Below are 144,179 nucleotides of genomic sequence, written 5' to 3' on the forward strand. Positions count from 1 at the left end.
ATTAAATAGAAGAATAAACGAGCCTGTAATGAATATTGTTTTTATTATTCATTCGGTTTCAGTTGAAACATTAGTCGAAAATTGGTTCAAATTATATTGGCATGATTTGACAACCCATTCAAAAACACATTATGCGGTGTACATTTTATAACTGAAATATTATTTTATTTTTCATGTTTAAACTTTACAATATTCTCAACCAATAGTACCGATTGAATGAATTATAACCTAACTTAATTTATATGCGATAACAATAGTTTTATTCAACAGGCCTATATATGCAAATATTTCATCTAATATAATTGTCGCATAATAATTGTTTAATTATAAATATCAAGAGTGCGTCTACGAATCTCGGTATTGAACAATACTCCGTGTAGCCCTTGTAGCGTACCGTAGCTACTAGTCAGTTCCGACGTAGTAACGTAGCGGGTCGGTCGCGTGACTTCGCTCTACAAGACTACGTGTGTAGTACACGTTCGCGTATTTATTACACTTTGAATAATTATATTCACGTGGGAATTTAAATTTTTAGTGTCGTGAATAAATGATAGTGAATCTTTAGTTTTCATAAATTCCAGGTAAAAAATATGTGATCGCTATTGTGCTTCTATTATGTTGAGGAAACTGTACTTAAATGTTTATTTCGCTTAGAAGAGCAGTAAAACGTTTCAGGCTAATGGTCTGTTAAGATAAAACTTCGCTGATTTTATTTTTAGATTGCTCCAAAAATGTTCTGTTACGTATACCTGTTACGTATATTATTTCAGAAGTAGTTGATTGAAGGAACATGAAATACAATTAAATCTTATATTATTAATAAAAACTTACACATAATCCAAAATTACTGGCGTGTTATTCACAGAGGTCGTAATTCAGAAGGGATTTGGGTCACAAATTGGATCGACCCTTTGGGAACTGCTTTTTCTTTTATGATTACATTTCTTTTATATTTTTTCAATACAATCTTGTTTATCTAAAAATCTAACACCGACGTTTTAGGCTAGGTTTGAACAAAATTTATTATTGATACGGTAATTCAATCAAAAAAAGGATATTCTTATATAAAAATAAGGATACAAAGTAACCAAAAAATATAAAAGCTTAGTGGTCGACGTAAGTCTCAGGACTGCTTTCATTATCAAAAGTGTACATTATGTAAATTAATTTTTGTAAGCATATTTTGAGGATATTATTCTTACTCGCCCTACATGGCTTTTATTATTAAATGTGAATGTTATGTAAAGTAATTTCTGTTAATAATATTTTGAGGATACAGTTTTTGATTTGCCAATGTAAAAATAAGTTTCGATTTCATATAAATTTACAAAATGTAAGCCTAAAAGTAATACAATTAATTTAAACTTTCATCGTTTTATTACGTTTGTGTAAGAATCATCTTTTATAACCGATGGATAAAATAAATTAAATTCAACACCATAATTATATTATTAGTGTCTTTCTTCTAGTAATTTAACTACAGGCAAAAGAAGTAAAATAAAAATTCGGTCATTATGTTTTATATATTGAAGAAGTTCCTGCCTTTATCCTATTGCATAAACGATTATAATAAATTATATTGTACCAGTGAAGTAACTAGCGCGTAGCGCTTATTAAATATAATTTAGTTTCATCATGGCTAATTAATAATTAATTTTCGAATATTCTTCCTAATGTAAGCGCACGGATATTACCAGCAAACAAATTTCATCTCCACATATCACTTTTAAATTCAAAATTTCACTCGTCCTTCATTTATGTGTTGATTTCTTCAATCGCGGGTTACGCAAGAACCTTTTGACCTTACATGGCCACTTTGTGGAATCATGTAACGGCTGTAGCATTCCTGTGACTATATCATTAATTCAAAACCTTAATTCAGCATCTGGATGCACATATCTTCAATTTCAAATAAATAAAAAATAATTAATAAATTTAAAATTACTGAATCTACCGTATTTTTGGAAAAAGTAGAGCTCATGAGAAGAATATACCAGAAACTCAACGGCCACTCTTTTGAACTCAAATAAAAAAAAATACTCTAATTCTACAATGGCGGTCATATACAAAACAAAAAGATTAGTTTATAAATTGCTGCATCCAATATAATGAATTGTAAAAAGGTAATTTGATTTTAATCTTGACTTCTTACATTCCTGAAATGGATTGGCGTTGCAGGAAGAGTATTAATCACTATAAATCATGCGTCTCTTATAAAATTTATTTTAACTTTGATCACAGACGAGATCTATAAATTTTAAGGAGATACATACTACATAGCATCTTCCTTTCTTTTATAGTTATGATTAGCCTCTTGGTTAAAAATTTATTAGTAAGAAAAACCTACTACGAGTGATCAAGTTGCATCGCGGATAGAGACGTGAAGATAATATTTTGATAATGTAACCCCTGCAGTAATCAAACCCAATGTCCAGTACTCGTCAGCATATTAAAGTCTATCAATTGGCGTGTATACCTTTTTTAATCAAATCAGCCAGATATTATATTGACTGATTTTTTTATGACAATAAGGGACGAGACGAGCAGGACGTTCAGGTGATGGTAATTCATTCGCCTTGCCCATTACAATTACAAAATTCTGAGCAGCACTACAACTGCGCTCGTCACCTTGAGACTCATTTGCCCAGTAATTTCACTAGCTACGGTGCCCTTCAGACCGAATAACATAACTGCTTCACGGCAGAAATAGGCACCGTTGTGGTACCCTTAATCTAGCCGGCATCCTGTGCATAGGAGACTCAAACTGGTAAATTGGCTCTGCATTATGTTATTAAACTATTTATATACTAGCTATTACCCGCGGTATCGATTTAATAATATAAATTTGAACTGAAAATAAAATATTTTAATATTTTTTTTTTAATTTTGATCTTATTAGCATTTCAAAATTATTTCAAATCATTCAGGCTTATAAGTTGTAACAACACTTTTAGTTAATATCTAATATATAAAATTCTCGTGTCCGGGACACAAACTCCTCCGTTACTTACCAAACTCCTCCGAAGCCGCTTAACCGATTTGTATGAAATGTTGTGTGCATATCGAGTAGGTCTGAGAATCAGCTCACCTTTTTCATACCCTTAAATGATAAGGGTGACCCCTAAAAATTATTTTTATTTTTTTATTTTATTTTATTATGATTCAGCATTAAAAAATACATTCAAGTTAAAACTTAATCTTATCTACGATCAACAACTATTTTTGTATCATAATTTTTATATTATTTTGTTCCATCCACAGATCCGCAATAGGGGTGCAAGGTCGACTGCAATAAATGTAGTACGATAAATTTTAAGTACGATATATTTGGCAGATCTGAGAAGCGGTCGTCATCTTATAGGTACCCCAAAAATTTTATTTTTAAATTTTTTTTTACTTTATATCATGGAAATATAATTAAAAAAATAACGATTAAACAATAAACTTAATGAACTCTGTTTTGTTATCTTTTTAAATAAAACAGCTGATACTCAATCGAATAGTGAAAACAAACAGAATTTTTTTCTTATTAATGTATTTATTGGTATGAATTACATATTAAATAACTAACCGAAATATAATGAATAATCATAAGAAAAAAAATTGTTGATTAAATTTAAATTGATTTATTAAGTATTATTTAAAAATGTGCAATGATAATAGCTTATTATATATACAATAAAAAAGCAAATATATACAGTAAAATATTTAACTTACACAAGTAAGTTAAATACTACAAATAATGTACTTGGAATGTTAGAAAGCGTCAAATTCGTAATTGAGAAATGTTTATTTAAATTGCAGAACCTATTATTATATCAGGCGTTTGCGAAAAGGTTTCACATGATCATATAGAACAATATTAATTTTGCTTCTTAGATTTTTTCTTAATGAAATACGTCCTTTTGTGGACCCCTGACAACATATCTACAAAATTCCAAGATTATCGGGTTTCTAGTTTAGACGTGAAAACATAAAAAACAAACTCATATTCGCACTTATATTTTTATTTTCATTGAGTTCAGGATTTATTTTATTTTCAGGTTATTTCTTTTTATTTAAGCAGCTCATATTATCAAATTCTGTATACATTTTTAAAACAGTGATAGGAACAGTGAGACCGCTAAGTACTTAGAAATTTATTTAAAATATTAAACTGGTGTTTAATTGCTAGGTTTAAATCAGGATGCCCATTTAAAGGAGACAGAAAATTGAGCCTATCGGCTGAGTTTAGAGGATCTCAACCACGTAATTAAAGCCTTAAAATGATAGTAACTAACTTATTATTTTATTAACGATTCAGCCCATAATTACATTAAATATTCCTTTTACAATACAAACAAAACAAGGAACCATTGTTGATCCAAATTTAACATATTCTATTCAAAGCGGCAACCCATAAAAACCTTTACAGATTAGCGGAACGGAAAACCTATACCCGAGGGCCATAAAACCTGCAGGCGACTTACTAGTGGGTTTTGCATGCAACGTATAATGTAATTAGGGCACTCAGTAAAGCAGAGACTTGCAACCTTTTCACTTCGACCGCCTCAATTCAGAAATTTTGCGAGGATACTAAAATAATTTTAAGCTTGTAAATTATTCTGCGGTTAATATTTTATATCATACAAACACAAATTTTAGGAGGAATAATATTGAAGCTTAGCTTTTTGCTCAAAATTGTATAAAAGTAAATTACATTTTTCTTTTAAATACGTAAACTGAATAGAAAATAAAGGAATGAATATGTCCTTACAAACAGTCAAATATGTTTAACCCCTACACAATAGTTAAAAGAGACTTATCATAACAAGTTCTTTCATTAATTATTCAAGAACAATTGAAACAATAACGTGACTTATAACTATCGTATAATTTACAACTATTAAACAAAATTGAAAACATCAGTAGCTTGTATTAGAAATTTTTTTAAAAATATGTACACAATAATACTAATTGATACTGTGTAGGATTTATGTTAATAGCTTTATACATATTATTACTAAAAAAATACTCAAAGACAAGGGGGTTTTGTATTGTTTTCAACACAAAATGCATATTCGAGTATGGAATCATTTTAAAAGGCTTAAAATATCAATTAAGTTCTCTCCAATCTCTTTCACAAAAAATAGTAAAATGATTAAAATATATGCCAGTTGTTGCTGTTGTATGTTTATTAATTAAAATGAACTATTTACAATTCCACATTCCAAGCACTTAATTAAAAGTCAGCATGTCACGAACGAAAGGTTGAGGACCCATGGTATTTAAAGAATGCGTAAACGTTGCGTAGGAGTCCTGGTCACGCCACTGTGAATACCTGAGTATATTTTATTTATAGTGCCACTTACCAGGTATTTAAATGTTTTGTTATTAGCTTCTTAATTAAGCATATTTTTATTATGTTAGTGGTAGTAAATTGAGGTGCTAGTATTGGCATAGTAGTAGCTTTTTGTGGATTCAAAACCAATTATACTAAATCAACAAAAAAATACTGTTGTATAAGATAATGTCGTGAAGCCTCGTGATAGTCAGAAGAGCAAAACACTGTAGTCGTTGTTCTTTCGTGTATTACATGTCGCCAAAAAAAATATTCTTCTGAATTAATAATTATATTTTAATCATCGTAGAACAGCATTATAGTTTCATGTTTATTGATTTCAGTATCTAGTTAATTAACAAATGCATTATGACAATGACTAAGTCACGTGAAGTATTGAAATCAATCAATATTAATTCATTTAAGAGAATACTTCTGTTTCTTTAAACGTCTGTTTATTTTAGCTAAAACGCTCCGAAAGGAATAATGGTTTTTTATTTCTTTTTTTATGAAAGAACAGTGAGGAACAAGAAGTTCGCCTGATAGTAAGTGATGCCAATTACAAAGCAGTGTCGCTCAGGATTCTTGTCAACCCAAAAACTTTGAGTGGCATCACCATTTTGTTGGTTGTTTTGGGACATTAGATCTTAGGTCCCAGTAGCCAAGCATATTCTGTAGCTACGGTGTTTTTCAAACCGATACACAGTAATGTTTTTTTTTTATCGAATAGGAGGACAAACGAGCGTACGGGTCACCTGTTGTTAAGTGATCACCGCCGCCCACACTCTCTTGCAACACCAGAGGAATAACAGGAGCGTTGCCGGCCTTTAAGGAAGGTGTACGCGCTTTTTTTGAAGGTACCCATGTCGTATCGTCCCGGAAACACCGCATAAGGAAGTTCATTCCACAGCTTTGTAGTACGTGGAAGAAAGCTCCTTGTAAACCGCACTGTGGAGTACCGCCACACATCCAGATGGTGAGGATGATATCCTAACTTGTGGCGTGTCGTGCGAAGGTGGAATTCGGCGGCAGGAATTAGGTAAAACAGCTCTTCGGAACACTCCCCGTGATAAATGCGGTAGAAGACACACAATGAAGCGACGTCTCTACCCAACGCCAAGTGATCCAGCCGTTCACAGAGTACTGGGTCCCCGACAATTCGAGCTGCTCTGCGTTGCACGCGGTCAAATAGAACATTTCTAATTGACAGCAAGCAGTAACAGTCGCCGAAGTGAAACCCACCTATCCAGCCAAAGAAGTTACCAGTTCATAGTAATAAATATTTATTCTAATGTATATAATAGCCAACTTTCAATTTTCAATTTTTTTTTAATTATAATAATACTACTTACAAACTACAGCCCTCACATTATTATCAATATAGCCTTTCGTTTTTGTTTGCTGGATTTTAGTTTGGACCATAAAACACAATTTTTTTCCTTATATTTTCCAAATTTTACCTAAGTTAGATAATAAATCTATTTGAACTTCAATTCCATAATCTTATTTATCTTTATAAAATTAGCGTGAACAATTGAATAAAGTGGCTAAATTAATTAGTTATAAGCTATGTTATGTGAGATACAATAGTAGTAGGTCCTCTGATTAGAAAAATGGACAACAAATGTAATTCTTATAGAATCTAGAATTTTAACATTTAAAAATGACATTATTGCAATTCCATTGATGTATTCCTTGATGTTCGTGCAATAGTCGATATCCAAAATTTATAATTTTATACAATCCTTTTGTATTGTGGGTTTAATGAGCTGGAAAATTAGAAAATCAATTGGCCATATCATATTAAAGATTGTATTTATAAAGCGTGTAATTTTTTCGCCGAAAAAAGTGTCTCTATTCATTATTCAATTTCCGAGAAATGAATAAAACATACATTTAGTATTGATACTTGCAAAATAAACTTTAGCTGACTGATATAGAACTCATTTTGAATTCGGAGTAATTTTACTTAAGGCTTATTCAATTAGGGTCGGCGTTATTATGAGGATTTCGAATAAGGTCAATTTGATTTCTTTCTCCCGAAATCTTGAACAATCTTCTTTAATCTTGGTTGAGATCTTTCGGATTTCTTATTACTGTGATGGTTTTGGTATTGTATAAGTTTTGCAGTAAGCAAGCATTTTCTTAGCAAACTTCTAAGCCCATGATAATAACTTGAGTGTCTTACGTTTAGTGGGGTAGCAAATAAGTGATCATTTTTTAAAGTAAGAAAAGGATTAAGAGGCGTTTACATATGATATTTATTATTTCATAAAAGTAATAAACAATAAAATGTCTATAACTATATCATAATTGGAATTGGAATTATTATTGTGAAAAACTAAATACGTGGCGGGCGAGGATCGAACCGAGGGCTCCGTGGCGGGAGTCCAAAGTTCAATTCTATTATAGTCTATGGCGACTTTTTATTTTAGTGTTATTTTTTTGTCATTACGTTAATATTCTAATCATTTAATATTATGAATTGAAGCACCTGGTAGTATCGTTTTCAACTTCACAAAGTGGTGTGACCACCACTATGCAGAAAAAGTAATGATGATGAGACGAGAAAGACATTCACCTGATGGCCTGCCTATTACATACAATGCAATGCTGCTAACTTTCTCTTGTGAAACCAAAACCGGCAGAAAAAGTACCCATATAGACAGCATTAAGGATCTTTGCAAAAAAACCTAACACTATTGAATTTTTTTTGATTTTTAATGTAACTATTGTTCTTCATTTATATGACTTCAGCCAGGGTTAATAAGACTATTTATTACCCCTGTATATATATAAAAAAAATATATCAAATAAACTGTATAATTTGTCGTATCACCTCGCCTCGTAATGCCTCACCTAGTATCGGAATATTGGGCTTCGAAATCTCGAGCTATTGCCAATTCCGCGGTCATCTGGTAGACAAAGAATAATTGGCTTCGAAAAAGCTGGCCGTCATAAATAGAGTTCAGCAATACTTTAAGCCGTTCCACGTTCTAACGCTTAATAAAGCGCAGGTCCAGCCACTTGTGGAATATTGTTGTAATGTCTGGTCTGGCGCACCCCAGTATCAGTTCGAAAAATTTGACCTTGTACAACGCAGAGCTACTCAAATTGTCGAGGATCTAGAGCTCTGTGAACGGCTGGATCACTTGGCGTTGCGTAGAGACGTCGCTTTATGTGTCTTCTACGACATTTATCACGGGAAGTGTTCCGAAGAGCTGTTTGCCTTGATTCCTGCATCTAAAATCCATCCTCACAGGACAAGCTCCAAAATTAGGATATCATCCCCAGCAGGTGCTGGGGATGATATGTGTGGCGTTTTCACAGAGCGGTTTTCAAGGGATTTTCTGCTATGTACAATGCAACTGTAGAATGAGCTTCTAGTACGATACGAAATCAACCTTCAAAACGGCAACGCTCCTGTGACTCTTCTACAAGAGAATGTGGTGGCGGTGGCGGTGAGCTCTATGGCTTACTTACATTATTGTGCCGCTATCTATTTTGTTAACGTTTATATGTTTTAATAAATATCCGATAAAATTTCTTTGTGATAATGAACGGAACGGAACAATACACATTTTAAATTTAAATCCAGTTTTCTTAATAAGATTGCCCGAGATTTCATTCGTATAAGATTTTATTTTTCTATAAAAACTTTTATCCGCTTTAAGGTGTATATTTAAAATACTTTTCCTCTTCGCAAACTGCTCTATGAATTGTTATGCCTATACCTGCTATTTAATATTATTAGTATTTTTTCACGATGCCCAAAGAGCAAATGCAACTATAATATCGTAAAATATTTTAATGTATATTTGAATATTTAAGTGTTTCAAATAATTTACCAGTGGGAGGCTCCTTTGCACAGGAAGCCGGCTACATTATAGCTGTAATGTGTAAGCACCACTGCGTTTAGGTCTGAAGGGCGCCGTAGCTAGCGAAATTACTGGGCAAATGAGACTTAATATCTTATGTATCAAGGTGACGAGCACAACTATAGTGCCGCTCAGAGTTTTTCAAGAATTCTGAGAGGCACTGCATTATAATGGGTAGGGCATATCAATTATCATCAGCTGAACGTCCTGCTCGTCTCATCCCCTATTTTCATAAAAAAAAGATATGTATAATTTACGTTATATTATATTGTGTTAGGTATACGAAAAAAATTTATATACTTTTAACATGTGTGAGTATAATTATAACAATGATAATATAAATAATATATTTTAGGACGTCATGCAACTCTGAATACGTATTTTTTGAATAAGCTCGGAACAAATATTTCTATCTAACGTCTAACAAAACCGTAAAACAGAACGGTTACAAAGCGAGGTTGTTTCCGTTTGTCAATAGGCTACTTTACCAGGTATTATCTCCTTATGTTCACTATATTTCTATCGGCTTGAACAGAATACCCGTTGCTTGTGAACTTATAAGCTAGTAAACGGTACAAGTCACATAACGCGGGAAACTAACCAACCTTATCTGAAAATAAACATGGCGGGTTTGCGATGTGGAATGCAAATGTTTAAACGGCTTATGATTTAAAGTATTGCTTTTTAAAGCGGTAAAAGCTTATGAGATTATAATTGTTTCATAAAAACCAAATAGTAAGTCATGAATATTTTTATATTATGTAAGGCTTATAGAACATTGTGTTTGGCGGCAGGTTTCAAAAACATACTCAAAGTTTTTAATAGTTATACTCTCACTTATAAATTTCTAATTACTATGCTCTTGTTTGTCTTATTAAAGATATAATATAAACATTTCAGCTAATCTTACACCAATTAAACTTTGTTTAGTTTCAATTAGTAAAGGGGCGTTAAATAATTTAACCTTTCTGACCACGGTTATTTTTTTAATGAATGGGGTGACATCAAATCGAGATCGTTATTTACTTCTGCTTAAGCACAAACCTTCCTGGGAGTACTGACGAGATCTTGAATTCCAACCAATTTCTAACTTAAATATTCCCGAGCACTAGCTATATTAGAGTATTTTGAAGATATCTTGTAGTTGTGGTGTGGTAAAGTAAGGCATACTTGATAAAGAAAATAAACAATTTGTATTTGTATACTTGAAGAGGTAGCGATCTTACAAACGTGTACTCTGTCTTTTTGGACTTCAACACTGCCTCTAAATATTCACCCATCTCGCTTCACATCCAAATTGTGTTGATATCAAGGGGGCAATTCCCACATAATTTCCTGTATAATCGACTACCGTCAAGGATAGCAACCAAGCATCTGTGGCAGTGTTGAGTTCACGAATGTTTGGTGGAAAAAAAAATTACCTAGCGACAAAAAACAAGTTAATGACTTCTAGCGTCTTTTTAACTATGTACAAGTGCTGCCATGGACAAACTGTGTCCCATATATATGTCATAATAATCTGTCCGATTTTCACTCGCTCACTCTGGCAAAACTAATCTCGGGAGTCGTGACATTCTGATATTATGACCTAAACTCACTCACTTTATTAAACAATAATGCTCACTAGACTCACTTCATCATTAATATCATCTCTATTAATACTAAAAATACTTGAAGAACCACCAAAAATGTGTAATGTAATTATAAATTTAAGTACGATAATTTCGTTGCTTTGCCTTTGGTGTTTATAGAGTCTTGAACACTTTATTCAGAACAACTAACAAAAACGTCAATACTCTATTAGTTTTTATATGATTTCAACAATGCCTCTACATTATTTACTAGTCACATAAAGTTAAAACATTATCTAAAAGTTAAGCTGTACTTTAAAGTTTTATTCCCCGGATTATTTTTAGTTAATATTGTATGCTAGTTTTAATTATGTAACTTTCAACAAAGTCTTTTTCAAATGGTTTACCGTGTATATAATTATAATAATTATGATGTACCTATTCCCATCAAATCTCTCTTTATTTTATAGGTATGGATAAAAAATTAGTTGTTATACTGTTTATATGTATTATTAATTCTTAAATAATGTACTACAAACATTTCCACAACGTTCTAAATACGGCCCGTCACACAGTCATGGTCACGGTTCACTTAGCACGCACGGAAACCTTAAAATATAAAATCACACATTATAGCTTTACTAAAGCCCTATATAGTTATATAATTATAATTAAATAATATCGGAAAATTGAAACGACGAAATGCGTTTGTGAATTTATTTAACACGTTTTTATTACGTTGTTATGTTTGTATTTAATAGAATCTTTAAAAGTGATATTCATCAACTTAAAAAAGTGTAACTTTTCACACTTTATAAGTACTAAGCACAGATTAAAATGCAATAATGTAAATACACAAATAAAATTTGAAAAAATTTTTTTATGAACGGTGCGGGACTCGAAACCACGACCTCTCAAGTTCCGTGCGAGTGCTCTGCAAACTGAGCTCCCAGGTTGTGGCTTCATAAAATTTTGTTTTCAAATTTTATTTGTTTATTAATCCTAGAAGTGAGGGTTATCACTTTTAAAACATAACATATTGTTTATAATTTAAATAGTTTATCCTTTTTGTTAGCTCGTATTTACTCGTATGTATGTTTGCACGTAACGAATTTGAGATCTTGAATGTGATAGTCAACACCTTCAAACAATCAGATTAATTGGAAACTTTGCAGACTTATCGAGAAGCGATGACACTACAATAATTAAAGATATAGTCTGTCCCATTGTTTCTTACCAAGAACTTTAGTATTAGATGTATTTATGTCTGTTGTGTCTTTGTGCCAAAGACCAAGTGCTACCAAAAAGTCCAAAATTATTGTTAATTAATAATCGTATTAATACTAATATTAGGTATAGCAAAAATAAACAAAAGCTAAAAATAGAAATCTAAACTTAAAAGCAGAAAATGGCTCTTAATAAGTTTAAATTACGAATGTATTTTATGTCAAAAAACGTAAGTTTCATTTAAAGTTATAAAATGAATATTTTCAACATTAATTAATTAATAACAATTGATATCAAGTTACCATTGCTTTTTTAACAAAAAAATATTTTTTTTTGTTATACACACTTTCCTAATTTTAAATTATTTACTAATTTTTAGTTTGATATTCTATTAAAACGTTTTTTTAGTATTTTTTAAACTATTGTTCGTTATATAAATCTGACCCACACCAAATTTCTCGTTAGCATATTTTAAAAGGAATTCCATCAAATTATTTATGAGAGTATAAAATATAAAACGTTTTTGTGCAAACAAGTTATTTGAAAGTATAATATAATAAATTCTATACAATGTTTTTGAACTCTCTAAAAGCTATTTCTATTCACTATGTTATCTATGAAACCAAGAACGATATTTGATTTGTTATTGGTTAATATTCGAAATTGGTTATCTGATTTCAAATCTAGCCAAGTTTTTTATGGTTAGGAGAAAAATTCACCAGTTCACATATTCGAATGACGATAAGAATGTGGTTCATTTACCCCTCCCAACCCCTTATCTCGAATTTCTCAAGAGAGGTTACGTGAGAGTCCACACTCTACTCGGCATCTACAGTAGTGTATTTGGCAGTTGGAAGCATCCATGCTTCTGCAAAATAAAATAGTGCGAAAATTTTTCAGGGGTAAGAGTTTGAGGAACAACCGTTGATAATGACCTATATGGTTCGCCCAGTAACAAAACTGGGGATATCTTGTAAAAATACTTCAAAAGCACACATGATCAATATATTTTCATGACAAGCACCTTGTGCCATACATGGTTAAAGGTCTTTGCTATATCCAAATTGGTCTTCTTCCTTAGTTTCGATGGATGCTTATTTTCTTTTTTCATCACACTTCAGGGTGCCTTAGTCATGTCAGATATAATCGCATCGCGCTGTACTGGTAATTTAGCATTTTGCCGTAATGTCAGTTGGTGAAACTCAGACGCTTAACACGAACAATTCCTTCGAACATTGTCCGTGATATAAAATGTAAATTTAACGTCACTTTTGTTTTAGTTAGTTCTTTTGCAGTTAGTTGTTTCTCTGCTCTTTTTACCGGCAGTGCCTTTTAGCAATAATTATCCAATGGTCAAATATTTTGATTTTAGGGTTCTTATAACTGGTTATGAAAACCTTTTGAAATCATTTGTAAGTGGTTATTTTATATTGAATAATTGGAAAATATTTTGTAATTTTTGAAAGTATTTTTTAGTCAAATATTTGAATCTGGATGTTACGTATGTTTATGCCGTGGAAATTAAATGTATTCTGAAGGATCATGCAAAGATATCAGAATATTGTTGTAGTGTTTTAGTATTGAAGAGGAAGATAAGCGAGAGTTTGGGTCAATGATGATAGGTAATCACCACCTTCTAAAACTGGAGTTCACAGGCCCGTCGCCTTAATGAAGATTTAAAGACCGATAATTTAAAGTTATCGTTTGACACCAACAGGGTAATGAACGACTGCTCACTATAGGCTGAAGTACAAGTTGCTTAAGGCCGTTCCAGCCATAGTTTATAATTTACGCAGCTTATTTACAAAAAATTTACTATAAAAGAGCCCCCTTTTAATACGCAGTTAGAATAAGAATGTTATTAAGATACGGTTTTCGTGCGACGTTAGAAATAACATTCTATAAATTATCTTTCCTCGATATTTGATATAAAAAAGACGAAAGACGAAGTGTCAACTCTCATCGTATAAAACCCAGTGTAAGAGATAGGCGTCATATCTATAAAAATACGCCAATTTTGTCATTACGCCTTACAAATAGATAGTACGATAAAATAAATAGGCTTGTTCGACATTATTAGACCCCATCTACAGAAACGGGTAACTGATGGGCTCGCTCGATAAAAGTAAAATATTACACCGATTTTGAGTGACCCATCGTTTTCGTATGTTGAAAAAAGTTCTTTGAAAAAGTTTGTGGAAAATTATTATGTAAGTCCCGGTTATATTATATCATATACCTGACGTCGATAACGTCACATTGTCGCTTTGTTACGCTTATCAAATGAAGCATCACTAAATAAAATCCTAATATTATTATTATTAATAAATAAACAACTTTTAATTCTTTGTGTATTATTGATTGATGTAAAGATGTTGTGTTATGATGCTGATTATTAATATTATAACGATGGAAAACCAATGAAAGCATAGGTTAAGTACAAAGACTATATATTTTTCTGACAGTACTATTACAGCGACACAGAAGAACAAAAACTACAGCACTATTAACAACAAAAGTTAAAACGTAATAATGAAAACTTCACAAACAAAGCAGTGATAGCATGCAAATATCATGACATGTACCCAACGGTAATGAAACTGCACTGACACAACAGAACGATGTTAGGGACGGTGTGAGTGAAAGTGAAAGGGGGGGGGGGGGGGTATATTTTTCATTCAGGTCTAGAGATAATGTGGCCGTGTAGTATCTCCGAATATTCTCAACATCTTTTTAGCCTTGGAAGTAGAATTTTCTTTAGTTAGATTTCGTTGATCTGAAATGATGAATGAAAATCACTTTATGTACGTACTGATTCAAAAAAATTTTTTTCTTATTGATTCAACCACTACTTGGTAAAAGGTTGAGCTAATGAGAATAAGTAGCAAGAAACTCATTTACACTCATTTAAATCAAGATTCAAAAATTTCACTCCATTATACAAGCTTAAATCACAACGAGTAAATAAATTATATATCTAATTTTCACACTGCATGTGTGTAACACTCGCGTTAAGTTTGCGTTAATTTTAATTTAAAGTATATATAAGAATCTGTCAAAGACCGGAAATAAATTTTCTGTCTAGGAACGTGTAAGTACACGTGTGTAATATTTACTTTTCATCCTACAGTAGAAACGGACAAGAGCTTAGACAATGCAGCCAGATATTACAATGGTTTATTTTATTTTTATAAGTGTTTCAACCTATCACTTATTTCTTATAACAAAACTACAAATCAGAAATATCCCTCTTCCCTGAGTTTAGGTTATTTAATTGAGATTTTACGAGGGTTGTACAATTAAATTTAATTTTATTAAAATTTAATATTAAAATTTTAGATTAAAGGTCTCCAAAGACGATGTTAGTAAAGTAATTAAGAAATTACACTCAAATAAGGCACCTGGACTAGATGGTATTAAAGTAAGTGAACTTAAACTAGCTAACTAATATCTGGCCTTACCAATTGCAAATTAAATAAACTGTAGCGTCGATACAGGTGATTTTCCTAATGACCTCAAAATAGGTTGTGTAAGACCAGTGTACAAAAAGGGTCATCACGAAAGTTATACGAACTACAGTCCAATTACTTTACTTTCTGCAATTGACAAAACCATAGAAAGAATCGTATGTGATCAGGTTCATCAATTCTATCAAAAGAAAGAGGTAATTAGTAGCAATCAATTTGGGTTTCAAGCGGGTAAAAGTGCAACAGACCTCCTGTGTTCATTCACTGACGAGGTAAATGCTAACTTAAACAACAAAAAAATTGTACTGCCATATTTATTGACTTTTCGCGGGCATTTTAAGCATTGCAGCATGAACAACTAATCCAAAATCTAGATGACTGTGGAATCAGGGGTCCGTGACTAAAGTGATGCAAAAAATATCTCACAAATCGTACATTTACAGTTAAAGTACAAAACACATACAGTGACCCCAAAATGATGACTAAAGGAACGGCTCAAGGATAAATCCTGGGTCCCTTACATTTTATCTTATGTGAACGATTTGGGAAACTGCCTAAAATACAGCACGTGTTACCAATTTGCAGATGACACTTGCCTTATTGTGTCAAGTAAAGATATCAATAGAGCACATGAAGATCTTCAGTCTGACTTGGACACGCTAACTAAATGGTGTCATGATGCTGGTTTAGTACTAAACATTAGTAAAACTAAGATAATGATTATCAAATCGCCCTACATCAAGCACTCTACACCAAAATCTATAATTTCCCACGACCATAATTGTCTGCATGGGCTAGGAAACTGTAGGTGTCCTGCGATTGATATAGTGGATACACATAAATACCTTGGCCTAATAATTGATCCAAAATTCAACTGGAGCTACCACATCGAACACATTAGCAATAAGTTACGCCAGAAAATGAAATATTTAAACATTGCAATATCTTGCCCATTTATGATAAAATTAAGCAAATGCTATTGAGTCAATACTTTTTTAATGATAAAAATAAGATTGCAAAAGATAGAACATCCTGTACAAACAAGAGCCATAACTCAGAGCCGGTTGCTGATTCTCCGGGCCTGCAACGTGTACGGCGAACGAACTGCCGATTACCTAAATGAGCTGCCCTTCATTGAGCGGCAAAATTTAAATACTAAAAACATTAATTACAGACTACATGATTATCTATTAAAAAAACCATAGCAGACAAGAGCATTTGAACCTGCTAAGATATATTTATAAGTAATATTTATTCGTTTTTATGTCTTTAAATATATTTTCACTGTTGTTCATTTAATTTATAGCTAGCAAGTTGTGACGTATTATTTAAGTGTTATTAGTATTAGTTGTTAACCTGTGTGGTTTTTTTAGATGCTAACTTGACCTACTTTTTATATCAGCATATGTAATATGATAAATAAAAAAAATTAATATAAATAATAAATACTATCATAACTACTTAATTCATTGAGAAGGCATACGAGTTTGATACGCCAGTGCTAATGTGCTTCGTCGACTACAGTAAGGCTTTCGACTGTGTTAATTGGAGTTGCTTATGGAGGGTTCTGCAAGAGCTTGGTGTACCAAATCATATCATCGCTTTGCTTCACACCCTGTATTGCTCAAGCCAGGGAGTTGTAAGAGTTGATAAAACAACCTCGAAACCCTTTAAGTTTCATCAAGGAATGTGCCAGGGATGCATTTTGTCGCCCATTCTCTTCAACGCCTATGGAGAGCACATTATGAGACGTACCTGCGAGAACTGGGAGGGAGGCATCACAATTGAAAATCACCAACTTGCGCTACGCTGATGACACTACTCTTCTTGCATCAAATGAGTCAGAAATGGCTGCACTTCTTGAACGTATGGAGCGGATTAGTGGAGAGATGGGACTTCCCATAAACAGGTCCAAGACCAAAGTCATGGTGGTGGATAGATCTGGGAAGTTGGAACTAACTGGTGCGCTGGGCCTTTGAAATGGTGGACAACTTTATCTACCTGGGTTCCAACATAAGTAACGATGGTTCGTGCGAGAGGGAAGTACGCAGGAGAATTGGCATGGCTAAGAGCGCTATGTCTCAGCTTGGAAGAATCTGGAGAGATCGTAACATTTCCGTAAAAACTAAGACCAAACTGGTACGGACCCTAGTCTTCTCAATATTTTCGTACGGCGCTGAGACTTGGACACTGAAAGCTGCAGACCGCAAACGCATTGACGCCTTTGAGATGTGGTGCTGGAGAAAGATGCTCCGTATCCCCTGGACAGCATTTCGATCTAATCTCTCCATACTGCGTGAACTCAGGATCTCCTCGCGATTGTCTTCCGAATGTCTGCGCAGAGTTTTAGAATACTTCGGTCACATCGCAAGGAAGGACGATGGAAACCTTGAGAGGCTCATTGTGGTCGGCAAAATAGATGGGAAGAGGCCTCGTGGACGCAGTCCAACACGATGGTCCGATCAGATCCGCTCCGCCCTCGACTCTACGGTTCACAATGCCTTTCACACCGCCAAAGACAGGAATAGATGGAGAGCGATCATACGTGAACACTACAGAGGGTTGGTCACGACCCTCAGTACTGAGGATTACGACGCAGGGAGGAACTACTTAATACAAAAAATATTTTATTATTAATGTAAAATACGTTACATTTTAAATATGTCATGTTTTCGTGCAGCTGATTCTGCAGGAAATCTGCCTTCCAAATGGAAGGCAGATTTCCTAAAAGAAGGATGAGCAAGACTCTAAGGTTGCCCTTTTCAAAACAGATTGGTATTACAAGTTTTTATTTTCAATTTAATTTGAAATCATTTCAATATAATTATCAAATTGATGCAAGAAAAATACTCAAATTTCAAATATTATTTGCCTTACACGAGTAAGTAAAAACATGTAAATTTATAAGTAAAAACACAAGATTTTATTTATTATTAAAATAAAATAAATAATAATAAGATACGGGCCTAATAATGCCACATAATTGCAGCATTTTATTAACAGCCTACTTTAGACGAAAGTGCTTTCTCAAAGCAAACAGTTTACTAACAATAGCAATAGCGTATTTTTACACCATCGGATGAGTGTAAAGGTGGTTTCTCATTATTCTTGAGAATATAGAGTTATAAGACATATTAGGTAGAAGTAAAGTTAAGTATTATTTACTACCTTCGGTTACATAAATAAAAAATATAAAATACTTCACAAAGAATTTTATTTTTTAATATAAATGAACCCTGAATTTAGTTTATTGCTTCTCATTAACAAATTTCACAAATCATAAATTGGGGAAACCCATCTAAAACTACTAAATTGAATGCTCTTTTGACATTATACTTTCATTGAATAATATACAAATAAAAAATACTTCAACAAACCATAATAAATACATTCGAAGTAACGAGATAATAAGTAACTATTTAAGTGTAATATTAGAATATATCTAATATTACGGGTATAATTTCCCATCAATTTCGTTTGAAAAAGTGCAATGCATTAATTATTTATTGAAGAAATGAAATTAAAACCTGATAAATATAATATAGTGTAACAACGCCTTTATGTAATGCGGAAGGCGCTCTTTGAATTACGTGGGGCGTTCTGTCGTCTAAACGATACAAAGAACCTGCAAAAGCGCTTATACCCTCGATGTTTATATAATACAATACCGCTCTTGAATCTCTTATGAAAAAGGCATTTAAGACAAATTTATAATATTATTATTACACACCATTTACTTTTTTTGACATTAAGGGACGTGACGAGCAGGACGTGCAGCTGATGGTAATTGGTACCTGTTAGTGCCCTGCCCATCACAATGCAGTGACTCTCAGAAATTCTTGAAATTCTGATCGGCACTACACTTGCGCTCGTCACCTTGAGTAATCAAATATACAACTTGTATTCAAAGTTTAATAAAAACATTCTGATTTAAAATCATAGTTAATCATAAAGGTTATAAAAGTCATTCCTTTCTCAAAATTAATAACGTTAAAATTCATCTTGATCTCAATTTCATTAGATTAGATTATTATTAAAACGGCGCTCTAAGTAAGAATAACGGCTCTAGAAACTCTAACATTATACTTTTTTCGCTATTTTAAGAATAACACCATTAATATACTATTCGCTCTGCCCATTACAATGCAGTGTCGCTCAGGATTCTTGAAAGACCCAAAAATCCTGAGCGGCATAACTACGCTCGTCACATTGAGACATAAGATGTTATCTCTCATTTGGCCAGTAATTTCACTAGCTACGGCGCCCTTCCAACCGGAATACAGTAATGCTAACTCATTACTGCTTGACGGCAGAAATAGGCACTGTTATCGTACCAATAATTTAGCCGGCATCCTGTACGAAGGAGCCTCTTACTGGTAAAAGTACCGAGGTTCCAGCCTTAATCTATAAGGTTACATAATAATATTTAACAGGTTTGTACCTCTCATAGAAAAAGAAACACCTGTCGCTTTGTTGATAATCTTTTATTTTTTATACAAGGCGGGGTAAACAGGCAAGAAGCTCACGTGATAGAAATTGGAAAAACCGATTGCCTCATCTGAAGAAGCGGCGCAAGAAACTCTCCCAGTAAATTCATTAAATACAAACACGGTCATTAAAGATAAATATTTTAACATTTTGGTAAATCGAAACATTATGTGAGACCATTACCACTTTGCAAACTTCATGACAGTACAATATATGTAATAAACATTTTTAAGTATAATATAATGTTTTAGTTACATTCCAAGAACATAATAACACGTGCAAACGACTGAAGCGCCCCCATTGAAACTCAATAAAATTAACTTATCCTTTATAGCAAACATTGCTACAACATAATTCAAAGTTAATTGCATTAGTTTCTGTATGATTAAGAAATAATCAAACATTTTCTTTGTCGTAGAAAACGCTTTGCAATATTTTAAATGCATGTCATAAGTGCTATTTAAGTGTTAGGACATGGTTACCACACACAAACACTTAATATAGAAAGGTTTAACACGAGGAACAAACATCAACTTGTTATGCCTACTACTCGGTCAAGTCGAGTTAGTATGTCTTTTATTGGGCGATGTATATGTTTCTACAATATGATCCCAGAAAATGTACAAACCAAATGTGTTACGAAATTTAAAAGAAATTGCTTAACAATTCTTTTGTAACGTTTGTGTGGGAAAGGTTACTATAGCATAAACCCTTTTCTTATTGATACCACAGACTGGGAATTAAGCAAACACCCTCAGACTCATTAATTATAAATGATTATTGTCCGATATTACATTGTAATCCATATTTTTATATAAAAAAAAGCTCGTTGAGTTTCTTGCGCCCGTTATTCTCAGGTCTGAGGCAGTCTGGCTTGAATGGGTGGTAGTTTTGACGTTCAAAAAGTGACTTTGAATAAAAATATTTAAATTTGAATTTACGGAAGAGAGTGTATATATGGGTCACTTTATGTTAAGTGATCAGCGTCGCCCACATTCTCCTAAATCACCAGAGGTATTGATGTACTAGCGATTATTGTAGGTTCTATTGAAACAGAGTTTTTATAGTCATCCATACCAAAATTGATTGGATAGCTAATGAAACATTGAGATAAACCAATATAATACCACTTTTTTTAGGAAGAGAAGAACAAACATAAGGGTCATGTATTAGTAAGTGATCACCGACACCTTATACATCGAATAAACGTAAATGTTTAATTCGAAAACGAGGATCGAACCGGGGGTACTGTGGTTTGAGTCAACCGTTCTACCTATCAATCTCAATCGATGATATATGGAACTATTTTGAAAATTAAGTTGTAAATACACGTACTCATAATGTACCTTTTTATATTAATTGAGTTTTGCGTTTTTTAATTATGCTCTTTTAAACGATTAGCCCCTAGTTCTTAATGTACTACATAGCTATTTAGTTTTATCATACCATATAGATGTAGCTACTACTAACCGTCACTCTCATCAACGTATGATGATAATCACTGATAATCACTGCATCAGCATGCAATATCCACCTTAGGTTCAATACGAAAGCGTTTTTAGCAAAAACCTAAGGCAAAGAATGTTTAAAAGTACAATCAACGCTTATGTCCAGCAGTTAATATTGAACTCAGCTGTATAATAACTGGTGCGTTTTAAAAGCACTGTAATAAGCACTCTAACGTCAATTTACCTCATTTCAAGGCTTTTTATGGAATTTTGGTATAATTTTCATGAATATTATTCACGAAAATATTTCGCTATAATTCACGAAAACTAATCATTTTTCTCTCACTTTACCCTAGGCCTAGATTGCCTTTTCATAAGTAATTCACAAATAAATCAAATCAAAATCAGTTTATTCAAGTAGGTCACGAAAATGACACTTATGATGGTCAAAAAAAAATAAAATATTTTTCTTATTGAATCTACCGCTACTTCGTAAAGGGTTGAGCTAATGAGAAGAAGTAGCAAGAAACTCATTGCCACTCTTTTATATCAAGATTTACAGATCATTTCAATTACAATATAATATGTAAAATGTAAAATGGTGCAACAAACACACTCAAACGTCAAATAGTCAATGTCTTACACGAGTAAGTCAAAGAAATAAATGTAAATTAATACAAAAGTTATTGAGTACAGTAGCTGCATCATCCACATACACCATAAATCAATAAAGGTATTCTGTGAGCATTTTATAAGCGATTATAAATAAATAAACATGTATATATATATATATTTATATATTTTTTATATATTTTTATATTATATATATATATTTATATTTATATATATATATATATATATATATATATATATATATATATATATATATATATATATATATAAATATATATGGATATGGAATCTGAAACCGAGTCCCCGGCAACAGGATCATCCCTCCACCACAAGCAGCGCCCATTCACGAGCATGACGCATGAGCCAGCCATCGCCTCCCTCAACCATATTTTAGGGAAGGGGACGACCCGTCCCATGTCCCGCCACAAGCAGTGACAATTAAGCGAGAATAATGAAACCTGTTACGAGAACTCAGCAAATAACAATAAAATTATCCTTATACATCCATATAATCCTACATATCATGCAATACTCACCAAATACAGAGGTATTACCAAATAAGTAGAGTACTTACAATTTGACAATTCTGCTTAAACTTGTAATTAATATTATATTTTTACTAACAGTTATCAAAAGCTCAATCCTTTAGGGTAATCTAATCAAAATCACCTTATTCAGGCAGGTCAAGGAAATGATTTTTCTTTTTATATCCACTTTAGTTATACTACTTAAGTATATATTTTCGGCTAAACATTTGATTGAATTGGTTTTTATATGTAAAATTAAAGTCAATGGATTATATAGACAATAAAAATACTGGTTCAATTTTGCATTAAAAGTAAATAGATGTATTTAATGGGGCTCGCGCATTTGTATTTTCAGCAAAACATGTTAAAGAAAATTGGAGTCATGATTGGCTGTGGGGCGGTAGAGTAATTAGTGCTCAAGAGGCGAAGCAAACGGCTTCCTCTAATAATTATCTCTCTAATAATTAATTTGCGAGAATTTCTCTATATCTGGGAAATAAGGTGACTGGTCGTTTAATAAATAAATATTATTATATTTCAAGTAACATAGACGATATTATGTATAACAATGGCGGGTAGAATTACTTCTCACTGTATTTTGTTGATAAGAAACAAATTTTTTGTGTTTATAATCGTATTTTAAGCAACAGTTTTATAAGAAGGGTAAAAAAACCTAAGTTGTGTGGGTACATCGCAATGAAAGACGCCACGAGCGTTTTTTGACCTAGTTATACATAGCCGTATGCAATAATTTTTCAATGACTAGGTAATTTATAGGCAATAGAGTTTAGACTCAATAACGTATGTACTTATATAAGTGGTCGTAGCTGTATAAATGAGAGATAAAAGTAGAGCAGCAGAAAAGAAAATTCTGTACCTACGAGCTTGCCCTAACTTCCGAGACTTAGACTGCCTAGAGATATAACTTTATTAAATTATGGTGTGGCCACCAATCCTGTCATGAAGTTGTCCCATCATCTAGCCTACCCAACTTTTAATAAATTGTTAAAAATAGTTGATATTATCACAAATATGGGACACCGCACGAATATGATATAAAAAACCAAGCTTATTTATAAAACCAAAACCGTATTCTCCAATCGCCAGCACATTAAGCTTTATACGAGCATACGTAGCATCGTAACTCAACGACTGAACTTGTAATTTTTTTCAAATAACTGAAAGAATACAAAAATATAATTAATTACAAATAATTAGGTATCGTTAAACACGTTACAGGTGGTATATATTTAATTTTATCAATTCAAACTTACATTTCGTTAATTAATATCGCGAACTGTTTCTAAATAATGATTTTCATGCAAAGAAAAGATGAACAATACGTTCACCAGATCGAGAACCCTATCCATTAATCGTAGTGTGTTTCTCAGAATCATTGAAAAACCAAAGATTATGAGCTACTTTATAATTGCGCTCGTCATTTTTATACCTAAGGCATTCAGTCTCATTAGGCCAGTAGCTAGCTACGGCACCCTTAATAACAAAACACAAAAAGTGTTTTCACACTACTGATTGGTAGCAGAAAATATGCGTAGGTGTCCTTCTTTGATAAATGCTGCCCACTCAACGTGAAAAATACGATTACCGCTTTAACTTGAACAACCGTAGCGGAATATTTCATTTGATTATCGGAATACAAACACAGACGCAAGTAGGTACAAACGTCACTCAATGTCTTGATTGTTAGAAGCTTCTAGTAGCTATCTTATTACATGGATGTGGGTTATCGTGTCTGTATTACCTGCCTACTGGCATGTGACGTAACGTCCCACGGCTCTGTTCCGACCTCGACACAAAATAGCCTTCAAGCTACAATAATGTGTGTTTTTATTCACACAATATATTTATAAAAGAAAAGTAAGTTTCCACCATTAATTCCGTAATAGGTTAATTATGAAGAAAATCTTATTACTATCTAATAATTAACAAGACACACAATAAACATTTTTTAATGTAACACAATTAATAGTGAGACTGTTTCAATCATATTTTTATATTAAATACCTAGGTAACACTGAAAATATTTAGAAAATGAAAGACGGCTTAATGTAGAAAGTTGCCAATACATTTATTGTTTTTCACATCGTCGCATTCGATGGAACTGAGAAAAGGGGCACATTCATCCTTAGGGGTCTCTTCTATGGCATTTTCGTACGCTTTCACCGCATCTCTAGGGCTCGTAAAGCGAATACCCTAATAATTTTATCTTTAGTTCTTGGGAATAAATAAAAGTCGCAGGGCGCCAGGTCGTGACTGTATGGCGGATGACTCATTATCTCGACACCTGCCATAGTCAAATATTCAACAGTCCGTTTTGCGGAGTGCGCTGAAGCATTGTCGTGGTGAAGGAAGATCCTACTTCGATGGCGCTGCTGTCAAATTTTTTCCATGACAACAGGCAAACAGTGATTGACATACCAGTCTGCAGTAACTGTCCTTCCATCTTCTAGCACAATTGTCGGGAAATGACCTTTCCGACCAAAGAATGAGGCCATCATCATTTTTCCTTGACTTCTTCCTTTCTTTACCCTAGTTGGCTGACCCTCGAGAGGAAACACCCACTGAACTGATCGTCTTTTGGATTCGGGTTCGTAGCAATATATCCAGCTTTCATCACCTGTGACAATGTCAAATACAGCATTTGAGTCACCGCCGTTGAACTTATTTAACATTTGTCGACACCAGTCCATGCGAAGGTGTTTCTGGTCGTCGGTTAAAGTATGGGGAATCCATTTGGTACAAAGCTTCCTGACGCCTAAATGTTTGTGTAATATTTTTTGAACTTGACTCATACCAATGCCTTGGCTTGCCCGTATCTGCTGATAGGTCACTCTCTTATCTTCTTCAATCATGCGTCACACAGCACTGATGTTATCTTCAGTAGTCGCTGTTAAAGGACGTCCCTCACGCGGATCATCATTGAGATTGCTACGACCACGTTTAAACTCGTTAAACCAATTGTAAATCGTGGCACGAGATGGGGCTTCATTAAGAAATTCAAATCGCAGCCTATCATCATAGCTTTGTTGTTGAGTAAGCCCACAACGAAAGTCATAATAAATCATTGACCGAAAAGTCTCTCGCGTTAGGTTCATTTTCACGTGTAACAAGTGTTTTAGATTTGCCCGCAATTCACAAAAATAAATGACAAATGAAATGCAACATAAGTATATTAATGTAGTCATTAGGTTACCGAAGAGAAATTCAGAAAAAGTTTGTTTCTAACTGGCCAGTTCTAAACATTTTCAGTGTTACCCACGTATAACGTAAATATTCATAACAATTTTTTTTGGATAATTGATTTTTTTCTTCGCAAGTTTGTTGGGAAACATCGCATGTTATGCTTGCGCATTGATCATAACACTCTGTATTCCCTTATCGTGCTTGCCCGCTCGTGCGCATAATACCTACTCGACCAGCATAGCATACTAGTTCATAATAATTTACTATTAAATGGTTGATAATCGAGTTAGTGAAGTACAAATTTTTATTAATTATAAACCAAACCATGTATAACTAAAGATCAGGTTTTTAGAGTTTTGAAAAGACTTGATCCAGCAAAGGGTGCCAGCTCTGAGGGTATTCCATCAATATTTGTGGTAAGGTGCGCTATTGCAGTAGCACTGCCACTAAGTATAATTTTTAACACCTCCCTAAAGTCTGGTACATTCCCAACAGCTTGGAAAAGTGCTTTGGAGATACCATTGTTCAAGAGTGGCGACGCAAATGAGGTGAAAAATTATAGGCCTATCTCTATACTCAATACTTTTGCAAAAGTATTCGAATCCATTTTGTATCCACAAATATCATATCAATTCAAACACATGGTCGCACCTGAACAGCACGGTTTCGTTAAATCACGTTCCACTTCAACCAACTTGATTTCCTTTGTCGGGGACCTTGCTGACGGAGTTGATCGTGGGCAATCATTCGATGCTATATATACCGACTTTACTAAGGCTTTCGATAGGGTAGATCATGGAATGTTGATACATAAACTGTCCTGTATTGGAATTGCCGGCGTGTTTTTGAGTTGGTGCATGTCTTACCTGTCGGACGGACAATCATTTGTTGTGGTTGGTGGATATAAATCCAAAGCATTCACTGCTACATCTGGGATTCCTCAAGGATCACATTTGGGACCATTATTCTTTAATATTTTTATTAATGACATCGGGAAATGTTTTCAGAAGTCAAAATTTTTAATGTTCGCTGATGACTTAAAGTTTTATAAAACTGTTAACTCAAGCGAAGATGCGCAGTCTCTGCAAAGTGACCTTGACAATCTGATTATGTGGTGCAATGAGAATGCAATTAGTTTAAATCCAGAAAAATGTCACATAATTCGATTTAGTAGGAAAAAACACACACCAAAGAGACTTTATCAGATTAATCAGGTAACCCTGAATGAAGTCAACCACACCAGAGACTTGGGAAACATTCTAGACAGCAAATTGCGTTTTAACCTGCATATCGACGATATTGATAACAAGGGATTTAGAATGTTGGGGTTCGTTCTTCGCAACTGTAAAGAATTTAAGAGGCCCAGGACTAAAGTAGTAGTTTATACCTGTCTCGTACGTAGTATCCTAGAATATTGCAGTTCTGTGTGGAATCCGCACTACGAGATATATGTAAAGCGGTTAGAAACTGTAGAAAAGCGGTTTCTATGGCACTTGTCCTACAGTTGCAACTTGTCTAGGCACCTTTCAAGTTATAAAGATCATCTGCTACATTTTCGTCTCAAATCACTTCGACATCGTAGAGAAATGCTTGACACCATGTTTCTGTACAAACTTATCAATGGAATTATAGGTAGCCCCGATCTTTTATCTAAAATAACTATTAATATTCCTAGGAAAGTACAAAGATTAAAGAAACCTCCTTTCAATATAAACGGAACTAAATCGAATTTGGGACAAAGCGCTTCACTATACTGATGCATGAAAAAATACAATTCGATCCATAACATAGTCCCTGTTGGTATAGCAACCAAGAAAGGCAGAACTAAGGACAGCTTAGAGATAGACATTTTCTCAAATTCTATAAAACAATTTAAGAAATTGGCGGATGAGACTATAAAAAATCATCTTAGTTAGTAGGTAGTTAATTGAAATATGTAAAATATGAATTTAATAGAATTATTTAATTTTTAATAATTATTTATTTTTGTTTTTTGTATTAATTTGAATTATTATTTGCTGTAATTAATGTAATGAGCTTAATTTTATTTATTCTATAGTTAGTAAATTGTTTTCTTTTGTAACCTGTTATAAGTAAAAACTGTAGATTCATTTAATTATTATATTATTACTATAAAATTAATAATTTACTTATGTATGTATTGTAATTTAATTTAATAGTGATTTAATTGTTAATCTAAGACATAATCGTGATTTAATTTTTAAAATAGACATTTTTACTTTGTAATGTACTTGGTTTTTACATAAGAATGTTATTTGCGCCTATAATTGAGGTACCACTCAACTTGTATTTTTGTCTATATATATATTTTTTTTTGCATGAATTAGTGTATACTTTGTTGGTGCAATAAATAAATAAATAAACGGCACTTGCCTTTAACTTTAACCAAATTCAATTGCATAATATTTCAAACAGACAATCTCAAAATTTATGCTTAGAATAGCAAATAAATGTTTGTCTAATAAAATCATTCCAGATCAAGTGGTTCCAGGTCAGAGTATTTGGATCATAAATTGACCTAATCCGAATGTTTTATTTTCATAACCCAACCAGCTCAATGATTTTAATTTAAAATTCTCTCCCATAGGTCGAGCTTCGTGAATAAATTTCACGAACCAGTTACCGGCTGAGGACTGAAAGACTAATAGGTGAACGTATAAAGAAATGTGAATAATGTATGGAGCATTTATAATAATTGTTGACGCGTGGACGTTTGTGATAAAATAATGTGTAGATGATTAACTGTGACGCTGTCAAAATGGCAATGGTTATATCACAAACTACAAAAGCGGCGATTGGTGGGTTTTTGGCGCTAATGATCCTGGGTGCTGTGTTGGTCGTCGGTGCGGCGTTTGGATGGTTCGATCCAAAGAGGGAGGATGAAGATACTCCGGCGAAGATAAGTGCACGACTGCAAGGGAGGACTTCATTTGTCACGCATAGAGCTGTAAGTTAAAATTTTATTTATTTTTTCCGGATCTTCGGTATAGTGAAAAAATGTCATAAGCCTGGCTTTTAAGTAAGTTTAGAAGGCGTATTAAATCCTTAATGTAGCAGTAGGTATAGCAGGCACGCTTACGACATATTACGGGCTACAGCCACCGCTGTAAGAAAAAGGGACCAATTTGTAACTCTTCCAGCAAACATCTTGTGCAAAGTCTCTGTTTAATAATTTTTTTTTATGGAAATGAAGCATAAACGAGCGTACGGGTCACCTGGTGTTAAGTGATTACCGCCGCCCACATTCTCTTGCAACACCAGAGGAATCACAGGAGCGTTGCTGGCCTTTATATTCTGGTGGAGGGGGGATGGCCTCCGGTCCTCAATACTAACCTATGCGAAACATAGCGGCACTAGGCCGCTACTTCACGCCGGTATTCTGTGCGAGTGCGGTAATTAACCCGGACGAGTCTGGCCCGATTGTGCTGACTTCATAAGACGGCAGCGTGACACTCCCATTTCTAAAAAGCCCTTAGTTGCCTCTAATGTTTGAAATAAATTTTTTTTTTTGTACAAGTAAAACGTAAAATATGTCTTCAACATGTTGAAGTTGGTGCTAAGTATCATACTCGTACATATAAAATATCGAGTGACGTTCACTTGGAAGAAGAGAACGCCAAACTAGTATACTATACGAGGCGCAAATTCAGCCTCATATGGAGTACTGTTCTCACCTCTAGACGGGTGCTCCCTATTACCAGCTTCTTCCATTTGATACAAAGAAGAGCGGCTCAAATCAATGACGATCAAGTGATCTCCAGTCAGCTTCATTCTTTGGCGTTGCGTAGAGATGTGGGTTCTCTCCGCATCTTCTACCGCTAGTCGAGTTGATTCCAGCGGCCGAATTCCAACACCAAACACTACGTCAAAACGAAAAAATGCTAGATGTCAACGTGGTGGTACCACGTTGACATCTAGCATTCCACAACTGCGTCATTTGCATGAAATATCTTTCCTCACGTTGTGGAATGAATTAACAGCTGCTGTTTTACCGATCGACTCAGGGACCTTTAAGAAAAGAGCATACTCCTACTTAAAGGCGGCAACGCATCTCTTGTTGTTGCTGCGAATGTCCATGGGCGGTTGCCTCGCCACTCCCCATCCCGCGAGCCTCTTGCCCGTTTGCTCTCTTGCCTCTCTTATTAAAAAAAAGTTAAACATAAAAACTACATCAATTTCTTTTGAATTTGTTTGGTTGCAGTCGCTTAACTATCTTCACCACACCCTCCACCACACTGTAAAATTTACCTTAAAAAGATGCCGATGGCCATTCTGGCCTTCGTCATCAATTTTACTTTACCTAATAATACTTTGTATATTATACAAATGCTTTTCCTTTATAAAGCTATAAATATGCCTATAAATTTGAGCAGTTCCTTTTATTAGTATATATCATATAAATATTATATTCCTCTTTTTAAGAGTAGTGGACTTTTGCCTTACGATTACGTCATGAGTGAAATTTTAAAAATGAACAGATTTCAGTCCGCTGACCCATTTCCAAACAACGAAACTGCTCACACATGTCAGTTTATACGCAGTGAAAATCTCTTTGTTTTAAAACATTTTTGGGGGAAAATAAAATTTTTCACATTTATTTCATTGTTCCTGCAAGGGGAATTTTAGTGTTTCAGTAGTTAGTTAACTATTATTTGCAGAGATGTTTTTAATGTTTGCAATATCGTTAAGAATGATATATTTAACGAACGAATGAAAACCAACGATTTGTTTAAAATTTTATAATAAATGGTGTTTTCTAATGGAATTGGAGTACAAATGAGCATACCGTATAACAAACACAACAACGATGCCTACCTTATAAGTCTTTGAATAAACTTACATTTAGTTGGCTATTTGGTACTTACCGAACAAGGAATAAACCGATGCCACTTTGGTGATGGTTACCAGTTCTACTTAATACGCCATCGACGCTTTGGAAGGGGTCACACATAAAATAACTACAACCTTTCAACATGGTATTAACTACAAAATCATTTGTTGCAAAAAGTTCAGTCTTTTTTCTGTAAAACAGAACGTCCTCCACAAACGATTGTACTGGTTACCTGGCGACTTCGTCCACGTGGAATATTGACTTTGGGCAGTATTTTTATTTTTTAGGATACTTTGCCAATAATACATAAACTGCTCTTTCCGCTGCTGGTGGCGCTCTTTTATGATACAGCGGATATCCTTTCTCATTGTAGAATCTTTAATAGTATTTCCCAACGAACTTTATTAATGTTTATAAATTATTATTTATCTAGTGGCTAAATATAAAGTTTATTGTTTTATCTTCGAAAATGACGAATTCCCATACAAACTTCCATCCCCTATTTCAAACCAGCTATTTATTTTTTCGCAATTAAAGGTTCAGTGGCTTAGGCGTGAAAGCCTAACAAACAATCTTAGATTCACATTTATAACATTAATAGGGTGGTAGGTATATATTTACAATTACAATTATGTTAACTTGACTCACATTTACAAATGTAAGGGCTGTTACGTACAGGTTAATATATTGGCTATATCGAAAGAAGTATAACGGCCTTACAATAAAACTTGGTATAAAGTTATAACTGAAGATAAACAAAGAAAATGCAAAATGTTTACAATATCGTTGTATATAACTATATAACTGTATATAGTATAACTTTATGCCAATTTTATTTGTAAGTCCATAAGTATCTATAGACATCATCTATAGACTAGTACTTACTGTCAACTAATAACCACTTCGTTCACATGAAAGACGTTCCATATTTTTTCTATCGCTTCATTTGAACTTTTATTAAATAAATTAGATAATAACTTTGTTTCTTCCAGTAAAATGAAGAAATATAATAATTAAGTAACGAATAAAACTCATTTTATTTTCTGGGTAATATCTTTTGGCGCAACAATTCGGAAGTTGAACAAACTTAACCAGATTTACGGATAATGCGTCATTCAGTCGGTTGGCTAAGTGGTCAAAATGCTAGGGCATTTCCCATGAGGCATTGGTTTCAATCCCCCATCATTTTCAAATTTTAGTATGAAAATAAATGTTTTTAACCAAACTGCTAAAAAAATATTTATAACATCATTCTAATTCTACGTCTTATGACAAAAATATACGTTTTATAACGAAAGAAGCAAAACTTTAAGAGTCGCTCATAAAACTGAAGGTACGCCCATAAAAATCGATGACATAAAACGTTTTACAATGCTACTACATTATTCAAAACACAAATTATTGTTAACAAGGTATCAGTATGACGAATTGGTTGTGTAAGAATGTTCGTGACTACAGTCGTTAGCGATTCGGATACACTGATAAAGTTCTGAGGTCGGACGTAGGCTGCCGAGTTTCTAGTACCCTTCTTGAGTGATAATAAAATGGTTATAGAGCAGCGAGGGTGCTCAAGGACTTCACATGACATGTGTAATCTTACCAAAATTAAAAAAAATATACTGGCGCAACACTTTATTCATAATTCATTATATCTTATCTTATATCTTTAAACGAGCAAAAAATAAATAAATATATATACTAGTTGACCCAGCAAACGTTGTTTTGCCATATAAGTTATTTTTAGAGTTAAGTCGTTTCTTAGACATTGTAACATTACTTTATTTTTCGAAAATAAAAGAATTTTTCCAAAATAAACGTAGTCTGAATTGCTCCTTATTACATCAGCTAATGCTGCCAATGAAAGTCCTATCAAAATCAGTTCAGCCATTTCAGAGATTAGCCGGAACAAACAGACACACAGACAGACAGACAAAAATTGTAAAAATATATATTTTGGTGTATATATTCATATACATGTAGTAAAAAACGGTTATTTCAATATTACAAACGGACACTCCAATGTTCTTTATATGTATAGCTAATCTGAATCTCGGCTCCAACTATTTTCATAAAATTTAGTTTACAGGGAATTTGGGGGGCGATAAATTGATCTAGCTAGGTTACAGGTTATGGGGTCATGCTGCTGACATTGATATAGTATTTGCACTGCAAAAGAGAGCTGTTCGTGCTATATATCAGCTTGGTTATAGTCAGTCTCTCAAAGAAAAATTTAAAGAAATAAATATTATGACTGTTTATTGTCAGTACATTCATGAAAATTTAATATATCTTCACAAAAATCGTCACCTTTTTGCTCTTAATAGTGATTTTCATTATTATAACACTAGAAATAAGGGATTGCTTGTGACTAATTCTAGTAGGCTTCATAAGATACATAATAGCTATAAGGGTAAATGTATACACTTCTACAATAAAGTCCCAGCCACTGTTCAGGCATTATCTATAAATAAATTTAAATGTTTTATAAAAAAATGGCTCTCACGTAAATCCTATTACTCCACTGCTGAATATCTAAATGATCGGACAGCCTGGGACTAGATTGTGGTTATTTTATAGCGACTGTACAATATTGTATAATTTTATTGAAAAGAGCGCAAAAAAAAGAATGCTGGGAGAGTTTCTTGCGCCGCTTCTTCTCTCTCAGAGCGCCATTTGTTTCCGAAGCGGTAGTAGTATCTAGTAGTATAAAAAATGACATCAAAAAGAATTCTAAAGGAATCAATTTTGAGAAAATAAATGCCTTTTATGCCTTTTTACAATTAAAAAAAAAATAGTTTTATCCGCGTTTTAATGAGAAACAGCTACAATAACATAAGTCTACAAAGGTAAATTTCGCCACTATACAAAACTATAATAGCCGAAATAGGACATTAGGTGATCCGGAAAGAAGAAGACCCCGGTTAGAATCCAGATTATTAGATTTTACTTTGTTTAAGTTTTTTACTAATTTAATATAACTCAGCATATTAATTAAACCAGGTGTTACACTTAGAACAATATTTTTAACTAAAATTTAAAAGAAATATTTTTGAAAGTTAAAATTTGACAAGAAAGATATCTTATAATTGTAAGAATTAGAGTTTCATAAAGTACATAAGTAAATATTTCAAGAACATCAAGCCAAGCCATCAAAATGAATGAGATTCAATTCCTAACAAGATTCTCTCTACGTCGAAATAAGATTATACTTAGTGGTGAACAGAAATATTATATTACTCAGCCTATATATCAACGCAGATTCGACGCTTTAAGCAATTCTTTTTAGTGAAATTAAGATATTATTCGACACTATATTTTACCAAGTCAGATTTTTTAAATAAACAGAATATTAAGACAAAACAAAATATACAGAACTCATTTAAGAGCGATCGAGCCTTTCATGAATAAGCAAACATCGATAGAATTTTTCACATCACTTATCTCATACTTGTAAAGATTCCAAGAACATGAAGCCAAGCCATCAAACTTAATGTGATTCAATTCCTAACAAGTTTCTCTTTATGTCGAAACGAGGTTACACTTGCCAAAAGTGAACAACATTCAACGAAATTGTTATCTCTACGTGTTTCTTGAACCAGCAGCGTTTGTCTTCAATGCAATGTAGTAAATTGCTATTTATGCTTATAAAGCTTTATCGGTTTCTATATTGCTAAAAATAAATATTTTCCCCGAAACAACTTTTCTCATTTCAACTGATTGGTTTTCTTAGCATATTCCTACTGCGACTCATATTTTTATATTATGTTCTGTTAAAACAATTTGGATAAAAAATATTCAATACGACATTGAGTGCAACTAGTACATCTATACACTCAGTCTGTTTTTTTTTTATTGTATTAATTTACGATTCATTTTTATTTTCATTCCAACTAAGTTTAAGTTCAAAAATTTTTCAATACTTTTGAAGATCATTCATATATTATTATTATATTATTATGTTTATCACAACGCTCAAGTGGGTGTAAAGAGGTTTTTAAACTATCGGAAAACAAAACATAAAAAGATATTCCATCTTTCGGAGTGTGACTGGTGCGAGTTGGAGTAGTGAGAAAATCTTGTTACATTAACGTCTGTGCCAGCAGGTTGGCGTTAGTTTGCAAACCTGTCATTGGTGATTTTGCAGTCTTGGCATTTCTACGAAGGTCCCCATACTCAACTGTCTTTGCAATCATTGATGTCATTTAAAGCTGTGTCTTTTTCTCCATCATATTCTAAAGACTTACATACATCCACATACACAAACATGCACAAATACAAACACACTTACATAGATTATACTATACCTCACCGCACTCGCCGGCGAGTGTGTTAACTCTTTTATCAAAAGTCCATCGGACTTTCAGATCATATTAGACCGTAAGCGATCTTCTCTCCGACCCTCAAGCACACAGCCAGTCTGACATTCTAGGCTCCTTAAGAGACACCCCGTGGCTGTTGAGCATAATATTTGCGACCTCCACAGCCCACGACCTATGTACCTGTTATAGCTTTTAGGGCTGACAGCATAGATGATGTTTTTAGTCCGTTCCGGGGTTCAAATACGTAAATGTATTTTCCTACTCTCCAAAAAAAAAACATCATGTTTCAAGTCTCGTAACTTATATATCTTTTCATTATGCGGTTCTGTATAAAACACTATCGAATGCTTGGTGCTAATCATAAGTTTTGTGGATACATTATTTGATTTTAAATTAATAATACCATTTAATACAAAATTACTATTTTTAATTTCACGTCTTTTATTTATTTTTACGGAAAGACAAATTATCATACATAGGGTTCACCTGATAGTATGTGATCACCCTGGCCCATTCTATATTTACAATACCTCTGTATTGTAAATATAGTATTGGCCGGGCAATCACAATAGCATTAAAAACCTTTAAAAATCGTCAAATTTTTGGGTTTTGGACCACGATGAGGCAGCGATACATAATTATCGGTTAGTATTCTGTACAGTTATTATTAGATCTCTGGTTTTTTATATATTTGGTTCTCCTACGGATCGCCTCATTTTTGATTCAATCTCGCAGGGAAACTCCGAGCATAGCCCTCTCCATTGCCACCTGAGCAACCAAAAGCAATTGCTTAGCAGAAACCTGAAGGTCATGAGCATGAGTGACCATGAGCTTTCTGATAAGAAAAAGCCTTAGAATGCCGTAAATACTTCACGAACGATTATGAGATTTTCAATTATAGCCGTTTTACACATTTTCAGTTACATATACCTTACATTTCAAAAATATGTGAACGTTTCAAATAATTCTAAGGTTTCTAACATAATGATATATAAGTAGAGGCTGAAGTTGTTCCTAGAACCAATCGAATAATCTGCTCAGTATCATTCCTCTCAAAAACTTATCAAACAAGAAATGAAATGAGAACAATACATAAAACATTATGGGAACACTATTTATAACGACTACTTGAAATGTAAAGGCGCCTAAATTCGGATTGTTTCAATACCGTTTCCTCGGAGCGCGTGTATGAATTATTTATTTTTTATCTAAGTTTTCCGAATACTGACGGGCGTGACTTGCTTTTAAGTAAATACGCCTTTTGCCAGTATTGCATGTCCCAGTTCATTAATCTTCTGTCGCCGCTGTTGCGAAATAGAAGGCTTTCAGTAAAGCTCGTGTGTTTATGACAATTACATTAAAATACCGGTATAGGGTCATAGAATCTCGCATGAATGTTAAAGGTGAAGGTAATTTCATTATACTATTAATATATAAAATGTGAGGAATAGTTTCTATTGAATTATTTATTCACTAAGCGTTGGTTGATAAAAATAGAAAAGGCAACATTTTTTTTTTCTCGTTTTCTGATTGAGTGTCGTTTATTAAAGTATGTATTATTTTCAATATGATTGTGATTAACTTAACAAATCAATACCAATTTATTTATTTTACCATTTACCACCACAGAATGGGAATGAACTTTTTTTCGTTTGCTCTGCATATAAGTCATGTAATTTTTGTCTGTTTTTATGTAAGTCAACTGCAGTTGCCCAATCAATAAAAACTATCACTGAATAAAATACCAGCGCCTAAACTACTTACAACAATTCTGTGTGTGACACAGTAGATTCCATGTGATCGACAACTTGCGATCGAAAAAAAAAAGTTACGATCCATCAACAAGTGATCAACTTAGGTCTCGACTCTGTCAATGTGAGCCGAGACTAGACAGTTCAAATTTAGCAAAAATAAAAATGTTAAGGTACCGGTTAAGCAACACATGTGTCAATCTATCAATCTCAATTCATTTTCAATTCTCATATCAATATCCATTTGACAATTTTTAGATGACGTGATAACTTTAACTGCTAACCGTAACTGTCGAATCTTCGCCAGTCAAAGCTATTGTTAATGTTAAATAGTTAAATAACGACCTTTCAAGAGTTTCAAATGAATATTCCATTATATTGACTTGATATTTCACTTTTAAAGTTAAAGTTAATTAACTATGCCAATGAATACGATGGTGCGACACATTCCACATTCTATATTAAATTCAGCGTTAATTTTAACGTTAAATTTGACTTGAACCTTAACCATAACAGGTAATATGACGCAGCCTAAGTTTTAAGTTAACTAGACTCAATATATCTGAAGTTTCTATGACAGTGAATGTCACCACGGCTTTCGGTTTTTTCAACACATTATCACTAATGACTGCAGTGATTACATACCATTAGATGACCAGTATTTCTGCTCCTTCGTCTTCTTGTTGTATTATAGTGCTTTTATCATCAATCTTGCTGAAGACATCTTCAGAACTGCAGATAAAATTGAATGTAAATGATTAAAGTTTCTAAATAGAACCATACATAGTCAATAACTGACAAAATACAATCTCCGAGTACAAGGAAAGCGCGAAAAGTCTTGACAGCGATGCGGGTCCCTTGACACCCTTTGAAGCTGACAACAAGTTACAAACGCAATCTTTGAAATTGAATACAAGGTAAAAGGGTTGTATTTTTAAAGCATCAATATTGAAGCTTTCAAAGACTTTAGCTTTAAGCAATTATATATACGACATTATACTTTGCACCTTATTTTAATAAGGTGTTATTTTCATTACTTATATTAACTTTAAGGACAATGGCTATTAGTAGATAGTACAATAAATATTTCAAAAATATCGTTTTGAATAACCCAAATATCTACGAACGCGCTTGTTTTATAAAAAACTCTCACTAATTTTGAACAAACATATTTTTAGTTTTTATTACTCATAATAATGTTTGTAACTGAATACATATCACAGAATATATTGAATGCTAGAATTTAGGCTGATCTTAGATGTTCAGAATCAATCTATATACGAGATTTCCACCTATGTATTAATTCATCACCATATTTCTAGTACCATAAGTCGTAGAAACTGGTTTGGTAGGAATATTCATTTCGCTAAGTAGACGTCAGCTAAGAAATGATTTTACGAAATTCTACCCGCAAGAGTTTTTTTTTATTATGAACAGAACAACGTCTGTCGGGTCAGCTAGTATACTATATATTATAAAGATGACCCATATAGCCCGGTGGCTATTGACTCTTTCACAACATTTTTTATATGATGAATATGGATGTTTGTTTTTGAGTCATGGATGCTCATTTTATGTATATATGAGTCTATGTATGTATATCGTTGCATCGCACCTATAGTAGGTACAGGACTTGTCTAATTTGGGTCAATATAATTTTTTTATTAGTGTGTCAATATTAAAACAACGGGTTGCACTTCGAGAGTGCTGGCAGAAGTGAAAACTTGAAGATTAACGTAAAATATAATATAAGGGAATAATTTCGCACGAATTGCTTTATATATCAGCATAACAGTACTAGCATTTATGTGATTAAATTCAATATTCATTTAAGTATTGCGTTATCGTACAAAAATATGACAAATCATATAACTTTCAAAATTTAACACTTCAGAATTTTTACAATTACTTTACATTAAAAATTTAATCTCTCAGAGAAATCAACTTTCATACATAATTGCAACGACTCTTTTACGAATTCTCGATCAGGCCATGTGTCCTGAGGCGAGTTTAACATTTTATACCCGTACCAAGAAAAGAGCTCAACGCCGCTAAAGAAATTTTCACTTTAAAAAAGATGTTCCAATGTTATTCCTTTTCATTAAATTATATTTGAAACCAAATTTTGGTATTTGTTGGTGTATGGTTATTGTAACAGAAACGCTAAAGAGACACACGAATTTCCAGAAATTGCTTCGAAGTGTAGATAAAGCGATAGATGGACGAACTTATCTATGCTATAAAAAAGAATTACAACACCAAAAGTGTCTGTTGTATCACGGAATACACTCATTAGCGTGCAGACCGGCAACCACGATAATTTGATGAAGGTTTTGAAACAAAATTGTGATTTATTGAAGAAAAAATGACATTTTGTCTAACTTGTGTGTATAGGTATTCTTATTATTTATTCAAACGTTGCTTGTCGATGAGTCGATTTTGATGATATTATAATTGTATTTTGAAGATAATGAAGATTACTAAATCATGATTTAACTGGTTAGGCTATAAAAATTTAACTCTATTTATAACATTTGTGATTTCATCTGTATTAAAACTATTATCAGTCAACTCAAATTTTATTATTTTCAACTATTTGTTAATGATCCAGGCTTTTTTCTAAAAGCATAAAGCATAATGCCGAAATGAAATAAACCTATACCACTGAGTAAAGGATTCTAATGAAGTAACTCAGCCAGCTTATAGCAATCGAGATTATGCCTTGGGACTTAAATAGCTCATAATAATACTTACCCTACACTGTACAAAATAGCCAAAACGACAGGAAGTAAGGAAAAATGTTTCCATCAAACACCGGCCTGAATCGAATCTGCGGCCCGTTAATTGCAAGGCAGACACGCAAACCATTCAATCAATGCCCTCCATAATGGAATTCATTTATCAGTTAATCAAAACCGCTTTAGGCTTCAATCTATACAAAATATAAATATAATTTTGTCCATTTAACTTATCTCCTGTTTGTTCCGACTAATTTCCGAAAGTACTATTAAGTTAAGAATCAATCTATAGATTGATTCAAGGTACAAAAAGATTTCCACCTATGTATTGACTCATCATCATCATCTTGTGGCAATCTACGAAGGTAAGGACATCATTCAGCCGCAGATTCTTTCTGTTTCTGGGACCGTACCTTTATACTAAGCTACAAAAGGTATTAGTTTGTATGGTCTAAACATGTATAAATTTCGATCAACTGCACACGAATGGCTCCTTTTGCAAGACTATTGTCACACGGAGGGTACTTCTGGAGGTCTTGGATGGTTAGCACACCTATGAAACGAGAACACCCTATCGCACGCATGTTTTCACATACACATCTCTCTCTGTCTCTCACACACACGCACACACACACTCACATTTACCTCTATAATTTTTAGAGCTTTTTGATCACTGTGTAAGAGTGGATTCTGGTGACCAGTAATACAGGTATTTTAAACGGACTTCAAAAAAGGAGGAGGATCTCAATTCGTCGGTATGTTTTTTTTTATGTTTGTTACCTCAAAACTTTCGACTGGATGAACCGATTTTGGTAATTCTTATTTTATTTTTATTTGAAAGCTGGTGCTTACCGTGTGGTCCCATAGCGATTCGGTCCAGATTTGGCAATGGCAACCATGAGAAAACCATAAAAGTCTTAAATTTGCTATAAGTGTGTGCGCAACAAATTTACGAATAACTCAATATCGCGCCAACCGATTTCGATGATTATTTTTTTATTGGAAAGGATATACTTCAAAGATAGATTTGGTGAGAGTTTAGTTGATTTACGGAATCCATGGCAAAGTAACGTCACTCTTCAATTAAGCGCTTAAGTTCATTGCTGCATTGAAAAATTTAGTATATCTACACATATTTAGACAAATTCTTAGTTAGTGTACTAAAAATAAAAAATAAATTAACAAAAAAACAACCCACTTCAAAAACACTATTCCAAAACAATAGATATAAAATTATGCACTAAAAAATAATAAAATAATTGCGCATTTTTGTACAATCTAATTAATAAATCTAATTCTAGTTACGATTATTGTAATTTTTGAAGTCGGTGTCATCCAAGATAGGTTTGTTACTACTTGCCCTGTACTTTTCCCGGGGCGTAGAAAGAATAGGGGAGTCCCAGGCCCATGGGTGTCGTAAGAGGCGACTAAGGGCTTTTTGAAGTGGGAGAGTCACGCTGCCGTCTTTTGACGTCAGCACAATCGGGCCAGACTCGTCTGGGTTAATTACCACACTCGCACAGAATACCGGCGTGAAGTAGCGGCCTAGTGCCGCTAAGTTTCGCATAGTTTAGTGTCGAGGACCGGTGGCCATTCCCCCCCCCCCTCCTCCCGAATATGACAGCGGAACTAAAAAAGATTTTACCCCAGGAGGGTGCCGGCTCTACCAGAGTTGGAGAATCCCTCCCTGGGCACTCTAGCTCGGGCTGCCCTTCGTATTCAGGGGAGGGCACAGAACCGCGCATGACCAAGGACAAACGAGGCAGTATCACCACGGTACCCTGCTCTACACTCAACATGGACTTTTGCAAAATCAGGGGAATTCACTCCAATTTAAACGCCGTCCACCATCACCTTGAGACGGCGCAGCCAGCTTTGTGTTTCCTTACTGAGACGCAGATATATCGACCTAGCGATACGTCATATTTAACGTACCCCGGGTACGAAATTGAGAACAATTTTTTGCCTCATGCCGGGGTATGTGTGTACGTTAGGGAGGATATCTGCTGTCGCCGTCTCGGCAATTTCGAGGGTAGGGACCTGTCCACTCTCTGGCTCCGCGTAGATTTAGAGGACCGCGTCCGCATCTATGCGTGTGTCTACAGGTCCCATAGTGGTAACGCAGAAACCAATCATCTCATGGGCTGCGTTCAAGCGGCAATTGACGACGTACTTGCACAGATCCCCTCCGCTGAAATCGTAGTCTTGGGTGATTTCAACGGGCACAATGCCGAATGGCTTGGATCACGTACTACAGACTACGCAGGGCGATCTGTGCATAATTTTGCATTGGCGTATGGTCTGTCCCAATTGGTTGAGTCGCCAACGCGGCTCCCGGATGTGGATAGCCACATGCCGTCCTTATTGAATCTTCTGCTGACTACACATCCCGATGGTAACCAGGTCTTTGTCGACGCCCCTCTCGGAGTGTAGTGTCTATCCGACGCCAACGTCGCAGACCACCAGCACCCCGCCGCGTTTGCCACTACAAGTCAGCAGATTGGGATAGGATGCGTTCCTTTTTTGCATCCTACCCTTGGGGCAGGGTTTGTTTCCTTTCGGATGATCCTAGTGCCTGCACCGTTGCAGTAGCCGATGTGATACTACAGGGTATGGATATTTTTATACCAAACTCTGTAGTACCCATCGGTGGCAGATCACAGCCCTGGTTCGATGCGTCGGTTAAAGCAGCATCTGACTGCAAAAAACAGGTGTATCGAACTTGGGTTGCGGCGCTGGGCACAAAGGATCCAAACTGCACAGTTCTTAAGAGGAAATACAACCATGCCTCAAGATTTTTTAAGCGGCAAATCGCCCGTGCAAAGTCAAAACACGTCGTTAAAATCGACGAGCAGCTTTCCAGTTACCCGACCGGAACACTCAAGTTCTGGTCGTTGTCGAAAGCTGCTCTTGGTAACTTCAGCCAGCCGTCCATGCCGCCGTTGCACATGAGGAATGACACCCTGGCCCGTACGGCAAAAGAGAAAGCCGATCTCTTGTGCACTCTTTTCGCCTCCAACTCGACTCTTGACGACAACGGAAAAACACCGCCGACCATCCCGCGGTGTCAGAGCTCTATGCCTGAAGTACAGTTCAGACAAAAAACTGTTATGCGAGCTCTGTTTTCGTTGGACGTCAGGAAGTCGAGCGGGCCGGATGGCATTTCTCCAATCGTGCTTAGAACGTGTGCCCCTGAGTTGACACCGGTGCTAACGCGTTTATTCCGGCACTCTTATTCTAAAGGCGTAGTCCCTGACTCATGGAAGTCTGCCCTTGTCCATACGATCCAAAAAAAAGGAGACAGTTCGGATCCGGCAAACTACAGGCCTATTGCTATTTCCCTGCACTCCAAAATCATGGAGAACATAATTAGCCGTCAGCTCTTGGTATACCTAGAGGGTCACCAGTTGATCAACGACTGACAATACGGGTTTCGCCATGGTCGGTCGGCAGGTGATCTTCTGGTATACCTGACACATAGATGGGCTGCGACTATTGAAAGCAAGGGGGAAGGCCTGGCAGTTAGACTGGATATAGCGAAGGCCTTTGATCGTGTATGGCACAAGGCGCTCCTCTCCAAACTTCCATCATTTGGGCTTCCCGAGAGCTTGTGAAAGTGGACCTCCAGCTTCCTCACTGGGCGTAGCATACACGTCGTTGTCGAAGGATATTGCTCGAACCCGAAACCCGTGAATTCTGGAGTGCCCCAAGGCTGTGTGCTGTCTCCCACGCTGTTTCTTCTGCATATCAATGATATGTTGGACACCTCCAACATTCATTGCTATGCAGACGACAGCACTGGTGATGCCATATACACGGGCCATGCAGGTCTCTCTCGGGAAATAGTCGACCAGTGCCGGGAGAAACTTGTTTCTTCTATCGAGTCCTCTCTTTTTGATGGTCGCGGAATGGAGTTTCTCAAGTTTGCGCGTTTACCACTAAAAAAACCCCATTTGTCGTATCACCGCTCTTCGACAACACTTCCCTCAAAGCCTCGCCTAGTATCGGAATACTGGGTGTCGAAATCTCGAGCGATTGCCAATTTTGTGGTCACCTGGAAGGCAAAGTCAAATTGGCTTCAAAGAAACTGGGCGTCATTAATAAAGCACGGCAATACTTCAAGCCGGCCCACATACTAGCGCTCTACAAAGCGCAGGTCCGGCCACACATGGAGTATTGCTGTCATCTCTGGTCTGGCGCACCCCAGTATCAGCTCGATCCATTTGACCGCGTGCAACGCAGAGCAGCTCGAATTGTCGGGGACCCAGTGCTTTGTGAACGGCTGGATCACTTGGCGTTGCATAGAGACTTCGCTTCATTGTGTGTCTTCTACCGCATTTATCACGGGGAGTGTTCCGAAGAGCTGTTTAACCTGATTCCTGCCGCCGAATTCCACCTTCGCACGACACGCTACAAGTTAGGATATCATCCTCACCATCTGGATGTGTGGCGGTCCTCCACAGTGCGGTTTTCAAGGAGTTTTCTTCCACGTACTACAAATCTGTGGAATGAGCTTCCTTGTGCGGTGTTTCAGGGACGATACGACATGGGTACCTTCAAAAAAAGCTCGTACACCTTCCTTAAAGGCCGGCAACGCTCCTGTAATTCCTCTGGTGTTGCAAGAGATTGTGGGCGGCGTTGATCACTTAACAACAGGTGACCCGTACGCTCGTTTGTCCTCCTATTCCATAAAAAAAAACTTACATAGTTATAGGTGAGATGTGCTTGAGTCGTGAAGAGGCGAGAGGCGAGAGCGGGTCGCAACGGAAGGACACCGATTCCAAAAATAACAATAATCGTAACTAGAATTAGATTTACTAATTAGATTGTATCAAAATACGCAATTATTTTAATACCTTTTAGTGCATATTTTATCTATTGTTTTGGAATAGTATTTTTGAAGTCGGTTGTTTTTTTGTTAAAATTTTTTTATTACCTTTCACAGGCACCAGCAATCTACGGCCAAAACTTTTGTATCCCCTGTACATTTAAGTTTTCGCTGTATTGTTATTTTGGTTGTTGGTGATAAAAATAAAGTTATTAATTATTATTATCACGATATCTCTGGTAACATAAGTCGTAGAAACTGGTTTGGTGGGAATATTCATTTCGCTAATTAGAGGCCAGCTTAGAACGGATTTTACGAAATTGTCGCAAAATACATTAATACCCATAAAAGTGCATTAAAGATTATTTTACCATTGTCTACGTAATATGATTTTGCCATTCTGCAAGTTGTGTAATTATGCCATGTTTTTCGGTATGAAAAATTATGCTTTTTATTTGTTCAAAAACTAGGAAACTGGAACTTAATGTCATGTTTCAACATGATAAGCGCAATCGAGTTGAAGTTTAAATGTTCAGGTTCCTAGCAATCCTTAGCGGTACCGAATTATATTTGCCAGTATGCATCATTTACAACCCTGTTATAAGTCTTTTGCTTTTCTCGTTAGTTCTTACTGTAAAAATAATACAAATGCGACGGCTTAAGAAGGTTGAAGCAATTTGGCTTTTGGTGTTATCACATAATATTATAATATTATATATACGTGACGGGGCAAGGCCGGTCACGTGGTCAGGATCCTTGTAGTTGTCCATTGTTGTGGGCGTTTGACACGACACCAAGAAAAACACAGTCTTACAAATAAACACACGATAAAATAATCAACAAGACACCGATTAAGTTTCACTTCAAATAAAAAGCTATTATATATTTCGTAATAAAATCGTGATATTCCCTGCATACGCGTGCAACACAACCGCCTCGCTCGTAAGTTCTCGCTGACTGCCTGCTGACTGCTCGGCGCTCACCCGGCACCCGCTCTCGCTCACATTCGCACCGCACGCCGATTACACCCGATTTAAGACGAATACTGAAACATCTTCTAACGCGCTTCTTGCAGTCAACGTTCTTTACTACGACATTACATGAAAATATTAAAATTATTACTAATTTTAAATAATTTAAGCATATATTCAACTATATGTCTAAATGTCAATTAAAAATTTTATGCTCTTTTAAAAACTAAGTGAACCGAACTTTCAACAAGGCTGATATTGTGAGATTAAATAAATTACATATCAGCCTTCATTCAGATATTACAGTTATTTTCTAAACATAAATTGTTTGATATTATTATATATAATATTATAAATAAGAACTGCTATTCTTTTAGTCCTAATTTAACAAAGGCCTCTTCTAAATTCTTCTTCACTTCATAAATTTTTTGCCATCTTTCGCTTTAATTCTATCTCCCTATCTATTATATTGTTTTCCTCGTCTCCTGTTCACATTTCTGGGGTAAATCATCATTGTAATATTTTTATCCGCATTAAAGGGTATGTCCATCTCCATTTCTGCTTACATTTTTTTGATTGTTCTGTTTTTTATTTCATCCATCTTACGGACATTAACGGTCCATACACCTCTGACAAAACCTCCAATTTGGTGCCTAGAACGACTAGAATTATTCTGCTTTTCTAATATTATTTTTGCTACAGACAGATTTAAAAAGTCGTAGGTATCTCTAATATAAATATTTATTTAGTAAATATCTCTGGTCATTGAAATAAAGTTATAATAATTATTATAACACTAGAAATAAGGGATTGCTTGTAACTAATTATAGTAGGCTTCATAAGATACATAATAGCTTTAAGGGTAAATGTATATTTTTATAATAAAGTCCCAGCCACTGTTCAGGCATTATCTATAAGTAAATATAAATGTTTTATAAAAAAATAGCGTAAATCCTATTACTCCACTGCTGAATATCTAAATGATCGGACAGCCTGGGACTAGATTGTGATTGTTTTATAGCGATAGAAATGATTGTACATCATTGTATATTTTTATTGAAAAGAGCGCAAAAAAAGAAAGCTGGGAGAGTTTCTTGCGACCCTTCTTCTCTCTCAGAGCGCCATTTATTTCCGTAGTGGTAGTAGTATCTAGTAGTTATTAGAAATGTCATCAAAAATAATTCTAAAGGAATCAATTTTGAGAAAATAAATACCTTTTATGCCTTTTAAAGTACATACCAAAAGTTGCAACTAAAAGTACTAACTTTTTATTGCAACTTTATCTACAAAATTTAATCTACAAAAATTTAATTTATTATGCAAGAAATATTTTACTCTGCATATCACTAATAGCGTTGAACCTTTGATCCTCAAGAAATTTATTAATTCACGTTATTAATTGTTGCCTTATTTGTTAAGGTCTGTTTGTAATTCTAAATAATGAACGCTAACGTTCTTTGATGTCGAAGCGGAACATTAATTTTCATTTGTTTTTATTGATATAATAAACAATATTAATCATTCACTTCAAATGTCTATGATGAATTATGAAGTAACAGCTCATTAATTACTTAACTCTACAATACTTATATTATCATTTCACTTGATATTTACTTACGTGTTTCTTTCTCCTAATGCTTGTGTAAGCCCTAAACTTGATTTGATAGCTTGTTAGTAGAAACTTACAACTATTTATTATACAGATTATTTACTTAAATATTTAAACAAACATGAAAACTAAACTAAAATAAACTGTATGCAAATAAACAAAACAATGCTATTTGTTATCTAAGCAACATTAAGGTCGCAGTGTTCATTTAAAGTGCCCAAGAAACTGGCATCGTTCCCTCTTCGAATTGCCAAACTTGTCCTCTGGATAAGGTGCGTGTCATATCTCGGGTCACCTATTTTATTTATAAGTGGAATGGTATAAGTTGAATTCAAAGTGTCCACTACAGTCGGCAGAAATACGTATTCATAATATGAATACGTCTTTCATATAAATTTTCTGCGGCTTCCGTCGATGCTTCTGACGTCTTTGATGTGCTTTCAAGGTGTGAGAGCGCTACTGTGAACACAAGCTGAGCTCCACGGTAGCGTTCCACGACTCCAATTATTCAATTACATGCCATAAAGCCTCTTGCCATCGTCATGTAAAATTCCGTTTCGAGATCCCATGAATAAAGTCGGCGGTGATATGGCTTGAAAGACGGCCTATGCTACGGTGACAAAATGGGGCGTGTAATCGAAGTGACCCAATGTTGACCAAAGGAGAATCCTGAAGTCCTGACTTGAGTTCGTAACTTGGATGTTGTTGTTAAATAATTCTGATGACTAATATTGATGATTATAATAAAATCTACAGGTTGAGTTTTCAGAGTGAATCTTTTGAATTTCACATGACAGCTAGGATATTCTAGATTTAAAAAATGTGCAAAATCGGTTGTTTGTCTTTCAAAATGCGATGGTAAAAACCTTATTTCCAAAGAGTTAGTGGCATGGTTTAATGATTCCCCTAACATAGAACCACTTGCATCTAATCGTTAAGAAAATAAGACCCCCATAATTTAATTAAACTACAGAGAGTACAGAAATAAAAGAATTTTGGGGTGAATTGTGATACGTGAATAAAAGCAATTTCTTGGCTAATTCTGTACATAATGTCTTCACCGAGATTGTAGAGTCCAGATCCCAAAAGTTCTGGGGTAAAGGCTTCTAATAATAAATGCAGAATATTACATTTTCGTGAGATGGCACAAATATATAAATTTTCTGTACAAAACAGCAATTCATCCTTTCATCTAATTATCGGGACTGCATTATCTGAAAAAGTTCAATCATCTATTTTCACAATTCAAATCGCGATATGTAGCAGAATACTGAAAGAATATATTAGAACTTTGTATTATGTGACCTTTATAAATATAACGGTGTATTAAACGCCACATTACTCATAGTGACATTCTTGAATTTTATCCCTTGGGAGGTTCTGTGATACTAAAATATCTCGTATTTAGCCTTCAAAGGTAATTCCCCGCCTCATAACTCTACTGTCATGGCGGTCTGTATGAAAATAATTTTAATACTTTGTTACCTTCTTATTTTTACCAATTTCCTCACACTTCAAATGTTTCTTTCTTTGTTATGTTTTCCCGCCTTAACAAATCAACCGAAATTTTGCGCATTGCAAACGTTGTCAGGCAAAAAGAAAATAACCTAGGTTAGTATTTATTCCGATTTTTATGAGTTTTTTAAATTTTAGGTCGAGTCCACACATAGCAAATTACACCAAAATAAAGCTATTGACGGATAATGATTTCTAAGGTTCTCGAAATGTTGTTAAATGAAATCGGGATTATTAATGAAATCCAAAATGGCCGTTGCGCAAAATCCATACAAATACTTAAATAATTATCAATGTTACAATACGAGTATAGCTGTTGCTGAATGTGTGTCTATTGTCACACACATATAGTGACAGGGTTGCAGGGAATGAATTTGGAATATTTTTTTTAAATCCAAGATGGCCGATTCGCAAACTTCTTAGAAATACTATAAAATCAGTTTTAAAATATGGCTATGTGTGACTATATTATGTGTGTGTGACAATATTGTGTGTATGACAATATCACAGGGTTCCAGAGAAAGAAATTGAAATAATTTTTGAAATTCAAGATGGCTGCCATGTAAAAGTCTTAAAATAAATAAAAATATCATTGCGACAATATGGCTAATATTTAATGTGCGACTATAGAATGTGTGTGTTAAAATATCTCAGGGTTGCACGGAACTAATTCGGATTCATTTAAGAAATACAGGATGGCTTCTGCGCAAAATGACAACATGGACATCGTTTGAATACGAATAGATGACCACCGTACAAAATAATGTATTCAACAACATGGATATTGTTTGAAGTTTTTGAATGCAATATGGAACAAATTTGGGATATTTATTTAAATTAAAGATGACTACCGCGTAAAATTATCAATTCAACATAATTATTTTTATTATCGTTTCCAAAAAGTTCTTGGGGTGCCTGAGGTCGAAAATTATTATTACATTATATGCAAGCACACCTATATTTAAAGTTTCCATACCTCCAAATGAACAATGTCAAAAACATTCACTCATATCTGTCCGCTACGTAATTCCAGAGTAATCATACATTTATTATTTATGTTTCTTGGTTTTTAGTTTTCTCTTTATGTAGAGTGTCGGATTTTAGGAAGATCTATATAATCTGATCAGTATAGTAGGAATAGAACGAACTGTATGTATGTGCTTTGTACGTCCGAGTCAATACTTCAACAATACCAGCACCCCTTTTCACTTTTGAGGCTTAAGTATTAATTATGTTTTATTTATAAATCATTGGATTATTTCATAAGGCGTTACGGCTCAAATAATATTGATAACGCAAAGTAAGAGATTATTCTCTCATTCTGTGACTTACAGAAAATAAAAGAATACATTTTAAATAAATAAACAAAGCTTAAATAAACACCATTTATCTAGTGAAACATAATACAATTATGTAATTATTTAATTAAGTAAGTATAAATTGTTTCATAATTTGTTTCAGGTAAACCCAGATGAAAACAGATTACCAGTTATATCTAACTCATCACCATGTAAGTTTCTACGAAACATGTCAAACAATATGACAAATATTTGATTAGATTCCACAAAACGAAGTTATATCCAGTCATGATAGTATTATCTGAATATGTCAACAATAACATGTTCATTAATAATTTATCATGTAAAACTCGCAATGTTGAAAGCCGTGTAGTGCTGATTTCCAGTAACGAAGTAAATGTTAGTTTGATCACACAACTTATGCTTTATTTATTTATATCGGCTTCATTCACTTGAGTCTTGTGATTTCGTGGTCGCGGCCCGTCTAGCACGTCAAATTTGCGCTCGCAGTGCGCGGCTTAACAGGGCGAGGGGTACGAGGTGCGCCGGCTGTGATAACGAGCGCGGTAGGACTGAAACGAATGAATCACTAATAGCGGTCACGGGTGCATAAAATGTACTCACGATAGTATTTTCTTTGAATAACGCGAGTATTACATATATAACCCTTAACTGATATCGTGGGGCCGCGCGGGCCCCGGGATGACGGTTTCTTGGTTTGCTAATAAACTACGCATCATTAGCAACCGTCATTTTAAGTATTTTCATGACATCACTTTTCGCGGCGGGTGCCAGATGTACAGCGCGTATCACCCAGGGACCCAGGTATGCACGTGTTGGGGTTCGCGCGGCCCCCGCGGTACCTATTACATAGTTTTTTTTGCTTAGCAATTTTTATAAATCTTTACAGTTATTAATTCAAGATGTCGCGGCTTTTGAGTGATAAAATAATAGAAGAACTCACACACTATGATTCTGATTCCAAATCAGTGATCTAGAGTGATCTAGTCTAGTCTAGAATGAACATAGTTTCATATTATTATTTTTGAGCTATATGATTTACAAGTGATTTATTTCAGGTTAATTTTTGTGCAATTTTGATTAGAGATTATAAAACTTTATTTGTTTTTATAATACTTATAGTATTATAGTTCAAGTAAAATAATGTTATTTTTGATTTATGACTTTTTAAACTATAATTTTCATTGATAATTGTAACTTAGAAAGAAACATTACCAAAATATTATTGATACTATTTTGTGATCTCTTCTAGTATGCAAGTAAAAAGATTTATATTAATACAAACTATTTGGTTACATAAAGCCTATTCTTTATTATTTCTGGCCATGACATATATTCAAGTACATAGTTAAAAGTAACTAGCTAGAAGCAAAATTACTATGGGGGTCTCATGGCCCCCACGATACCAGTTACGTATGTCAAATTTTGGTTACCAGTTTAGGGTTAAACAAAATACTTAAATAATTAAAAAGCGTGTTATTGCAACTATATTTAATACTCAACACGTGCTCCCGCAAGAGTCGCGAAACGTCGAGTTAAATAAATTAATTATAAAAAAAATACTTTTACGCAAATACCTTAATTACATGTATTTTATTTCTTTAAAAAGTATTTTAATTAAATGAACTCACAGTGTCCTCTATATAACTGCGAACTCACAACACTCACACTGTTGAAAGACCTTCGATTGATCCGAAGGTAGCCTTCACCAACACCGATTAGCAATATTAAATGATTAAAGCCAATATAAATAAATATAACAACTTAACTATTTATGTAATTATGTATTTGAGAAATATATATTATTCACGCAACACACATGACGACATTTGTCCCAAAAATTTCAATCAATTAGCATAACACTAGAGGAATGAATATAAGATCATTGCTATCATTTGATTTTGGGATCAAAGGAGCGCTATAATTGTGATTGTCTCTGTAATGATACCATTTACACACCATTCATTTATTGTACCAAATGGACTTTGCGCTATTAAATGGATAGATAAAAGCCCGCTGCATCCGTTTTTAGCATTTTTTGTGAGATAATCACATCTAAAAGGTATTTTTTTCGCATTAAAGCTTAGGTTCATGATACATCAAATCTTTTCACTACTAAAATCACAAAAGTCATAGTCTTATATGGTAACGAGTTACAATGAATCAAATGAGATGCTATTTTTTCATGTAACACCCTTTAATTTGCAACTTTAACAGTTTTTATTTGTATTTCCAACAGTCGTTCCTAAAGAAGATAAAGGAGAAACTGTAAGTATAATAAAATTTAATGATTTATAATTTTCGCTCATTCAATATAATAATTGAAAATAAGAAATTGTGGGTTAGATCTATTAATTACCACATATCAATATTACGTTCTTATTGAATCTTAATGAATATGGCTGTATGGGCTCCGACCTTTGCCTGTCCTAATAATGGACGAAGAAACCAAAAACCGGATGTCACAGAAACGTGAGGCCATCTTGCTGTAACCGACCTCTGTTGCATTGTCGTCCAGTTACCTCGTAGTCACGTCAAGAAGTTTTACTTCAAAAATAGTTGATACATTATCATAATAAAATATAACATGAATTACACACATAATTAAGCCTTGTTTCATAATGTATAAGTAAAGCAGCTAATTGTTATAGGCTTCGTAAAATAATGGCCATAATAAAGTTCCGAGTAACACAGATTGCGTTTGACAATCATTTCAAAGCTATGTTTAATAAGTAGATTACTTTGGTCGGTTTGGCCAATTTGCGTTACATTTGACGGAATATAAAAAAAAACCTCATTCTATATATTATAAAAATATTTTGGAGTGATCAGGTATCAGAGTCAATTCTTGTACCTTAGAATGCTTTTCTATTAATGTGTGATATTCATAAGTATGATAGGTTTAATTGAAAATAACTATGTTTGTAGTAACAAACCTATCTTGGATGGCACCGACTCCAAAAACTACAATAATCGTAACTAGAATAAGATTAATGAATTAGATTGTATAAAAATGCGCAATTATTTTTATTCTTTTTAGTGCACATTATATCTATTGTTTTCAAAATAGTGTTTTTGAAGGCGGTTGTTTTTTTTGTTAATTTTTATTTTATTTTATGATTTTTAGTGAATTTGAAGTACACTAAGTAACAATTTGTCTAAATATGTGTAAATATACTAAATTTTTCAATGCACGTAAAATTGCAATGAACGTAAGTACTTTGCAATTTGATTACAGACAGTGTTCCGCTACTTTGTCATGGATTCCGTAATCAGAACCTAACCAAACTCCCACCAAACTATCTTTGAAGTATATCCTTTCCAATAATAAAAGAATCATCGAAATCGGTTGGCGCGAAATTGAGTTATTCATAAATTTATCATCCACTTTGCTATGTACGTATGTATAGCAAAATTTAAGACTTTTATGTTTTTCCCATGGATTCCACTGTCAGATCTGGACCAAATTACAATGGGACCACTCAGGAAGCACCAGCTTTCAAATGAAAAAAGAATAATCAAAATAGGTTCACCCAGTCGAAAGTTTTGAGGTAGAAACATAAAAAAAAATACAGACGAATTGAGACCTTTTTTTTAAAGTCGGCTGAAAATGTTTTATATTTATGAAATAACGAAATGTAGGCTTAATAGCATTTAATACCAATTTTTACTTCCTATTTGACAATTTTCTATTAGTAAATCACAAAATAGCACTTAAACAACTATTGTCGTAATAAAACCAATCATCACATAATTATTTTGCACTTCCATGTAACGAAATTCAGGAATATACTTATCAATTGTCAACCTTTCAGAGCTTTAATAAGTCGGCAACACAATATTTCTTGACCCCTGCTTCCCATACCGTGAGCCTCTTGCCCGTTTGCCCACTCTTATATCAAAAAACTGAGTCATAATAGCGCTATGATGTTTTCCTCTGCTGTCACTAGATGGCGATCTTTCGCCACACAAATCGTAGTTAACTTTCACGCGATTGAATAGGTAAAAAATCTCACACTAGGCACTCATATCATCTTAAGTTTGCTATTTGCTACTAGATCCATCCTATAATTTTGTAGACGGTTAATGTGCCCATTCCACCTTGGCACGACACGCCACAAGTTAGGATATCATCCCCACCATCTTGATGTGTGACGGTCCTCCACAATGCGGTTTTCAAGGAGCTTTCTTCCTCGTACTACGAAGCTGTGGAATGAGCTTCCTTGTGCGGTGTTTCTGGGACGATACGACATAGGTACCTTCAAAAAACGCGCGTACACCTTCCTTAAAGACCGGCAACGCTCTTGTGATTCCTCTGGTGTTGCAAGAGAATGTGGGTAGCGGTGATCACTCAACACCAGGTGACCCGTACGCTCGTTTTTCCTCCTATTCCATAAAAAAATGTGCTGAATATTAATATATTTTGAAACGCAAACGATGTCTTTATTTAATTGATGTGCCGCAAGTGCCTATCCGTAACTTTACTAGTTCATTGTGAATTGCCTTAATATGATTTATGACATTCGTATTGTATGTAACTTTAATCGTTGAATAATATTTATGTACTGACCACAATATCTTCATTTTTAAAATAAAAGAAATATTGTCACAGTTATATTTCGTTTAGTAAAATTAATTCATTAATAGCCTGATATCTTCTGTAGCATAAAATTGGTATTGATATCGGTTCCGTTGCACCATAACAATATACCATAATATATATATAAATTCGTGATTAGGGAGATATGATATTGCTTACAAACGAATATATTCGTATATTGAAGAAACAAATTGTCTACTGAGACAAATATATAAAGTTTTAATTTCTTGATACGGTGCTATGAAAGTACTTTTTTAAAATTATATAATACCCAGTGCTTCTTAGGTTATGTAGACACTGTGCTGCACGGCCGATAAGGTTTCTTACTTAAAAAAGGCCGGCTGTGGCGTCGCGTAAGTGTGAAGTCTTCTACTGTTGAAACGACACATCAATGCAAGATGTATAAGATGAAGCAAGAAGCAGACCATCCACCGGGTGCTCAGAACTTTTGGGGAGAGATTGACTCACATTGATAATATAGTCGGTGTCTCAAATTAAGAATAGAGTCGATGACTCACATTAATAAAAGAGTCGGTGACTCATACTCATAATAGAGTTGGTTCTCTCCTGGGTTATATTTATGGGTACCACAAAGTACCATATTTGTGCCGTGAAGCAGTAATTTGTAAGCATTGTTGTGTTTTGGTCTGAAGGGCGCCGTAGGTAGTGACATTTCACTAACAAACGAGACATAACATCTTGTCTGTCTCATGTCTGTCTCGTCTCAAGGAGACGAGCGCAATTGTAGTGCCTATAAGAATATTTGGGATTTTCAAGAATCCTGAGCGGTGCTACAAAGGGCAGGGCATATCATTTACCATCAGATGTACGTCCTACTCGTCTCGTCCCTTATCGTCATTAAAAAAATAATACCTCTAGCAGGACCGCTTTTGTATTGTACGGGGATGCTCCAATTTTTCATCTTTATTTTATTTGTTTGCGTACCAAATAAGAATTAGCACATTGGTCTTAACATTTTATTTTAATTTAAGCAGCGGCCTTTCCGCATTTATTTCACACGCCCTTACCAACGAGATTACATAGTTTTGATAAATTACACGTGTGAGACCTTTTTAATGGCAGCCAAAGTGTGAGGAAGGCTTAGGATAGCTTAGATTCCTTACTCAAAAAGTGACAGTTTTATCCATGTAATTTCTACTAGTTTTTTTAAGTGATTTTTTTTTTACCACAAATGTTTCTTTTATTACTAAAGAAACTTGTTTATTGACCGGATTATTCCGAATGAAACAGATGAAATAAAGATTTATTACATTTTAGATATATAAAGTCATTACATTACATAATTTTCCTCAAATCAACAAACCGTCTATCGAAAACTACGAATTCATTTGAAGCCGTTAAGCTTCTTTCTTTCACGGTTATAAGCCTAAAATCTTGAATATGTGAATCTTGTGCCTCGGACCTGATAATAATGGGTATAAGAAACTCAGCGAGCTATATTGTTTAAATTCAGTTTCCTTGTTGCAAAAGATTCATTATCAATATTATTTAATGATTAATTAAATTTTGCATTCAATTTTTTTTTTTCAATTTGTATTTGATCCTCTTTTAATACTTCTTATTTAGTGTATCATATAGGTTAGAAAGTGTTTTTATTTTAATAACCAATAATCCTTCCACCCTATCTCTCTTAAGTTGGTTTAGAGGCTGCGTGTTATTTTAATATATATTATATTTCTTTTGTACGTCTGTTGTAACTGAAGTCCTTCTAAACGGCTGGACCGATTTAAATGAAACTTTCTGTGTGTCTTCAGGTGGATTCGAAAATGGTTTAGATTCACAATTGAACTACCTCCTAAGCGGCTGGACCAGTTTTGACGATTTTTTGTGTGTTCCAGTGAATTTGAGATTGGTTTAGATTCTCAATTCCGTCCATATAATATAATTCTCCTGCTCATGTGTATGTTAGTGAACTCCTCCTAACGGCTGGACCGATTTTTCAAATTTAAGACGTGTGTACAGGTCAACGTCTGTTGGGTCCACTAGTACTATATATATATCTATTTTGCACCAGATCTACACCATAATATATGCAAGGCACTCTTAGGAAATCGATCTTAGGAATAAACTTGTATATCCTATTTAGATATTGGGAAGTTCGCAGTTTAATTGAACTCCAGAAAATTTATCTCAAAAAGTTTGAGCACTAACCACTGAACAAACTCCTTTTATTGTTTACTTCGAGAATACTCTTCCTAGTGCATCACAAATTATCGGGATACTGGATCTCGAGATTTAGAGTGATTGTCAATTACGTTGTCATCTGAAAGGCAAAGCCAAAATGGCTTCGAAAAACTGAATGCCACCAAAGACTCATAACGGAGACTGGACTTTACACACCTTACATGATAGTGATTTATAACGCCCAGATTCGGTCATATAATATGGAGTACTAGTCTTAGCTCTTGTCTGGTTTATCTTTGCATCAGCTCGAAAATTTACTACACGCAATGCAAAGCTATTGGTATCAAATTATCATGAATACAGTCAAATCAAATTATCTTAATTTGCACCATGAGGTAACATGATGTTGTTTTATTATAATTAATAGGTGCTCTTATTCTTTTTTTATCTTATATCTTTAAACGAGCAATTCTTGTATATATATATAATCTGAATCTCCGAAACGGCTCCAACGATTTTCATAAAATTTTGTGTACAGGGGATTTCGAGGGCGATAAATCGATCTAGATAGGTTTCAATTTAAAAAAAAGTAGTTTTATCCGTGTTTTAATGAGAGACAGGTACAAAAACATTAGAATACAAAGGTAAATTTCGCCAATATACACAAGACGTATAATAGCTCAGATGGGAAGCAGACGACCTCGGTTCGAATCCAGAAGTCCTATTAGTTTTTTTTTTTGTTCAAGTTTTGTACATTCTTAAAAATCCGAGCAAGGCTCGGTCGTCCGGATATTAGGTTATAAAGCGTGCAAACTTATAATAATACTGGAATACAAACTAAGTCCAATTTTTAAATTTAATACTGGACATTCATAGAGTAAGTTACCTTTATATTAATTATTTATTACAGTTAACAAAATGCAGAGAGTATTTAAAAAAAGAAAACAGAATAGATACGCCAATAATAGTTCAATAGTATGTGACAAATTCTATAGTTTAAGACAAAAACTAGAAATACTACATAAAAGCTAAAAAAACTTACATGAAAAAATTATTTCATTTTCATTTCATCATTTATTTGTAGTCATAAACATATTAAAAATCACAATAAAAGTTTTCCATTCCTTGCCCGCATACTGTGGCGTACAAAACAAATAATTAATAATAATAAAAAGTCAAACAAATATATATATATATATATATATATATACACAATGTCAGTAAATTGATATGTAAATAATTGAAATTGGTAAAAACATACTTACTAAATTAAATAAAATGATATTTTAAAATGTCAATTAAACAGAAAGAAAAGAAGAAATCGAATCCATAATATCATCTGGTTCGGCTGCTTTCTCTAGAGTACCATTCGGTTATAATATTGGTCTATTTCTCTTTCTTTTCTCTCAACATATTATATTCTGTCCAGCGCCATTTTGTTCATAAAAAATTAATATTTACACACTTTTACACAAATTATTTTGCCCCAAACTAAGCATAGCCTGTACTATGGGTACAAAGACAATGATATATTATTTAATACGATATCGTCGCAGGAAAGGCAAATTTACTGAAGCTCCAAATGACCATTTCGAGAAAAAGCCGTTTAAAGATTTTTTTTTCCGTTTTTAATTCATAACTTTTTTCCCAGCACACGAATTTCGATGACGTCAAGGTCAATTTTATTTATATACTAATATATATAATATAATCATTTTCTATGTCCAGAAGTACAAACCATATTAATTGGACTGCTGGTTTGTGATATAGTGGCGCTTAAGTAAAAATGACTTCAATTTACAGTAAAGCAAAATTTCTTAACCGCCATTTGATTCAAATATTTATAGCAATCAAAATTACTTATAAGTCTTACGTATAAAAATTGGAAAACGACAAATTTTCTGGAACTATAACAACTATGTAAAGTTCGTAATCTTAAATTACTGGAAGGACTTTTACAAGTCTGGTTTCATCATGTTAAAACAACTTAAAAAGTGATGTGGTCATTATGTTGAATCACTAAAAATCCTTAAAGGTAGGTTATGGTTTTAGTTTTTTCGAGTAAAAAGACGTAAGAGATAATTAATTTTGTCTAATCACACCTTTAAAACTACTTATAACTTCAGTTAATACACAATAAGAGCTACTTAAATACTGTAGTGCCAAAATTAAAGTGAATTGAACCATAATTAATAACGTATACTCCATTACTAATGTGTAAGAGTAAAGTCTTAATTGCTTAAGATTATGAAAATTCCTATCTTTTTTTTAATAATGTTACGTAAATTAGTAGGGCATTGAGATGGGCTAGAGCCGGGCTGCCTCCTCTGATAAGAGCTCAGTTCTTAAATTGGATAGATAGCTTGGCAAAGGCAAATTTGAGTTAAGAGGGAAATAGTTTCGAGAAATAAATGAAAATACAGCTGTTAATTCGTATTTTTTTTAACAATATTTAGAATCTCAGAGATTGGTATCTAAGTACCTACCTATTACAAAAAATTATCAACTACTAAAATAAAAAAAAAATGAGAATCAACGTTTCTTTCAGTCTCCGACATTTAAAAATAAAATAAAATAAATTTCTAATCAATACAATCTTCATTAACTAATAAACTTTTTCGACGGTATTTAAAAAACCAGTATAAAATAGCAAATGGTGAGTTGGATCCATTTCAATCTTAGGCCAATACTTCATCTTCCTCGTCTGTTTCAGCCAAGCAGTTTTGAACTTTGGTATCATTATTCATGCTTCGATATTCCGTATGATACACAGTTGATATCACATTATTTGAGCACAATTTGTTCAGATCCGTGTATTTCTTTTTGGAAATTGTTGCATTGCTTTGTTGCATGGTTTAAGCTGTAGGTTATTTTTCTTCACTATATCGATTTGTTCTGTTTGCGCATCCGGATTCATAGAGCATTTCACAAAAGCCATATTTGCCACCGATTTCTTAAATGTTACTGTCCTCAAATTGCTAATTTTTCCGGTTAAATTACCTTTAAAATATTTTTCAGCAACTGTGTCCCATTTGTTAAAATCAGCATAATTGGTGACTTCTTAGACATAGTAAAAACTGTGCTCCACTGCGACGGTGCCCACACTATAATGCCTCATAAGCTTTTATCTATAATTGAGTGCATAGAGTCGACCGGCATATAGGTATGCCCCAGGAGCAAATAATTTATCTAAATTGATAGAAGAGTGTTACACTTCATAAGTATTTCATTTAAACATGTTAATACTATCTTATTTTTATTTTGCCCCGGACATGAGTCACAATATAGTAATAAATGTTTCACTGTACCCCTTAGATCCAATTTATTGATGTACTTCTCTAAAATTGATGATATCTCATTGGCACCCCTTTTTCCAGTATTTTCTGACCATGTGTAGCAGAACCCGTTTCTAGTGCCTGATTCATAGAATTTAAATTATAGACAGCCACTTTGTGCGAGTAATACAGCATCATGTTTTCACCGTGGGGCGTGCTCAACACCTTTTGAAGGTCAACTGATGCGCATAAAACACTGTTGTCTTTATTATGAATACTTTGATGTGCTAAACCTTTCAGCAGATTCTTCTTTGTCAATTGTTTCCGTTTTTCTTCTTCATTAAAACTCTTATTATTCTCATATTGTGCACAATTCAGACACTTATATTTGCGGGGGAAATGGAATCCAATGTTAAATTCAGTGTTGAATATTATTTTAAAAAGTTTTTCTCCAGCATAGGCGTTGCCATTTGCAAGCTGAGTCTCTTCTCTCTCTGTTCTTGTGCTATTTTTCCTGCAGTAGTGTGAAGGCAAACCTGGTAATACATTTATGTATGTTTGTACCTTTTCGGTAACTAAATTTGGGGTTTTATTTTGGGGTTCGTGTTTTCCACGCATATCTTATTTTGCTCTACCAAATGATGCGTTGTTTACTGAATTGTACAATGTTTTTTGCTTGAGATCTAGTGTACAAGTCAAAAATTGTTGACACACTTGGGCTTTCCCTTCACCATCGTTAATAAAGTAATTAAAAGTGTTGGTACGCTTAGCCGTATCTGCTCGCTTTCTTTTTACACCCATCTTTTTAGAATGGCTTACCAATCAGTCTTTACGTCTTTCAGACAATAAACCCCAAAAATGTCAGTAGGCAGGGTCACTAACCACTGGGCTGTAGGAGCGGTCAAAAAAATAACATTTAAACGTAGCGTTTATAATTATTGTAATGCAAAAAATAAACATAAACTAGCACTTATTCACACAAGGCTAATGAATGAATATAGAAAATTAATCATTTAATTAGGGAATTTTCCGTCTGATTAAACTAAATCCCCGAAGAAATACTATATTATATTATATAATTACCAATTAAACAAGGTTAAAATATTTGTAAACCGGATACTTTTTAAAAATGCGTAAAAGCTTATATAGCAAATAAAAATGCATGGGATTGTAAATAATTTTTAATTTTCGCACATTTGTATTTTATAAGTCGTTGATTTTGAAAAGAAGGAGAAAAATAAAAATTTGTTGGTTTTTTTGTACTTATTTTCAAATGGATAATTAATAATTACTCTTTATTAACATAGACCAAGATATTTTGACTACCTTATTCTCTTTTCCACCAGGTCACGTTGTCGTCTCAATGTAAATGCAGCGTGAATGATCTATCACAAATACTGTCGCTGGTACCAGGCTTAAAAGGATCACCAGGCCCACAGGGTATCACTGGAGCTGATGGTATGACTGGAGCACCTGGTAAAACAGTAAGTATTCTTTTTCTTATAAAGTGTACAGAACAATACATTAATAAAAAAAAGACGTGTGGCACTCGGGGACTGCTGCGGTGAAGCTATTGCATAGCATTTTTTATCAACTTATGCAATTATAATTATTTATTAATTTTATTTATGCAGTATTTTTTTTAATAAAATTAATTTTAAAAAAAGCAAACGGGAACTGAGTAAAATTTAACTTGCAAGATTTGATTACAGACAGACAACGGGACAGGTGAAACTAAATAAAAATGCTTGTCATAATAATAAAAATTAAAAAACGTGATAAAAAAATAAAAGAAATTAAAAAAAAATCAAAATTTACCCCAGGCTCGAACCTGGGACCTTCAGCTGCACAACGAGCATATGTGATAACCGCTGTTACACGGTAACTGTAAAAGTGTGCCGAAATATCTATAAACATCTAGTAAGTGTTAGGTTATTTTCGTTACGGAATTTCTGGATTCGGTCGCCACGCTCAAAGCCCGCGATAGAAGCTATGCAATAGCTTAAAACTTAACTTGCACCTGTCACGATCTTAACATTATTTTATGGATAGATAGACGAAAACAGGATGTTTAAATTTTTTATATAAATGCATTATTATCAATCATATTGTATACTCCTTAGATAATTTATACGTCCGGATAGAACCTCTTGCTGCTACAGCCAATGAAAACAGGCCAGGTTTATTACTTAATTGTGCGTAACAATCTACGACTTACAATCTCGCTGTTTGTATGTCACTTTGTGTTGTTTGCGTTCATTGCTTAAAATAGAGGTTAACTGTCAAGCTCAATTTTTTTCGAGGTTTTCACAGCTGTCACATTCTATCTAGATAGATGATATACTTATAAATGATCTAAGGTATAAATATCCATGATCTTAAATTTTGTTAACTAACGAAAGCCAAGTGTTGTTCTTAATTGATCTTTTATTTTTATTGAGACATAATATTAAACAAATAAATAAAAAAAAAGTGGTCGAAGTACAGAATCGCAAATGCGTTCATGGATATGCTCTATTATCAACAACACTCGATGGATAAATGTCTCAAGCTGTGATAGTAAAAAAAAACGATTGCTGCATTATCGCCCAAACTTCCACGTGGACTTAGCAGCCTAAACAGACACGATATTCGTTATATCGTGGTGGCACCCTAATGGATCACACATCCTAAATAAGCACCTTTTCACAATCGGTGTAAAGCCCTATCGGACAGCCTTAAGTGAAGCGATCACTCATGTAATCTTGAAATGTGCAAGAGTGGCAACAACACACGTGCAAAAACCTTAGTAAAGACAAAGTCGCTGAGTGTTCTGAACTTCTGGAAGGAACTGGGCTGGTTGGAGTGGCTAGAAATCACTGCATGCAAAATGGACCCAACTAAGTGGTTTAACTGCGGAAGCAGAAGATCCTATACATACATACAAACAGGAAGGCAAAGTATAAAATGAATAATATTTTTTCTATTGCCTGAACATTTTAGGTACCAAATACTTTGCCGGGGCATTCTACATAATACCGCATTATGCAGATTGTTGGTACTATAATATAATTAATCTGGCCAAGATATTATTGTTTATTCCAATTTTTTTAAAATTCTAATTTGAAACGCATTTTGTATAAGGAACTTCGATCATTTACCGCCATTTCTTCACATTTTTTTGCCATCGTAAATATTAAATCACAATAATGAAATGAGGTAATAAGGAAAACAGAATTTCTTTGCCCAAAGTGTGTTTAGAGCCGGTAATATTCGACAATTCAAAATCTAGGTCAGTCGTTTGATTGTTTATCGTACTATAGACATATTACATACTAACACGTCTCTATCTGTCAAAATTCCGCTTGATACTGTCTAACTGAAATCCTATAGGAAACCAAAGTGCCAGTGGCAATCATAATCTTGAACTAAAGATGTATTAATTTCCGACAGGGTCAAATGGGAGAACAGGGTCCAACTGGGCCTCAAGGCGAAAGGGGAGAGCGAGGTGAGATTGGTGAACCTGGATCTCCGGGTATTGAAGGTCAACCTGGACCAAAAGGAGATCCTGGCTCCGATGGTACACCAGGGCTCCAAGGGCCTCCTGGACCACCAGGACCTGCAGGAATCATTTCCTCCAATTTGGTAAGATATTTGAAAGTTTATAATGTAAAAACAACAAGGAGTATAAATTTTAAGCTTGAACCATTCACGATTCGATTCCGATTCGAAGCTTACAGCTTCAACTCCGTTGATTACCGAGCGATTTGTACGCGCTATTTTACGCGCGTGAAAGTATATCTATGTGTATTATTTTACGTGTAGAAAAAGAATGCTTATAGTTAGGATAATATCTGTGAATGTATCGAATTCACTTTTGACACAAGCTAGTAGACCAACTATAAGTTATTCATATTGTGTTTTATATTATTTTACACACACAAAATAATGTTCAACAACCCTTATTATAAATGAGTATTTTCAATGAAAACAAATTGGTTTTATAATCAACTATATAAATCAAAACTAAAATATACATGCTTTCGTAGTAATAATTTTATGGCTTCCAATCTCCTCAATATAATTCATGTGTAATAAATTTCATAACAATTATAACATTCAATACCCAATACCTTATTTCCAATTTGACAATATACTTTTTTTATTAATGTTACTGACTTGTGGAAATATTTATTTTATAAATGGCGCCGACCTCTTGGAATATTAATTAAAATCAACTCGTTTTAGTTTCTCTGCTCTTTTAATATTGGACTTTCGAGACTTACCGGAAGACCTAAATGTCTTGCGGTATTTTCTTTATGTTACTACGCTGACAAAGTTTTAAGAACCTTGTTAGCTTTTGAAGTCCTCGACAAGGCTAACCAATTGTATAGCAATTATATTTAAATTTTGTTGGTATCTTTCCGGAAATGGCTTTCCGCAGAACACAATATAAAGTATGAAATAAAATTATTATGCACATAGTCTATAAATGTATATAAAATTTAATTGCCTACTTTTATTGCAAAAATTACAGCGTAATATATACACTTAATACTTATTATGGGTGTTTTCATAGCACTTATACCGGGAAATAAATTAAAATTATTTCATTGTAATTTCCGAAATAGCTTAGCAAATCTTGAAGGCTCTTTCATTAAAAGACAGTTATTATTATAAGGAACAAGTGTAAAAATCCGATATCTGTTTGTATGTTTGTTAATTCCTGCAGGGGATTTTGTTGCAGTCCATTCCTATTGCTTCAATCACAATAAATTGAAATTGTTTTATTTTGTACTTTTTAACCTAAACGCTAGCGTGCTCTATAACTGCATAATAAACATATTTTTATTTCAATTAATAGTATATTCATTCATTGAATATTATTTTTAAGTATCATGCTTCAAAATTAATGTTTTCATCCGGATTCCTTAACTGTGGCTAATTATAGCAGGTTAATTATTTTATGTATTTGATCACCGCTTGTTAAAATAATTAGCAATACTAGTGGTCTTATTACGAGTTTTTCCTTTCAAGTTCCTGTGCAACAAAATATGCTATTTTCCATAAATAAATGCTTTATTTAAAAAAAAAACACTATGATATGGATAGCTATTAAGGACAATGTCGAAATCCGCCCCAAAACCGATGAACATGGGTCTTACACCATAATTAATTTAATATTTTATTCTATTACAAGTAAATATTTGTAACACTTATGAATCAAAACGTATATTTTAAAAATAATAATTGTACCTAGTATTTTATCCATAGCCTACATAAAATCATAATAATCGATTTTTTTGCTAATACCTACATAAGTTTTAGTATGTTGTTTCATAGCAATCTGAAATTGATTACTTATATGATAAAGAAAGATTCATTTACTATTAAAAAATAAATGGATATCTCACTTTTATTCTATATTATATGGTTAATTATTGAATAAAAACGATAAAAAATATTTACGTCTCTCACTGTCAATCTTATTAGTCAGTGCTGTCACTGTCACTGTCTCTTGATTCTCATTGTTGTGTTGTGTGTTCTAAACTTCTCAGTAATTCTCTTTTTTATTTGAACATACTTATACCTCGGCTATTCTATATTTTATACTCTTATTGCTTGCAAATACTCTGGCTTTGTTAGTTAATATTAAAGTTACATATACATTTACTTACACTCACATAGTGTAAACATAATCTATGTTAAAAATCATTTTAAATCCACTGTTAATATAATTGACTGCTCAATTATAAACTCAAAATCTTTTTTTTAAAGAAAATAAGGGACGGGACGAGCAGGACATTCAGCTGATTGTAATTGATACGCCCTGACTATTACAATGCAGCGTCGCTCAAAATTATTTAAAAATCCTAAAATTTTGAGCGGCACTACAACTGCGCTCGTCAACTTAGGAATAAGATGTCAAGTCTCATTTGCCCAGTAATTTCACTAGCTACGGCGCCCTTCAGACCGAAACACAGTAATGTACTTTTTTTTAATAATGTACTTTGTAATCAATATTAATCTAAATTGGCCTATAAACGGTAGAATTTTGATATTACATAAACAATAGAAACGTGTGAATACATGACTTTGTAACTGACTTAAAGAAAGGAATAGTTATTTTTGTATTAGAATTGTAATACCAAAATGATTATCATCTTGCAAAACTCTACGTTAAACATTTACGATTGATCTTGTAAATTTTCTATTATTATTATTTAATAATGTTTTGGCAAATTTATATACACCGTTATATCAGACATGTTTACCCTATAATATATAAAACTAATTTGTATAGGTAGTATATATAGTGTGTTTGTCATTAAAAAATTAAATAACAAAAATGAAATAAATTATTAAAGTATATACAAGCTTTCAGCTTCACCTGTATGTATTTTTGTTTGTAACCGACTTTGGGCGCGATTATGACAAACTTCGTAGATTTATCGAGGACCGATGACAATACATTAATTTGATCAAATTATTTCATTTTTCAATTTGCATAATAAGATTTATGTTAATTTATAGATATCATTTTAGTTTGGTTTTTATCACATAAAATGATCGTTTAAAAAATAACTATGTCATCACTGTACTGCTGAAATACTTATAACTCAAAGGACATTAAAAAGTTTGTAAAAGCACAAAGTTAAATAGAAAAATCAGGGGTCGATGAAACTAATCGCCTTTCGTTATTCGGATAGGAATCTACGGGATCATATGGCAGTGAAAGAGGAATAAGTGTGACGGGAGAAAGGGGTCCCATAGGCCCTCCAGGTCCCCAAGGTGAACGCGGCTACCCTGGCAATAAGGGGGAGAAGGGATTACATGGAACTAAGGGCGACAAAGGCGAGCGAGTAAGTAATTCATCATTTTGACACAATCCGAGTGACATTTTACATAAAATTAATGGCTTATGCCAGTGGACTTTGATGTTGAGTTGCTAAATTATGTTTGTTATATTGTAATTGTTTACCAACGCACAAGTTGTTCTTGTTAATATCATTTAAAACAATCCTAGATATTATATCTTTATAGAACCAAAGCAAGAAAATCACTAGTATATTATACGCCCTTGGGAAATGCGTGTTTTCCTACATTCATGTGAATGTATTATTTCTGCTGTGTTGTTCTTTATTGTTATAATAATATCCTTCGCGGTATTATAACGTTGTATGAATTTTAAAAAAAAATCTTTGTCTTTCTTTTTGAAGAATTTGAAAAGGCTTTTAATAATATCAGACTTTATATAGTTAATATTACTATTGATATAGATCTCGCATATCTTGTAAGCAAAACAGATGTATATACATATTTAAGCAATATGTATATAACTTTTCAGATTAAGAAAGGTTGTTTTGAATGGTATGTATTCCACCCACAGACTTACAAATTTATCAGCGGACTGATCACAATCTAGTTTAATATTACAATTAAACAAATAACTGTCATACCTCGCTCTGTTTGAGCTCGTATAACATAAGGATGTTGGTACAATTGTTTTGTTTCTTTTATATCCTCATTATATTTCCGTCTAGCTTTAATTGTACGAAGAAATGTGAAATTATATGCGACATGGCGCGACGCTACACTGCTATCTATGTTTCCACATTTGTGAATCTTTTGTATTTGTTTATCCATCCACGTTTCCTATTTACAACGAGTCCCTTTCCGTGTGCAAGTGATTTTTTTGCAATAAATTCTAATATTACCATGCCATTTTTCTGGCCTGCTGATATATTTTCCCCCATATCTGTAAATTATTTATATTTATTTTGGGAAAATAGTAACGGAACTTTACTACGGTTGTCAATCTCAAAGTAATATAAATAATGCAAAGATTTCAAAAATATACATCAATATATTTAGCTCGTACAAATATGATAGATATATCATAATATTATAAATTTTTTTCGCTATTACGAAATGGTGTGTACTTAGCAATTAATGGGAATTAATGATTTGCGTGAATTTTGCTAAACGTGTTTTTGGGGCTGAAAAACTAATCTGGATTTATTATCATCTCTAGTAAATTCGTTTTGCTCTAGAAAGACTAGATTATTATAATTATAAATCTTTTTTACTGAAGCTTATGGTTAAATTAATGATATACAGACTCCTAATATGACAATTTATTAACCATGTTAGTTAAATTAAAAAATAATAAACGAGTAGTGACAAATTATTTTACCATTGTAATCTTTTTGAATTTCTGTAGAAATTGTTACGAAACATAGCAGTCTAATTACTTAAATAACAAGAAAAGGGTGAAGACAACGAATCCACTCGCAGAATTACGTAAGTCTTTGGTATTGAGAGTATTGTTTGACGTTAAAATAATTTGTAATTGAATTTTCTTTCTCGAATTAGTTTAATTGCTTTGAGAATAAACAACCGTTGTAAGTTCTGTTTCTATTATGCCAAAATTAAACATTTCAATGAAGATAATGTTACTATCAATAAATCCACTCAAGTATATTTGGCAATCAATTGTTATTAAGTTCCTTTACGCATTTACATACTATCAAACACTGTTTACTGTACGTAAACAGTCTTAAGTCAACAGTATTTTTCTAAGTATCAACGATTACATTTTTGAAAGACTTAAATATTCAGTGCAAATCTTCAAAAAGTTTTAAGTTATTTCGTAATTGACAATGCTGTTAATAAATTTATTTAAAACAATGAAACTTTTGCATTGTTTCAAAGAAATCGCAGCAGTGAAAAATATGAGCTCATTTACAAATATTACATAACAAATAAAAGTCTACTTGCCAGAAAGACATCTTAAAACAAGCCCAGGAGGCAGTTACATCAAAATTTCAACGAGCCCACTTAAAATCAGAACGTACGCAGAACTCCTTGTAATTTAGTACGTGCGTTTTCGGGTAATAAAGTTCTCCTAATGCAATAACAAACCATTTGACCCTCGTGAAGAGAGGTTATGTAGGGCCAATTTTATAACTACGTTATAGGGTTATCCGGGGGTTCGAGGTCCACATGGTGTGAAGGGTGAAAGAGGCCAGGCAGGCAAAGACGGTCTGCCCGGTTTGCCTGGCGCCAACGGACAACCGGCTGAGAAAGGCGAGAAAGGTAAGCTAACTGAACCATCAAATTTTATGTTTCACTATGCCCTTATTTATGCGGGAGGAACGCGTTCGCAAGATTTTAGGGCTTTATAGCAACGATTCGGAAAATCTTTATTTCGCTACCGGACCCTTGAGACAGCGGATTCCGAAATGTAAGTACAGAGAGCATTATTTATTGTTATACTTTCATTTTATGTTCGATACCGCTCGTTTTATTTTTACTTCAAAGAGTTTCGTTTATTTTTGAGTTAATACTGCGCTATTCTGAAGTTTACGGTAGTACTAAATGTTTCATAGTCATATGTCTTATATTGGACAGTTTGTTGGAAATAGAATTGTTATGAATGGAATTCATTAATTTCTACCGTTATGTAACGTTATAGTTGTAGTTTTTCTTTGCATCAAAGTGTTGCTTGTTGTAGTAAAGAAATAAAACGACATATTATATTGAGGTGTTTTTACGTCTATCAATGGGCTCTACAATAATGTATGTAATGAAGTTATATTATTTTGCACCATAGATGTCATACACAATTAATGCAAACAAATATAGACTTAAATCAGACTTGAAAATTCTCAAATTTTGTTAATGTTTTAATATCAATTAGTAATGCTCGTTAACTATATTATATTAAAGTATATAAATAAATTTGTTAAGGAACTACACGTCTCTTAAGTAATAACATATCATAAATTTTTTTGCTTAGGATTGTGGGAGTAATATTTGTAAGCATCACTGTTTTCTTACGATAGCAATTTAATATAATGTTAAAAGTAAATGACGTCAACAAAAGCAAATTAAAGCTATTCTCAGATTTTAGTATTTCAGTTTTCACAGAACTGTCACTCACATTAATTTAAACAATGGAATCTAATGTTTTAAAGAATGGGTAAACAAAAGAATTTGCAACCCGATGCCCCCACACGAGGAATAATTAGTTGTTACGGAAATTATCATATACGATTCCATTTGATAAAAAGTATTAAATGATGATGATCTCAATTCCTAACAAAAAAGTTAGTTAGTTAAAGTCTTTGTCGTTAACATTTATATAGTAGGTACCTCCACTAAATATTTTTTTTTACGGAATAGGAGCACAAACGAGCGTACGGGTCACCTGTTGTTAAGTGATCACCGCCGCCCACAATCTCTTGCAACACCAGAGGAATCACAGGAGCGTTGCCGGCATTTAAGTCAGTATTATTATTAAAAAATTTATAAGTAATAATATTAATATTAAAAAGCTAACGTTTTTATAGTATACAAAGCTTAATATTTTTTAGTAATCATAATTTCTTCAACTTAATTTTTTTTTTAATGTATAACAGGTGCTCGAGGTTTGCCTGGTCCACCCGGACTTCCATCGCCCAGTATTTCAGATAACTCAGTTTTGGGAGACTTAGTCCGAACAGGTCAGTATTTCATATCACATAACAAACGATTATATAAAATGTTGGAAAAATTTGCTGATCTTCAGCTGCACTTCACGTGTTATATTGACAAATGATATTTTTAAAATATACAAAAATATTACTAGGAATCTAAAGAACAGTTTTGGGCCTGCAAAACAGCTAACTGATTTAGATGTTAATTATGTAACACAATTTTAGAAATTGACGGGGAGTGAAGTATTCTGTGTGAAACTGTTTCAATTGTAAAGAATATTTAAGCCATTTTTAGTACTGCTGAAAGTAGTCTAGCAAGACAGAGAGACACAGCTGATATTGACAATGTTGATCTTGTTTGGAAAAATATTAATCCAGCGTTAAAGTTCTAGGAGAAAATCGCTAAACCTAGAAGCTAATATTTCTTATCAATACATGAAACATTGACATTCCAATACAAAAACATCCAATCAATGTTTTAATAGTCTTTAACATAACAGCATAGCAATATGAATTACATAAGTGCAAACAAGGACACTAGGGAACGTGACGTGCCGCCCTTAAGCGTATTAGTTAATTAATATACTTGAACTTACTAAGTAAACATGGTATTACTTACATGATTGTTAATTTATTAAGGCAATAATAATTCAAATAACTATTTCATATATACCTAGTCACTCAAAGGGGTAAGTAGATTGCCCTGTGCTTCCCGGAGGCATTAAAATAATAGGAAAATCCGAGGCGCAAAGATGCCGTAACAGGACATTTACCAGTGCGAGGCTCCTTTGCACAGGATGCTGGCTAGATTATGGATACCATAACGGCGCCTTTTCCTGCCGTGAAACAGTAATGTGTAAGCATTATTGTTTATTTCTGAAGGATGCCGTAACTAGTGAAATTACTGGGCAAATAAGACAACATCTTGTCTCAAAGTGACGAGTGCAGTAGTTACCGCTCAAAATTTTTGGGTTTTTCAAGAATCCTGAGTGGCACTGATTTGTAATAGGCGAGGCGTATCATTTACCACCACCTGAACGTTCTGCTCGTCTTGTCCCTTATTGTAACAAAAACGAGATAATACGGATCACCATTTCCATGGTCTTGTTATACTTCCCGCCATCTTCCTTATGTATCAATCCTTTCATGAAAAACTCTTTTTTTTTTGTATATCCTTACTGAACGCGGAATGTATGTCTAGGTTTGTTAGTATGATGGTTCCCAATAGGTTCATCCATCATCCGCCCTCGCTCTATAAGTTTGTGGCGTCAATTTACTTTAATTTATGTGCTCTATATTATCAAAGTACCCTCATAATATTACTTTTACATATTTTAAGTATATATTTGACATACTTAAGAAAATATAGTTATCAAAAAATTGTATTCTTAAATATATTGTCGCGTAGCTACGCTTCGACGTATATGACGAGAGTTGTCAAACGTCATATCGTGCAGCAACGTACATGACGAGAGTTGTCAAACTTCAAGACATTGATAATTTCAACAGCTCCGTCAGCAAAACTCGTAGCTTTAGCGTAAAAGTGTTTACTTTAGACGCTGTAGACCCGGTTTCGATACATCTACCAGTGTATGGAATTTTTTGGGTTTTGTAAAGTTAATGGAAATTTCTAGTAAGTTCAGGATCAAATCGAACATAAAAAAAGGGGTGGAAAATGTGTAAGCAGGACAAAAATAGTTAAAAGAATTTTCTAGTACAATTTTAATTTAATGATGGAATGGGTGAATCATTTTTGAAAATAGAACAGATCCCGGGGTTTATAAGCCGTACTAAGCGTGGCCTACGGCAGTTCTCTTTCTGACTCGAAAGTGTGAAGAAGAAGAAGATGAAAAGAAGAAGTAGTGAAAAGTGGAAGTGTTCCAAGTAGAAGAAGATAGAAGAGACTTAGTGTTCGGTGCGGTGTGATGCGTTGAAGGTACCGCCGCCGCAAGAGGAACAGCGGCAGACCGGCGAAGTGCAAGTTCAGAAAAAGTGAACACAAATAAAGACTAGTTCCTATAAGCTGAGTATTATTTCCAATCCCTGACCCACTCTCGTGTCAACATGTTTAGATATAAAGATAAGTATACCTATCTGTCTTAGTTATTCAATCACCCATTTTGTGCAGAATTTTTGAAGCCGATGATGAGAGTTGATGTTCAAATAAGACTTTGAGGCAATAATTTAATATTTGTTTTTTATTCGAGCTTACACGAACCTAACCTTTATTATTTTTATCACGTGGTTATCACCTATCAACACAAATCATTTATGCTTGGGCACCATTGAATCTCATAAATATAGAGAAAAATATTTAAAATTGTATGTTGATGATTTGAAATGTTCATTCAAACAGACAATATATAATTTATTAATGCAATAATATGCACATATTTTGTTTAAATTTTTAATTTCGATAAAAGACATTCCTTTTATTGAAATGCTTAGTAAAGAAACAGAAATTTCATGTCGAGATCCTGTTACGATTAGAAATTCCGTTTCAAAAGCCCGGACCAGAATAATTGAGGTAGCTGAAACAGTTTTTTTGGCACATGTGCAAACCGTTGTGATGCGAACGAAGATCGCTGGCCGGAAATAAAAATTTCACTGCATTTGACACTGTTGATTTTCGCTTCAAAAACGCCGTGTTTTATAAGTTAACAATATACTGTTTTTAAAAGACTAGATGAAATTTTTGTTACATATAACAGTTTTAATGCGGGTTATTTTGATAATGGCAGGTTTTTAAATATTTCTGCACTTTTTTATAGTAAACAAATAATTGATTAAGTTAAGTATTATAATTGTATGTTATTTTTTATGATATTAAGGGACGAGACGAGCAGGATGTTCAGCTGATGGTAATTGATACGACCTGTCCATTACAGTGCTCGGGATTCTTCAAAAACCCAAAAATTCTGAGCGGTGCTACACTTGCGCTTGAGACATAAGATGTTAAGTCTCATTTGCCCAGTGATATTACTATCTACGGCGCCTTTCAGACTGCAACACAATAATGCTTACACACTACTATTTCACGGCAGAAAAATGCATTGTGGTACCCACAATGTAGCCGGCACCTGTGTAAAGGAGCCTCCCACTTGTTATTGACTCATTGTTTTCATGTGTATATTAACGATAAATAATATGAAAACGTCTTTAACGAATTTAATAACATAATTATTATAATATTAATATAATGATCACATACCAGCAGGTGACCCTTATATGAACGATTGTTTTTGCTCCTCTTCAATCAAACTGGCCTGAAATAGCTCTTAATAGTTTCTCGAAGACAATCCGTAGAATATACTTGCAACTATCTCAGATTTCAAACATCGGTTAACACTAGCACCTAATAATTACGAAGCACTCAAAACTAGAACTAAATTACAGAACTCTCGATAGAAACGATTCAAAGTTAAAGTAAATAAAATCAAAATGCGAAGAAATACAAATTGAAGTTTCGAGGAGTGGCAAAAGTTTTGATTGCTAGTGTTTTCCATAATGGTTTCGAACACATTTTTCAAACATCGCAAAGTTTGTTCAATGTCAACTTAGTATCAGTAATAATTCAGGCGTATTATGTATTCTTTCTTTTAGTTTCTCTTGCAACTTTGAATGATAATGAATAATTTATTTTGTAACGACATACTTCAGTTATAACATTTTTGATATCTTTGGTAGCTGAGTTTATTAAATTAATGCGGTATCTTTACGTTTAAACTTAGATAATTTATACGTCTATACAAAGCCCTGCTGTTAGGCAACGCATGGAAACAGGCCAGGTTTATTACTTTAGTGTGCATAACAAGTACTACAATGAAGTAAAGAAAATACAATTGTATTCTCATCTAAACGTTTTATTCAGCAAAGGCGCTTAGAATTAATTAAATATAAGCAGGTTAAATTAATACTTAATTTTCATGTTTTGTATAAAAGCAGCTAAGCAAAAGGTTTCAAGTGGTGTCATTAATACTTGGAGGTCATCAAATATATCAATAAAAATTCTGCTTTTATAATTGAACGCAAAACCTAGAGATATTTTCTCTAATTTATCCAAATTGCTATTGGGCCCAATTTTGAAGGATTGGCGAATAGGCTTAGTTCTGCAGCATTTGCCGTTCATTATATTAGACGGTTAACAGACATAGATACGGCGCGACTAGTAAACTTTAGTATACGGCGCGACTAGTATACTTTAGTATACGGCGCGACTAGTGTATTTTAGTATACGGCGCGACTAGTATACTTTAGTATATGGCGCGACTAGTATACTTTACTATACGGCACGACTAGTATACTTTAGTATATGGCGCGACTAGTATATTTTAGTATACGGTGCGACTAGTATCTATCTAGCATAGTATTGCGCCCTATGGTATATTAATATTGTTGCAGAGGAGGGCTGGGCTATTTGTACTCCTTATAACCTAGGCCCTAAATAATCATTAAGAGAAAAATTTAAACAAATAAACATTTTGACTGTTGCACCTCAACATATTCTTGATAATGTTCTATAACATGTTCATAAGCACATTAACGAATTTTCTAGAAACTGTGACAATCATAATGTTAACACGAGGAACAAACATAAACTTGTTATGCCTACTACTCAGTTAAGTCAAGTTAATAAGTTTTTAATGCGTCAATGTAATTGCTTTTACAATATGATCCCCGATAATCTACAAAACAAATGTGTTACTAAATTTAAAAGAATTGTAATTAATAAACGTTTGTGTGTAAAAGGTTTTTATAACATAAATGATTTTTTTACTCATACCACAGGTTGGGAATGAAGCGGACATCCTCAGGCTCTTTAATTATATCATATAAATCTATAAATCATATAAATATATAAATCTTTATTGTACATAATACATTGTAATCCATATTTTTATAAATAAAGCCCGTTGAGTTTCTTGTGCCCATTCTTCTCAGTTCTGAGGCAGTAAATTTTGAATGGATGCTAGTATTTCACGTTCAATAAGTGATTTTGAATGTTGTTTGAATTGAAAATATTTGAATTTTTAATTTGAATGAAGATTTGGAGACAGCTCCCAAGCTTTGGTAGGCTGTTATCATCTAAAATTTGAAATAATTTGTAAGGAACCAATTGTGCAGGAACAGTTGGAAAGGATTTATGTTTCTTAATTAATCTATGCAAGTGTCAAACTTTTTTTTTAAAGAAATGTTTTTTTTTCGGTATGTGCAACGTATGCAATAAGCCATCTTAATTTTAATATGAATTGTATAAAGATCAGGCGTAACGAAACTTAACTGAATGACTGGTTTCTGTTTTGCAGCTTTTAATTCTTTAAACATCTTCTCTTTACGAGATCGTAAACCCAACTGATTCTGAAGCAAATCCCACATACCACTAATATTTGTTCATCATTAATGATAAACAATATCAGGTTTATAACAGGAGTAAAATTATGCCACGAGTAAGGGCAAGCACCTATCAAAAGAGACAAAACGAAGTAATACATAATAATATAGTAAAATAAAATACAGAAATAAAGTATAACTTAATATCATAGTAACTATAATATAAATTATAGATAGTCTATATCGGTGATCTTAGTTCTCTGTCGGATCACCTCATTTCTAATTCCATAGCAAGTTGAGCAACTTTGAATGTTATAAATGATTAATATATTTCATTTCTGTTTAGGTCCTCGGGATGTTAAGCTAAAAGGCGATAAAGGGGAAAGAGGAGAAAAGGTAATAAAAAGCCAGGTGTAAGAAACTATTAAATATATCAAACCTAATGATGCTTTAGTTTTATTAACTATAATTCCAGCTCTTGGAACTGTTTATGTACGTAGAATGTTCGATGAATGTAATATAACTTTATTGAATAAAAAAGAAATGGAGTGATTAAAGAAACGCAATATAACATAATTCAGTTGAATAGATTTTGAGTTAATGTTTACATTAAATCTATTTATCATTATTAACACTATTAAAAACTCTTTGAGTAATAATTATTGAGTAGAAAACTCAATAATTATTACTTTATAATCTCTTAAAATTTCATTAATTATTGTAATTGTATATTGTAGGATTTTTTTAGGTATAGCTTTACGTTGGTCACATTAAATGTAGCAGTAATTATTGATTGTTTTAGATTATAATATTATAAAACGAAACCACTAAAATATTTGCATGTCTGTCAATATGAAACATGTCCCTACTCTTAAATTTGTTACAACTTTACTTGTGAATGTTTCTGGCAAATAAAGAACTTTGACTTTAAAACAGACATCTTTAAACTACTAAACGAATATACGTGGAGTAGTCTTCCTTCTTGGTGATCGTTTCTTCACTTACATTTTATCCTAATAAAATATCTTGTTGAGTTCGTATTGCGGCATGTATCTGCTGAGGTCGTATTTTGATGCGTTATGACTCAGATTATATTGTTACTTTTATGCTGCCGTTGCATGTTTTTGGTTCAGAGCTCAGTACAATAACAATATTCTTAGAGCTCATTGTGGATACGTGTTCAAATTAATCGAACGTCTTAATCCCAGTAAAGTTTTCATTCTTCTCGGTCAATTCGCTCTTGTCAGTGTACGTGATTGTCAAGAAGTTTCAATAGGGGCAGATGTAATTCCTGTTAATTCCAATAAATTTGTTTATTAGGGGGAAAAGGGAACACGCGGTATTGAAGGACCTCAGGGCTTTCCTGGAAACGACGGCAAGGCTGGCGAACGCGGAGATATTGGACCGTCGGGACTACCTGGCACACAGGGGCCTGTGGGATTAACGGGCCCTAAAGGAGAAAAGGGTGATTCAGGGCCTCCGGGGCCGGTAGCTATTTCTAGAGATGAAGCTATCATTATGACAAAGGTAGTTGTTTAATTATATAATGACATACTGTTGTAATCCGATTAGAAATGTTCTCTTTACAATAATATAGCACTTAAGGATTTACATAAATATATGATGATTTAATACGTACGTCATAGAAATATTATTTTTTCATGCCATTATATTTTCCTACAATTAATATATTGCATGGTTATATGTTTACATTTCTACATTGAAAACTCCATCGAGGTTTATCTTGTATTGGACGTGAACAATTTGTTCCAATTAATATGAGAAGAAAAAACTTTAAGCCATTTCGTTATTGCACATGAGGAAATATCAGATAATGGGCTTTTTAGTTTCTTATGGAAATGTAATTCAGAAAACATGTATATAATATAATATGTATTACAAATATTATAATAATTTAAACAAAATAAAAAATAACTCTAAAATAGTCGAATTACGGGAAATAGTCACTTACGGGATATTTGCCTCAATGAATACTTTATACCAGAATCGGGCAAAAGCTCGACGCAACATAGACTGAAAGCAATTAGCTTATATATAGGTTTGTGTAAATTTCATTTGAATTCAAGTTCCAATACTGAGATTACCAAGCGATGAGCAAGGGTAGAGAGAGATGTTTTCTTTATTTAGAGCATTGGGAAACGAAGCCATCAGGTTCAAATCAAAACTCATCATTACCAAACAAGAAATTTAAAACATCTTAGGGTTTGGACATAAAATTTCATTGCACTATATTTTGTCTATACTCTGAAAGTGATTACCACTTTCAGCTTTTATTTGCGTATTTATTCTTATTAAAACATTCCTAAAACGCCAGCAAAGTACCTGTTATTCTTCTGGTGGTGCAAGAAATTATACAAGGTGCTGGTCCATTTTAATATGAAATACAATATAATTTTGAAATATCAACCAACATATTCATTAGGCAACGACTATAGAGTTTGTGATAAAATATTAGATAATGCTTAATATTAATAATAAGTTATTCACAAATAAATGCCTACCAACTAAACATAGTTACAGTTAACACTTTAGCTTCATAAAATTTTACATATTATATATTTTAAACTATTTCAACTATTTTTATTTTAAGTTGAATTTTAATTTTAAACTGATTGTATATTTTATAGGTATGCACAGAAATTATATTGAAATTATTAAACCTCCGGTCAAGTGTGCTTCAAATTTGAAATAAGTGTACAATAAACATTTGCCTTACTAATTAAATTGGCTTTATTTAATACGTATATAGATATACAATATATATAGATACGCAAGCTAATCTATACTAATATTATAAAGCTGCAGTGTTTGTTTGTTTGTTTGTTTGAACGCGCTAATCTCTGGTACTACTGGTCCGATTTGAATTATTCTTTCAGTGTTGGGTAGTCCATTTATCGAGGAAGGCTATAGGCTATGTTTTTTTTTTCAAAATTAGGGATCCGTAATAACATTGCTATTTTGTAACACAAGGTGCAAAATCGAAAACCAAAGTTTGCGTGCGCTGCAAAAACTATTGACAATAGAACAAAATGATGTACAGGCTATAATATAGGCAATATTTTATTACTTATAAAACTATCGCGTGAATTATACTTTATATGGCAAAACAACGTTTGCCGGGTCAGCTAGTATAATAATAAAACTGTACTGTACTTAAACAATTTGTTTCTTAAAGTGATAACCCCAAAAACAAAAATTTATAAACTCGAATTCGAAAACCCAAACGGTTATCTCAGTTGGTAAGAGCGCTCGGACGGAACCCGAGAGGCGCGGTTTCGAGTCCCGCATCGTTAAAATTTTTTTGTTACAAATTTAATTTCTGTACTGTACTTTATATTATGTTATTTGATAAATATTTACATTCAGGGTGACAAAGGTGAGCCTGGACCAAGAGGAAAGCGTGGCCACCCGGGCGCCCCTGGTCCCAGGGGCCCGCCAGGGGTCCCCGGGCCCCCAGGAGAACCTGGCACGAATGGACTATCTGGCGATATTGGGCTTCCAGGATGGACAGTATGAATTCTAATCTTATTACTCATTTTAAACGTGAAACTTTTATTACATCGCCTCAAGTTGTTTCGCCCATATATCGCATGTCGCATTACATTCGGCTGCGAAACTCCACGGCTGATTGTAGCAGGGCTGAAGTTGTGTAATTAATTTCTAATACTGCTATCAAGTCAGTTTGGCCACGCGGTCTAAGGCGCCATATTTAAGCTGCCTAACACTGACCAAGTCTTTTAATCACATTATTTACTTTCGATTATTATGCTGATATTAATGTTCATTCATAATTTGTGAAATAAATTTTCATTTCATAAGATCACACAATAGGTTTTTTAGAGAAAGTAGCTGAGCAAATAGCTCTTCTATTGGGAAGTGCGAACAGCTGATCATGGAAATCTGCAACACGATTATAGATGTGTGTAGGTTGTAACCTTTATGGTGAGAGTATGCTTGAGGCTTGAAGCCATATCGTTTCTAAAAGACTGCAGACGGTTGATTTAACAAAGGGGTTCTGTAAAGCAACAAGTTTATTGTAAGTCATGTTATGAACTGCTTGGTTCTCATGCGCTTGAGAAATGTCTCAACGTATCGCTGGTGACAACTAAACAGTCTTTCATACATAATGAATTTCAAGCAGTATATTTTTTGTAATGTACATTAAATTTTATGGGGTTTTACCTCTTAGGGTCCCCCGGGTGTAGCTGGTCAACCTGGAGCTCAAGGTCCAAAGGGTGAGAAGGGAGATCCAGGTCTTACGAAAGCAGAACTGGACAAGGTAATTTGTACTATAATTTTTTTTATTGTTAAGTATTATTTAATAGTTATCACTACCTTAGAATACTTATTATACCATTATAATTACACTATTATTATAAAGAATAATATGTTGCCTTTAAGGATGCAAGTGTTGTTAAAATAAATAAATAGTAGGAGATTATAATATAAAAGTTTTTTTTTTATTATTTGTATAAAATAATTGTGGTCTAGCCTATGGGGAGAATACTACGTTAACTAAGTTAGTTATTTGAATGTATTGTTATTGATTTTATAGAATTTTAACAATTATAAGTTTTGAAGATAGTAAATTACAATTTACCTGTAGATTTTTTTTTAATTTTTCAACAAATGGGAATATAAAAGTCTTTGTTAACATATAGATTAAAGGTGAAAAAGGCGACAGAGGTTTGGATGGCACTCCGGGGACTCCTGGAAAGGATGGACCAAGAGGTCCCCCGGGTCCCCCGGGCTCCTTGACAGGCAATGTGCAGTACGTCTCTGTACCGGGACCACCCGGGCCTCCGGGGCCTCCCGGGCCAGCAATTGCTATCGCTAATGAACACCCAATGGACACTTTGACTGATAGCCCGGGGATTAATCGACACGAACCGACTGCGGGTGAGAATGAGCATAATTTATAGAATGAGACGAATACGGACGGCTCTGCCCCAGAGATTTTTCATTATTTACGGGTCAATAAGATAAATTCCTGTAATAAGTTCCGAGTAATGCTTAGGTTGGGAATTTCTTTTCGAATTTTGAATTATTTTTGTATGTGGTTTATCTATCTCTGTGCACTGGCAATGGCAAAAACTATATGTGTATTATGTATGTCATGTTTGAACAATAAAATCATATTACTAATATGTTATTTTTAACTCACCTTTCATGGGATGTAATATTTCTGGTTATTGTTTTCCCCGATCAGAATTTGATCCATGAAAAATTGTATATAAGTTGGGTTGGGTTTATTGTATAGATATCTCTAAATATTATTAAAAATTGAAATATCATTAGATATAAAGTAGATTTCTATATGTGCAAATAATTTTTCAAATTGCCGAACCAGGTAGCTTTTGAGATTATCGCTCAAAACTAATGAAATAAAAATAAAATATTTGTTTAATAGTAGCGTTGAATAATATATTATTTACCTAATTTATTAGGTACATCAATCTGTATAGATATTTAAGTTTTTTTTATCCACACTTTTTATTGAGGCCCAAAAAATACAAATTGATATATATCTTCTTCTTTGCCTGGGCCTTTCCCATTTCATTTGGGGTCGGCCCTCCGTATCTTTTGTCTCCATGTGGCTTGGCCCTGGATCGTCTCTTTTTTGATTTAGACTAATTCTGATTCGGGATCTTCCCATATATGGCAGCAATTAAAAAAATTATGATCCACTTTTTGTTTTAGGGAAATCAAGAGACGCATTACAAATTTTGAGGAGCTTAAACCATTACATGTCTCGACAAGGCCAATACGGTAAGAAAATAATAAAGGAAAAGTCTATGTTATATCATATAGGAAACAAATTTATTAATATAAGTTGGTAATCGAGGATACTATAGTCCATTCTGATTAGGTTTACCATCCATTCGGATTGATCCGGATTGTCTGGACTTTTAAATTCTAGTCCGGATTTTGTTCAGCCTCAGCTATAAAACAACATAATCTATATATATTTTTTTCATGATAATAAGGGACGAGACGAGCAGAACGTTCAGCTCATGGTAATTTATACGCCCTGCCCATTACAATGCAGTGTCGCTCATGATTCTGAGAAAAACCCAAAAATTCTGAGCGGTACTACAATTCGCTCGTCACCTTGAGACATAAGATGTAAAGTCTAATTTGCCCAGTAATTTCACTAGCTATAGCACCCTTCAGACCGACACACAGTAATGTTTACACATTACTGCTGATAAGTAAAACATTTCAAAGGACAAGACGGTTGAACTAACCACATTGAGTGCAACTAGTTAGAAATTGAGTTGGGGAATTGTTTCATGCTGATTAGGAAGCATTTAATTCAGTCAGCTTAGGTAACTCGTGGCTTGGAGATTTAACACGTCTCCAGCGTGAATAATAACATGAGCGGGCTTGCATGAAAATCCCGAGATTTAGTTTACATAATATATTCTATGTTTTCAAATATTTTCCTACCATTGTTGATTTTACGTCGTAAAAATATATGCTAAAGGAATACCAACGGTCAAAAGTAGGTTCCGTATCTCTAAAGGGAATAAAAGGAATTGCTATAGGATCACTTTATAGAGCTAGTTTTTTTTTCAAGACGCTAGCAGTAAGTAATTAAGGTAAAGTTTTATAAGTATATTATGAAACTATTATGCAATATTGCTCTTTCACTCCAAATAGCTTTTGTGCGCGAGCTACTGGCGTGATAAGGAAACCGAGGGTGTAATGATTAATTTGTAGAAATTCGTAGTGAAAATGGAAAAATAAATTTATGGCCAATGCCTTTGGTAGCATACTGCATACTTCAAAATCACTATCTAAATAAAATGTTAATCGTTATTTAGGTAAATATTATCTTTAATTAAAGCTATAATTCCATAAATGGGGATTTATAATTTATATTTCAAAAGATTTGAAGGTTTTTTTTTTATTTCATCTACATTGTATATTGTCTATATTGTCATAAATAAATAGATACGTCATACAGTGACTGTTATCTCGTGAGCTGTTTCTTCAACAATCTCTATCACATGTAGAATAAAATCTAAGTTGGAAAGTTTAAATTTGTCACCCGTTTGAGAAAATGTTCTATGCAGCTAACAACGTCATAAAATTTAAATGGCGATTCAGCTGTGTACGTGTTGTGAGATTTTGCGTTCCAACTTGAATTTCTCTAGCCAACATAAGCTGATAGATATATTCAGATATTGTGATGTTTGAGGGGTGACACATTCACTATATCATGCTTCCTAGAATAGCTAGCGTACCTCTGAAGGAAAAAAGATCCATTATAAGATCAATTTGTTGCCCGTGAGTCCATCTGTTACTCCGGATCACATCAAATTGAAACCAAAACGAAGTTATTATATCTCGGTCTATACAATCTATAAAAATCGAGCTACTAAATCATAACAATCAAACGATACATAACGTACGAATCCATCGCTGCGCTAGTCTAGAATTTTTAAGTGGCATTAAATTTTTAAGAAATTTGTTGAAATAACCACAGTGTCGAATAGAAGTACTCAATTTACAATTACAATGGAAAACTATTTACATTAACTTAACATTCAAATATAGAATTATTTTAAAAAAGGAAGTTATCAAAAAAAAATATCATATTCAGCACTATCAAATATTTTCGAAAAATATAGAAAAAAACATAAGTACAAAATAGAATTTACTCATGGTTTAAAAAATAGCGTTCAAATAACACAACTAAAACTGAAAAAAAAATTTATGAACGATCCGGGACTCGAACCCGTGCATTTGTGTTATTTATCCCAGAAGTGAGGGTTATCACTATAAAAACATAACAAAGCATTTAAATTATTAATGTATTCACAGCTGACTTTTCTGATCCAGTGGACCCCCTGAGTGACTTTGATGAAGAGGAAGACGGAAGAACTATCATTGGCACGATTCTTTTTAAAACCACAGACTCTTTACTACGGGTAAGATTTCTTAACAGTTACTAAATATTACGAAAGAATTGTTTTCTCTTTCAATTTTATTAATATTATAATTTAATCGTTCATGTAAGTTTGATATTACATTGCAAAATATTGATGATTTGCCTTGAGTGGCCAACTGTAAGCCCTATGTAACCCTAGTACTTATATGAACGTTAGTTTCTCTAATAGTACGGATGAAACCCCGTTACACATTCTCTCTGAATGTGATCCTTTAATGCATAACCGTAGCATCTCATTGGGAAGATCAATTCTTCAATCACTTGAGACACGTCAGCGCACTGCAAAAATATAATAAAATTCATGAAAATAGTCAAAGTTAGCAGAGACTAGAATTGATCACATTGGTAACAGTGACACAGGACTACTATGAACTGTACTAAATCCCCTTTACCCACTATAACTATAACCATTAGAATAGAATAGAATAACCATAGACAGTGACAATAACATGGCATATTGCAACAACACTTGGTAAACTTCATGAAGCCACATCAGTTTGTAAAGGGGTGTATGTAGGGGGGTAAATATCTATTAATAAACTTACTAAAAATGAAGCTGAAGCAGAAGCTAATATATAAGAATCGTAAAAAAAATACAAAGTTGTCTCATTTAATTTAACATTTTTCAATTTGTTGTACAGTTGGGAACAAAAAGTCCAAGAGGCACGCTGGCTTATGTCATTCAGGAACAAGCTTTGCTGGTACGAGTAAACAACGGATGGCAGTATGTGGCTGTAAGTGAATTGAATTGCTTTTTAAATTCTTTTCTTTTACTGGTACTTTCATATATTTTCCTTGCTGAATAAAATACTTTCAGAAGGATTAAAATGTAAATAAGATAATTATAATATCGAATCACATATTCATGACTTTTACTAAGTCTGCAGATATTTTAGGTTTTTTTTTATTGTTATTGATAAAAATATCAAATTTTATTTATTTTAATAACATTATGTTTATGGAGGAGGCGGACATACGAGCGTACGGGTCACCAGGATGTTATGTAATCACCGCCGCCCATATTTTATTGCAACACCAGATGAAGAAGGACGCGCTTTTTATGGGGTTACCCATATGGTATCGTCCTGGGAACAGCGCACAAGGAAGCTCATTCCACAGCTTGGCTGTACGTGGAAGAAAGTTCCTTGAAAACCACACTGTGGAGGAACGCCACGCAACTAGGTGGCTATGAAAGTAATGCTATGCTACTCGTTGTCAATATGAACTAAGTGGGACTTGAATCTATTTCTTGAATTATTAACAGAATTTTGAAGCCTTTCGATCACATGATCTTAAAACAAAAAGCACTATTTCCTCTTCTCTGGACATTTCGATCTCGATGTTGTTCAAACATTAATTTTGATGTTAGTTGGACAATTAATGATAACTTGTAAGCATGGTCTACGGCGCTCGTTTGGCGCTATTGGTTTGTTCCCTCGAACATTGTATTTGCTTTAGATGCGTAACTCTTAGCAAAATTTTCGTATTAAAACTGTGTCGTTATTCAGTATGTTTAATCTGGAAATCACTGAAACCTAGGTGTTAGTAATTTTGAGTCTTTACGGTCTTATTCCTCTACGGAATCCTAGAAGGATATGTTTTCTGTCAGAAGTTTTGATTGGTCGAACCGGAATTTTTATTTCATGAGTCAAGTTCTGTCGAACATAGACAAATATTAATAAATAAATCTTTTTTTATACATATGTCGGCTCAGGCTGGATAATAAAACTTTACGCACAAACAAATTAACAATTACATAGTCCTAATGATTGCGAAACTGAAGTGGCAGTGGGCAGGGTACATACTTCGACGGAGAGATGGCCATTGGGGCAGTAAAGTCCTCAAATGGCGACCACGTACCGGAAGCCGCAGTATTGGTAGGCCCGCCACAAGATGGACCGACGATCTGGTCAAGATCGCCGAAATACACTGGATGAGGGCAGCGCAGGATCGAGCGTCGTAAGTAAATCCCAGCCCAACATTTCTATCAGTAAAGTTATAGTTTGTTGAAAGGTTTTTCTAAAGGTAGTCATGTCGTATGTGCCTGGTGACATCGTGGAACCAAAGCCAATTTGAAACAACACTATAATACTCAAACAAAATAATTGCATCTAATATACAAAACCAATATAAAACAGTTATAACACGACATTAGTAAATTCACAAACCACGTGTTAAATGTAGTAATTTCAGCTCTAACTCGCCCAGTCGTAATGCGGTTTCAATATGTAGTTAATTTGGAATCGTGGCTAGATAATTAGAGTGGCAGTTTGAAATAGTGCTGCCTGAAATGAAAATAATTGTTGTACGATGCTAATATTCACAAACTTTTCTCATTAAGGTGATAAAATAACCAAAATTGTAACCTTATTTACAATCCAAATTACAGAAAAGGCCTCACGAATAAAATGAAAGCGCACAAAAACAGATCATTACACCAAATACCCAGTGTATTTATATTGGTAAACAAAATAGTTGAAATAAAGACTAAAATTCCTATTTCATAAATAAATTTAAAGGAAGTTGTTTTGAAGGTTTAATACTTAAGGTGAATTGGGGATTGAAAATTATGTGATTGAAATCAAGATAATAAAGTCGTCACCTGTATTGTTAATGCCCCTGGCACATAAGAAACGATGACATCCATCGTAATCGTGGTGGATGTTGTCGTAAAAATTATTCAAAAATATGTAGAAGCTAACGAGCTAAGACTTCACCATCATGGGAACGCCGAGGCTATCCAGCACCTCGACAACACGAACTTAGTGAGAAGACTCAAAAGAACTAAACCTTTTGTGTTATATAGTATATTACAGTGAATAGTGAAACGAACATATTGTACTAAGTGTAAAGAACACAAGACCATAGTGTCTTCGCCTTCATGGAGACAATAGGGATAGTGCTAAGCAACACTCTCTTAGTATCAAGAGAATGAGAAGATCTGCCTTGTAATGGGCTGGGCGTATCACTCACATCTTGCTCGTAATTAAAAAAAAATACAAATCCTACTAATATTATAAACGCGAAAGTTTTGTAAGAATATATGGATGTATGTTTTTGTTACTCTTTCACAAAAAACTACTGAATGGATTTAAGTGAAACTTTACAATATAATAGCTAACATATCAGAATAACACATAGGCTCTAATTTATCAAGATTTAGTATGAATTATCCAAAATATAACGAGTGTCAAGTAAATAGGTAAACATTTGCCATCTGCGCCGCAAAAACGAGTTATAAATTTACATATACTGCAAAAATGCAATGCGTAATGGAAATGCTTATCTTAAGAAGTCCCACAAAAAGCCCATGACAGCATATTTCTATCTTTTATGTGTAAGCCATTATCGCCAAGATAGTGAACCATTAATGCAATGAAATTTATTTGTTTATTTCTAACGCACATTTGGTAGTAACAAATTGATTGATTGGACAAATATTTCAATAATTATGACGATGACGATAAGCAACCGAGTGCGCGATATTATGTTGCGATCCGGTGGCGGGCGAACGGGATGGGCGCGCAGGCGGTCGGACGACTTCGGGTGGGTTAATTGTTAATTTTAAATGTCTGCAGTTCACATTAAAAGTTGCTTTTTCAATTACTATCAACAAATTGCAGGGTCAAACCTGAAAAGTAGCAGGCATATATTTGGGCACACCATGTTTTCCCACGGCCAGCTCTACGTGGCATGCTTACTCGATTTTAATCAAAAATTTGTATGAATATGCTGATCGAATAAAATCGTTTAACTTAGTTTATGGCAGTTTATTGCAATTTGCAGTACTTTTGCATTAGCATCAATCACAATATACATTTATACCTATTTATCCTTACAAACAATAGCTCCAGTATACATACCTACATTACACAATATAGTTGTTCAAGCACTTATAACTGGAGAACGGCTGGACTGATTTTCATGATTTTTAATTTGTTGGATTTGTCTCCATTCCGAATAGCAGAATAATATAAAAAGATTGAAATATTGATAAGAAAAATTTAACAAAATTCGACAAACAATTGCGTATTTTTATACAATCTAATTAATTAATCTAATTCTAGTTACGATTATTGTTATTTTGGAATCGGTGTCCTTCCACCGTGACCAGCTCTCGCCTCTCGTCTCCGCACGACTCAAGCACATCTCACCTATAACTACGTGTATATATGTAGTTACAAACCTATCTTGATGACACCGACTCCAAAAATTACAACAATCGTAACTAGAATTAGATTAATTAATTAGATTGTACAAACATACGCAATTATTTTTTTACTTTTCGTTGCATATTATATCTATTGTTTTGGAATAGTATTTTTGAAGTCGGTTGTTTATTTGTATTATTTTTTATTTTTTTATTTTAAGTAAATTAACTAACTAACTAACAATTTGTCTAAATATGTGTAGATATACTACATTTTTCAATGCAGCAATGAACGTAAGCGCTTTGCAATTTGATTACAGACAGTTAGAAATTCTGCCACAGATCGCACATACAGCTCACAGAATACCTTTATTTATTTACGGTGTGTGTGGATGCTGCAGCTTCTGTACTCAATAATTTTTGTTTTGTATTCATTTACATTTACTTTTTTGACTTACTCGTGTAAGGCATTGACTATATGACGTTTATACTCATAATATACTCATATTTGTTGCATCACTTTACATTAAATTTTGATTAAAAAGAGTAGCAATGAGTTTCTTGCGACTTCTTCTCATTAGCTCAACCCCTTACGCAGTAGCGGTAGATTCAATAAGACAATTTTTTTTTGATATCCTTAAGTGTCATTTCCTTGACCTACAAGAATTAAGTGATTTTAATTTTGATTTTGACATCTCACTTACGGGCTAAAGAGAATGAACGAAGGGAAATCCTCTCAAATTAGGAATCGCAATCAAAATTTTGACTGATATAAAAACATGAATAAATTTATGAACTTAACATATAAAATACTAGTGCTGACCCGGCACACGTTGTCTTGCCACATAAATTAAGGACCCCGGGCATTGTATTAATAAAATTGTCATACTCAATTAATTTTTTCTATTGTAAATATGTAGGTATTTCTAAGTCAAAAAAATATAGGTTCCGGATAAGTTATCACCAATAAACATTAACTAAAACCTTCTCCGAAACACACTGCATCTTTTAGTATAAGGATTATTCCACTCGATTCAGTAGCTTTCGCAGTATTAAACGAAGGCAAAACCTGCCCTCCATTTATTATGATATAATATATCACACACATGAAACATTTCACGTTAAGTCATAATGCAGGGGCAGTACAATGAGATCAGGGACTTTTAGCGTTAAGTCATGACTTCATTTATAGTACGGCTACTATCAACTCGGTACACTCCTAATACCTTTATAATGCATGCAATGCACGCAATGTGTAATGTACAAGCAATGGTTTATCTATAGCACGAATCTAATATTTATAACAAATCGTTAGCCATTGCTACAATTGGCTGCTGTGGATTTCTATATGATCGGTCTTCTTAATACAGTGCCTAAAATGATTCGCCCGTTTTTTAAGCGTTTATTTTGTGACACTCAGGTCAAATTGTAACTGTAACCTATTGGAAATCTATACAATTTTCAATTTTAATAGATATAAATCATTTATTTGTTGAAAAGAGTTATTTAATACAATCTAATTGCAAATTGAAATATATGGACGTATATTTTCTATTCATTAAACATATTGTATTTTTAAGCAATTATATGGTTCATTTCAATACAAAACTGTAGAAATATTAATTATAATGCTGAACAATTAAGTTTCATTCCACACGGATACATCAAAATATAATTTTAATTGAGTTTCTATTTTTAAATGCTAGTTTTACCGCAACGCTGTTTATTTATTAACATTCAGTCAATGTTACCTCCACATTGAATTTTATACTTTTACAACTTTTCTACGCTAAACTTATTGATAAAATTATTTCAATTTACGTTTTCTACATAAAGTTATAAGCTTACGTAAATCTTTAATATTGTCTTATATTAAAAGCGCCCTTATTTTATGTACTTAAATAAGCGGAAATTTATTTCAAAGATCCTCCTTCATCATAAGAGGAAAATGGTAAATTTAAAATTCAGCTCAGCTCCTTAAGATAGATGGTGTAGTAATGACAGAGCTTCACGTTGTCTGCAAACTTTATGAGAATATGTTTTTGGGATTATCATTTTGAATGCGTTTTGTTAGTGATGGAGATGAAACGATTTGGATCATTGGTGTGTGTGATAAAGATCATTCATTTTGTTTAACTTTAAATTTCGCTAGTTCGGCTGCCAGTCAGCCTACTAATACTGTGTGTATACTGATGACAGTATGAGTAAATTCTTATCCAGAAGACATACAGGAAAACTGTCATCAGAGTTCAAAGTTCTTTATTTGAAAGAAAGATTTACAGATAATGATGTTATAAATTTAAGACTAGGCACATGTTTCGTCTTGACAGACATTTTATAATTAATATTATAAGCGAATATAAATTAAAAATTGGTATATTCAAGTTGGTTAACGCAAAGTTATACATAAAAATCTACTACAATGTCATATTTTCATTAAATTAATAAAATGTTAAAAGTGATACTTTACCAAAAATAATCACTTAAAATTATAATAATGAAAATAAGATTGGTGCCAGTAACCAACTCGTTTGATAATATTTGTGTATTGAGTAAAAATAATATTTTTTAATAGCATCTGTCTACATCGTAACACTGTCTCCTCTCTTATTTCTTGGTAATATGGCACTTATATAGCATGACAGTTGTTTTGGTACAAAATGGTTCTAATGTGTGTACTTAACTTGAAGTCTTGTAGGATCACGAGATGGAACAAAGAACAGTCGCCAAATCGAGTGAATAAATTAAATTATTCTTAACAAGCTTCTAGTACGATGTCATAAAGGCCATAGTCGCCAAGGGCCATATAAAGCCATAAACGAACCACAGCTCTAACAATTTTTTTGAATTATTTGATCTTTATTGTGAAAATTTGGCTTATCTAGTTATTTATTCATCAAGCGCGAGTTGTTCATATAAATGAGCCATTTTGATGAAAATATTTTTAATGCGGATCGACTCAGTTTGAAGAAAAAATTTGAGCAGCAAAAGTTAGTGAATTTTAAATAAAATGTTTTTTTCATACTAAATGCCACTTCCTGCAAAATATGTGAATCGCAGTCGATACTTACTCATGGAATATGACAATTTATTTTTTCTCTGGACGTCCATGCTCTTACGAGTTTAAAAAATCGGGGGCTGCCCTGCAAGTTCGTCACTGTACTCGTATACCATAAGACCATTTTATCGTTAAATTATATTACTTTTACGGATGGTCTTCCATTATTCAAGCAATTTTTAAGACGAATTCACGTCAAAATCGCACGAAATAAAGACATTATCCTTTTTTGAAGTCGGATGAAAATACGAGTGTCATTTGTTAAATACGCTACCGCGACCGGTGTGATTCAAATAAAATTCTTACCAATGTCTTTTACATCAATTTGATATGGACACCTATAATATGTCACCTACTAAATGTGTACGTACATACGTCATGTCTTTCAAAGGTCAAATTTTCTAGGTTTCGCTTTTGTGTTACCAGATAGCATGGGCGACACTTATTATGATCAGATGATTCACAACTTTTTCTGGATCCTTATTCTATTATGAAAGATGAAAATATTTCAAGAAATAATCTTTTATAAAATTTCCTTCATTAGGTACTTTATTTATCATGAATAATATAAAAGTTATTAAAAGGCTGCCAGGTTTGTGTACCTTAGAGAATACTTCGTTAAAACTACAAAAAGTATAATATTCTACTGTCCGAGATAACATTAGAAAAATTTATGAAATAAAAAGGTAAAAGTCTTCTGTATTCTCTTTGGGGAGCTGAGCACATCTTGTTACACGGCAAGGTATGCCTTGTAATATAAAACGTATCTGGAAGAAAACTGTTTTTCCCGAGAGCATTGATATAACACAAATATTGAACCGCAGACTGTACGGGTTTGATATTGGCGAAGAGATTTTTCTTTTAGTTTAGATTAACAATTAACTTCTTGTCTGATATTCGTTGTTCGTTCTTAATAAATGAGCTACGTTAATCTCACATTATTTATATATGTTTAAATGGCAGCTGTTTGTGCTCAAAGTACTGCTTAAGTAATCCAAAAAATAAGAAATTCTATTTTGTGAACTTTCTTCGTCATTATGACTGTCAATGTCCAGTTAGCATTATATGATTTATTTATTGAAAAGACCAACAGCATAAATATTACAAATTAGTCTTAAAAATTAGTGTACATATAATAGCCAATTACGGGTCTCTCTATATAAACAAAATAAACTAATGAGTTTTCAACTTAATTTACTTTAACATAATAATATATATAGTTTAAACATTAAAAGAATTATATTATGCGTATGAATGCGAATTTAATATATATATCTATTATTATATTATGTTATAATCGGTTATAGTGTTTATTGTATGTTTGGATGTGTATGTGTGCGTGTGTTAATGTACCTATTTGATCGTTTTATATTGCTCCAGTAATCTATGATATCCAGAACTGCCAACATAATCGAGAATGTAAACTGTGATAGACACTGTAAAGATATTTCACATACAACGTTATTTCATCTGATTTTTTTTTATGATAATAAGGGACGAGATGAGCAGGACGTTCAGCTGATGGTAATTGATACGCCCTACCCATTACAATGCAGTGCCGCTCAGGATTCTTGAAAAACTCAAAAATTCTGAGCGGCACCACAATTGCGCTCGTCACCTTGAGACTAAGATGTTAAGTCTCATTTACCCAGTAATTTCACTAGCTACGGCGCCCTTCAGACCGAAACACAGTAATGCTTACACATTACTGCTTCACGGCAGAAATAGGCGCCGTTGTGGTACCCATAATCTAGCCGGCATCCGGTGCAAAGGAGCCTCCCACTGGTAAAATTGTAACAATGTCTACAACTGCATTATGTTAGATTTATTAATTAACTGGTTGTCTGCTTTTAAGTGTAAATTTAAATATTATTTAAGTGTACTTAGTGAAACTATTTAAGGGGACATCCTTGTGTCCATATTTCTATTATTACTTTATCTACTTAATCTACTTAATAAACATAAGTTTAAGGATGTATCTGTATTTGTTTCCAAATAAATAATTAAATAAATAACATAATTGAAAAATTCTTTAAACAAACTAGACTGATGTATTTAATAACGCACGATAGGCCTTGTCACGTTTTCAATTATTTATTACTAAGTTACTATCGATTATTTATCGTTCATACCAAAGTTTGTTCCGATACGGCGCTGTCTAACATTTATATATTTACACAAATAAAATTTAAAAACAATTTTCGATGCAGTATTCGCAACGCGAGAGGCGTTCCGTGCGAGCGCTCTTCCAACTGAGCCTACCTTTCGTGTGAAGTATCGTTGACATCTCAAGTCGATTACCTAATATGCAAACATTGGGATTGAGCTAACTGTAAAGTAGTCCTGTAGATGAAGCCACAACCCGAGAGTTGTACAAGACATACAAGATTTATCAACGATACGTCACTCGAACGGTTGGCTCAGTTGGATGAGTAATCGCACGGAACGCGAGAGGTCGCGGGTTCGAGTCCCGCATCGTTCATAAATTTTGTTTTCAAATTTGATTTGTTAATTAATTCCAGAAGTGAGGGTTTTCACTTAAAAAAAATATCAATTTTATATTTATTTCTAGGTATACTAGAAAACATCAATTTCTCTTAATTGCTACATCGTTAATTGCTGCAGTCGATAAGATCTACATACAACAGTAATACGCTTGTTAAGAGTTTTATGTTTTATGTGCATCATTATATGATATCATAGTTTTATTCTATCATCAGTATTCCTAGATAAATGGAAATTAAAATATTTCATACAGTAAATAATGTGTGAACCTTTTGATAATTCGAATACCTACCAACAATAATAACTAAACCTACTTACCATGACAAAACAAACAAGTGCATTCTATGCAATTTATTCGCATCATTAAATTTTGCATAAAGGTAGAAGAAATTACATATTGATTTTGTTTACCAACAGATGGGGACGTTACTGGCAATACACAGTTCACCAGTCGGCGGCCCTACCCGAACACCGCAGCAGAATATTCTAGAGACTTCCAGTTTAGTACATCACAAGAATCCCGCGGGAGGCGGCCCAGTGGTATGTATCTGAATTATATAATCCGGAACATCTTAATATAGAATTGGTTGAAACTGTAGTTATATAATATGTGGGTTATATCACAACGAGGTAGCTAACATTTACCTGATTTAGTAACCTAAATTATTAGACACTTGATGTTTATTTGTGATTAGTATAATATTATATTCCAAAGCCAATATTTTTATGTATTTTAATAAATTATAATTCAAAATGTACAAGATATGTAGAACAAGTAATGTAACTCAATTTAATCTCAACTTATTCTTTTATTCAGTTACTACTGGAAAATTGAATTTATTGTTTGTCGTTTTTTGGAAATCTGTTTATTGTCTTGTATCTTCATTTGCTTTAATAGAAGATTGTTAATCTTTAAGTAATATCTCGTTGAGTTTTTTTACCTTGGACGTTAAGAATGTACATTTCTCCCATCGTGCTCAGAATATGTACCCTGAGCTGACGCCGGTGCTACACCGTTTATTCTGGCACTTATACTGAAAAGGTGAAGTCAACCTTTCTATCCGATTACAAAAAAAGTTATCAGTTCAGATTCGACTAACTACAGGCCTATCACTTTTATCTCCCTGCTCTCCACAATCATTGAAAGCGTAGCTGTTGATCAACAACAGTAAGATTTTCACAGGACATTTTGTAGAAAGATAACAAATAAACATTCGTCTCACCAAATGGAAAGTTACCACGGCCACCCATTATCTCTTGCACAATAGCATTTAAAAGGCCTTATCCAGCTCTAAAGGTAACCAACAATTACTTTTACATACTTTTATAATGGTATCTTCGACCATTTTGGTTGTTACAACAAGAAGGCCCGTCCTTTAGTTTTTTTTCTAATAACGTTCAATCAAGCCTAAATAATAAATTATGATTCGCGCGAGAAATCTAAAATAGTTTTTACCATATTAGTTATTTTTAAGGTCACAATATTAAATTAACCATATTTGTATAATGTTTAGATTTTGACCATGTTTTAATTTACGATTTAACATAACTTACATAAAAAAAATGAACAAAAAAACAACCGACTTCAAAAACATTATTCCAAAACAATAGATATAATTATGCACTAAAAGTATGAAAATAATTGCGTTTATTTGTACAATTTTATTAATTAATCTCATTCTAGTAACGACAATTGTTATTATTGGAATCTCCTCCTTTTTTGAAGTCGGAATGAAAAAACCTTTCATTTAATAAGTATTTCCTCATAACGTAACTCATAATGAAACTCGTATCCTGATTTGAATAAATAATGAATGATGTATAATACATGATGTTATGATATGCATGGTATGATTATTATAATACATGAAATTGTGTGTTATTTAGTACTCTATGTCGTGTGAGACTCACCTGTAATTTTACTGAAACAGCTTCGTCTGGCCGCGTTGAATGAACCTCACACAGGAGATATGCACGGCGTAAGCAGTACCAATTACGAGTGCCATAGACAAGCTCAGAGAGCCGGCTTGGATGGCACTTTCCGAGCCTTCATATCTTCAAGGTAATACCGCCCTTATGTTGATCTATTTTAGACTGTAGTCGCTCATAGTCTACAATAGACGAGACGTAGCAAACAAAGTCGACATAGCGATTTAATGAATGTAAGAGATTTGTGCTCGAAAGCTTATAAATATTCATGGAATGTTCTGGTTCGTTCGGTCTTTTTTGTGAGCGTAATTTGGTTAACAATTAGGTTAGATTGGCCCTTATTACTTATAAATTAGAGATGTTAAAATATTCTCATTACATTTTGATACTAAGACCCTGTAATCATAATTGTCGGAACCTTACGAGAACCTTCTATACATTTGTAGTTTTACTTCAATTATAAAGAAATAAAAATAACTAAATTTAGTGACTAATATATGTTGATGTCTCCTTTTATTTTAATTTAAAATAGATAATATATTACCGGATTGATTGTACGTGTTAACTCAGTAGTGAAATCAATTAAAAAAATAATTAATGTGTAGGTTTTATATTACTTATCAATCTTAATTCACTTTTGGAAAATAATTACACTTATGTCATCACAGTACCACTCCCATAAATTACAATTACATAAATTCACAACAATATATCACGTAACCAGTGAACGTTTGTTGTGAATTATATATTTTGTTATTATTTTATCAAACTCAACATAATATGATTAGACAACAACAACAATAAATTAAATAAATCGGGAAATCTTTATATATATAATTCTTCTGTGAGTGTATGTCACTGAACTCCTCCTAGACGGCTGGACCGATTTGGATGAAATTTTTTGTGTGAGATCAAGGGGATTCGAGGATGGTTTAGATTCACAATTGAACTACCTCCTAAACGGCTGGACCGATTTTGATGATATTTTTGTGTGTTCCAGTGAATTTGAGATTGGTGTGTGTCTTCAGGTGGATTCGAGAATGGTTTAGATTCACAATTAAACTACCTCCTAAACGGCTGGACCGATTTTGATGATTTTTTTGTTTGTTTCAGTGAATTTGAGATTGGTTTAGATTCTCAATTCCGTCCATATAATATAATTCTCTCCGTCCATATAAATAACAACTCTTAACGGCTGGACAGATTTTGCAAATTTAAGACGTGTGTACAGGACAACGTCTGTTGGGTCCACTAGTAAATATATATGTAAAGGTTATTGTGTGTGACCTGAGACTTCACACAGCTGTCAATCGCCTACAATAAATGTGTGTGTGAAAAATGTGTTATTGTCCGACACTAATCCTAATATTTTCAATGTCTGCACATTCTTTGCCATACTACCTTACTTGCATAATATATTGGCAGTGATGCGTCAATTTAAGACACTAGCCTACCGAAACAAGAACCCAAATCGTGCGCCTACAAAAGTCCGTTGAGTGTTGTCACACAGTGTTCAATCCATCGCTACTTGACAGTTGTTACAATAAAATAAGAAATGTAGAAAAGACTAGCTGATCCAGCAAACGTTGTATTGCCAATTAAGGTAATAAAAAAATCAAAAATTCAAATATTTGGGGTATAAAAATAGATTACGACCGATTCTCACACCTACCAAATATATAGTACATAAAATGTATCTTACTACAATTATTATTGTATTCGATTGCCATCATATCATTATTAAAAACAGGGGTTGATCGTAGAAAGTTGAAAAATTGAAGTTGTATGTATTTTTCAATGCTGAATCATAATAAAATAAAAATATAACGAATTGTTAAGAAAATATTTAGGGGTTACCCTAATCAAATAAGAATATGAAAAATAGATGTTGGCCGATTCTTAGACCTACGCGATATGCACACAAAAATTCATACAAATCGGTTTCGCCGTTTCCGAGGAGTTTGGTAACAAACACAGGAATACGAGAATGTTATATATTAGATGTTACATCATAACTAATACTAATACTAAATAATATTTCATTTTTTCTATGGTATAATTGTAAATTACAAGTATTTCAAGTCTGTAAAAATAATTTTGCAATTTTTTATCTGTTGACTAAAACAACCTAAGTCCGGCGACCATGTTGTCCATTGTGCGTGACGTCACATTATATGAAACAACTGTTGTATATCTTTTCTCGATCGTTGATAGTTAAATAAAAAATCTCATTAGCGTTTTATCTTATCATTACTTACAGAATGTTCCATAATGATGTTATAGACAATTGGTTTATTGAGGTGAATTTTATATTTTTTTTTATTTTTTTTTTTATCATTAAGGTTAAGTAGATCTACCTGTGTGTTCATTAAATGTCGCACTTGTTACGTCACACTGTATACAACAAGTATGGGTCCGGTTAAGTAACTGAGTAACATAATAATGTTGTAAGAGTTAATGCTACAGGGAACTAAATGCAAGCCGAAGCCTTCCTGTGGTAAACTAGATTATAGGACCTTCGAATTTCCTGTGGGAAATAATTCCAGCAAAATTACGAGCACTCACAAATGAAAATCGTAAAGGTGGTTTCGATAGATTTCCGGATGATGTGATTTCATATTTATTGTGACTACAGATAATATTAATAATTGATTTTATGGAAACTATTTAGTATCTCCTTCAAACAATATTTACCCAGCCCTTTATCATCATTTATACGTCCAGATAGACTATGACAGCTATAAACGTCGCAAAAAAATTGTATGTAGAACTAACCTCTATTTTGAGAAATTCAAACTTCACACTTAACTATTATTCCTGGCCTGTTTTTATTCGGTGTCTACCAAGAGAGAGTCTATTATTAGTCTATATCTGGACATATTAATTATCTAATAAGGTTCAGCCAATAAATAGTCCGGAATAACAAAAAACCTCTTTATTGTAAACGTATAATCATACAATTACGATAGAATGGTCAATGCATTTTATCTAAAGGCTCTATTACTCTTACCAGGGTTCAAACAATCGACTCGATAGTGAGCTGGGTGGATCGAGAAATACCAGTTGTGAACACAAGAGGTGACGTCCTGTTCAACTCCTGGGGTGAGATGTTTGACGGATCGGGAGCGTTGTTTGCGCATGCGCCTCGGATATACAGCTACAACGGCAAGAATGTCCTTGTGGATCCAAGTTGGTATGTATATCTTAATAAGACGTGACTAAATAATGGTGTGCAAATATTGGGGTTGGGCAGGTTATTCACTGTAAAATAGATCCTGTAGATGAAGCCATAACCTGAGAGTTGAATAAAGCATACAAGATTTTATGACGATGCGTCACTCGAACGGTTAGTTCATTTGGGAGAGCACTGGCACCGAACGCCAGAGGTCGAGGGTTCGAGTCCTGCATCGTTCATAAAAAAAATTGTTTTCAAATTTTATTTTTCTTCGGCGGAGGACGGGTATTGCCCCTTACTCTAAGACTGGGTAACATCATTTAAGTCAAATTTAACGTTAGCAGTAACGCTGACTTTAACACAGACTGCGGAATGTGTTGCACCATCGTATTCCTTGACTAAAGTTAAAAACTGAAATATCACGTCAATATTTGAATATTTATTGAAATCTTTTAATAGATCGCTCTATAGCTGATATTTCACATTAACAATAGCTTTAACCGGCAAAGATTGATCGGCTACGGTCACGGACTAGTAAAAAAACAAGGACTCCGCGCCGTGATATCAGCAAGTGAAGCCTTTATGCTAGTGTGTATGCAGTTACGGGGTATACCAGTTACTTTATTTTATTTTATTTTTTTATTTTATTTTATTTTACAACTTCAGAAAACTTACAGCTAGATACATATTAAAAATTAATCTATTATACAGCAGATAGCTATTTACAAGTTTTCACAAATAATAACAATTTATTGTGTATAGTCGTTTACCTACATTAAATATAATATTATATAACCTACCTTGCTTTATATAAAAAAAGTTTTTATTTACTTGACTTCTAAATTGAAATGGTGTCGTCTTGAATAAGTCAAGATCGTATTCACTATTAACTTCATTATAAAGTTTGCATGCTCTTATAAGAAAACTGTTCTGTCTATAATTACATTTTGCTGATTGTATTTCTAGTAGGTTGCCCCGCCTTTGGGAGCTGACAGTGGTTGGTTACACAATTTCTTCTCCCTTAAATAATCATATATCCACAAATACTTTAAAATTATTGTTTTTACACTTTTTCACAACGCACGTTGGCATTTTTTAAATATTTTATTGCGACGCAAACTGATTTGTCACAGACGATGGCGAATCTGATAATGGCAGCCGATCGGCTTGTATTAGTGTAACGCATGCAGCGTTGGGCTGTGTACGTTTACCGGCTTGTTTTGGTGCCTCACTCTTATGTAAGATGACACGGAGTCCTTATTTTTTTAATCGTCCGTGGCTACGGTTAATAGTTTTGGCGCCATCTTAAAATTGTTAAATGGTGGAACTCATATTTTGCTTAACCGGTAGGTACTTTAAAATATTTTTATTGCTAAAGCTAGTTGGTGCAAACCAACACAAGTCACGTAGTTCAGCACTAATTACTGCGGTGGATTTAACAATAAAGAGAACCCGTTACATTTATAATATAATAATTAATTTCCGTATAATATCGCTAAATTAAAAACTATTTCAGTAAAATTATTTTATCAAGTTTCCGTACACACACATTGAATATCCAACGGGAACCCCATTATCAAGTCTCCTCTGTCACTCCATATTCTGTTTGTCTACTGGCGAGCTGTACCACATAAGCTATTGAATGTATAAACTATAATATAAACTAAGATTTAATGGATGAATATTTATTTTATATCAAATTTATTAAGAGTGGTCTTTGAAAAAAATATGTCAACGCTTAAATAAATCCACTGGAATTGAAAACAAATAAAATTGCCGCTGAATTCCACCTTCGCACGCTACAAATTAGGATATCATCATCATCATCTGGATCTGTGGCGGTCCTCCACAGTGCGGTTAGAAGGAACATCAAGTGACCGGCTGATGTTGAGTTCGCTTAGAGAGTTGACCCTCGTTTGTGACCCTCTCCCATAAAAATGGCTGATTGTGCCTGCAAAAATACTAGACACGACTACGAAAAAAATATTTTATTTTAATAATTACTTTATCAATATTGGTTTACAGCCAATTACTGCAAAATTAAAAGAACGACTTTCTCTTAAGAGACCGTTTTGTCAATATGGTAACGATATTAATTTATTTTATCCTTACTCAAATATAAATAATGTCCAAATAAAGTTCCTAAATATAAAAAACTTAGATCCTTGTGTTATCGTTAATAAGCTCTTAAAAGATAATTTCACCACGAGCATAGTGTCACATGGACAATTAATTTTAATGTTAGGTTTATTTATTAAGCTTTCTGTTAGACTGATCTGTTTCTTCCTGCTAATCCAATCGATATGACAGGAATAAAATATATTGGACCTTACGGTTGCAAGTTCTGCTTGATTTGATACTTTCGATTGTTATGTATTTTTTCTATTAGATGAATGAGTAAGCCAGCATTTTTAAATCATTTTGTCAAAAAAATTACATTTCGCTTAATAATCCCATCCTCTACTACAATAGCGTTGTCTGTACCTATGACCAACCATCATAGCCTAAGTTGTTATTTCTATGGAAAACGATCATGCGTATTACTCTATAATATCAAGATTTATTATTGTTATGTTGAAAACTATTTTGTTTTAAGATTTGTTTCTGTAGATGCGCTCAAATTTAATATTTTAAACTTTACAACAGTAAAATCGAACAGAAATTTACTGTATCAATGTTGAGGATACATTATTGTATCAAATTAACCGACTTGAACGTTCTGTTTCAAAGTTTTCATGAGCACCTTAATAGTAAAATGAACTGGGATATTAAAACACCCACGATCAATTTTAATCAAAATTCAGAAGTGGTTCACAGGACACTCAAAACAGCCGCTTCATTGCGCTCCGTAGAATTGTAAATACGGGTGCCCCTTAGTTTTCATGAAAATAGGTCACGCAAACTAATTTAGTAGAGTAAATCATAGCTTCTTAAATAGCTCTTTATTGTCTTTGAACCTCTCCAAATATTTACTTCATCATCAAAGCAGATGCGACATTCTTGGTTGTTGCTTTGAAATGAGTTATATTATGTTTCTAAATAATAAATTTAAGCATTTAAATCTCTTCAAAAGCATCGAGTAATAACATAAATAATTGTGTTAATTAAAATGGTAATAACAAAGCTATGATAAAGAATTAACCATAACATTAACATTACATTTTGTTTTAGAGACATTTATATTATTCCGAAATGTTTGTTATTATTTTTTGTAATTAGTGTAAAAGCAAAACAAGAGATGCAAATGTGGATTGTATTCAGTGGTCCATCATAATTACGTCATATCAAAAACATTCATTTAAAATAAAATTTACCTGTTTTAAAATATTCCATGACTATTAAAATAATTTAACAAAGGGAACGCAAAATGAAAGTACATACTATACAATTAAATTCAAGTATACAAACTATGCTTCGTAATTCATTTTATTCGCATGCAAAGAGCAAGTTTATATTATTATAATTCATAAAAGTATAATTCGCCTACAATTTTAATGATGACCTAATTGTTTTTAAGTAAACATTGTAGGAATTTCTGCCTTGACTAAACGTTGTGGGTACTGGACATAGAGAGTTTCAAATACTCGTAAGTATTGAAAAGAATGTATAAATCTGTATGTTTGTATAATAATATATTATTAAGTGTGAATTATTACCCCTTATGTAGAAACCATTCATTTTGTTTCTATGGAGGTAAATGATCGGACAATAATGTGTTTATAAGTATTGCCACCAGAATCTCGGGGATAAATAATATTCATTAAAATTTAATAACGACAAACTAGCTATATTTTGTTCGCATTTTTATAAAAAAACGTCTCGTAAAAGAACTTCCTCGGGTTTTGTTTTTTTTTCTGCTGTGTGCTTGTTGAAAGCCAATTTTGAAAATTTATTAAAATGTTTCAGATTCTGAGTAATTTTTTGTGTATCAGCTGAATTAACTTATGTAATTGTTTGTGCAATTATCTAGAGGGTTGACAGCTGGTTCCACATGCATGCACGTTTTAAATGTTTGTTTCGTGTGATTCTTTAAAATTTTGTAAATGATGATCCTTGATGAGTGACTGGTCTCTTGCACGGGCATCTCGGGATCCAACAGCACCTGCAAATCATAGAAGCGAAATACGTGTTGGAGTAGTTTTGATAAATTTAGCGGAATTAATACTAATGATCAATACTTATAACATTTTAGATACAAATGGATATCTGCAAAATAACACCTACCTGAATTGAAAATGTATTAAAAATTTACAAAAGGTAGTCTTATTGTATTATTAAGGGCTTCAAAAATATACATTTAATTATTTTTCGTAATATAGCCATGCTGGTAACTCTGCTTTTTTTTTAACTAAGAACATACACAGAAGTAATGCAAAAAAGGGGAAAAAATCAATAAATGTATAAGGAAACTGCAAAAAATCAGCAGAAATGAAACTCTAATCGTGCACTGTGTAGGCGCTAAACATGCTAACTATAAACGATGTATTATTAAACAATACGCTACTAGTTATAACTAAGAAACAAGACCGTCAACAAATCACCAATCAAATGGCAACAGCAATGTACCAGTGTTAAGCAATTATAACATGTTTCTTGCAAGATCCTATCCCAAGGATAATTCAAGAACGAGAATCTTTTCTTTACCTACCAAAAGTAACTATTAGCTACCATTGCAATCATCACACCAAAACCAATGAAAGCCGGTTAGATCAAATTCTGATGTGCATGATATCATTAAATGAGTATCTGCAAAAATGGTATTTACAGACTCACAACTTATAATTTTGGTATGGAATTATATTGAGCTTTAGAAACATCACAGAGAATTATAAAATAAAACACAATATATTTATAAAGAATGCCGCGAACACCTACCTTAAGGTCTGGCAACGTTCTTGCGGTTTCAATGTAGCATTGCAAGAGAGAGTGGGCGTAATCTAAATCCATGTAACACGTTCGTTAGGAAATAATTTTGTTAATTATCACACTTGGTAATTGGTTAAAGTAATAATAAAATCAATCAACATCGTACTATTATTGTTTATTCATAATATCATGGTTATTCTTCCCATAATATCCATATTAAAGTAACTCAGCTTATCTCAGCACTATTTACAATTCCTGTGTAGCTGTTATAATTTTATATTCTGTGTACATCTTCTACCACATTTATTACGGACAGTGGTCAGAGTTGTTAGGGTTGATACCTGTAACCGAATCCCACCACCGGAAATTACGCCAAAATGCGAAATTTCACCCGCATTATGTTGACATTTGGCAGACAACTAAGTCAACTTCTTGTTTCATTCAGTGGAATAAATTACCAGCTGCTCCCTGGCCTCTGTTTTGCGGATGTCCAGTTTTAGATTCACCACTTCTTCAGAAGCTGACTCACCACTTCTTTTTGGATCTTCTTATATAAACAATGTTCGAAAATTGACTAACACTCGTGCTACTGTCCCTGCATTTCATAGTTAACCTATCAATATGACCTGCTTCCAAGAGAACTAGGTAATAAGTTCCCCTTATGAATTACTTATGATTATCATCTCATGCAGGCCAATAAAAGCAGTGTGGCATGGAGCAATACCTAACGGAGAGCCAGCAATGGACGCGTATTGTGACGCGTGGCACAGCAGCAATCCTGAGAAGCTTGGTCTAGCTTCCTCATTGAGATCTAACAAATTACTGGACCAAGAAACGTAAGTAAATTGACAAATATTTTTTTGCGTTATTTAAAGTCAATGTCAAATAACATTTCTTCTACCCTTAATGATCGACATAAAAAACAAGAAAGATGTAATATTTGAATGTTATTAAAATTCCGAAGAGTATTTTGAGCCTGACATTCTTACACCTAACATTTCTAATTTGTAGTAAAAATATCAGAATTTAAATTTATGTTGTCAAGTTTATTGAAGTTTCGTAAGTACTGTCTTCTTTTTAAATCTTAAGACTGATCTATTTTATTCTGAAATAAAGGGAACCTGAAAAATATTTGGTTTATATACCAGGGCTTTAACTAAAACATAAATGTTTCTCGAAATCTGTGCTGTCCTGCCGAAATAAATGAAGGTGTTCGCTGCCTATGTATTTTACTTACTTTGCATTATACGTTTCATATTTCAGTTATCAATGGACAAATATGGAGGCCACTTCATTACTTCATTTATAATATGCGAGCTATTATTGTGTTAATACAGAAATCGATTTTCTATCTCACACAATGCTTGAATGATTTGGATCGGTTATTTGTATATAGGTTTGGCTATGGTTTTCGAGAGCTTTATGCTTATGCATGAGGTTATGCTTACTAAAACATAAAAATATTTATTCTTAAACTTGATTTTACTACTGAAATAATTTTTAACTCACGATACAAAAGAGGGGTGTATAACATGTATCTATGTGTCTGTCTGTGGTAACGACTTTGTATGAAACCTCGTGTGATGGATATATTTGTTAGTTCGGAGGTTTTCAATATAAATTATTTCTGTAATACTTTTTTATATCTACGCTGCTTAATCTATATTTTTTTATGGAAGAGGAGGAAAAACTGTTGTACCTAGCAGAAAAATTCAATAGTGTTATTAGATGGTGGCTGTTTACGCTTTTTACATGTTTTTTGTACATGTAGGTAAGGTTATTGTAAACAGTAATGTAGCAATGATACACAGCCAATGTTCACGATGTGTTTCAATCTTGGGCATGAATATGACTTTTGAGCTCCACAAGCATTTTTTCTTTCTTCTTATTATTCCCTCAGAACCTTTGAATTTATACACGGCATAGTATAGGTTTTCTTACGGTGATTTCTTTTAACGCATGATTGTCGAATAAACGTTTATACGAATTTGGACATCGAAAACACATTAGTGATGATGGAATCTTCCTACGGCAACGGCGCTAGCTTTTACGTCTCTTATTTATATTCGGTTTTTTTTTTCGAAATTTTCTTTTTTGCAATAACAATAGTTGATCCAGTATATATTTATATAATAAAAAAAAATTATTGAATTAGGCGTTACTTTGCGGAAATCCATAATTATACAAATGATTTAGGTTTTCTTTAGTGTTAATTCCGCCAATATTTGTTTTTAAAAAACAATTCGGCACGGTTTTCGTCTCTACACGAGGCATCCTCAGGACGTGTTGTCTCGCCAAAATCTGGCACGAGACTGAATCAAATGAGCCGGAAGCCGCTCTTTTATACCCTCGTCCCATGAAATGACGCGCTTTGATTGGTCGGCTGTTGTGACGTATTACCCCCGGAAGAGACACGTAACAAAGGTGATGGGACTAAATTTGTTTGTTCATTTAACAATGTAAACATGTTATTTTTGTGTTTTATTATTTCTAATTGCTCTAACATATTTAAGCGGAATTTATAATTTATTTATATAATATTTATCTGTTAAAGATTTTATGTAAAATGTATCTCTTTGTTCAACAGTTATTCGTGTAGTTCAAGATTAATTGTGCTGTGTATTGAAGCTACTCCTGTGGATACAGCGAGAAGAAAAAAAAGATCTAAGTAAGTCTTTTTAGTCTTTATTATCGTTAAATAACAGAAAGGAAGTTCAGTTCAATAATAGTGATTATTTTAAAACGACATAAAAGAAGTTTCAATCCAATAATAGGCTCAGGTTCTGCCACTATAATACGATTTCCATATACCTACTGACCAACCGATTTGTTACACTACTGTTACAACATCCTACAAGGAAAAGTTCAAAAGGAATGTATTAATACGAAATTCAATAGAATTGTTACAAAATGCAAATTATGTGTTAAAGGTTATTATAACATAAATGATTTTCTTAATGACCGCCGTAAGGCTACTTAAATTTTAAATTTGACTATATCAAAATTTACAGAAGAAGCCTGCAGAGTCTTGCGCCCGTTCTTCTCATGTCGGAGGCATTTACTTGAATCGAATGGGTAGTAGTTTTTAATTCAAAACTGATTTCATATCCAATTTTGAATACAAATAATTAAAAAACAAGAATATAGTTCGGAATAGTACATATATTTTTAATTCCGGAAAAATGTATAGGTCCCGTGGTATATACTTCTTTAAGATTTCCATGGAGAACAGAGAGAAGATTAACATGTTTTTTGTTTAACACATCAATACAATTTGTTATTTTTTAAAGTGATAACCCTCACTTCTGGGACTAATTACACAAATTAAATTTGAAAACAAAATATTATATAGTTTACAAATCTTTCTTTTCAAATTTAATTTGTGTAACACATCAATCCACGCAAACGAAATCGCAGGTAACAGCTTGTAGTATTTATATCCTTAATATATATTTTGCTTTACAAATAGCAAACAGTTTATGGCAACTTTTCTCAGTATAAGTGTGTGACGGGCGCAGGATCGGGGTCGTATCGCTTTACACTTCATTTTTGCTAATTTTGTGATACTGTTACTGACAAAATTAAGCCCACAAGGGCAGTCTAGCATATTTAGCTGAAAAAAACATAAAAATATTAAGTGAAAGACTTACAGCTTGCATTGTATTTAGAACAATGACGACTCCCCATATTTTGTAAAACTTGCTATGTCCCTCTACTAATATGTCAAAATGTCACCCTCATTTCCTTTCAATTGAAAGCCTACAAAACAGCCCTTGAATTCGATAATATCACAAGCAAAGTAATACAATATTCCTCCACACTTACAGCATAATTCATTTAAAACGACAAGATTCGAAATAATGAAATTGTTTCGTTGACAGGTACGAGTATCGCGCGGACAAATTACATTTCCTCAAAGACATCGAACAAAAGAACGCAACGAGAGACGTATTATTATAGATGTTTTATATTTAATGTAATAAAAATGAAGACTGTAAATAACATATTAATGTATGCAATATTCAATTCAAGTGGAGCATGAAGACAATATAAAGCGCTATTTATTTTTGTGTGCAGTTTCCGACTCTCAATCATATTATCGATAGAATATTGCATGAAGATTTAGATTTAGAATTATCATTAATATCACACGAGAAATTATAAATGTATTTAGGTTTGTGATTTTATCTGTATTTCGCCTCTACATAAGGCATCCTCAGGAGATGTTTACTGCTTGAGAATCTTGAGTTAAGATAACTCAAATAATTTGGACAGGTACACAAATCTACCAATACCTAGGTATTTACTATTACAGTATTGTAAAAAATGAAATTATATCAAAAATTTGAGTTCCTACACAAAACGAAAAAAAAGTTATAAAATTGATTTCTATTTTAATACTTTAATACCTCCCAAGAGTCTCTCTCTTGAACACCAAAGCGTTTCATTCAGTTTCTGATTTATAATATACTCTTTGCCTTGTGCCAATTTCAGATCAATCTATTCTCTATGGATATAATATAATGAAAATGTTTCAGAGACCGGCAATATAATACGTAGCATAATTGAAAAATTCAATTTTTAACGCAAAATAATAATTATATAGAATTTGCCTACGTTTTATATTGAACTTAGGGTTTGCCTTGTTGAATATAATATTTGTTAATTAGTTATCATTATTTCCTTAACTTATTGTAATATCTTAACAAAAAGATGTTAACATCCATACTGTATATTCTGTTATAGATGGCAAAATACTTCTGTATTTTGAAGTCATCCTTGACCTAGCGTTACTATTACATCACAAATATGGTAGCCACTCCCTCTCTCAACTTGCGGGGCTTATAAATTACGTAGTTTTTTGTTAATTGACAGAAAATGACTCTCACATTTTTTTATCATATTGTATTTTATAGAAAAGTAATGTAAGATAAATAAGGAAGTAACTATTTGTATGAGATTAACAATGAAAAAGCCGATTTTCCAAGTAGCTAATTAATTTCAAGAAACTACAGCTTAAACTGGAAACTTTGAGAGTTATAGCGCTGGGTTTTGGGGACGCAACTTTAAGGTTTCACTGTTTAGTCTCAGCGGAGTGTAGTTGAAAGCTACTTCTTAAATGAATGTTCTTACAAATAATACAAAATGGATATTGTATTGCTGCAAACCTGTTTAAAGTTCCTCTGTTTAATATCAGTATTACTAGAATATTCATGGAAATACATAAAACATTGTGAAGTGGTACGATACCAAAGTATAAATATTTTTTTATAAAAATCCCTTACGAGACGATCAGGACGTTCAGCTGATGGTAATTGAAACGCCCTACCCATTACAATGCAATGCCGCTCAGGATTCTTGAAAAACCCTACAATTCTGAGCGGCACTACAATTGCGCTCGTCACCTTGAGACATAAGATGTTAAGACTCATTTGCCCAGTAATTTCACTAGCTACGGCACCCTTCAGACTGAAACACAGTAATGTTTACACATTAATTCTTTCTTTTCTCCATTTCCCCCTCTTATGTTAAAAAAATCTTGGAATGTCTGTTGAAATTCATTTCTATCCTTAATATCTAAAGATATTTTGTGTTCGTCTCCTGTGCAAATCTCACAAAAGTTCTTGTCCACGTGAGCAATTTGTAGAACGACTTATAATCCGCAGTGTTTATATCGTACTGTCATTAATTTTTCTACAGGTGTATAATAATTATGATAAGGTATAATTAAAATATTTTAAATTTTAAAGATTAACAAGTTGAAACTAATGCATAAATTAAGTAGTATTTATTCAACCAAAACAAATCTTATTACTATATTGACAATACTATGACTACATAAACTATCATTACGTGGATGCGTACCTAAAATACTGGCAGCATTTCCGCGTTGGATAGCTAGGCTGATCCGTTGACCGAGATAGCTGCCAGCACTTGGGTTTCCAGTAGCCTTATTGAGGCACGAAGATAGTAGTTTGAACATTCTCCGCGCGTCTGGGCCCCATGGGCCAAGTGTCTTGACACCAAAGGGCACAAAGATGTATGACTCACTGAGACCAACATATTTGCGACGCTTGCCGTCTTCGGCAGTTGAAGCAGCAGCCCCAGCACCAACTTACGTAACTTGGACTTGAGAAGGAGCCAGAGTATCGACGCAAGTCGCGTCCCACAGCAGCGCCCTTCCCCGTGCCCAAGCCACCAGCGTCATTCCATCAGGACGCTTGCCATCGCGGCGGGTAATACCATTTAATATACCAGTTCTAAAACAGCAGGTATATTAAGAGCGGCAAACGCCCTGCGGATGACTTCATTAATGCTGGCGTGACGACTGATACGGCCCGCCGATTTTAGGCAGGATAACCCGTGCCACCCTAGAGCACCTACCTGAACGCCACATCTACATTGATTTGGTTCATTCAATTTTATACCTAGCCGGAGTGATACGGATATTGACAATGTCATATTGTCAAGTAGCGTTCCAATCGGCGCAGAAGGCAAGGCTTGTAACCAAAAGCCCGACTCATTTTGTGACTCGGCCAACAGACGAGCACGCTCTGTTCTGTCAGTAGATGAGATCAAAAGATCATCAAAGGCTGACTTACAAAGAAGTGCGTCCCATGCTTTTTGACACTTTAAATCGTCTGGAAAATTTTCAACATTTGCAATATTTATCCAAGCATTGTTAGCTTCGTTCCAATACGCAATCTCTGAGTTACCTGGTATATGCTGGTAAGGCAACTCCTGAAACTTTGCGAGTAGCCAAACTGCCAAACCGTATCGGTAAAGAGGCTTGAGACCATGCTGTATCTGTAAACGCGCAATTCTAAACGGTTTCTAAAATATTTTTAAGTAAAATATCAATTACATCAAGTAAATTTGAAAATTTCCATAACGGGCTAGACCTTAAGAGGTACGTAAATTTTGGAACAAATAAACAAGACCGTATAATAGTTAAGGCCATATGAGAATTAATTTTAAATAATCTTTCCGAAACGTTATTAATTTTTTTAGTGTGATTATTTAAAATCGTTGGAATTGAAACAGGAAATAATGGAGCTCCAAGAAGGTGAAGTGAATTCTTATCCAAAACTTTAATATTGGAGGCCAGAACATAAAATTTATTGGCCTATTATCAACCCAGTCTGAAATTTGGAATTATTCGCCGATAAAAAGTTCGCATTTCGAAAAATTTACTCAAGGCCGATTGAGCTAAAACTTTCTATTACATCTTTCAAATCATCTAAAACAGTGTCCACTTTATTACCTAAAGTGCCATCGCCATCGCCATCATCCAAGTAATTGGTACTTGATTACTTAAAATTTCGATTTTGGTTTTGATATGGCGGAATGAATGGCTAGGCTAAATATTGCTGGACCAAGAGGGTCGCCTTGCTGACAGCCAACGGAAGACCAAATATTATGATTTTTGAATAATAATTTGGATGGTTTTCTATAACATTGCCAAATATAATGACAGATTGAAGGATTTGAATTTTTAACTTCTCTCAGCAAAGCTCCCCTATCAACAGAGTAAAAAGCATTTTTGATATCTAATTTTAGAAAGACATCTCCAAAGTTACTCTCCAAAAATAGTACGTGCGCAGCGTGGACTGCACCTTTGTAGCCACAACCCAACTGAGTTGGGATGAGTTTAGTTGATAGGAAAGGAGAAATATGTCTACAACAAATTATAGAAACAAGGCGTCGAAAGGTGCAGCCCATGGCTATAGAACGAATACCACCATCTTTTTTCTTAAGAGCGCATATATTCGCGCCATATAATTACTGCAAATTGTATATAATATGATAAGATGTCGGAAACCGCATAGTCAGCCATTTAGATCAGTCATTGTATATAACTTATAAAAGTAAAAGTTTAATTCTCAATAAATTTGTAATTTATGACTTGCATTTCTAACAATGTTGTTCCCAATCTGTAATTATTATTGGATAGCAATTATAGTATATAGAATAGTACTTTTGTTTAGTAATTTGTGTAAGCTTTTGTATGTACAATGTCTATCGACCAACTATGGAGGCTTACTCGCAAATCGATTAATAAATTCAGAAAAACTGTCGAACGTGCAATACGTTTACTTGATTGTAAGCGTTACACCCTGCCTATTACAGTGCCAAGGATTCTTGAAACACAAAATTTTGAGGGGCATCGTAATCTCGTTTCTTTCAGACAAAATAAAGTATCCCAAACTACTTAGAAAGATCATTTATAATATAAACTGTAAATAGATAATTAATGTATTATGTGAATTATCTTTTAAGAAATATATAACGCTAAGCGATACAAGCAACTTATTGCTAAGAGCAGAGTTCTCAATGACAGGAGTGACCAGTTACCCCAAAAGTACCACGAGCGATCACTACCATCAACATACTTTAGGGAATGGAACTATGCCCTACCAAAAACTGAACAATTTGATTATCAGTGGATAGGTTACAAACAGAAAATTTGTAGTTTTGAATCAATTGTTATAATATATTTTAATGTTTTGCGAGTAAATTACCACTTGTTTCCAAAATTTTCACTATAGCATTTCTATTTAAATTTTGTATTATACATATTGCACGTAATTTATTAAGTTTTATAATAAATATGTAAATATATAATATACATTATTAAAGCTTAAACATATTATTTGTATGGTATTGTCAATATCTTTTTAAACCGGGATTATACTTTAAACAGCTTCTCATTTAGCACATGCTTGTTTCAAAGTGTTTCCGTTCCAGTTACACTCTCAATTTTGCTTGTTACCAGCAGTAAAAGGAAACATGAATAAAATAAGCGAAAATTACGTATTCTGGCTCTAAAATTGACAACTATGAAGATCTGTTTCTACTCCATGACACAAGCCTTGAAAACACTAATGAGTTTAATTATTAAATAGCCTCTCAGAAACAACCCTCATTCGGTCCTAGATTAAGCCGTCTATTTGTGACGGTTGTAAATTGGGATACCGCAGATGTCATTTTTGAAAGAATTGATTGTATAATGATGATAATAAAATACATTTTTTATCACAATAAAATTCTTGGGATTTATTTATGCTTACTGTCTCAATTAGTTTATATAATATGTTGTATATATATACTTTTAATAAATGCTTTGTTATTAATTAAGCTATTATAAAGTTTATTGTACGTAAGAGTACGATTGTTTTGAAAATAAATTCTTTTTTAATATTCCTTCGTTTTATTTACTAGGATATTATTGTAGCCAAGTAAAAGTATAATTGAAATATAATATTATAATTGATAGCTTATTCACTCTTACGCCCTCAAGGTAGGTGATGTGATGTGACGTGAACTGAAATGTGAGTGAAAAAAAATAAAAAGTTCAAGTAAGACTCGAGTACGAGAAGACTTTTTACCAGTCATATTCAGACTGTATATGTGTATATTTTGTGTTTTTTTAATTGAAGAGGACAACAAAGAAGCGTAAGGGTCTGTTAAGTGATCACCGTCACCCATATTCTCTTGCAACACCAGAGGAATCACAGGAGCGTTCCCATCTTTTAAGGAAGGCTAACGTGATTTTTTGGAAGGTAGCCATATCGTATTTTTTCGGAAACAACGCACAGAGAAGCTCATTCCACAGCGTTGTAGTACGTGGAAGAAAGCTCCTTGATAACCGCACTGTGGAGGACCGCCACACATCCAGATGGTGGGGATGATATCCTAACTTGTGGCGTGTCGTGCGAGGGTGGAATTCGGCGGCAGGAATCAGGTTAAACAGCTCTTTGGAACACTCCCCGCGATAAATGCATTGTGCTTAGTGTTCAGTACACCGACAACTATTTTAAAATATAATCATTTAAAAACAAACTTAAAGCTTCCCGATAATATTTTATTCACGTAAGTACATATTGAAATACACTATTACCAAATTGATATTTACAACAGTAATGCAATGTAAATTGGCTCATGATGTCGGGCTGGTAACGGATGCTCTTAAACAAAACTGACGCAAAATAATTCCATATTAAAGCTCCCATCCACCCAGTTAAGCTTAAAATATTTCGCTCCAACGTGGGGACCGTATTCATAAATGGGTGTGAGACGTAAAAGGACACCAAGCCCATCTCTCATCAAAGTCTTTCGTTAACCGATGCATTCGAAATATCCTCGGTATTGACTGACCCGACAAAATTTCCAACGATCTTCTTTGGCAACGCTGTTAAATTGCAATGATGTCAAATGAATGTCAAAAATGATGTCAATTGAATCGCAAACTGATAAAGTTCGTTCATTCATTCGTACCATGAGGTAATATTTCAACCTAAACTGGATAGCTTATGTGTCAGAGTGAGCGATTCGAAAAAAGTTGGTACTTCCTTAGGGGAAAATGAGTCGTGTTGTTATTAACTTTAAAAAATAGTGAAAATATACTGAAAAGGAAAATTTAATTGATGGAAGATGAGATGAGAATACTTTAATGGAAATTTTTTGTAAAACAAAATACTGAAAATAAATACCAAAAATGAAAATACTAAAGACGATGCAGTAAGGGCCCGGGCCTGTTCGCAAGAACGAATTTAAAAAAATGTACTCTGTGCTCCTGTCAAATCAAACATCAATGGAGGTGCTTTCATAACTCGTTATTTTAACAAAAACACCTAAGCAAACATTTAATTTTGAATTCAAAGAACTATACATATATATTACTATTATTTAATAAGTACAAAAAAGGGCTTAATGGTTATAAATTGACGCTATAAAGCGCAATTTTAAAATATATTTTAAGTATTTTCTACGCAAAAAAACCGCTATTATCATATCATTTTAGGTTTCGAAACGCAACGCATATGGTTCCAGTAACAGAGACAAACTTATGCAACGACTGTAGAGCATCATCTCTTTCTCACACCGCGGACCACAGACAAATTTATTTCGATTGCTTGTTCATCGCATTTGAAACATCGCCCCGGGTTTTTGTCCCACATTCCTGTTTCGCCCCACGTTGATTTTTATTCCTGTTTCGTCCCACTTTTTAAAATGTTATTTTTGTACAGCCAGAGAAAAAATGAGAATTACAACAATATTCTAGATATATATATAAGAGTAATAGTTTACCCGAGACCAAACGATGGCATGAAAGGTGTTCATAAACCTATTATAGGATATAATGTTCTTGCAGATTGCGGCACAGCTGTCTTAGGTTGTCTCAAAATTATAACAATAAAACTTGACACAAAAATATCATAAACGGACTAAGTACATAGTAAAATTATCTTGATTCCGAAGTCCATGCATCAAGATGAAGGTGGAGAAAGCGGTAGATAAAAATTAGGATTTTTAAGCCATAAACTTGCTTGTTGTTGTTGTACACGCTTTTTTTAAAGATTGAGTTTTTAAACCAATTTATATAACAATTTGAATAAGTAAAATTTGAATTAGTTAAAAGGCTCTCGTTTCCAATAATTGATTTCTAGTATTGAATACTAACTTGTTGAGTGCATTAATAATAAGAATCGTTAAAAATATGATTTTTAAAATATTTTGTACGCTGTCCGTACAACACATGTTGTAAAACACATAAATTACTACCCGGGGCGAATAAAGAACAAAAATTGGGGCAAAATAAGAATAAAATATCAAATTATTCAATATTCTCATTTTCGAGACGAAACAGGAATAAAATCTGGGGTGAAACAAGAATTTTTTGGGTGGGGCGAAAGTTTGCGGGGCGAAACAGGAACAAATCTTTATTTCGTTCATTCTTCATAAGCGATCTAAACGCCATTCAGTAAAAGGCACTTCATGGTACGAAGTTTAGCGATGCAGTTTAGGTACCTAAACTTAACTGCATCGGAATCGCATCGCTTATTAAAAGTTGATGGAAGGCCCTCTGGAGTGAAATTAAAAGAGATGCTCAGGACTGATAACGATGGAGATGTACTGTGGAGGCTCTCTGCCCTAGCTAGGGGCTACAGGAACTTAGGTAAGTAAGTTAAACTCCTATCACATCGACGCGACGGTGAATTCATAAGTATATAGGTAGGAATTTAAATAATCATATAATATAATATAAGTACTTTTTCTTTGTTTTATATAAGTGACGAGACACGCAGATAGTGCAGCTGATGGTAATTAATACACCCTTCCCATTACAATGCAGTGCCGCTAAGCACTACAATTGCGTTCGTCACCTTGACACAAAGGATGTTAAGTCCCATTTGCCCAGTAATTTCACCAGCTACGGCGTCCTTCCGACCGAAACACAATAATGCTTACACATAAATAGGCAAAAATATGCGCCGTTGTGGTACCCATAATCTAGCCGGCATCCTGTGCAAAGGAGCCTCCCACTGGTTGCCACTTTACTGGTGACTACTATTAGATCATTTTGTCATTAAAAAAAAACAACAAATCTTAGTGAGATGTCTTAAGATTGATGTATTAAGTCCACACAGTACATTAACGCATATTTTATGATACTTCATTAATAAATCATTCATCTTTGGCTTAATTTGGGAGTATACCCTCTAAAAAAAACATATGAGTATACAATCGATTTGTAAATAACTGTTCTCACCATAGTTGCAATGTTTCAAATGTTTATGTCATAAAAAATGCTACTTGAAACATGCGCTCTATAACAATGTAACTTAAAAAAAAACTCCTTAACATGTCTTTGTTTAATGAATTCTTTTGAAAATAAAACAACATTGATTGACTTTGTCTGCAAGGGAAATAGATTGTTAGTATAATCGAAATAGCTTACACGTAGTACTGCTTGATTGCAGTTTAATAACTAACAGAGGTTGACTGAACAAAGTTCAAAGTAAAAGCACTTGAATACCGGCGAGATATAGGTCATACGAAGACAGCGCGGATTAATAAAACTCACTTCTCTACAACCAATAAAAGAGAACAGATTATTAGGAAATTGAGCTTTTCTCTATTAAAACATCAGATAAATGAAGCTTCTACATAAATACGTAAATTTGATCTTTTAAAAGTAGATCCACAACCATACAATATCTACTTAAAATTACATTTTGCTTCAAATATATTTCAAGATACTCGTACTTGTCACTCACCCGCTATGTCTGACTAATGGGGTCACGTTAAAATTTTACACGAATGAAGCACAAAATAACACCGCTGAATAAATAACAAATATTTATAAAGCAATCTTTGTATCATCTTCCTTTGAGAGAACCTCCTTGAACCTTTGATCAAATTCATATTTATAGTGATAAACATAAATTCACAAAAAACTAGAAACTTCTTTTTTAAAAAAAAAAACAGAAATGTTTCACAACTTAGTACGCATATTATATTCTATGTAAAGCATGTAAATTTATTTTTTTTTAATGAAAGAAAAAACGGGATGAGACGAGTAGATTGTTCAGCTGATGGTTATTGATACGCCTTGCCCATTACAATGCAGTACAGGATTCTTGAAAAGCCCAAAAATTTTGAGCGGCACTACAATTACGCTTGCCACCTTGAGACATAAGATGTTTAGTCTCATTTGCCCAGAAACTTCACTTACTACAGCACCCTTCAGACCGAAACACAGTAATATCTCCACATTACTGCTTCGCGGCAGAAATAGGCGCCGTTGTGTTACCCATAATCTAGCCGGCATCCTGTGCAAAGGAGCCTCTCACTGGTTAATTAAACTAATATCAAAATAAAATTTGTTGTCTTAACTATTCGTATGTATTATTAATTATTATAAAACTATTTTTTGAAGTTGAATTTACGAAATAAATTCTCTTTAGAAGCAAATATTTGTCGTAGTAGAAGCATTCTAGGAGAGCCTTGAGCAAGCTCAGTGGAGTGACACAAAATCGGTATGCCTTACACTGTGCACGCTTTGTAGAGAAAGCTTTACGGGACTATATTGAATAGTTACCAATAATGCACAGGTAATGCTTACGTTATATTAAAATAGATTATTCTGTACTAGTATGGTGTCCTAAAAGCTGTGTTGGCCGTAACCCAGTGGAGTAATTCTAAAAACATGTCAGTAACATATTATATAGTCATAACATACTTAATATGACATTAATTTGTAGTATTTTTCTATATTTTTTAACAATATTATGTATTCTTTGTTTCGAATGTTTTGACATGTACTTTTTTATGGAAGAGTAGAAACAATGAAGCGAAGTCTGTAACACAAAGTGCGATATAGCGGTGCTTGCCTTGCTCTTGCCATCATTTTAAAACTGACAAGTGACAATCTGTTATTTATTGACTGATTTGTGAACGACAATAATTGGTAGATGGAACTTACGCTTGAGATACATTTGCGTACACAATCTCGTAGACACCATACGTTTTATAAATTAATTGTAAAAGAAAAAGAAACCCGTCATCCTGGACAGCTTCATTCCGCCTGACTTCTAACATATATGTAGGGAATTTCATATTTTTATGAAATATTCTTGCAGTAAATTAGTTTGCAAAATCCAAAAGTGTATTATACCCCACACGATTATTATCGTGAAAGAAGCCTAATCTGTAAAAACTTTAAATTAATTCACATGCAGCACCATGTACGAAAGTATTCTTAAGAATAATAATTAAAAAGATATAACTATAATTTCTTACTACAAATAAAATACTTAATCCAAGAAACAGCTTCAAAGTACGACTGAAACTTGATCAGTTTATTATAAAAATAATAGATTAGTGAGTCATTCTAGTGAAACTACATAAGAATAAAGCGATTCACTCGATTGTATGAAACGTGCAGTCATTGACAGATTGGCAGATGACGGCTATAATCTTGTAAAAAAAGGAGCTTTCAAAGTTAGCTGTATGATACTCCACGGCCAATCGAGATATTGTAATTACTAGTACTTCAGACTTATGTCAAATGACTGCACGTTTCATACTAAATTTCAATTTTACTTAAGCAGTCCCGCCTCTGAATACATAGTATTTACATCCCTTTGCAGTCAGTATTGCATAGTAGAGATGAAAGATAGTAAAGAGACATAGGTAATAACAAAAATCAAAGTGATGATGTGAGTTTAAGTTAAATTATTTTCAGTCCCTGAAAGTATAGTGTAATATTTAATTTTTTATCTACACCTATGCTTTAAATCCTCTATAAAAGATTCTGAAACAGTTAGCTTATTGCCACCATTAAAACACCCAATGTCCTAATAACCATTACATCATCCAAACGAGTGTTGTAATGTTGTACTGAATTTCATAACAACACTCCTTTGTTTCTTTTTCGAACTCTTCATGTGCAAATAGTTTGACAGCCACATTCTTATTGCTCGATGCGTGGTATCTGTATAAATTAAAAAAAAAAAAAAAAACATTTTATTTTACGCGCGTTCCACACTACCAGAACGTAGTGCGCCGTAAAAAAAAGTAGGTCATTCGAATCCCCGCAATATTTCTTCGATATTTTTATTGTTTTGTTTATAAAAATGAGAGATTCAAGTTTTGACAGCACACCATCAGATATTTTAAACGCTGCCAAAGAACTTATTATTCAAGTTAATTTTAATAATTGCAATAATTCTTTCATTAATAGGTACTTATTTATTTGTATATAATCAGTAATGGATGATATTAGGTTACTACTTATAGGACTGGCTAGACCCACTGGTAGACCCACATTCGTGTTTTAATACCCCTTATTACATAACAATTGCATAAATAACTATTACAGTACAGTCTAGAGATAATTCACCAATTCTAACGGAGTATCTAGAAAACCCATCAACCTTTATTGCAATCGTTTAAATGCTTACGAATACGATAACAACCAGCAATAAGGATCATACAAACGATATATATAAATTTATTCAACATTTTTTTCTCAATTCATTGCGTATATTTTCATCGTGGAGTCTCACCAACGTGCAGAAATAAACTAACATTATAATAAAACATCTACTCTACTATTTTAATAGATTCTACTTTTCATTTGGAGTTAAAAAACGGTCATCTCATCGACCGTGACTATGATAGTAACGGTCGTGCTTTTATTATTTAAAAAAGTATTTTATTCAATAATTTACTTTTGTATTAGAAACCTGAGTATGTTTGAGGTGTTTACAAAATTTTCAAGATAAAGTAAAATCTAAATTAAATTTATAAATAAAATTTATGAACGATGCGGCACTCGAACCCGCGACCTCTCAGGTTCCGTGCGAGTGCTCTTCTACTGAGCCAACCGTGAGTATCGTTCATCAATTTTGTTTATATTTTTTTTTCCCGGAAGTGAGGGTAATCTTAAAAAAATAACAATTTGTTTAAAATAATACATAATTATTATCTGTTTGAACGTACGAGATTAATTTCAATACCAATCCAATTTAAATAATTTTTATATTAAATTAGAATATTTATATATTTTACTTATTAAAAAATGTAATCTAACGAACTAGTTTATAGTCATACAACGTTTAGCTGCCGGATACCAAGGAAAATGTTTGAGGCAGCAAGGATCGGCTTAATGGGGTTGCTTAGATAACGCCTTAGGCAAACTTACCTAATGCTCGTAATATTAATCAGTATTAAAATTAAACACGAAAATGTTATAAATTATGTTTAAGAACGTTTTATATCATTATTTCTCTATTTTACTACAATATTAATGAATATTGTGTTCTTCCAAATATATAATATTTTTTCATTTAATCGGCTGTAAATAGTCAAAGTTTAAACTAAACACTTTTGAATTGTCACTAATAATATTTCTTTTAAATTACTGAATTTACCGTATGTTCGGAAAAAGTAGAGCACGTGAGAGGAACATACAAGAAACCACGGAAAAACTAGAAAAACTAGTTTTTTCTGTTCTGTGCAAGAAACTCATCTGTCATTCTTTTCAATCAAAAAAGTATTTTAAAATAGCTGTAATAAAAAAAAAACAAAATAAGTTTGTAAGGTGCTGCATGCAATATAAGAATCGTGGTCAAAGTTAATAACGTTTTATGTATCAAATATTTCATAAAAATTTATAAATAATTACTTGTATAAATAAATATTATCCTATATTGGATGCATAAACCTTTAGAGCTTGAATTCATTTTTTTTGTTAGATGCTTCGTGAACATGATGTTCGTGATTACTGTCATAATTAGTAATCGTATCCAACAAATACAATAATATATTAAGTATAACAGGTTGACCTGGCACCACAAGCAGCTCCCGTTCACGAGTTGACGCATGTCTTTGATTTGAAGTCACTCCTCTAATTGGCCAGATAACACCCTGTAACACCCAGTTAATATTTAGCGTCGATATATCGAGCGACGTTCAGTTCCATGGCCACCTGCAACAATATAAGGCTCAAGTTTACCCTTACACAGAGTACTGTCCTCACCTCTGGGCGGGTGCTCCCCCATAACAGCTTCTTCCATTTGACCGCATACATCAAAGAGTCATCCGTTCAAATCATCTCCGATCAGCTTGATTCTTTAGCGTTGCGTAGAGATGTGAGTTCTCTCTATTGAATTTTTTTTTAAGTGGAACCTCGTTAAAATCGATTTGAAACTCGATGAAACGAAAAAACGAAATGATAGAGACACAAACAGGTAAATTGTATAGGATTCAGCAGGCGAGAAAATAAGATAGGAAGCATTAAACAGTGTTTTGGTACCAGGTGAATATACTTGAAGAAGGATTGTCTTATGTATTTTTTTTTATTATTTATTAACATAAATATATCAACTTACATTTAAATTACATTTATTTACTCGCCAAACTTTATGTTTATCGGCGAGATATGACACGAGTATACCTATATTTTGACGTAACGCGCACGACGTATTACCACATAGACACCAGGAGAACATAATATGGTAGCAGTAATGTCTTTTATAGCGGTTGAACTCATGTGTCATCCTAGCAACATGTACCAGGACTTCATATGCAGTCAATGATATTTAAAAGTATAGATAGGTTACGTAGACAACATTCGGTGTTTGAAAATGGTACACTAACGCACACATGAATAATTTAACATTGCAATAGCACACTACATTACGATTACACGTCAAAGAGGGATAGTAAATACAATTAACGCAAGCGAAAAAGAGATAAATTTATTTTGCTAATTGCTTCGTATTTGAATAGGAAAAATAACAGTGAATTCCTCATATATGATTTTACCGTACACCGTGATTTATACCTAAATTACGATTCATTCATGAGTTCATGTATTAAAAGCTATAAAGTAGTAAAACTGCATTGAAATTAGGTAGAATGTGTCATTGATTTAATAAAAATATTTTAATATCGATAATAATATATGGCCACATTGATGATATCAATTATTTATACATAAAATAATAAGAAACATACAAACACCAAAACAAAACCGAAAGGTATCTACAGTATGGGTCCCTTTTTACAATTTTACTAACGACGGCTCCCAAAAAGTTTTAAGATTACAATTAAGTATCATTTTTTGTATCTTATATTATTTATGAATTTATTTGTTTGGGAGTCTTTTTGTTGAGGAATAATTACAATAAGGTAATGGGAGAAGAAGAAAATGATCCATTGATTCTTCTGCAGTTAGCAAGGGATATACTGAAAGGGACAGTGTTACTGAAAAAACTCCTACGTAAACAAATAGCACTCACTGTCTACGTCCGCTACCTACCCTAAAACTTGTTTTAATAGTTTGATAGTTCAGATACCTATATACGCACTTGTTTATTAATAATTATTACATTTCGTATTACATTCACTGCAACAACGACTTTTTTACATAATTTCCTAAAATATTCTACCTCGATCATCCCGCAACAGACAGCATCAATATTTCGTCACTTCTGTACGTTAATCTATGATCGGCTTGGTGGCGATCGCCATTGTCATGGCGACGTATTTATTTCGTTTGATAAATAATGAAATCAAATAAAATGTTAAAAATCATGATTTCTTAACTGTGGTATGTATTTCTATGATTTTTTTTCCTTTGTAATTAGTGCATCTTCCCATAACACAAGACAGCATTTTAATGTTTTACCTATATCAAATTGTAAGCAATTCTGTCAACAACAAACGCGTGTGTACCGTTTTCATATCGAGAGAGCGACTACGATCAAAGGAACCAATTGTCTCAATTTAGGCGATTGATTTTCGGCGCGCTAGTGACATATCTACCCCTTTTAATACTATAATATCATTGTATGCAGTTTTGAATTTTGCATTCAATTTCTTGCCCCTTTTAGAATAACCGGCTGCTGTTTTCTGTTTGCACCCTCACATAAAAAAACGCAAAGATTGGATATGCAACTCCTCAAAATATATGGCTCGACATACTTTTACAAAATTTAGTACACGAATAAAATCGTTTGTTTCGTAGTTAAGTTTAAAAAATAAAGTAATAATTTATTTTGATATAACTAAAGATTTACAACGAAAGGTAATTTGCCGTGTAAATAAAGCCCCATAATTCTGTGGTGTCAGCGTTTCTATATAAGTTTATTTCCCTCTTAGTTACATTCATAAATTATCCAGCTTATCACAACTGTTAATTTTCATATTTAAATTACCTCGAGTTTGTAATAACAAAGTTTGTTATACTTGATAATAAAAAGGGTGAAACGAAACATTAATTCAACAAATATCAAGATAGTATTATTCAGCCTTAAATTGGAAATTCCCAACTTAAGCTTTGTAAAAAAAACTATCCGTATATAGAGCGAGTGATGAAGTTTTTTTTTAAATCAATTGCTCCATAATTCCACAATAATAATTTACTATCAAATCAAATCACAATCACATTAATTAATGTAGGTCAAGGAAATGACACTTATGAATATCAAAAGTTTTCTTTTTCTTTCTACATCACTACGGAAAGGTTTTCCGTTAGTGAGAAGAAGTGGAAGGAAACTCATTATCACACTTTACATAATATATTGTAATTGGAATAATTTGTAAAACGATGAAGCTGTAAATGTTGTTTTAATAGAGTGGCAATGAGTTTCTTGCCACTTTTTGTAATTAATACTCAACTTTTCCGAAGCGGTGATATATCGTAAATGTTTTAGTTATTTATAGGTGTGTGCCAGTGTGTTTTGCCACTAATAACTAACAGTACAGACCTTGAGCGATATAAGTTCACGGCTGCCGGCCCGCCATCAATGTAACAAAGCCAATATTTTCAAAATTCTTGCTTGGAAAACAGTTTATATGCTTACAATCGTTATTCACTACTAATCTGAATAAATGAACCTACACAAAAAAGTACAAGCTATAAGAATAACTTTTCTGAGAGAAGTACCAAAAAAATGCTTCACGCCATGCCAAAAAACTTGTTTAACTTCAAGGAAAAGTGGTAGCTCAAAAAGGCTCGGCAGTGTTAACTATAACCAACAGCAATCATTAGCAACCTACAAATAAGACTTAAGGATATGTGTAACAGGATTAAGTAGTGTTTATAGCTTGAAATGCTATACTTTCACCACAAAACTTGTCTAAAAACACCATATTTGCATGTTTTATGCTTACTCTTCGCCTTAAATAAAGTCTATTTTGAATCTGACTTTCTCTGTAGTAATCGTATTTCAGTGATAAATTGTCTTAAATTTATTGTATCTTTATAAATTCTACTCGGGATCTCAGCGAGGGTCAAATTATTTGCTACACAGTACAGTACACACACAAATTACACCATCTGTGATATTTTTATGTTTTCTTATCTCGAAATGAAAGATGGAACCCTTTTACTGAATCTAAATTAGTTAAATCTATATCTCGCTACCCGTTAATGTATCTGTCCTTGTAATTATTATCTGGAACACGTTGAGCTAATAAATAAAAACTAATTATGTATATCTGCTTTCTAGTAGTTCTTATTAGTTATGATCAGTTTAGTTGTCTGAAAATATTTGTTAGTTTTATTGCTTCCAATTTATATTTATCTATAGTCGATTTTTTGCAAACCATATGCGCACCGGATAGTGCCGGCGATACTTTATACTCATATATCGTCTTTCTATGGAGTCAGTTGCCTTCGTCTCGTTTTTTCTATTAGTTCTCTCCGCGGGAATGTTTTAATGGTCTATTTCTCACGCAACGAGGCTTGCACATTTCCACTTTAGCTTCATTGCGAAGCTTAAGGCATTATTGGCTTTTGTAAAATAAGAGTAATCTCTTTTTGTATGACGTATTTTATACAACCTCTTACTTCTTCTCTTCAAACTTATCACCAATTAATTTTTTACATATTTTTCAATGCTCAGTTTTGTTTTAATGTTTATTTCTGTTTTACGGTTCATTACACCAAACACAGCGGAGGTACAAACCAACGTACTTATAAATGACCAGAGATTGGAACTTGTGGACACTACGGTCTTCTTGGGTATCACGTTAGATAAAAAGCTTCAGTGGGGTCCACATATTACCCATCTAGCATATAGACTCAGCTCTGCGGCATATGCAGTTAGAAAAATTAGAGAGTACACGAATGTTGCGACCGCTAGATTAGTGTACTTTAGTTATTTTCACAGCATCATGACGTACGGTATATTACTATGGGGTCATGCTGCTGACATTAATATAGTGTTTGCACTGCAAAAGAGAGCTGTTCGTGCTATATATCAGCTTGGTTATAAACAGTCTCTCAAAGAAAAATTTAAAGAAATAAATATTATGACTGTTCATTGTCAGTACATTTATGAAAATGTAATACATGTTCACAAAAATCGTCACCTTTTTGCTCTTAATAGTGATTTTCATTATTATAACACTAGAAATAAGGGATTGCTTGTAACTAATTCTAGTAGGCTTCATAAGATACATAATAGCTTTAAGGGTAATTGTATACACTTCTACAATAAAGTCCAAGCCACTGTTCAGGCATTATCTATAAATAAATTTAAATGTTTTATAAAAAAATGGCTCTGTCGTAAATCCTATTACTCCACTGCTGAATATCTAAATGATCGGACAGCCTGGGACTAGATTGTGATTATTTTATAGCGATAGAAATGACTGTACAATATTGTATATTTTTATTGAAAAGAGCGCAAAAAAAGCTCTCAGAGCGCCATTTGTTTCCGAAGCGGTAGTATTATCTAGTATATTAGAAATGACATCAAAAAGAATTCTTAAGGAATCAATTTTGAGAAAATAAATGCCTTTTATGCCTATTTAAAGAATCGTGAAACGAAAAACATTATCACCCTACAACTGAGAGCGCAAAAAAAAGAATGCTGGGAGAGTTTCTTGCGCCGCTTCTTCTCTCTCAGAGCGCCATTTGTTTCCGAAGCAGTAGTAGTATCTAGTAGTATAAGAAATGACATCAAAAAGAATTCTAAAGGAATCAATTTTGAGAAAATAAATGCCTTTTATGCCTTTTATGTTTTTTTTTGTCTCAAGTTAACGTGTATTTTTCTAGTGTATTTCAGTTGTTCGTTATTGGGTTATTGGTACTATAAAACTTCTTTCTATTTCCATATGTTAGATTTATGTCTACTATTTCTTTCAAGTTTTGAGCTCGTTTCTTGTAATAACTATTACTTGCAGATGTAAGCATCTCTCAGAACAATATCATGAATTTACAAAGCAATCTATAAATCTCAGGTGACTTTCAAAGTAGGCTAGTATGTGAATTCCTACTTTGTTGCAGTTAAGCTTGCTGATGATGAGGCTATAAGAAATTTCTGAATAGAGGAAGAGATCAGTGATATTCCCTATTCATGAGCAAACTTCATCCTATGATTTCGATTTATATTTTTTTGTTATGCATATTGTTATTATAAATGCTTAAAGTAAGTACCTCTATGTGTGTCAGCTTTCAAAGATCTGAGGCATACCGTGCGATCAGAGTTTCCCATAACGAAAAGTTAAACAAAATTACAAAAAAAAAGTATGAATATAATATGTAATTATATTTATATAGCTTAAATATTATATATATATATGTCGGAGAATTAGAATTTAAAAGTAATATGGCCTGTATGATTGTATTCTACTCTGTGTATTGTGCTGAACTGATGGCGAACGTCATCTTTCAAAGTGTGCTTGAAGTTGTCACTGTGTACGTCAATGTCGGTGACGTGATTGAAGTTAGTTATTATTGTCCATCAGTAGAGCGCTCATTGAGAAGTCGCATTCGTCTTCAAGCTAGCGCCCGCGCCAGTTGTGCGCACTGATCGACTTAAAACAACATGGAGAATACCAACACTGTGACGCACCATTTTTGATCCAAATAAATCTCCGAGAGTAGCGGTGGGATCGCCTTCGTAAACATTCGACTTGTTTTCTGGGATATCTGCTACTCGATACCAGGGATATTTGACGCCCGGGAACGCATTTACAACCATGCTGAAGTCGCGTGATTTTGAAGACGGGAAGGTTTTCACGTGAGGCCTTGAGCAGTATTCTCATGAAACAGCGATGCTTATGTCGTGATGGACAGTGGACAGTGTCTGTGCAGTGGGAATGTGTGTTGGAGACGTATTATTTTCATGTGTAATAGATCCTGGATAACTGTGCGTCACTGGCTAGTGGTGCCACTAACTGGCACCTGCATTTTTAGCTTTACTTTTTTTGTGGTGCGTCGCCGTGAGCTGATATTTCCATGCACGGTTTTACTCACGTTTTATCGGTGTGGGTACCGACTAGTTTCGGACCATTAGGAGGTCTTTCATCAGAGTGAGTGTAGTGGGTTCGCGATAACGTCCCGTCTCATAATGTTGTGCTAGCTAACTACAATAAAGGAAGTTTGATCATTGATCATTTGGTCAGGATAAGTTCCTGCTCAGATGCTGTTAAGGACTTAACTACGGGATCCGCTAGCTAAGCATTACGAAATTCCGTTTACAACATATTCGGTACACACAAGCACATTATCTCTGACCAAGGAACTTCTTTCACGGGTCAAGAGTTCCAAAGTGTTTGTACGGAGAATCCATTGAATTCCATGAAATAGCTAGTGGAGCCTGTCGGGGTACCGGACCTGCCCGTCAGAACGGATAATGCCAGTTTTAACTTATAATCTGTTCTAGTTGAGGTTCAATTTGCCTTATATTGCAAAATGTCTAGAAGTACAGGTAAGAAACCGATCCAGTTGCTAATTAGCTGTAATAGGAGTCCACCTAGATAAAACTGATCCTACTCACTAGCAACTTCGTAAAGATTTGTATCTAAAATTATACGGCGCCTCTATCGGTCACCTGGAAACTCATTTTGGTAGTATGAGTCATAACGTAAAAGACATCGAAATCTTATTGCAAGCGAATAATGTTCTGCAGCAGTTTTTATAGAAAATTGGTACCATGAGTAACTTATTTGAAAGATGCTCTCGAGAAATACTGTTTCAAAATAATATCGGGCAGAAGTTATTTAGCTTGGAATATGTTAACGGTGGAATCAAATGAAGACGAAAAGCGTCAGCAAGAAAGGTTCCATGGTTTACTTGTTATCGACTGCAGTAAGTGAACGCACGATTCGATTGCTAACTTATGGTAGAGCTAGAGGATTTAATAGAAGTAAGACGAAAATCAAAACATAGGATGGACGAGCTGGTAAAAAGAGATAAAGTACGATACGATGCCGATAAGGCCTTAATTCATCCTTTGCGGTAGGCAACTTAGTTTTAGTACAAAGTTATCCTCGCATCAATAATAAATATGGTTTTATTTATTGATAATTTTGTAGCATTGGAGATTGAAAGCTTCTACGCTTTGTCATATTAGGATTGAAAGCTTCTACGGTTTGTCATATTAGGATTGAAAGCCTGTCGCTTTGTCCAAGTTTACTTCTAAGAGTGCTACACCTATGGTGGGATGAAGGGTTGAAAATCTGTCGCTTTGTCCAAGTTTACTTCTAAGAGCGCTACACCTATGGTGGGGTGAAGGTTTGAAAGCCTGTCGCTTTGTCCAAGTTTACTTCTAAGAGCGCTACACCTATGGTGGGGTGTAGGATTGAAAGCCTGTCGCTTTGTCCAAGTTTACTTCTAAGAGCGCTACACCTATGGTGGGGTGTAGGATTGAAAGCCTGTCGCTTTGTCCAAGTGTAAACTTCTAAGAGCATCACGCTTGTGGTGGAGTGTGGATTGAAAGCCTTATCGCTTTGTCCTGATGTCCTGCTGAAAGCCATTACGCTTTGCAGTAAGGTTGGGCTCATCTGTCTTAACCCAAGGTTGATGCTAAAAGCTGCAACGCTTTGCAGCGTGTTTTAAGTGCTGCCCCTGAGCAATGCTGAAAGCCCCAACGCTTTGCTATACGCCAGAGCTGTGACGTGCTGAAAGCTTTTACGCTTTGCTTTGTGGGAGGTTGAAAGCTGTTTGTAAACGCTTTACTTGTGTGCTATGCGCTGTGGCATCTAGGCTGGACTTGACGTCGATAAATCAACGCGAGAGCGCGTGAATTGCAGAATGGCCGTGTGGGAGAATTAGAATATAAAAGTAATATGGCCTGTGTGATTATATTCTACTCTGTGTATTGGGCTGAACTGATGGCGAACGTTATCTTTCAAAGTGTGTTTGAAGTTGTCTCTGTGTACGTCAATATCGGTGACGTGATTGAAGTTAGTTATTATTGTCCATCAGTAGAGCGCTCATTGAGAGGTCGCATTCGTCTCCATGCTAGCGCCCGCGCCGGTTGTGCGCACTGATCGACTTAAAACAACATGGAGGATACCAACACTGTGACGCCCGATTTTTGATCCAAAAAAATCTCCGAGATATATATATATGTATGTATATATATATGTATATATATATATATATATATATATATATATATATATATATATCTTATCTTATAAACGTGAATGATACATTTATATATATATATATATATATATATATATAAATGTATCATTCACGTTTATAAGAAAGGCAATACAAAAGATATGGGGATAGGGATAGGCTCAAAAGATAAACCGATATGTTTACAACGGAGTCTATACAAGTTATTCTCCACCAATATAAACAAAAAAGGTTGTGGAACAAGAAGCTTTCAGAAAGGGTAATAAGGTATAAAGCTTTTTTTAAATAAAAGACATGTAGGAAATACATGTATTACCACAGAAAATAGAACAAAAGAAACAGATCTTGATGGAATAACGAACATGATTTCTAGATTGAAATAAATACATATTATAATATTGTTTGTTATTAGAATACGCTTTCTCTTATAAATAAAGAAGGTTTTAGAAATTTATTATCACTGGAGGTAAATATTACGTGATCAAGGGAAATAAATTACAGAATAATTTGAGGAATTTTAATGGAGGGTCTGCGTTTGTAAATACCGAAATGTAAGATTTACACTTTAGGGTCTACGCATTATCCAAATACATTCTCAACAATTTCGTATGCATAATTACATATTTTTATAAAAATTTATCCCAAAATATATTCGATTTATATGTAATTGTACATTTATATCAAATTGCTGTCTATCCATAATATTACACTATTTGCATTTTTCTCGTATTAAGATTGGGGCATTTGTAATGTAGATATAAGCCGCGTGTTAGTTGAGTTTTTATTTTTCTAAAGAACCAATGGCTGATAGCTCAAATAGCTTTTCTAGCGAAACCTTGTATTTGCACTAAAGCTTATATCTAGCAAAGGGGCAAAAGATATATTAAAATCTAATTGTTGGACCGCTGATCCAGGTCAAATTGAAGAGTACCGGAGATCAAAAAAGAGGCACCTCGCCGTCTAAGGCGGTGATGTGACTAAACGCTGGTGCTTGGGTTGTGTAGTTTTAGTTTTGATTCGGTATCGCGTTCGCAATGGTGATGACGTCATAGGGACACTGACTAAAACGCGCTAAAGTAGACTTATATTGTGTTATAGACTCGGGTTCGGTTAGACAACGTAGTCGCATCTTCATTTCAAAGAGTGGAGAGTGCAAGCGGTGCACTGAAATGCGTAAGTAAATAATATGACGTAATCTTGCTACCCTTGCACAAATGCGGGTATTATAAGCATCTGTGTATGAGAATGGCTCTGTTACGTACCACGGAGATATGCGAAGCAGAGCTCTCGTTGTCGCTTAGAACTCCGAAGTATTCCGGGAACTTAGACAATTCTATGGAATAAAATTCAAATGTACGTTGAATGTTCTTCCAATCCATTTCTAAAAAATATAGAGCATAGAAGCGTGAAACTTATAATGACTTTCTGTCTGCGTAATAGTTTTGATCACTGAAAACCGAAAGGTAACGGGTAAGGATATATTATATATTACTACTAGCAGACAGCTAGGATCATAAATAAAATACTGTTTCTTTTTTGTTGTTGTTTGTCAAGTTTGTCAATCATAAAATCAAATTATTTCTTAAAATATGCTCCCTGTTGTTATAATGAAATTATCTCACAACAGAACGTCTACGACGATAATCTGCTGAAAAAAAATGATATACATAAGATTAATACAAGATACAAGAATAAATTATTGATTCCAAGATACCAATTACAAAAACTTAACGATTCTTTCATGGGAAACTCTGTGCGTTTCTATAACAAAGTCCCATCAAAAGTGACAGAGCTATCAATTCGTCATTTCAAATCGTATATTAAAAAACAATTAAATAAGGAAGCCTATTATAGAATAGATGATTTTATAAATGCCAAGATAGCTTGGCCAGATGTCGCTCCATCTCGCAATGACAGCTTGACAATACCTTAGGTTCTTGTAAACCGATGTAGAGCTATGACTAGTTTTTGTATAATATAGTGCAATAGTATAATTATGGATACAACTTTGTATTTTTGTATATAAGAATAATTTATTTTGTGACAATTCAATGTGATACTCAAGGTTTTATCGAATAAAGATATTCTGATTCTGATTCTAATAAATTCTCTCAAATTTTGTAAATAAAAATAATTATAGGTTCCTAATCGAAATAAAAGCTATCCCATCTCTCACGTTGGACTAAAGTGCACTTCATGAAGTAATCCCCATTAAAATCCATTCATTAGTTTAAAAGTTCACTTGAAACAAACATCAGAGCACTGGATTTATATATATTAAGATTAAATTAAATATTCAGTTCCTGTACGCTGTACAGTTTCCCGAATTTGTGGATTAAAGAAATAAAAATTAATCCACAATTCTGCAAATGTTGTTGTGTTGCAACACCGTTTTAAAGCTATTGCTGGTATTGACGAAAAATAGAGAAAAGTTTTAATATTATATATTGTTCCAAATGAACGCAGAAAAGTGCAAGCTGTTGACAGTATGAAGAACTAAGTTATTGTATTGTTGATTTAGGATCATCCGTAAAAAGGATTTCAAGATGCGCAATCTAGTATCGTTTCGATAGAATCTTTCAATGATAATTATAACGTGTGAATTATTCATATGGGTCACCTAGTGATATTTTATTACAGCTAGCAACAATTAAATCCACGTAAATTATATAAACAATTTGAACCATTTTGAACCGTGTAACGTCCGTATAAATTCGAGAACGGTATGCACTTATTATTAATTCAATATGTAGACAATCCCTCGTCCTTTAGCTGCTTCCGACGAAATCTAACACCTTTAATTTACTCCAAATCCCTTTTAATTTCACGAGAGGCACGTTCTCTTCTACCTCTAGTCGGTTTTATAACGAACATTAATATTTCACGTTATTTTCGTCCGCTTCTATGTTTTGCGTATTTCTGCGAGTTAACCAATTGGTCTGATTTATTTAAAACGTAACATACTTTTTTTCTTTAGACTTTTTTATTTACGCTATAAGTTTAATTGTTCAAATGTTCAGAATAAAATAGCTAGCGCACGAGTGAGTGTTCCCTGACGAAGAGTGTTCCGATGAGTGACCACACGTGAAATACGTAGGACTTAAAAAGTTCCGGTTCCGTTTGTGGTCTTCTTCATCGATTCTTACTTACCAATTGATAGCTTCTCGTTACAAATACTTGATTTGTTGTTAAAAAGGCCGAAAACGCTACACTTAATTACTCATAGAATTTCTAATCAGATATTATATTCCTTTTACAATGTGAGTAATTCGGGAGTATTCTCTTATATACGAAAAACCGGTCCACTATGAGTGGAGATACATAAAATAGAGTGGATTTTTTGTTCCATCATTCCTCCCACAGGACGACAAATGTAAGAGGCATACGGGTCACCTGATGTTAAGTGATCACTATTGGCTAATCTTGTTCAACATCAAAGTAATCGCAGGGACGTCTCCGTCCTACTTTAAGGGTTTCATCATCATCATCACTTCCCTCGGAAGATGTCTACTGGTAGACAAAGGCCTCCCCAAAGATCGCCTTGACGATCGGACCTGCTCTGCTCTCATCCAACCTACTCAGGCAATCTTGACCAGATCGTCGTTCCATCTTATGGGAGGCCTGCCAACACTTCGTCCTCCGGCACGTTGTCACCATTCGGGCTATGTGCCACTGCCACTTCTGTTTTGCAATCATCTGGGTTATGCTGTTGACTTTGGTTCTCCTACGGATCTCCTCATTTCTGATTCGATCTCGCAGGAAAATCCGAGCCCTCTCCGTTGCCCTCTGAGCGACAATGACCCTACCAGTGGGAGCCTCCTTTGCACAGGATGCAGGCTAGATTAAGGGTACCACAAGGGCGCCTTTCTATTTCTGCCATGAAGTAGTAATGTGTCGGCATTATTGTGTTTCGGTGTGAAGGACGCCGTAGCTAGTGAAATTACTGAGCAAATGAGATTTAACATCTTATGTCTCAAGGTGACTAGCGCAATTGTAGTACCGCTCAAAACTTTTGGGTTTTTCAATAATCCTGAGCTGAAATGAGCGGCACTATAACAATTATAGGCGGGGTGTATAAGTTACTATCAGATGAACCTGCTCCTCCTGAATCGTGCTCGTCTCGTTCCTTACTGTCATAAAAAAATGAGCTTCCTCATAAGGCCCATATTTAGCGACCACGTCTGCCGTATATGTGTAATGATGACAGGAACGGATGGTTATAAACCTTCGTGTATGAATTGAGAACCTCCCCCTTTTTTGAAGTCGTTTGAAATTACTGTGACAATTATTCCAGAAAAATTAAAATCAGGCCAACAAAGCAAACAAAAATAATAACCCTAATGTGTTCAAATATCAAGTTGATCCTTCGTAATTATTCTGATGGGATTGTGATTCAGTAATGAATTACCCAGACCCTTATGTCCATGTTTGTTCGTGTCGCTCTTAACAAAGGGTAAATACGACGTAAAAACGTTTTGCAAATGGAATGCTTGCTTTTTTAAACAATTTGTCATGCAGATTTACATTTTAATCTTCTAAGTCTATCATTTGCTTACGTATAACATTTAGAATTTATGTTTATTGATTTAGCTGGAAGAGCTTAGGTATAAGTTACCTATTACGTCACTAGCCAACTTAAACGACTAAGTATTAAATAAGAAAAAAATACAGTTTTAAATTAAAACGCGTGTTATTGTTATTGTGCTTTTACATTAGATTTTTGCGGATATCGTTTTCAAGGGGACTGCAGATGAAATGAGTTAAGAAAGTATTTGTCATAGTTCTCATTATGAAGTTTATTGCCTCGGAGGTGGTATTTGCCGTAGACAGATAACTTTGGCAAAATTTATTTACAGTGTTCTCTTCTTTTTTTATGTTTGTATAGTTTTAGGTTTTAATTTAGAGATTATTGGATCCCAGGTGTTAGATACTTTTAGACCGTCTTCTTTATTGAAATTTGGGTGTTTTTTTTAATTTCAATGGGTTCACGTACCAGTCTTGAGAGAAATCTATTCCCTTTCACCAAAACTTTTGGTTGGTCGTACCGGATGTAGTGGATTGGACGGTCCTGTATGTGTTCACATGGAACTGACGTCTGTGTTTTATATTCGCAATGTATTCTTTAAGTCGGCTTGAGATATTTCATTTGGTTTGCCCAATGTAAGATAGGCTACAGTAACATTCCATTTTATAGACACCCGCATCTTGCAGTAGAGTATTACACTTTACTGGTCTCAAGAATTACTGGATCTTCTTGTGTGGCTTGAAAAATGTATTAATTGAAGCTCGTTGTAGGATCCTGCTAGTTCTGTCTGTAATACCCTCTACATATGGCAGGTAGGTTAGTTGACGTGGTACTGTTGGCGCCTTAACTCTGTTACTCTGACGAGGAAGCTTCAGTTTGTTCCCATGGAGTACTTTCTTGATATGCTGTTACTCCTCATTGGGATGGTCAGCTTCACGAAACCTGACTACATTATATTATATTATATACATGACGCATGAGCCAGCCATTGCCTCCCTCAACCATATTTTAGGGAAGGGGACGACCCGTCCCATTTCGCCGCCACAAGCAGTGACATTTAAGCGAGCATGACGAAACCTGTTACGAGAATAACTTACTAATAAGAATAAATGGCAAGAAACTCATTGTGACAATCACTCACTCACAAATCAATTCAGTTACAATATAATATTATAATATATAAAGTGATGCAACAATAACACTCAAACTACAAATACTCAAAATAAATGTGAATTAATACGTAAAAACAAGAGTTATTGATTACAGTCACGGCCGTATCAAACACATCAATCATCAATCCACACACACCGTAAATAAATAAAGGTATTTAGCGACCATTTTATTAGCAATTATAAAAAATATAATTTTTAATTTTAAAACCATGAAGCAGAGTTTCCGGCTACAGGATCATCCTGCCACCGCAAGTAGCGCCCGTTCACGAGCATGACGCATGGGCCAGTCATCGCCTCCCTCGAACATATTTTAATATGTTAATAAGGGAACGACCCATTCCACGTCGCCGCCACAAGCAGTGACATTTAAGCGAGTAGGATGAATACTGTCACAAGAACTCCACCAAATAACAAAAAACAAGAATGTCCATCTACATAAGATGTTAAGTCTCATTTGTCCAGTAATTTAACTAGCTACTGCGCCCTTCAGACCGAAGCGCAACAATGCTTAAACATTACTGCTTCACGGCAGAAATAAGCGCCGTTGTGGTACCCATCTACCCGGCATCTTGAGCAAGGGAGCCTCCCACTGGTAGAATGTGTCATTGAATGCTATGGAATTGACTTCAATATTTAAGAAATGAATGTATCCCAGAGTGTTCGTATTCATACCGGCACACACAACGATTGTAAAAGGTGATCGCCTATTTTCGGCATCAGGTGATCAAAAATAAAGGAAAAAAAATAGTCTGTTACCACAAATTTGAACTGATTGTCTGTTTTAATAATTACACGACGCATACGAGCCATCATAATAATATAAGTAGGTAATAGTTAAATCGTTCATTACTTAATAATTAATTATCATTTATAAATACAAACATCAAATTTAAGTAAGATTTGCTTCATAATTTCATGTACTGCTATAATATTTTATTTAACAATTCAAAATAGACTCAGAAATAAATATTCGGAAAACTCGTTTCCCCTAGATAGCACCTAGATAATATATTAGCTTATCGCCACCACAACGTGCACTTAGTGATTTTTATTAAAACCAATAGATCAGACTCTTAATTACCGGAAATTTACGCACAATATATGTGCATAAATAGAAGAATTGCTTGTATAAATGTATAAGCAAACTCGGAAATACGTATTTAAGAGAACTAGCGCCCTCTATTTTTCGCCACAAAAACTTCAAAATCAGTGTGATACATTTCATCCAAAAGATACGAAAAATATTAGTTTAGATTATGTGTGTGTGTGTTTATAACAGTTGTTCGTTTTAATACATTAAGATTTCATTTTATATTGTTTCCGCAATTATGAGATAAACAGAGAACTTGAACTACATCTAGAGATAGGTAAGGTCAGTGGTCATTTGTTCATAATCAGATTATTTATTACAATCGTAAAATAGACATATTCTAAATGAGCCACTATTTTTAACATGATACTTTAACTGCAACACGAATATATTAAATCGTTCCAAAATATTATTATATATTTAGTATATTTGAAGATTAGAATACTATTATAAGATTTTGTAAATAAAGTTGTCCTGAATATGTTTTCTAAAGATGAAATTAGGGACATGTTAGAGCCAAGTTATTAATAATACTAGGTATTCAAAACGGTCTCTCCTTATTTTGCTTTTTTTAGACCTGATTCTGGCCATTGTTGAAGTAATTCAAATTCTAATTCGAAAAATCAAAATAGGATATAAAATCACTTATTCAAAGTCAAAAACTACCACCCATTCTAAAAGGTATGCCTCAGACCTAAGAAGAACGGGCGCAACAAACTCAGCGGGCTTTTTTTTATATAAAATATGGTTACAATGTAAAATCGTACAATAAAATTTATTATTTAATAGCCGGTAGTAGGTATTATAAGTTTATGTTTGTTCCTGGTGTTAACATTATGGCTATAACAGTTTCTAGGAAATTCACTCATGTGCCTATGTACATACGGATAACATTATCAAGAATATATTAAGAGGCAACAGTCAAGATGTTTATTTCTTTAAATTTAGCACTCAATGATTATTTAGGGTCTAGGTTATAAATAGCGCGAATAACCCTCTTCTGCAACACAAAACTGGTATAGATATCGGCACCTTTGCCCCATAGAAATATACCGTAGGACATACATAGCATAGGACACATTAGCTTATTAGCGCTAAACCAGTACACGATGTCAGATAGAAAATCATTTACTTAATCATATATAATCCGGTTTCTTTTCATTTTAATTATAATATACTTCGTAAATAGCACATCAGGAAAAAATATATAATCTAATAAACCAACCATTTTCGGTACCCATCGAGCACCGGCGTGCATATCATATAGGCAATTAGGCAGTGCCTTCCTCGTTATGAACCTAAATAAATATAGCAGTAGTGTTAAATATAATTTACTACCTACGGCATGCAGTATACAGATTGCACATACGAAGTAAATAGCGTTTCATACAACTTATGTCGTATTGTCGGAGTAAAGCTCAACTACGACTAGTTAGATCTACAGTGACCTTTCTAGAAAACCAATGCACGCCCTTGCCATTGATTTTAGATGAAGAATGTTAAAATCAGTTTGTTTATTATATATATAATAAGATACATATAACTTTCTTATTGTAAAGTATTCATTTCTATTAATTCTAATAAAATAATTATACAATATTTTTTATTTAATCCTCTATCCGTTGTATGTGTTGTATATAAATTATTATTTTCTAAAAAATATACAGTAAGGAAACCCAAGATATCATATATTTTGGAGTCAAATTTGTTTTGTAATGGCAAATTCTCAACTTTTGTTCGTGTATAAGTTTTATTGTAATTCTTTAAGTAATTATGTATAATTAAGTTATTTTAAAATTAGCCTGGGCATTTCTTTATATTCAATTAAAGTATAATTTTACAGTAACATTAATATAACCAATCAGACTTTATTATTTTCAATAACTCTTCAATAGTTAATCGGTGAGAAGTGATTATGTATAACGAGAGATGCGAATAATAATTGTTCCGATAATATTATTATTGTTTATTAGGAAAAACGAAAGTAAAATTAACATTAATATAAAAATAGCATCATGTAAAGAAAATTTAAATATCTCCTATAGTGGTGCTGATGAAGAATTATTAAGTGAAAATGACAGAGCCTTATTTAACATAACACATGAAAAATTGAAACAAGGAATACGAAAGGAACTAGGTCGATATCCTGTTGATGTGTTTGTAAGAGACCCAACGCCCTATAACAATCTTTATGAAAAATATAATTGGAAGCAAGTCACAAGAAATGTGAGGGTTAAAAATGTCATCGTTTATGACATCATCAATGAAAATGTTGAAGTAAAAAGGATAAACCACATCAATAATACAAGTCGTACTATAAATGCCGACGTTAGTGTGTTTGTTAAGAACGAAGTGATTGTTAGTACTGAATGGTCCCAGAAAGGCTATTCCGGTGTGTTTTTATTCAATTTATGCATTAACTCAGATTTACAAAAGCACAAAATGAATACAAAATGGAAAAAGAATGAGACCATATCTACTTCTTTGAAATTTGGTGCATCTAAAAATGGATACGTTATAATAAAACCCAGTGAAACAGTGATTAAATTACTAATGGCAAAGAATACTATTATATTACTCAAAATCGATTATGCTACTAGTTTAACTGGATCTGTGATAGCAAATTATGAACCTGTATATGGAAAATATCATTTTTGGGCGATGTCTGTAGCTAAGATTATGAAAATAAATAAAATTAAAAATGAAATAGTTACATCTGAACTAATTGAAATTAAGTGTCTAACTGATCCTAATATACAAGTACTGGACAAAGTTACCAAGAACAAAATTAGGATAATCACACCATTAATGCGAGTAAATAAACGCAAAAAATATAATTTGATACTCAAAAATAAAGGTACTAACAATTAGGTCGTGTGTTTAATTTTAGTTGATCAAAATTAAAGGCTGGTGAATCTAAGAAGCATTTATGTTTCAGAGGACTTTCAAAATTTTGCTGTAGTGATAACTGTCACTTGAAACGGTAATAGTATTTCTTACAGTAGTAAAGTAATAGAGTGCTTTAAATAACAGTTCTACCAAAGTATTTTAATAATTAAACAAATTTAGTGGGGTCCATATATTGCCCAACTAGCAGATAGACTCTAATGGTGTTTTCATTATTATAACACTGGAAATAAGGGATTGCTTGTAACTAATTCTAGTAGGCTTTATAAGATATATAATAGTTCTAAGGGTAATTGCATACTCTTAATAATAATAAACTCACTGTTCAGGCATTATCTAAAAATAAATTCAAATGTTTTATTAAAAAATGGCACTGTCGTAAATCCTGCTACTCCACTGCTGAATATCTAAGTGATCGGACAGCCTGGGATATAATAATGATTATTTTATAGCAATAGCTATGACAGTACAATATTGTGTATTTTATTAAAAAGGGCGCAAAAAAGAATGCTGCGAGAATTTTCGCCGCTTCTTCTCTCTCAAAGCGCCAATTGTTTCCGAAGCGGTAGTAGTATCTAGTATATTAGAAATGACATCAAAAATAATACTAAATAAATCAATTTTGAGAAAATAAATGCCTTTTTATGCCATTTCTATATATGTTACTAAAATTTATTAACATATTATATTAAGAGCTAACCTAAGTACTGCCACCAAAGTTCTAGTTTGTAGAAGTTGTAACAGACAGATGGCTCTTAATGCAGTCTGCATCGGAGCGGCTTTGAAATATTATGTTGATCTGCATGTATGTACTGATGGTGTAGGATATTTCTCTGTCATGGAAATTTAATGTCGTTAAACATGAGGCATAGATTTGCTTATTTAATAACTCCTTTCCTTAAAAAAGTTTTACGTTCCATCGAATAAGATAATCAAATTTATTTGAAATACCTTTGTAAAATAAAATGAGGATGTGCTGGTCTTATGCTGATCAATAAAACTTAAGTTAAATTTGTAAATTAGGAATTCACTATTGCTTTTTATTTCTCACTTTATGAAAAAAATGTAGTGGCGCAGGGCCAGATTCAAATCAAATCAAATCAAAATCAGTTTATTCACGTAGGTCACGGAAATGACACTTATGAATGTCAAAAAAAAATATATTTTTCTTATTGAATCTGCCGCTACTTCGTAAAGGGTTGAGCTGATGAGAAGAAGTAGCAAGAAACTCATTGCCACTCTTTTATATCAAGATTTACATTTACATCGATTTACAAATCATTTCAATTACAATATAATATGTAAAATGTAAAATGATGCAACTAACACACTCAATCGTCAAATAGTCAATGTCTTACACGAGTAAGTTAAAAAAGTAAATGTAAATTAATACAAAAATTATTGAGTAGTAGTAGCTGCATTATCCACATACACCATAAATAAATAAAGGTATTCTGTGAGCATTTTATAAGCGATTATAAATAAATAAATAATTAATTAAATTCAGGGCAAAGATACCTTTGCCTAGTAGTTCATGAATATAATTGTAAATTGTTGTATTACACAACTTCATTGGAATTTGTCTATGATTTGCAATTTTTGTGAGATAGATTGTTCAATAATTGTAATTTACTCCTTTGCACAGGATGCCGGATAGATAATGGGTACCACAACGGCGCCTATTTCTGCTTCAGCAGTGATGTATAAACATTATTGTGTTTCGGTCTAAAGGGTGCTTTAGCTAGTGAAATTACAGGGCAAATGAGACTTAACATCTTATGTCTCAAGGTGACGAGCGCAGTTGTAGTGCCGCTCGGAATTTTTGGGTCTTTCAACAATCTTGAGCAGCACTGTTTGCAATGGCCAGAGCGTATCAATTACCATCAGCGGAACTTCCTACTCTTCTGGACCCTTCTTGTCATTAAAAAAAAAGTAAATTTTAAAATATATCAGAAACCTAAAAAATATCACGACCAATTTCATGTAGCTATGTGTATAAATTTCTGATTTTATAATATTTATAATCACGTAAAAAAACTTCTCATAAAATATCTTTATAAGAAATCAAAAGCGTTACTTATTTATACACTTTATGTCGTTGTGAAGTTATAAAGACTAATCTTAAAAGCAATTTTCGTTCAAAAGCTTTTCAATAATCTTTTGAAGACCTTTTTGCCTTAAAAGTGAATCTGAAGAGCCATTCATCACTCTACTTCAAGCAGGGCCGTTCGATCATTTAAGATTTTTTAAGACGCTAATATAATAATTAATTAATATTTGTTTGAGCCGTATTGCTACCTAATAACCTATACTTAATATCAAATATACCGTCGTCCGTTGTTTAAAATGTATATTATTATGGCCAGTTATTTCCACATGGTACATGCGTACCAATAATTCCACTGATGTTCCATTCAAGAGGGCTCAGATAAAATTGATCATCAGCGTAAACGGAAGCTTGTTTATTATCCTTTCAAATAAAAAAATAGTGGAGAGCTTATCTGATATCGTGAGCAAGCAAAGTTAATATAATATCCGTTGTGGTTTTTAATATTACACTCTGATAGAACAAGAACTAAATAACGCCTCGCTTTTAGACAGTAAAGTGCTGCAAAGTGCTTTTTTTGTTTGGCTGATGACCACAGTAGAATACAGTAAGTCCAGTTTTTTTATTGAACAACAACAGACTAAGTTTGTTACTTTCTTGTGGTAGACTATCTTCCCAAGAGCTAATAACGCCTAAATCAATATTTTTAATAAACATTAAATATTACCTAGCCTATCATGAATTTTTGAAGAATAACTGCGATATAATGAATATTGTTTTGAATCTTGTTATAAAGCAATAATGATATACAAGATGAATACGATTTAAGATCCATTGTACGAGAAAAGTTCAATTTGAGCAAAATGGCGATGGCGTGTAAGTAACATTCGACAAAGGCTGATACCACAAATACTCATTACGTAGCTGAGTACGAAACTCGTAAAAGCCAAGAACTTAATTAACGTCCTTCGCCTCTTGCTCAACATTTATTTGGGCGTGAATTCGGTTGGCGATAAAAACAAATAATGGAAGTAGCAGGTGAAGAAAGTTCTATTATTATGATTTAGTTCATACGTTACGTCTTATAGGGGTTGCGTACGAATGTAATTTCTCTGACTGAGAAAGAGAGAATGTTTTTTGCACTTTTAGGTGTAGTGGCTAATAGTTTTCTACTTTGATGAATTTAAAACAAAATATGTGAGTTTTAATAAAAAACTTTAAGGTATTCATTTTGGTAATTTAATGAAATAGCATAAATTGCATTTAGAAGCCACAAATACTTTTAACATTTAATTTAAATGAAGCATAATATTAACTTGGGAAAAAGTTTCATCGGAATTTGTATTAAAATTGAATATTCGATTACATATTATTAATATTTGTACCATTTTAGCTATCACTGTTTGCCATCTTTTAGGTATTGATCTAGGACATGTTTCCATTGTTGAAGTAATTTTGATCAGAAGATCAAACAAACGCGACAATTAGTTTTGGCAGTCCTCTCTTGATGTTATTAGGTTAACTGTCTAAAAATCTCTGAAGTATCGAAACAGGTGGAAATCTAAACGCTAGGTCAGGGGTTTATGGTTGATCCCAGAATAATCACTGGAGCGTTGCCGGCCTTTCAGTTGGACGCGCCTTTTTTAAGGCGCCCATGACATTTCATCCTGGAAGCACCTGGCACGGAAGTTAAAGTGTCACAATTTCTTGAAATTGGTAAACAGTACCTTAAAAACCGCACTGTGGAGAAACGCAACATACCAATTATATATATCAACACTGTGCCTTTTCATCTTCAACTTTCGTCTTCATCTTTCTATTTAACTTTCGTTTAGCGCTTTCAATAAAAGAATGCGTTAACGAACGCGTTGCTGTTGAACGCTTTATGGCACAGAAATCTACCCGACGCGGGAGAACGGGTATTACAGGATGCTCTTCGCTTTTAATCGTCATTGCGATGCATCAAGAGCATGCCTAACATGCGTTTTTGACTTTTGAGGTGCAATTCCCATCAGTTGACTTGAAAGTACGTTTGTCATCCTGAAGAAAAACAAAGATGTAAAATTATAGAATAATCTGGCACACAAAATGTTTACAGAGTAATTATCATACAATATCACTTCACATATTATAATGTGACACCATACAAAACTCAGCAGTGAAAGAAAACAAAACAGCGAATTTTCCATCGCATGACTAAAGCCGTTGGATTTAATCTTCACGTCCTGACAGGTATACTTTTAAGGAGCGCGCTTCAAGAAAACGGAAAAGTTATTGTGTTATATCGTGACAGCTTTCTACTTATTCGCTAACTTTAAAGTGGAATTGATTTAAATTCTTTATTTTTATTGATTTATTACGAACTCCAAAAAATTACATATAATACATTTAAAAACATTCATAGTTTTGCCATCTTATAAAGTATTTCTAGTGTTCGACCGTTTTTTCCGAAACTTACTATTTAAGACTTCCACGAAAAAGGGCCTTTTAATTTTTCGGGTTAATATAATATAGCTTATGACACTCGCAAAGATCTGGCTTTCTATTGGTAATAGAAATCGTAAAAGCAAATTCAGTAAATCCAGATATTATCATGATTAGAAAGTGTTTTAATTTATTCGTCAATATTTCAATATTTTTATATTATTTTGCTATTCAGGACGGAGACAAATCAAACAAATTAAAATTCATGAAAATCAGTCCATCCGTTCTCCAGATATAAGTGTTCGAACAACCTTATTGTGTAATGTATGTATATTGGAACTAAGTATTTTTACTGATGATCTCCCTAATAGGTATGTTTAACTGTATAGTTTATAAGCATAGATAGGTAAGAATGTATATGATGCAAAAGTTATAGGTAGCTACTGCAATATACTCCTATAAACTATGTTAAACGATTTATTTCGTTCAGCAATAATATGCAGTATTTGCGAATTCGTCAGCAAGCCATGTATGCCTGCTACCTCCCTGCGATTTTTGATAGGCATTGAAAATTCAACTTCTTATGAGAACTGCAGACGTTTAAAATTATTAAATTCCCCGCCCGCAGTCGTAAGACGGCCTGCGCGCTCGTCCCATTCGCCTGTCACCGGACTGCACCAAAATATCACGCACGGTTGTTTATAGTCATCGTCATAAGGATTCAAATATATTTTGTCCATTTATGATGTAAATGTAAGAGACAAATTTTATCTGCTTTTAATACCAGTTTATGACTTGATTAGCTCAGCAGTACCACGCTCCATACACACATACGGATCTGTGGTATGTACGTGTCTACTCACGATTCCATAAGGCGTCCCAACGGCATTTTCGTCAGGCTCTTGGCAGGCAACAGTGACAAAACAACACGGTGCACGGGCACGCCTTTCAGTTATTAAATTTCATATGAGATCCTCTATCGTAACAAAATTAAAATTTCTCACAACTACAAGTTGCCATGCCAAACCACCAGAATATACCAAAGTATGCGCGTCTATGAGGATACCACATAAATAAGCATGTATAGGTGCCACCCTGCAGCACTACACCGCAGTTTTAAGAGCAGATACCGCGATGGAAGAATCAACACGTCGTGCCTCTCGATGCTCCACGCCTCTTCCGTAGACGCTACGTATCAC

At 33.6% G+C, this 144,179-nt stretch overlaps 2 protein-coding genes across 2 annotated transcripts; both read left to right on the forward strand.

Moving 5' to 3' along the window:
* Positions 1 to 425: 425 nt before the first annotated feature.
* LOC126968052 (collagen alpha-1(V) chain) lies at positions 426 to 112,338 on the forward strand. The gene is made up of 23 exons (XM_050812879.1): positions 426 to 581; positions 28,372 to 28,731; positions 49,808 to 49,856; positions 51,905 to 51,933; positions 61,032 to 61,169; positions 63,118 to 63,309; positions 66,375 to 66,527; positions 68,646 to 68,763; positions 70,089 to 70,172; positions 75,823 to 75,872; positions 76,797 to 77,003; positions 78,864 to 79,007; positions 79,687 to 79,776; positions 80,159 to 80,396; positions 81,198 to 81,266; positions 83,328 to 83,434; positions 84,096 to 84,188; positions 93,585 to 93,707; positions 95,099 to 95,229; positions 98,110 to 98,289; positions 103,830 to 103,973; positions 105,725 to 105,805; positions 107,019 to 112,338. Exons 2-23 carry the CDS (start codon positions 28,519 to 28,521, stop codon positions 107,095 to 107,097), a joined length of 2,712 nt encoding a protein of 903 aa, XP_050668836.1. The 5' UTR covers positions 426 to 581; positions 28,372 to 28,518; the 3' UTR covers positions 107,098 to 112,338.
* Positions 112,339 to 137,504: 25,166 nt separating this feature from the next.
* On the forward strand, positions 137,505 to 138,473 carry LOC126979435 (uncharacterized). Its single transcript, XM_050828743.1, has one exon. The coding sequence runs from the start codon at positions 137,532 to 137,534 to the stop codon at positions 138,471 to 138,473; it is 942 nt and encodes a 313-aa protein (XP_050684700.1). The 5' UTR covers positions 137,505 to 137,531.
* Positions 138,474 to 144,179: the final 5,706 nt, after the last annotated feature.

The sequence above is a fragment of the Leptidea sinapis genome, chromosome 1, assembly GCF_905404315.1.
Source record: "Leptidea sinapis chromosome 1, ilLepSina1.1, whole genome shotgun sequence".
In the NCBI taxonomy this organism is placed as follows: Eukaryota; Metazoa; Arthropoda; class Insecta; order Lepidoptera; family Pieridae; genus Leptidea; species Leptidea sinapis.

What these genes read in the sequence shown, in the direction of transcription:
- LOC126968052 (XM_050812879.1), top strand. Translation starts at nt 28,519, where the DNA reads ATGATTAACTGTGACGCTGTCAAAATGGCAATGGTTATATCACAAACT. An exon ending in GAATCATTTCCTCCAATTTG is followed by an intron (nt 63,310 to 66,374) that starts GTAAGATATTTG and finishes TTATTCGGATAG; the next exon opens with GAATCTACGGGATCATATGG. An exon ending in CGAGCCTTCATATCTTCAAG is followed by an intron (nt 95,230 to 98,109) that starts GTAATACCGCCC and finishes TACTCTTACCAG; the next exon opens with GGTTCAAACAATCGACTCGA.
- LOC126979435 (XM_050828743.1), top strand. Translation starts at nt 137,532, where the DNA reads ATGCGAATAATAATTGTTCCGATAATATTATTATTGTTTATTAGGAAA.